The sequence below is a fragment of the Amblyraja radiata genome, chromosome 1 (genome assembly GCF_010909765.2).
Source record: "Amblyraja radiata isolate CabotCenter1 chromosome 1, sAmbRad1.1.pri, whole genome shotgun sequence".
Classification (NCBI taxonomy): Eukaryota; Metazoa; Chordata; class Chondrichthyes; order Rajiformes; family Rajidae; genus Amblyraja; species Amblyraja radiata.
This window is the reverse complement of record NC_045956.1, coordinates 24,234,094-24,378,272: the sequence shown is the minus strand read 5'-3', so window position 1 is coordinate 24,378,272 and position 144,179 is coordinate 24,234,094. Positions and strand designations below refer to the sequence as shown.

Here is a 144,179-nt window from a genome sequence, read left to right as displayed (position 1 = left end):
TTTGCAGTAAGTAATGCCTTTCAACTTCAAGCCAAAGCAATCAAGCCACCATTTGCAGTAATAGTGCCTTTCAACTTCAAGCCAAAGTTCACAAGCCACCATTTGCAGTAAGTAGTGCCTTTCAACTTCATGCCACCATTTGCAGTAAGTAGTGCCTTTCAACTTCGCCACAATTTGCAGTAAGTAGTGCCTTTCAACTTCAAGCCAATGCACCCACACCCTCATTTGCAGTAAGTAATGCATTTTAACTTCAAGCCATTGCACCCAAGCCACCATCTGCAGTAAGTAGTGCCTTTCAACTTCAAGCCACACCCAAGCTTCAGAACTAATAGTCATTTTTTTGCAAGCTTTAGAACCAATAGAGACACTTTTTGCAAGCTTTAGAAACAATAGACATATTTTTGCAAGCTTAGAACCAATAGTCATTTTTTTGCAAGCTTTAGAACCAATAGATATTTTTTGCAAGCTTTAGAACCAATAGACATTTTTCTGCAAGCTTTAGAACCAATAGACATTTTTTTGCAAACTTTAGAACCAATAGACATGTTTTTGCAAGCTTTAGAACCAATAGACACATTTTGCAAGCTTTAGAACCAATAGAGACACATTTTGCAAGCTTTAGAACCAATAGACATTTTTTTGCAAGCATTCTAGAACCAATAGGCATTTTTTTTGCAAGCTTTAGAACCAATAGACATATTTTTGCAAGCTTTAGAACCAATAGACATTTTTTGCAAGCTTTAGAACCAATAGTCATTTTTTTGCAAGCTTTAGAACCAATAGATATTTTTTGCAAGCTTAAGAACCAATAGAGACACTTTTTGCAAGCTTTAGAACCAATAGACATATTTTTGCCAGCTTTAGAACCAATAGAGACATATTTTTGCCAGCTTTAGAACCAATAGACATATTTTTGCAAGCTTTAGAACCAATAGACAAATTTTTGCAAGCTTAGAACCAAAAGAGACACTTTTTGCAAACATTTTAGAACCAATAGACACTTTTGGCAAATATTTTAGAACCAATAGACACTTTTTGCAAACATTTTAGAACCAATAGGCACTTTTTGCAAACATTTTAGGACCACTAAGGGCACTTACATTTGAGTAGACATGTGTTCAGTGTTATTCACAGCTCAGAGAAACGTGACCCTCTGCCTTCCTCCATCTTGAAGAGTGAGTGAGGCACACCACTTCCTGGTTTTATAGTCCCTCCCCCCTGCCGCCAGCGGGGGCAGCAGAGAGAATGGGGAATTTTGTAAAAACATTAATATATCTGTAATTTTTCATCGACGGGAAAAATCCTCGGCACACATGTGGCGGAGGGGGGCTCTGAGCAAGGTGGCCAAAAAATGATGGCCGTAGGTGGCGGCGTTCTCTCGGAAATCGCAGCACAGATGGCCAAAACAGGTCAAGAACAGACTTTTAGTAATATAGATAGATAAGCTGCATTTATACTGTTGATACTGTTGGTTTATGCTGGCCAACTGTACCGAGATGCAATGCAAACTCACTGTGCTATCCACACAGACCATATCATACATGACTCCAATCATACTATACACGGGTTCAACAGGCAGTGGAAAGAGAAAGGAAACAGAGTGCAGAAACAGTGCTGAAAAATAATGTACAAGTATCGCAACAATAGAGATCGGAAGATCAGGAATCCACACTAGCTCGTGAGAGAGTTTGATAAAAGCTCGGAAGAATGCATTCTTCAATCTGGTGGTACGTGTCTTCGGGATGGGAGATGAAAGAGAGAAAGAATAACCGGCATAGGAGTGGTCCTTGATTATGTTGGTTGCTTGCCAAAGGTAGTGTGAAGTGCAGATGGAGTCGATGGAGGGGATGTGTTGGAATCAACTGCAGATACTGATTTACACCAAAGACAGACACAAAATGCTGGAGTAACTCAGCGGGGCAGGCAGCATCTCTGATAGAAAGAATGGGTGACATTTCGGGTCGGGTCTGAAGAAGGATCTTGACGTGAAACATCACCCATTCCTCTATGCAGAGATGCTGCCTGTTCCGCTGATTTACTCCAGCATTTTGTGTCTATCTTCGATGGAGCGGAGGCTGGTTTGCATAATGTGCCCCTATTAGCATCAATAGAACCGAAATGGAATTAGTTGAGAGTTTCTGGTTCCGCGGTCTAAATGTTACCAACAATCTGTCGTGGACCAACTACACTGAATCAACAGCTAAGAAGGCTGTTCCATTTCAGGACCTATGACAATAAAACACTCTTGACTCATGAACACCTCTTCTTCCTCAGGAGACCGAGGAAATTTGTCATGACTTCTTGATGTCATTGGAGAAAGCCAAACCTGTAGCCACCTGGAGAACCAGTGAGAAAGCAAGACATTTTTTATCCCACGGAGCTGTCTAGAAAGAAGTAAGTATTAGAAATGATCCTTGCATGGAAGGTAAAGATGCAGAAGCAGTGTGTATGAAGATAAGAAATTGCAAGGGAAAGAAGTCACTGGTTGGAGAGGTCTATAAATTCTCTAAAGGGAGTTATACTGCAGGTTAGACTATAGATCATGAAGGAATAATCTTATAGAGTTATAGAACCACACAGCACGGAAATATGCTTTACAGCCTACTCAATAAGGGACATTTCCAGTGGCCAATTAACCTACCAACCCATATGTTTTAACGATATGGAAGGTGGCCAGAGCAGCTGGATGGATACCACACATTTATAAGGAGAACGTGCAAACCCTACACAAACAGCACTGTGGATAGATTATGGGTACTGCAAGGCAGTAGCTCTACAAAGCTTTGCCAATATGCTGCCCCAAATGCAGCTTGTAAGGAGGGTGCTGTAACAATTGTGGGTGACTTTAATCTTTATATAGAGTGGGCAATTCAAATTGCCAAAGATTGTGTTCAAAATGGAGTGCATTCAGGCCAGTTTTCTAGATCAATGCTATCAAACCGCCCAGGGATCAGGCTATTTTAGATGTATTCACATGGCATGAGATGGCATTAATTGTAGATCTAGTAAAGAATCCTCTGCAAAATTCAATTTGGGAATGAAAATGTTAGATCAGAAACCCGTGCCTAAAATGTAGATAAAGGTGCATAAGATTGCAATAAATTACAGGGTGTTGTGGATGCAGCCCAGCCATTATGCAAATCAGCCTCCGCTCCATCGAAGATGGACACAAAATGCTGGAGTAACTCAGCGGGACAGGCAGCATCTCTGTGACGTTTCAGGTCAAGACCCTTCTTCAGCCCGACCCGAAATGTCACCAATTCTTTCTATCCAGAGATGTTGCCTGTCCCGCTGAGTTACTCCAGCATTTTGTGTCTATCTTCGATGGAGCGGAGGCTGGTTTGCATAATGGCTGTGTGGAATCCATCCAGTTGCTCTGGCCACCTTCCATATCATTAAAACATATGGGTTGGTAGGTTAATTGGCCACTGGAAATGTCCCTTATTGAGTAGACTGTAAAGCATGTTTCTGTGCTGTGTGGCTCTATAGCTCTATAAGTTTATTCCTTCATTATCTATAGTTTAAACTGCAGTATAACTCCCGTTAGAGAATTTAAAGACTTCTCCAACCAGTGACTTCTTTCCCTTGCAATTTCTTAACTTCATACACACTACTTCTGCATCTGTACCTTCCATGCAAGGATCATTTCTTAGACTTACTTCTTTCTAGACAGCCCCATGGGATCAAAAATGGTTCTTCAGGTGGCTACAGATTTGGCAAGAAGTGCGGATTCCATACCGAACAAGTACCAATTTACACTCTTGCCAAACTTTATTATCCACATATTTCGATCAAGTCCCCTCCGTTCCCCTACCACCGCCCACAGATTCTACTGGTGAAAATTTACATTAACCCATCAAAATTGATGTTTCTGCGATGTGGGGGGAAAACCATTTAGTCATAAGGAGAACATGCAAGTTCCACAGATATAGTACTGGAGGTACGGATTAAACCCAAGTGGCTGGAGATCTAATGGGCAACTCTATATGCTGCACCACTCTGTTGTCTCAAATTCATGACTTCCTAAAGGGGCTGTCCCACTGTGGCGACCTAATCCACAAATTCAGGCGAGTTTGCCCTCGAATCATACTCGCAGCATGGTCGACACGAGGTCCTGGAGGTCTTTGTAACTCTCCTTCATGCTCGAGAGTAGTCCCCACATACTCGAGGCCTCAGCTAGGTAACTACTCGTGAATAAAAACTGTTTTTATGTCTGGCTGTGGCAGTTTTGACAGTCCGGAGTCGCCTTCCAGAGGGAAGTGATTCAAAGAGTTTGTGGCCAGGGTGAGAGATGTTCTTGCCCGCTCGCCTCCTGGCCCTTGCAGTGTATGGAGGGAAGGTTGCACCCAATAACTTTCTCGGCTGATCGGACGATTCGAGTAAAGATAGTCTGACTGTCTCCAATGAGGTGGGATGATAGCTCGGGATCATTCTCTAATTGTCGATAGGATGGTTCAGTTGCCTGATGACTTGGGAACAAACTTTCCCTGAATATGGAGGACTGCGCTTTCGCACTTCTGTACCGTTCCCCTAGAAATAGCTCCCACAATTTACTTCCAAAATCCCAACTAATTACCTTCCATTCATCACAACATTTTCTCAACGTCACATCTGCTCATCAAAACCATCCGACACTCGCTGCGCCCCTGCACAGTGTGTGCGTTAACACTCCTAACTCCAAAACCTAAGCTTTCAATAATTATCTATACATCCTATTTAGAAATTAATTGCCAGATCCAATAAACCATATAACACACATGGTTGGACAGCCATTCTTTGCTAAAGTAGCTTATCAGTAGTAGGGACGACAGATGGCACAATGGGCTAAGTGTTCGGCTGGCGACCGGAAGGTGGCCGGTTCGAATCCCGCTTGGAGTGCATACTGTCGTTGTGTCCTTGGGCAAGACACTTCACCCACCTTTGCCTGTGTGTGAATGTGTGTGAATGTGTGTGAGTGATTGGTGGTGGTCGGAGGGGCCGTAGGCGCAGAATGGCAGCCACGCTTCCGTCAGTCTGCCCCAGGGCAGCTGTGGCTACAGAAGTAGCTTACCACCACCGAGTGTGACTGAGGAGTGAATGAATAATGCGATGTAAAGCGCCTTGAGTATTAGAAAGGCGCTATATAAATCCCATCCATTATTATTATTATTATCATTCCAGAATCAACCTCGAATGCAAAAAACAGCACTTTTCTCTTCATCATGGCTAGTGTGCAATATAACGAGAGAATGAATCGACCAAGACTGTATTCTCCAGAGATTCAAAGAATGAGGACATCGCATTGGAACTTACAGAATTCCTAATGGGTTTAGCCAGTATGATTATTGGAAGAACAGCACCTCATGTTTCGCTTGGGCAGCTTACACCCCAGTGGTATAGAAACATAGAAACTAGGTGCAGGTGTAGGCCATTCGGCCCATCGAGCCTGCACCGCCATTCAATATGATCATGGCTGATCATCCAACTCAGTATCCCATACCTGCCTTCTCTCCATACCCCCTGATCCCTTTAGCCACAAGGGCCCCATCTAACTCCCCCTTAAATATAGTCAATGAACTGGCCTCAACTACCTTCTGTGGCAGAGAATTCCAGAGATTCACCACTCTCTGTGGAAAAAAATGATTTTCTCATCTTGGTCCTAAAAGACTTCCCTCTTATCCTTAAGAAGTCAATGTGAATATTGACTTCTCTAACTTCAAGTAACCCTTGCTTTCCCTCTCTCTCCATCCCCTCATTCCTAGTTCTCAGACCAGTCTGACTGCCCCCCCCCCCCAATATTTTTATCTCGGTTTCTGCATCTGGTTCCAGATACATCATAGAAAGCATAGACTGGCGGAAATTCGGCAAGTCTCCAATGACTTTTGAAGAAGTCATGACAAATTTCCTCAGTCTTCTGAGGACCTAGAGGTGTTCAAGAGTGTTTTATTGTCATATGTCCTGAAATGGAACAGCCTTCTTAGCTGTTGATTCAGTGCAGTTGGTCCACGACAGATTGTTGGTTACATTTATGCCGAGGAACCTGAAACTCTCAACCATTTCCATTTTGGTTCTATTGATGCTAATTGGGGCATATTCTCCACAATGCTTCCTGAATTATCTACCTCCTTTGGCTTACTGACAATTAGAGAGAGGTTGTTGGCCTTACACCATGCTACTAAGTTCTCAATCTACTTCTTGTACTCTGTCTCATCATTGTTCGTGATCTGGTCCACTGGTGCCATCTGCAAAATTGTAGATTGAGTTAGAGCTGAATTTGGCTGCATAATCAAGAGTATATAGGGAGTATAGTAGGGGACTGAGAGCATATCCTTGTGGAGCACAGGTTTTGAGGATTATTGTGGAGGATGTGTTGTCACCTATCCTCCCTGATTGTTCATATAAGTGATAGGAGGAGAATTAGGCCATTTGGCCCATCAAGTCTACTCCGCCATTCAATCATATCTTTCCCTCTCAGCCCATTCCCCTGCCTTTTCCCAATAACCCCTGACACCTGTGCTAATAAAGATTCTATCTATCTCTGTCTTAATTGTGGTTGAAGATTTAGTTGCAGAGTGGGATGTTGACTGCAGAAGTTTAGAGATGACTTTGAATGGGATTATGATGTTGAAGGCAGTGCTACAGCCGATTAATAGAAGCCTGGTGTAGGGCCAGAGAGACGGTGTCTGCTGTGGACATGTTGCAACAGGAGGCAAATTGTTGTGTATCAAGCTGCCTTGGAATCTGAAGTTAATGTACACCCGTCACCAGACTGTCAACACACTTTATGATGGTGAATGTCAGAGCCACTGGACGGTGGTCATTAAGGCATGGTACCAAGCTTTTCTATGGTTCGGGAAGATAGTGATCTTTTTAAAACAGGTGGGGACTTCACAACAGACTGGTGCAAGGCTAAAGATATCTGCAAATACCTGTGCCCGCTGGGCTGCACAAATCCTAAGGACAGGGTTGGAGGACTTCATTCTTTCCCCAACCGACCATCTGTTCAAAGTGGGAGTAGAATGCACTCTCATTGGGGGGGAACATGCGGTTTCCAGCGATAGTCTGACTTTGCCTGTTATAGCCTGTTATAACATGCATGCCATGCCACAATCACCTGGTGGCCCTGTCATTGTCCCGGCTCTCCAGCCTTGTTCGGAATTCCCTCTTGGCATGCTAAACAAATGGAGATGTTAAGCAAACGTTTTGTATTTATGTTATATGGAAGATTGAGGAGGAATTTCTTTACTCAGAGGGTGGTGAATCTATAGAATTCATTGCCATAGAAGGCTGTGGAGGCCAAGTCAATGGATATTTTTAGGGCGGAGATTGACAGATTCTTGATTACTAAGGATGACAGAGGTTATGGGGAGAAGGCAGGAGAATGGTGTCGGGAGGGAAAGATAAATCAGCCAAGATTGAATGGCGGGTGGATTTAATGGGCCAACTGGCTTAATTCTGCTCCTGGAACTTCTAAACTTCTGAACTTTTGACACAAAAAGGGTACCATATGTATTAAGGAACCAAATAGCAAAGGGAGTGAGAAACAGAATAACTTTCTGAGACTTTTTTTCCATCAATATGAACTGTGGGCTGCCAAAACCCTGGACCAGATGGCCTGCATATACATTTAAAAAAGAGGTGACTGCAGGGATGAACATCTACCATAAATTCCCAACTTCCAGCATATGGATGACTATTCAAGAAAGAAGGGGAAAAATGATAACCACAGGTCAATTAGTCTAACATAACCTGTCAGGAAATGACCCGAAGACACTCAGCGAGTCAGTCAGCGTCTTTAGAGAAAATAGGCAACATTTTGGATTGTACCCCTCCTACAGATTTACTGTAGTTGGGAGGGGTGGGGGGGGGGGGTGGTTAAAGCTGGAAGAGAGGTGAACAAAGATAGTGACTGATGAATGCAGGTGAGGTGGTGTTTTGGGGGGGGGTGGGGGGGGTGATTGGAGGGTGAGTGGACAAATGCCAGAGATGGGAAGAAGACAAAAGACTTGAGATAAGGAGAGATGCACCAAATGTGAAGCCATGGGAAGGGTTATAAGTGGAAGGTGATGGGGGAAGAGAAATAGGGGGAAGAACAATGGGTGTGTATCCAGGTGGAACAGGGAAAGAGAGGTGGATAACAGTGAAAGTGGTGTTGGTTAACTTGTCAGAAAAATAGTGGAACTAAGAGATAACAGATCGCTTTGCAATGCATAAAGTAATTAGGCAGAGTCATTACTGTCTTGTGAAAGAAAACGTTATTACATTTCTTTGAGGATGAAATTGATAGGTTAACCATATATAGCAAAATCAGCCCATAATCCAATTAATTTACACAAGGATGTAAGGAATACCAAATGGAGAGCTAGCACTTTCCAATTGCAGCATTTTTCTTCCTTATTACAATTTGAAAACTAATTTGGTGATTAAGAGAATAACTTATGCCATACCAAGACCTCCAATTGTTTTGTGCAAAATTACAGCTAATCTGTGAAGGTCTATTTGAAAGAGAATGTTATTTCCCCCTATGCATAGCATTGTGACAAAGTAGAGTTGCTGCCTTTACAGCGCCAGAGACCTAGGTTCAATCCTAGGGAAGATTGGCTGATGCCAGTGTAAAGGGAGTTGCAGTAATCTAGGCAGGAGGAGATAAATGTGTGGATGATCTTTTCGAGGTCATCAAACTGGAGGAATTGTTTTATTTTAGCTATCGTCCGAAGCTGAAAGAAGCTAGCTTTTACCACGGCATTGATTTGTTTGTCAAATTTCAGTGCTGAGTCAAATATCACGCCAAGGTTTTTGACGTGAGGTTTGAGTAGTGGGGTAAGGCTTCCAAGGCTGCCTGCTATCATTTTGATTGAGTCCGAGGGGCCGAGAAGGATGACCTCAGACTTACTCTCGTTTAGTTGGAGGAAGTTCTGGGCCATCAAACACTTTATATCCTTGAGGCAGTGGGTAAGGTTAAGCAGATTTGATTGGTTTTTGGGCTTCAGGGGGAGATAGAGTTGTGTATTGGCTGCGTAGCAATGGAAGGAAATGCCGTGCCTTTCAATGACTTGGCCTAAGGGGAGCATATACAGGGAGAAGAGAATGGAGCCAAGGATGGAACCTTGTGGAGCCCCACAGCAGAGACTAGCTGAGGAGGAGAAAGAATGTCCTATGTTAGTAGAGAAACTCCTACCTTTGAGGTAGGAGATGAACCAGCTCAGCGCAGTGCCAACAATACCAACTCCGTACCGGAGAAGGTCAATTAGGATGGTGTGGTCGACAGTATCAAATGCTGCGCTGAGGTCGAGAAGGAGCAGGATTGCACAATCGCCGGAGTCAAGGCTGAGCAGTAGGCCATTATGTACCTGCAACAAGGCAGACTCTGTCCTGTGGTGAACCCTGAAACCTGATTGGAAAATGTCTAATTGGTGTAATAAGTATATTGGTGAAGGTAAGGCATAAATTGACTTAAAATTACCTTTTCAAGGGCTTTTGACAGGAAAGGCAGTTTAGAAATGGGTCTGTAGATGCTTGGCAAGGTGGGGTCGAGGTTAGGTTTTTTCAGGAGTGGCTGGACCACCGCATACTTGAAGCAGGTAGGTACAGTGCCAGTGGCCAGAGAGCTGTTGAAGATGGCGAGGATGCTGGGACCGGCTATTGTAATGATGTCCTTAAGGAGGGCAGAGGGGACAGTGGTGAGGGGGCAGGTAGTCGGTTTCATGGTGGTGATCTGTTTTACAAGGGAGGGTGGAGTAATCCTGACGATGGGTGCTGTCTGTTTAGAGTTTGTACGTTCTCCCCGTGCCCTGTGTGGTTATTCTCCGGGAGCTCTGGTTTCCTCCCACTCTCCAAAGACATGCAGGTTTGTAGGTGAATTGGCTTGGTAAAATTGTAAATTGTTCCTAGTGTATGTAGGATTGAGTTAATGTGCGGGGATCGCTGGTCTGCGCGGACTCGGTGGGCCGATGGACCTGTATCTCCAAACTAAACTGAAACTAAACTATGCCCTTAGCCTAGCTAAGAATCAGACAAAAATCATCTATCCCATTCACTCTGACTGGTATAATTTATTTGTGACCATAGAGTCATAGACTCATAGTGATACAGTGTAGAAACAGGCCCTTTGGCCCAACATGCCTATACTGGCCAACAGGTCCCAGCTACACTAGTCCCACCTGCCTGCGCTTGAACCATATCCCTCCAAATCTGTCCATGCATCCATGCATCTGTCCAACTATGTCTTAAACATTGAGATAGTGCCAGTCTCAACTACCTCCTCTGGCAGCTTCTTCCATACACCCACCACCCTTTTGTGTGAAAAAGTTACCCCTCAGATTCCTATTAATTCTACGATCATCCTAATAATGATCATTAACGCAGCTTAGTGGAACTTAAAGTTGCCTAACAATTCACCAGCACTTTGTCGTCATGGTGTTGGAGAAGGCGGCTGCTGGAGGCCCTGCATTATTCGGTTGAATGAGTAGATCGAGTGCAGCCTGCATCAGCTGCATGGAGAGGCAGTGGAAGGAACTGTCAGCAACGTGTTGGGCCAGGCTGAACCCTTACATCATCGATCCAGCACTGCCAGGACACCGGGTCTTAAAGTGAGAGAATACAAAGTTGCTTATCTCCGTAGGACAAGAACAGGCTTTTCAGGGACTTGAGACTTGGAAAATGTAAGTTGGTCCCAGAAAGTGGGGACTCTTTGTGTGCTGTCCCAGAAGAGGATCTATTTACAGTCGTTTCACTGTTTTACATGTGTATGACTATATGTGTAGTATGATTGCACTGAACAGCATGCAAAACAAATATTTCACTGTGTTACATGTGACAATAATAAAACAAACTAAACTAAACTAAACTAAACCCATATGTATGTCCTTATTCACTTTCATCTCTGAATATTGAAGAACAAAGCCTTGAGAGAAGCTGTGAACTATTGATCATCTTTGCAGCATTAGCATCCTCTTCTGGCACTTTATGCACACTGCAAATCCTCAAATTTCAGAACTCTGCCTTTTTTTCTTTTCTAAGATTGCACTCATTGATGGACTTTCAAGGGACCGTCGCTGGCAGTAACCCAAGGATAGCAACCCAAATATGCGATCGGTCTTCAGCTGACTCTTTCCATCAAAATGGCTGTCACTTTTCTTTGCTGGTGACTTTGAAACTCATAATCCTGTGCCAGATTGCAACTGATTAAATTATCTTAATTCCCGATGTAATTTTATGAATTAGCGGGGTGGGTTAGTGAAGGTGCAAGTTCCTTTCTGGTGCTAACGGGTGATCAACCCCAAGAAGAATCAACATGTATATTATGTTTAAGAAAGAGCTGCAGATGCTGCAAAAATCGAAGGTAGACAAAAATGCTGGAGAAACTCAGGGGGTGAGGCAGCATCTATGGAGCGAAGGAATAGGTGACGTTTTGGGTCTCGACCCTTCTTCAGACTGAAGAAGGGTCTCGACCCGAAACGTCACCTATTCCTTCGCTCCTTTGATGCTGCCTCACCCGCTGAGTTTCTCCAGCATTTCTGTCTAACATGTATAGTATTACGTTTTTGGGACGATTGATTGAAAGATACAGGATGGAAACAGGACCCCCATATTGAATGGTCGACTCCACGCCAACCATTCATACTCATTCTATGTTATCCCACTTTTGCATCCTACACACTAGAGAAAATTTACAATAGATCTATCAACAAGCACATCTTTGGGATGTCGGGGGGAAACGGGTGGTTAAGGAGGAAACCCACGCTGTCACAGGGAGAAGGTGCAAACTCACTCATACAGCGATTGAGGTCAGCATCTAAACCGGACCTCTGGCGTTGTGAGCCAGCAGCTCTACCATCTGTGCCACTGTATCACCCTGCTGGATAATAGTTATTAGAATCATAGAAAATAGGTGCAGGAAAAGGCCATTCGGCCCTTCGAGGCCAGTACTGCCATTCAATATGATCATGGCTGATCATCCAAAATCAGTACCCCGTTCCTGCTTTCTCCCCCTATCCCTTGATTCCGTTAGCCCTAAGAGCTGTATATAAAGCCCCTGTCCCACTTTCACGACCTAATTGGCGACTTCCGCCGAGTTTGCCCTTGACTCAAACTCGCAGCATGGTCGCCACGAGGTCGTAGGACGTCTTCGTAACTCTTCCTCATGCTCGTGAATGGTCTCCGTGTACTCGTGGCCTCAAGTAGGTCACGGCGTTTTTTCCAGTCTGATAAAAAATGTCCACAATTTTTAAAAAAAGGTCGGCATGGAAAAAATTGATACTCTTTACTGTTAGTTAGGTCGTAGGTAGGTTGTAGTAGGTCGTGATTATATCATAGATAGCTGTAGATAGTCATAGATAGTCGTAGATAGTCATAGGTAGTCATAGGTAGTCGTAGGTCGGTAACTGGCCCGAATTTCTTTTTTCCAAAAAAGACATCATTTTATCATTTGATAATTTTCCACTCATAACAAGTCACAGTTGGTCTTAGGTGTGGAAGACTGGGGTCGAGGGAGGTCGTAGGAGATCATAGACATAGTCGTAGGAGGTCGTAGACATAGTCGTAGACATAGTCGTAGGCTTAGTCGTAGGAGGTCATAGACATAGTCGTAGGAGGTCATAGACATAGTCGTAGGAGGTTTCGTCGGAGGTCTTTTATTTTGGCGAGGCAACACGACCATGACATTTTTTTCAACTCGTCTAGGGCCTTCTAAACTCGTGGATTAGGTCTTCCAAGTGGGACAGGCCCTTAACTCTCTCTTGAATACATCCAGTGAATTGGCCTCCACTGCCTTCTGTGGCAGAGAATTCCACAGTTTCACAACTTTCTGGGTGAAATTCCTCATCTCAGTCCTAAATGGCCTAACCCTTATTCCTAATATGTGACCCCTGGTTCTGGGCTCCCCCGACACCAGGAACATTTTTCCTGCATATAGCTTATCCAATCCCTTAAAAAATGTATATGTTACTATAAGATACGCTCTCATCCTTCTAAATTCCAGTGAATTTAATTTAATTTAATTTCAATTCCGAGTCGATCCATTCTTATTGTATGGAGATGTACAGAGAGTGGTGAATCTCTGGAACTCTCTGTCGCAGAAGGTAGTTGAGGCCAGTTCATTGGCTATATTTAAAAGGGAGTTAGATGTGGCCCTTGTGGCTAAAGGGATCAGGGGGTATGGAGAGAAGGCAGGGATGGGATACTGAGTTGGATGATCAGCCATGATCATATCGAATGGCGGTGCAGGCTCGAAGTGCCGAATGGCCTACTCCTGCACCTATTTTCTATGTTTCTATGTTTCTATGTACCAGCTCAGGATTCTGGACCAACAAACATTGAATATGATCCATTTTGTGTTTTGTACACAGAGCAAAGTCTCCTGGCAATTCAGTGAAGACATGTTTATACCCTCATTCTTGCACAGATGTGTAAACAACTTTGTTTAGGCAGGGACTGCGCATTACATATCTGGATTGGAAGTTCCACAATTTGATTAATTCCAGCGAGATTAACTTTAATTGTAATTTAGCACTATCAAAAGGCAAGTGGTATGGAATACAACATAATCCAGCTCGGAACTGGTGTTATTAGTCAAAGATAGTTGATTACATTTCGTCATACATTCTTTTCTGGATTAATTTATATTGTTGAAGTTCTCTTAAAATTTTATTCCACAATTTGTTTTATTCTGAATGACACCTCCCTTAAACCCTGAACTGCGAGAATATTTTTGATCTAAGGAAAACTAATATTTTTTTGATCTGAGGAAAACTAATAAAAGTTCAAATCTTTAACATGAGAAAGAAAATTGTAGGTTGTTGGAGACACAAGAGACTGCAAATGCTGGAATCTTGGTTATAAGCAAAGTGCTGGAAGAAAGAACTGCTGTAGTAAATCAGCAGGACAGGCAGCATCTCAGGAGAGAAGGAATGGGTGATGTTTTGGGTCGAGTCCCTTCTTCAGACTGATGTCAGGGGAGTGGGCGGTACACAGTTAAAATGTAGTCGGAGATGGTGAGACTGGTTGGAGAACTAGGAAGTGGGAGGGGATGGAGAGAGAGGGAAAGCAAGGGCTACTTATAGTTAAATAAGTCAATTTTCATACCGCTGGGGTGTAAGCTGCCCAAGTGAAATATGAGGTGCTGTTTCTCCAATTTGCACTGGGCCTCACTCTGATGATGGAGGAGGCCCAGGACAGAAAGGTCAGTGTGGGGATGGGAAGGGGTGTTAAAGTGTTGAGCAACCAGGAGATCACGTAGGTAGAGGGGGACTGAGTCAAGGAGTTCAGCAAAACGATCGGTGAGCCTGCGCTTGGTCTCGCTGTTGGAAGAACTCAATGAGTCAAACAGCATCTGTAGAGGCAAAGGAATTGTTAATGTTTTGGGCAACACCCTGGTTCAGAAAACTGTGGGCTGGTCTACTCTAGGTTTCTCTAATGTAGGTCACGTCAAGAGCACTGAAGGGTGGGGATGGTGATGAGGGAGCACGTTTTCATCTCCTCCATTACAAGCGAATGTGCAAGGGAATGGGAGAAGATGAGATATGCGGGACTAGGGAATCACATGTTTTCAAAATGGTGGGGGACACGCGAGATGTCCCAGAAATAAATGGAAAGGATCTGGACAAAGCGAGAGAAGATAAAGTCAAAGTTTGAATAGATAAGTTTGGTGGGCTTAGAGCGGCAGAAACAATGAGTCTATCAGAACAGTCCTGTGTGTGGATCATGTTAAGAGATAGAAGTGGACACTACAGCATTGGGGAACTATCTCATGAACTTGCTATGTTTTGCTAAAATGTGATAAAGAGGACTGGTGAGTGCAGGCTATTTGACAACATCTACATGGACTTTATTAATGCCGGTTACCTCGTCTCCTATCACATTGGTTCCAGGGTGGGCTAGTCAATCGACTGGAACATTGTAAGACGGATTGATTAGGGAAAGTCGACGGTTTTATGCATGGGAGATCATGTCTCATGAATTTGATTGAGCTTTTAAAGAGATAATGAAGAAGGCTGATGAGGTATGGTGGCACGATGGCACAGTGGTGGAGTTCCTGTCTCAAGGGCCTGTCCCATTTAGGAGACCTAAACAGCAACCTCTGGTGACCTTGCTCGCCATCCAAAGTTTCCATGAGATCACAGGAGGTTTTGGTCACTCTCCCTAATGGTCGAAAGTGGTTTCCGTGTGGTCGAGGCTTCATCTAGGTTGCTGCTATTTTTTCATCATGATTAAAACCGGCCTCGACTAAAAATAGGTTGCTGTTTCAAAAATCGATAACTTTTTTGTGGCAGGTCTAGTCGAAGCCGGTTGTGACGCTAGTCGAAGGTAGTCAAGAAAGGTCGAAGGAGGTTTTCTTCATAGTCGAGGAAGGTTTTCAACATATGTGTGGGAGGTGGTAGGAGGTTGCAGGTCACCTCAACCTTGATTTTTTTTTTGGGTGGCGGGCAAGGTCACCAGAGGTTGCTGTTTAGGTCTCCTAAGTGGGACAGGCCCTTTACAGCGAATGCAGCGCCGGAGATCTGGGTTCGATACCGACTATGGGTGCTGTCTGTACAGAGTTTGTACGTTCTCCCCGTGACCTGCATGGGTTTTCTCAGAGATCTTCTGTTTCCTCCAACATCTCCAAAGATGTACAGGTTTGTAGGTTAATTTGCTTGGTGAATGTAAAAATTGACCCTTGTGTGTGTGGGTGCTGTTAATGTGCGGGGATCGCTGGTTGGCGTGGACCTGGTAGGCCGAAGGGCCTGTTTCCACACCGTATCTCTAAACTAAACTAAAAAAAAGGGTATGCACAGAGATGTAGTCTATATCGTCTTAAACAGGGACTTTGATAAGGTTTCACATCGTAGGCTGCCCTGGAAAGTTAGGTTGCAAAGGATCCAGGAACAGTTAGCTAACTGGAAAAAGGATTAGCTTAATGACAAGCAATAGAGTTGTAGATTGTGATGGAGGGTTGCCTTTTTGCACTATTGCCCCATGACTCGTGATGTGCCTCAGAGTTCTTAGCTGGGGCCATCTATATCAAAGATTTGGATATGATTGTACAAGGCATGAATAGCCAGAACAACAGACAGCCAACCATGTCATCTCTGGGTGCCCGCTCTACCACCCACCAAATGGAGCTCAGCGCTTGGCAGACATTGACACAGAGACAACAATCTGGCTGCTCAACACCAGGCTTGAGATCTAACTATTCCTTTGGATTAGGTTTCATTCGCAAGAAGAAGTTGTAGATGACACTCAAATAGGCATTATCGTACACAGTCTTCTTCTTTCGTGTCATCTTCTATGTTTCAAATGTTGACATCGCTGTCATCGTCCGTCCTGAAAAGGACGCAAGCTTCCGACGACAATCAATGGGAGCCATCACTTGTTGCAATAGGTGGTAGCAGAATTAGCTCGGGATACTTCCAGTTTCCAGTCCCGCGATGTGGACGCTTCTGCTATGGGCCAGCGTGCACAGTGAAGATGGTTATTAAGAATTCCAGCAAGATCTTCATCAGCAGGGCAAATGGGCTGAAGAATGGCATATGGAGTTTAATTCAGATAAGTATGGGATGTCACATTTTGGAAGTCAAACCTGGACATTGCCTTCAATGGTGAACAGTGGGGCCCTGGCTGATATTGTAGAGTAGAAGAACCTAGGAGTATAATTACATAGTTACCTGAAAATGGTATTATGGGTAGATAGGGCGGTGAAGAACACTTGCCTGCAACAGTCAGGGAAAATGAGTATATAGGTTGGAACGTTATGTTACAGTTGTACAAGACGTTGGTAAAACCACAGGAAACTAATACCCTGCCTTGCCTCTTTCTTTCCCAAGCTCCCCACACCCACTCCAGTGTGCTCCTATTGCCCCCACCTTGATCGTTTCCCCTTACTCATACACTCATCTCGCATATCTTCATGTTACAGTTGGTAACATAATGTTGGTGAGGCTTCACTTGGAGTATTGTGTTCAGTTTTAGTCACTGTGCTACATGAAAGGCGCTATTGAGCAAGAAAGAGTGCAGAGAAAATTTATGCCACCAGGACTCGAGGGCCTGATGAATTCTTTGGGGCACAGGAGGATGAGGGGTGATCTTATAGAGGTGCATAAAATCATGAGGGAAATAGATAAGGTGAATGCACAGTCTTTTTCCTGTGTATGGGAATAACAAGGATTAAGGTAAGAATGAAAAGGTTTATTTAGGAAACTGAGTGGCAACCTTTTCACACAGAAGGTGGTGGGTAATTGGAATGAGCAAATTAAGTAATTGAAGCAATAACAACATTTAAAAGATATTTGGACAGATACATGAATAGGAAATGTTTAGAGGGATATGCTTAGAGGGTTGGACAATCTAGATGCAGGAAGATTATTCCCGATGCTGGGGAAGTCCAGAACTAGGGGTCACAGTTTAAGGATAAGAGGGAAGTCTTTTAGGACCGAGATGAGAAAATCATTTTTTACACAGAGAGTTGTGAATCTGTGGAATTCTCTGCCACAGAAGGTAGTTGAGGCCAGTTCATTCGCTATATTTAAGAGGGAGTTAGATGTGGCCCTTGTGGCTAAAGGGATCAGTGGGTATGGAGAGAAGGCAGGTATGGGATACTCAGTTGGATGATCAGCCATGATCATATTGAATGGCGGTGCAGGCTCGAAGTGCCGAATGGCCTACTCCTGCACCTATTTTCTATGTTTCTATGTTTCTATGCACCAAATGCAGGTAGGTGGGACTAGTATACATGGGACGAGTTGGTTGGAGTGGATGAGTTGGGCCGATCGGCCTTTTTCCACTCTGTATGAGTCTCTGACTAACAGGAAAGGCTTAGAGGGATATGGACCAAATGCATGTAAGTGGAACTATCTAATGCAGGGACCTTGGTGGACATCTATAAGTTAGACTGACGGTCCTGTTTCCTAGACTATCATGTTGGAGGCTGTGGAGGGGAGATCTTCTGAAGTGATGTGATCTGTGGTTGTCTGGGAAGACAATGCTCTGATGCTCGAGGTCATCGTCCAGGGAGAGGTATGAGGAAACATAGAAAATAGGTGCAGGAGTAGGCCATCGGCCCTTCGAGCCAGCACCGTCATGGCTGACCATCCAAAATCAGTACCCCATTCCTGCTTTTTCCCCATATCCCTTGATTCTATTAGCCCCAAGAGCTAAATCCAACTCTCTTGAAAACATCCAGTGAATTTGCCTCCACTGCCTCCCGTGGCAGAGAATTCAGAACTCTCTGGGTGAAAAGGAGATGTCTGCCATCTCCTGTCTGGCCCATGTAAGCTTTGGTTCCATGATACTGAGTTTGTAAATAGTCAATGATTGCTCCTGATGGTTTCAAAATATAAAGTTTTAACAATATTAACAAGTTTTATAGTTCTAACTTGGTTTGACCAACGCCAATCAGGGATATCTACAATTGGTTGGGTCATTAAAGTATTGCATCACCTTTACAACATTTCTGGAGGAAATTGGAGTGGACTGGGTAAATGTTGAGCATCCCGCAAAACAACATTTCTGGCAAGAACTGGGGGCATTATCTTTGGAGGGCAGAACTGGCAAGTTTCTGGCATTATCTTTGAAGGGCAGTACTTGCGCAAAGCAGATGTAGTGGTCCGCACATCAACGGTGATGTTTTTGCTTGACTACTTCAGAGGCTCAAGGACACATCAAGAAGAATTAACCATTGAGAGATTAAACAGGTGCATTGCATGATATCCATTGATGGAGCAAGCTTGATTGGGACTGCGAGCGCACGCCGGGGGCTCTAACACCAAGACCCGGTGTGCGACCTTGCATCACCCGGCGTGGCTTTAATGGCCGTGGGACAATCGCCATCGCCCGCTGGGGGCTTTGACTTTGACTCTGACATCGGGGGGGAGAGTGCAGTGGAGAGATAAGTTTTTTTGGCCTTCCATCACAGCAATGTGATGGATGTTTATGTAAATTATGTTGTGTCTTGGGTCTATTTGTTTGTAATGTATGGCTGCAGAAACGTCATTTCGTTTGGACCTCAAGGGGTCCAAATGACAAATAAATTGAATTGTATTGTATTGTATTGTATTATACTTTCGGTTTGCTTAAGGAAAATAGTTCTTAGGAATAAGATGGACCAGCATACAGTGAAGAAAGAAAGATGGACTTCCCTCATGATGTACATTAAATGTTGCAAGCAGCTGCAGGCTCTCTCGGTGGAGTGATCCTTTTTGTTTTTCATGCAATAGCAGTGTGTTTACAGGATGGGGCTGTTATTATCCATTCCTGATAGCCTTGACCCGAGGAGGCAATTAAATGGGCCTGGTGTTAGTCATATGGCAGACCAGGTATAGATAATATGGCAGGTCAGCCATAGAGACATGAAGTCATACAGCACAGAAACAGACCGTTCAGCCCAACTCACCAATGCCGACCAAGGATGCTTCATCGAATGGAATCGTTGGTCCCTTTTGGCTGATATCCCTCTAAACCTTTCCAGTCCATCTATCTGTCCATGTGCCTTTTAAATGTTGTTATAGCACTCGTTTCAGCTACCTCCTCAGGCACCTTGTCCCATATATCCACCAACCTGTGAGTGAAATAGTTGCCCCTCAGGTTCCTATTGAATCTTTCCTGATCTCCTTAAAACTATGAATTCAATTCTGTACCCAGTCAGCTAGCTCTCCCTGGATCTCAGGAAATCTAATCTTCCAGAGTTGCCTACCATACGGAATATTATCAAAGGCCCTGCAGATGTCCATGTAGAGACAAAGCCTATGACCTTCCCTCATCAAACGTTGCAGTCATATCTTCTTCTCTAAAAGTACGTGAACTAGGTGAATTTTAATAGGAACCCAGAAATGTCATGGGTAACAATATTTATAATGGTGCGTAGGTCTCGAAACGAAAGAGAGGAGTCAGGTATTTCGAGAGGCACCTTTATTTGTGTTCCTCCAGGTTGTAGGGAAGTCCACACGAGAGAAAGATGGCACCCAAACCCCTGCCTTTAAACCCTCTGGTTAAGGACCGCCTCCGGACTGAACCACTGAGCCGAGGGGTTCGACAGTTAGGGTGGCCCGACCCTTGGGAGCCGCCACAGGACTTACTTTTAAAATTCCAGATTAATTTAATTACTTGAATTCAACAGCTGCTATGTTGGAATTTACCACCCTGGGTCAATAGTTCAGAGTTTGGGCGTTAGTCCAGTAAATTTACCATTACACTGCCATAACCATCATTTGAAATTGGTTTCCATTTTCAGTCTGAAGAGGGTCCCGATCCAAAATGTCATTTACCCATGTCATCCAGAGCTGCTGCCTTATGCGTTGAGGTCCTCCAGCACCTTGTATCTTTTTTCTCCATTTTTATCTCTTCATGGAAGTGCTGTCAAATAGTTCAGTACATTCCCTAGTGGAAAACAAAGGTTACTTAGTACCTTGTGGTAGACGTGGAAGGCATATGGGATACTTGCCTTTCATCAGTCGGGACATCGAGTCATGAAATATTGTTGCAGCTCTATAGGACTTTGGTTAGGCCGCATTTGGGAGTATTATGTATAATTCTGGTCCCCCATTTTAGGAAGGTGTGGAGACTTTGGAGAGGGTGCAGAAAAGGTTCGCCAGATGCAGCATGGATTAGAATGTTTTACCTGGAAGAAGATGTTGGGCAAACTTGGATAGTTTCCTCTGGAACTTCAGAGGTTGAGGAGAGACCTCATAGAAGTGTATAAAATTGTGAGTAGCATTGATAGGGTAGACAGTCAGAACCTTTTTCACAGGCTGGAAATGTCAAAGACTAGAAAGCATACCTTGCGGTGAGAGGGGCAAGGCTTAAAGAAGATGTGTGGGGGTGTTGGTGGGTGCCTGGGACATGCTGTGCCTGGAGTAATGATGGAGGCAAATATGATATTGGAAATGAAGAAGTATTTAGATAGGCAAAGAATGGAGAGATATGGATCATATGCAAGCAGAGGAGATTATTTTAATTTGGCATTATGCTCAGCGTGGACATTGGGGGCCAAAGAGCCTGTTTCTGAGCTGGTCTGTTCTATGTTCTATGTCTATGGCATATGTTATGGCACAATTGTTAAATGTTCGAACAACTTCTGAAATTTTCAAAATAATTAATACTTAACATTCAATGGAGCAATAGATGAATATTTTCATAATTGCTAGAGGGATATTTCTAAGACCAGAGAAAAGCTTTTTTTCCCAGGGTTTTCTTGAGATAGCTTTTCTTTAAAAAAAAACCCAAATGGCATTCAACTGTAACATTTTTGCTTGAGGCACTGGAACAGATGACCAATGTTGTTTGTAATATGATGGAACCTTGAATACCACGCTGATGCTGCCAGTTCTACTTTACTACTCCAATAAAAGCATTAAGAACCCAACAAGAGCACAAAAAATTCAAGAGCATAGAGGTCACTTGGCTTATTAAAGATATACTCACCGCCTCCTTAAAACACTAGTCTGGCATCCAACTAGCTGCCATAACACTAAACTTTCCCTCACCCAATCTACTTTAAGTGAATGTATTTACATAGAAACATAGAAACATAGAAAATAGGTGCAGGAGGAGGCCATTCGCCCCTTCGAGCCAGCACCGCCATTTATTGTGATCATGGCTGATAGTCCCCAATCAATAACCCGTGCCTGCCTTCTCCACATATCCCTTGATTCCACCAGGACCTAGAGCTCTATCTAACTCTCTTAAATCCATCCAGTGACTTGGCCTCCACTGCCCTCTGTGGTATGGATTTCCACAAATTCACAACTCTCTGGGTGAAAAAGTTTTTTCTCACCTCAGTCTTAAATGGCCTCCCCTTTATTCTAAGACTGTGGCCCCTTGTTCTGGACTCGCCCAACACTGGGAACATTTTTCCTGCATCTAGCTTGTTCAGTCCTTTTATAATTTGATATGTTTCTATAAGAAACCCCCTCATCCTTCTAAACTCCAGTGAATACAAGCCTAGTCTTTTCAATCTTTCCTCATATGACAGTCCCGCCATCCCAGGGATCAATCTCATAAACCTATGCTGCACTGCCTCAATCACAAGGATGTCCTTCCTCAAATTAGGAGATCAAAACTGTACACAATACTCCAGATGTGGTCTTACCAGAGTCCTAAACAACTGCCAAAGAACCTCTCTACTCCTATACTGAAATCCTCTTGTTATGAAGGCCAACATTCCATTAGCTTTCTTCACTGCCTGCTGTACCTGCACGCCAACTTTTAGTGACCGGTGTACAAGGATACCCAGCTCTCGCTGTACCTCCCCCTTACCTATTCTAACCCCATTGAGATAATAATCTGCCCCCTTGTTTTTGCCACCAAAGTGGATAACCTCACATTTATATATATTATACTGCATCTGCCACGCATCTGCCCACTCACTTAACCTGTCCAGGTCACCCTGCAAACTCCTAACATCCTCTTCAAAGTTCACACTGCCACCCAGCTTTGTGTCATCTGCAAACTTGTCAGTGTTGCTCCTAATTCCCTCTTCCAAATCATTAATATATACTAGACCAGCAACACACGGGAGGGCTGGTCACCCAACGCAATATTCCACCTCTCCACCAATTTCAATATTGCTCACCAGTGGGAGGGGCTTTCTGTTGCGCTAGTATGGGTGTTGTGGGCCGAAGGTACTGGTTTCCAGAGGGCTAGTATAGACATTGTGGGCCGAATGGATTCTTGGGCTGGCAGCTCAGTCACTGAGGCCTGGCAGTACAGTCACTTGGATCAGGCAGGCTGGATGCTGAAAAACTGCCAGAAATTCTGCCCAAAACAGGTGACGGACTGTGAGAGAGAAGGGGGAGAGGGTGGACTGAATGGATTATTGGGCTGACAGTTCAGTCACTTACGGCTGGTGGGCTGTCAGTTCACTTACTCATGGCTCATGGGCTCGCAGTGCAGTCACTCACACCTAGTACGCTGGCAGTTCACTCAGTCACCCCTCCTCCCTTCACCCCTCCCCCCCCCCCCCACTCTGCTCCAGAAGTAACTTCAGAACATGTTGAATATACAGTGTGTAAAACGATTGTTTAAAGCCTCCTGTAGAGGCTGCTGGTGCTGAAGCAAAAACGTGCTTTAAATAACATCCAACAAACACACACACTATCGACAGAGCAGCTCTCCTGAATTATTCAACGGCGCCTGCACTCGGCGCCATCTTGACGTCACCCTCTGAGTGAGCCACCACACTTACGGGTTTTATAGTCCCACCTCCCTGCCGCCAGCGGGGGCAGCAGGGAGAATGACAATTAAAAAAAACATTAATATCTCTCTGATTTTTCATCAATGGGAAATATCCTCCAGTCAAGTCCGGCGGTGGGGGGCTCTGAGCGAGGTGGCCAAAAATGACAGTCGTAAGTGTCTCCGTTCTCTCGGAAATCACATTGCAGTGAGTCAAAAGTGGTCAAGATCTTACTTTTAGTAATATATATGGTAAACAGTTGTGGCCCCAACACCAAACCGTGCGGCACTCCACTCGCCACTGCCTGCCATTCTGAAAGGACCCGTTCACTCCTACTCTTTGCTTCCTGTCTGCCAACCAATTTTCAATCATAAATCCATGCTGATTTGGACCAATTCTTTTACTGCTATCCAAATGCCCATTTATTACCTCTTTAATGATTGACTCCAGCATCTTTCCCACCACCGAAGCCAGGCTAACTGGTCTGTAATTCCCCGTTTTACCTCCCGCTCCTTTCTTGAAAAGTGGGATAACATTAGCTATCCTCAAATCCAGAAGAACTGATCCTGAATCTATTGAACATTGGAAAATGATCACCAGTGCGTCCGATAGTTTGCCTAATTTACCTAATAGTTTTAACATTATTCTTCAACGTTGGGGATGATCAGCCATGATCACATTGATTGGCGGTGCTGGCTCGAAGGGCCGACTCCTGCACCTATTGTCTATTCTCAATTCTTATCCACAAATTAACTGCTGGACTCAGTTATGTATCTTCCAATTTAACCGTCATGGAAACCGAGTTCCTGGAGGCTTTAGCACAGATGGTCACATTTGCCCCTCTGGAGAATATGGGGGTCAAACTGCACAAAGCCTGCAAAAGACTGGTGCTTGGTCTTCCCCTGCTCTGTTGTATACAAGGGCTTCGGCAGGCCTACCGATACAACAAGCAATTCATTGTACCTAGCCATCAATATTATACTCTGCCCTCATTTGTCCTCTTCAAATTCTCAACAGCAGAACCCAAATGGCATTTTGCCTTCCTCCAAGTATGGATATGGGCTACACTTTTCCTGGCCTGACTACTGGGCATTTGTGCCCAGTGATCTGGTAATGCTTTTTCCACCTTTAACAAGACTTCTACTGCATCTTTTTCTCTATTTGAGCTGTTGGCCAATGGCCTCAGGTCAGGTGCCTTCTACTTTCTCTCTTGCTGATCAGCCATCACTTGGCCTGGCCACAATAGCTATGGTGTCTGCTTGATACATGCAGCTAATGAAAAGAAGTTAGGGCTGACTGCTCACTAAAATTAAATCACCAGGCTCCACCAAGTTAACTCGCTAACTGGAGGCATTCAGGAATGGAAGTCTGAGTTAGGTGGGTTGCATTGACAAGCCTCTTGGTATTGTGAATAGTTATCTGTGCAATTATATAGTCATAGAATCTTACAGCATGGAACAGGCCCTTTGGCCCAACTTGCCCACATGGGCCAACATGTCCAAACAACACTATATCCCTCCAAATATGTCCGTTCCATGAACCTGCCTAAATGTTTGTTAAACATTTCGATAGTACCTGCCTCAACTACCTCCTCCGGCAGCTTGCTCCATAGGTTCCTATTAAATCTATGCCCCCTCCCCAATTGTTCTCGATTCCCCTACTCTGGGCACAAGACTCTGTGTGTCTACCAGAAGATAGGCACAAAATGCTGGAGTAACTCAGCGGGTCAGGCAGCATCTCTGGAGAAAAGATATAGGTGACGTTTTGAGTCGAGACCGTTCTTCAGATATCTCCAGACTTTCAGTCAGAAGAAGAGACTCGACCCGAAATGTTACCTATTCCTTTTCTCCAGAGATGCTGCCTGACCCGCTGAGTTACTCGGGCTTTTTGTGTCTATCTTCAGCTTATAGTGTACCAGCATCTGCAGTTCCATTCTACACACAATGTTTTATGAAGATGCGTCGTGACCTCACTACACGTATATTTCATGACCCAGCTAATATCCTGTATGCCTTATTTTATCATCTTATCTATGTATGCTACCACCTTCAGTTATATTTGGATTTTGTACAACAAGGTTATTCCTCTATGCACCCTTGCCTCCTACCATTCATTGTGGATGTCCTATCTTTATTAGTCAATCCTACAATTGTATCACCAACTATCTGAGAATTAATTTCCATGTGTCATATTCTGTCCATATTACCATTGATCACCGTCACCCTCTAATCTGCGTCTATCCTCACTATCAACAGCACAAACCATTTGGCTTCTGAAAATTGTGTTTTATTTAAGTTGAAATTGGGAAGCAAAGTGTTGGAGTAACTCAATGGGTCAGACAGCATCTGCGGAAGGAATGGATAGGCGATGTTTTGAATTGGGGCCCTTCCTCAGTCTGATCCTTTTTCAGACAAATGAGGGTCCTGACCTGAAACGTCATCTATCCATTCCTTCCACAGATGCTGCCTGACCCATTGAGTTACTCCAGCATTTTGTGATTTGCTCAAGCATCCAGAAACTGCAGTTGCTTGTACTTTCAACATGAATAAAGCTAACTTTATTGACCTAATCAATATTTCTGCTTCACAATCTCTCCTTCTATCATGACTCAAATGTTACTTGCGTGAATAAAAAAAAACTATTTTGTATTTTAGTGGTAATTTTTCCAGATTATTTGAATTAAAACAACAAAGTCTGTTGAAGATCTGCTTAAACTCTCTAAAATTATCCATTTATAATTTGAACATGCGTAAGATAAACCCAATACAAAGAAATATGTTTTCTTTGGTTGGAGAATTTCTGATGGTTTCTAGATTCAGTACCACTTTGATTATATTTGCATTATTTCTTTAATTCTTATCTATTTAATTCAGTTATTAGCTTTGGCTAAACATCCATTCTCTATAGTTCAGATAAATTGCTTTGTTACACTTGAAGTAACTAAAGCGATTATCAGCACAATCTATGAAAGAGTGGAAATAATGTTACCATGATGTGCCTTTTGCTCTCGGCTCTTTACAGGGGAATGTTCATGAATTATTCTACCAAGCCCTATTACAACTCATTTTGCATTTCATTCGGGTTTCCTCAATTAGATATCCTGCTTTTGACTGTCGTGATTGAGAAGAGTACATTATGGCTTATGTTTCTGCAAACATCAACAGTTCAAATATACCCCATGGCAAAGAGATATCTGACTAATGTGGCTTCAGCAGTGAGTTATGGGTGGCATAACAGCTAAAATAAGCAGTTTCCCAAGCTGTGAATCATGATTAATCCGCATGAGTAATTATTATTCTAATTCCAACTGGTTTCATCGGGATTCAAAATTAGGTGCTTGAATTTCGCTTCTTGTCAGCTGATCATAAAATGATGGCGGAATAGGAGTTTTCTGATTCAGTCCATGTGAAATTTTATTTAATTGACGTCAGAAACACGAAGAAGGCTGATACATTAGAATAGAGATACAATCCATAAGACCAATATATCAAGGAGAGCTTTGACTTTGACTTCTTAATGCTGTCTCATTACTAAATTGCAATTGACAGCTCATTTACAAAATTACATCTTCTTTCTTCTCACTGGTCCCAGCCAGTGTATTTTATCCCAGATTTAAAATAAGATTCAAAAGGGCAATGTTCTAGCGAAACCTATAATTATTGTTGTCTTCCCACACCACAAAGAGAATGCATTCCCCAGAAATTCATGGTCTTCTTCTTGAGGGAGAAAGACCTCAGGAAGGGCACAATGATCACCTCCCTTGATCCAAACTTCGAAGATATTAGTAGCAATTTCCAGGAGAGGTTCCAGAGTTAAATGTGCATTTGGAGCATTGTAAGCAGGTTTGGGCCCCATTTCTGAGGAGGGATGTGGTAACATTTGAAAGGGTTCAGAAGAGGTTTACGAGAATGATCCCAGGAATGATTTGGTTAACATATGATAAGCATTTGATGGCACTGGGGCTGTACTCGCTCGAGTTTAAAAGGATGAGGAGACACCTCATTAAAACTTACTGAATAGTGAAAGGCCTCGATAGAGTAGTGGCGAGGATGTTTGCACTAGTGAGAGAGTCTAGGACCAGAACACAAAGCCTCAGAATAAAAGGACGTACCTTTAGAAATGAGATGAGGAGGAATATATTTAGTCAGAGGGTGGTGAACCTGTGGAATTCATTGCCACAGACGGCGGTGGAGGTCAAGTCAATGGGTATTTTTAAAGTGCAGATTGACAGTTTCTTGATTAGTATGTGTATCAGGGATTATGAGGAGAATGCAGGTGAATGGGGTTGAAAGGGAAAGATAGATCAGCCAGTACTGAATGGTGAAGTAGACATGATGGGTCAATTGTGCTCCTAAGTTACGAACCTAAGAACTTGTTATCCATTCGTTTTCCTGTGGGCTTGAAATGGCATCTGTATAAATCTGAGACCTAAATGGAAATCAGATTGCACGAGAAATCTCTATTCACTCCGATTCCCAACTGAACCTGACCTGACCCAAGCCAACCTACTCTATTGGAATTCTTGCATCATGAGCAGCTCCCTTGCTCACCATTCTGTTGGATCTCCTTAATAGACTCTTCCATCTGACACAGTGGGTGGACTGTTGTCCGATCATTCAATTAGCTGGCAGGAGGCCTCAGGTGAAAAGTCATGTCAAGGAAGCCTAAACTGTTAAAATATTTCACTTGGCTACTGCTGCAATTCGGCATTAAGGGCAATGACTGTTTAATCTGTCACTTGGATATATTCTAGTTCACACATTGAAAGGCCTTTGATAGACATTGATATCATGTTTCCAACTATTTACAGCAATTCTTTAAATATATATTTTTGACATAAGAACAAATTAATAATGCACTGAAATATTTAGAAACATAAAACAAATATACAAGTAGGTACTTTATAGCTTTATATGGAATCATTTCATTTTGCATATTGATCTCTCAGTAATAGCAACTCAATTATTTGATATAATATGAACAATTAATATAATTACCATCACTTCATTCACTGACATAATTCCACTTAGGTCGCAATTAGGTTTTGAAATCTACCCCAATTGTACTATCTCCTGGAAAAAAAGTACTGGTGAAGTTTATTGTGTGCATTCAAATGAGTGAGAGAATTAGTCAGTAAATTCTTCAATTTGCCATGCTGTTGCTTGGATTTTCAGAAGAGACAGATGGAAAACAAGTCATGGGTCCCAGGTCATTTTCTCCCCATAAGCAGGAAACCCTATGCCAACCTAGACTGACCCAATTAAATCTGGTTACAGACCACCCTGACTGAATCTTTGCACTTTAATCAGGAGCAAGCATTTTGTCCAGTATCATGTTCACACCTACCCTGTGTGTGTCCTTGATGCCGTTTCCAGATGCTGCAAAAGACATGTTTAATTCTGAAGTAGTTCGCTTCAACGTGATGCCACGGCATGCTTAGCAGGTACAAGAAATTGAGGTAGTTAAACATGTTTTTAAAACTCCAGTAAGTAGAAGAGAATTACAAATACCAAAAGCATTCTTAGAGCTAATGTGTGAACCTTGATTCTCATTTTCCACTAGAAAATCCTAACCAGACATAGTCAGTGAACAATTTTTTTGCTTCCTAATATTATAATACACTACAGCTGTTGATCTACTAGTTCTTTGTCTAGGAGGCATTTTAGGCCCTGATTGCTTTATTAAGTAGTCAATTGTAAGTAATTAACTGTGGCACAGCATCAGTACATTTTACTGCTGCAATGAGCTTGTGAAGTCAACATCTTGACTCTTTATTGCATCCGATGTTTTCCAATTAACATAATTTCATCCTGAAGTAATCATGTCAAAGGATGATTACATTCAAAGCATAAAGTTGTTAAAAAAAAATGGTAATAAATGTTGAATATTCCACACTAATGTGATAAAAATAAATAAAAACAATTTGTTACTGCTGATTATATATTATATAGATCTTTCCAATTGTTCAAAAATGATTTAATGATGGCCCCAGGCACACAAGGAAACTGCATGATGACCATACCTTATCTCCCAACCCAGAAGAATGTGCTACAATTATTAATCCTCTCTTGTCACTGAACGATAATATCACATTGGCCAGAGGGTGAATATCATGCTTCACTGATCTTAAGGCACAGCCCAGGCACTGCACCATCAGCAAACCCAGCTCCAGTCATTTCCATCCACAGAGTGAGTTTTCATCATGACAAAGTGGAACGGTGGTCTCGACTGAACGGTGAGCATGATGGTAAAAAATGGGAGCGGGCAGGATTAGACCAATCTTCACCTCATACAGGAGCTGCCATTTGATAAGATCAAAACAAATCCAATCATGGCCTCAACCCCACATCTCTGCTCGCTCCTCATACCTCTTGACCCCCTGCTCCCTGCCTTTTACATTTCTGACAGTCTTCATCTTGAATATATTTAGTGACACCACCCCTCCACATTTCTCTGGCGTAGAGGATTTCAACTCTTGAAACTCATTTCTCTGTCGTAGAGAATTACAACTCTTGTGAAAAAATAAATTACTTCTCATGACCATCAGAAAGAGTCAATACCTTGTGGTGCTTCAAGGTCCTTGGAGTAAATATCACTAGCTACCTGTACTGGACTGGCCATATCGAAGCAACGGACAAGAAAGCACACCAATGTCTCTACTTCCTTGGAAGGCCTAAGAGGTCCAACAACTCTCACCAGCTTCTTCAGATGCACCCTAGAAATAATTTTATTGGGATGCATCCCAACATGTTTGGGAACAGCTCTATCCAAGACCGCAAGAAATTGCAGAGAATTGCGGATGTAGCCCATACCATCACACAAACCAACCGGCCTTCCATTGACTCCAACTACACTTACGCTGTCTCAGCAAGACCACCAGTTTAATCAAGGATGATATTCACCTAATTCACTCACTCTTCTCCCCTCTCCCATCATGCAAAAGGTACAGAAATGTGAAAATGCACACCTCCAGATTCAGCCACAGTTTCTTCCCAGCAGTCACAAGGCAACTGAACCATCCTATTAACAACTAGAGAGTGGTCCTAAGCTACCATCTACCTCATTGGAGACCCTCGGACTATCTTTAATTGGACTTTACTGGACTTTATCTTGCACTATACATTATTCCCTATACCATGTAAAAGTACACAGTGGATGGCTCGATTGTAATCAAGAATAATATTTTCGCAGACTGGTAAGCACGCAACAATAAGCTTTTCAATGTACCTCGGTACATGTGACAATGAACTAAAGTAAAGTAAACTAAACTAAATAGGTGAACGTTTATTCTGAAACTATACCCCCAGAGGAAACATCCAGTCAGCATTCAGAGAAGGACCGGGTTAATGACTCCGGTACCTTCAAGGTCAGCTGCAGGAGGAGCCTCCTGGACATGGAGGCCGTCGGCAGAGGAGAGGGCTGTCGGCTCAGGCTCGCATAGGCTTATCTGGATTGGGGGACCTCCAGAGCTTCCAACACATGGGTTGGACTTCGGACTGTTGTGTTTTCTGTTTATTTTTAATAGTTGTGCTTATACATCTGTGGTTGTGCAAAATAATTTTCACCGTGTTGTGCGTACATGACAATAAAGAACCATTGAATTTATTTTCAGCCATTTGTAAAACATTGGCAGTGGAGCTTACTCCTGTGTCAGCGCAATCAAGGGACCAATTGATGTTATTCGCACTGACACAGGAGTAAACTCCACCGCCCGCTGTCCTGTTATCCATCGGCAGCTGACCCGCTCTTGAGCTGGTCCCCTCACTGTCCGGTCTACATTGAAAGACACGGACCGGGCAGTGAATACCCTGCAGTGTCACCCAGGGCAGCAAATGAGGCCATGTCCTGCTCCCGTCGGCAGTCGGAATTTAAGGATTTGCAGGAAGGGGCTGACATGAGCGAGGCCGGCGAGCGGCAGGTGAGAGATGTTCAGACGGAGATCACTGCCAGAGGTGAGCGTGCCGGCAGATGGCGCTGAGGTGGCAGCCAGTTCCGCTGACCGGTCCCGGCGGTTGCTCGCAGCCACGCGAGCTACTTCTATCCCCGGCTACAATGCGGTGGCTCTGCACCCAGAGCTCCGCGGCAGCGGTGAGTGAGTGAGTTACTGACATGATCCCTGATCCCCTCCTTCTCAACGCTCCTGCCCTCCCCGCAACTTTACCCCTGGCCAGACTCCCCACACACTGTGAAAGGAACTCTCCCCACAATTGGTCCCTTGAACTAGTATTGTCATTGATTAAGATCACAACTGATTCAACTTGTCCCGGTGTGCTCCCGTTTTTCCCACCATCTCTCCACCTGCTGTCACCCTCCACCCATTTAGTAATTCAGAATGAAGGAGATTTGGAAGCCTTTGGCAAATTGAATTGTTACTTTCTTTATTTTTATTTTTTATTTTTTTGAGCGTGAGAAATTCAATGTCCCGCCAGCCATCTTTCAAAATTTAGCAACTCAAAACGTGGGTGTGTCTTCGACGCAGGTGTGTCTTCATTGCCGTAAAATATGGTACTTTATTAAGAGATATGGCTTTTGAAGACTTTATAAAAGTTGACTGACAGTTTATGGAGAGGAGAACAATCTGCGCATGCGCGGTTTAAGAATTGTAAAAAGCCGACTGACTGCCTACCCTGAGTAATTACTGACGGCACGTGCTGGCAGGTGTGTGCCTTTCCAAATCATGTCCAAAATCATAATCAATGGAAACAGGATGAACCTAAGCTCAATTTTGAGTTAAATAGCAAAGGGTCTGAATACTAATGTAAATGTGATATTTCAGTTATTTATTTTCAATTACTTTGCAAAAATTTCGAAACACCTGTTTTCGCTTTTTTATTCTGGGGTATTGTGTGTAGATTGATAATAAAAAAAAATAATTTAATCCATTTTAAAATAAGGCTGTAACGTAACAAAATATGGAGAGACAGAGACGGAGGGGGAGGGAAGGAGAGGGAGAGGGAGAGGGAAGGAGAGGGAGAGGGAGGGAGAGGGAGAGGGAGGGAGAGGCAGAGAGAGGGAGGGGGAGCGGGAGAGAGAGGGGGGGAGGGGGAGAGGGGCGGATAGAGAGAGAGAGAGAGAGAGAGGGTGAGAGGGAGAGAGAGGGAGAGAGGGGGAGGAAAAGAGGGAGTGAGGGAGAGAGAAAGGGAGACAGGGAGGGAGAGGGAGGGAGAGGGGGGGAGAGCGGGAGGGAGAGGGGGAGGGAGGGAGAGAGGGAGTGAGAGGGAGAGGGATAGAGAGGGAAGAGAGGGGGAGGGGGGAGAGGGAGAGGAAATATTGGTGGACCACAGAAACAGAGAAGCATAGACAATAGGTGCAGGAGTAGGCCATTCTGCCCTTTGAGCCAGCACCGATATTCAATGTGATCATGGCTGATCATCCACAATCAGTAACCCGTTCCTGCCTCCCCCCCATATCCATTGACTCCGTTATCTTTAAAGATCATGGCATTCGGCGAGAGCAGTATGACTGTGTGATGTGAACTTGAGAAGCAGTGCAAACAAGATATAGCTGTAACTATGGACATGCACCATTATAATTAAGAACTCTCTAGTCTGATAAGTAAAATTAGATGTCCACGCGTAGTATTTGAATCCAAGCCATGGGCCTTGTGAAATAGTATATAAAACAATAAGCTGGAACTATGTGAAGTTACTAGAAGTATGCATGCTCAAGTATCTCAAGTGCTAATAAAAATTAAGTTGCATTAAACCTTGGGGTATAGTTTTTGTTCGACCTGTCATTCGACACCTTACCAGAGGTAATGGGGCTAACATCAGCAAATTTGAGAAGTGAAAACCACTTTCTGTTCCCCTTGTGTAAGAAGGAACTGCAGATACTGGTTTAAACCAAAGATAGACACAAAATGTTGGCGTAACTCAACGGTACAGGCAGCATCTCTGGAGAAAATGTCTTCTCTCCAGAGATGCTGCCTGACCCGCTGCGTTACTCCAGCACTTTGTGTCTTTCTTTGTGGTCCCCTTGTCAGCTTTGCCTGAAATTCATCACATAACTGATGAGAACACAGATTTTTGTTCATTTCCCATGAAATTTAGTGTATAATTCATTCACATGTCTGAAAAACGTCAAATCAAACCTTCACAGCCCTCTACTTTTTGTCATTAAGTAAGTTGCTGACTTGTTAGAAAAGTCGACCAAACCCTTCCACTATTTGTCCTATCAGCCAGCACATGTTCAGGAAGAACACAATATCGGGGGATTATTTAAAAAAAAAATCTACAGCTCATCAAACTGCAGGTAATGGACAGAACTTTGACCTTTCTAGCATTTTGCTTTGCATCTTTCAACAAATTATCCATTGCCATCTGAACATAAAAGCTCTCTTGGTCAATTAAATTGCTATGTTAATCTAACAAAGAATAGATGCGAGAGTGGTGTTTAAGAGCCTTTTAGATAGCCATTTGATTTGCAGTGAATTGAGGTAAATGGATCACTTCCATGCAGATTAAATCTGTTCATCTTGACCTCATGTTTGGGACAGGCATTGTGGCCTGAAGAACCTGTTCCTGTGCTGTTCTATGTTATGTGTTCTATGCCTAGATATTTTTCTCAGCAGTGTAACTAAATTAGTGTCTAATCAATGTTGCATCATTGGCAGTATCCAAGATGTGTGATTCTCCAGATTCATTTATCAATGGCACCCGTTGCACCATCTACAGCATCAGGGCCATACATCTGGCCTTCCCGTGATGTGAACACCTCTCACCTTTCCAGAACACTAATGGTGCAGTGCTATGAGTGTCACAGGATTGACTTGGTGTGAGTGAATGAGCAAGAGATGCTTCCAAATTAGCCTGTAGCTGAGAACTGATGATGCCAAACGTGCCCAACGAATGACATATCTCTGGTGGCCCAATTATTGCAATTTTTTTATTCAGCTTTAGTTTCGTTTTTTAGTTTTAGAGATACAGCGCGAAACAGGCCTTTGGCCCACCGAGTCTGTGCCGTCCAGCGATCCCCGAACATTAACACTATCCGACACACACTAGGGACGATTAGCCCCGGCATTCCCTCGTTCTCTATCCCTCGCCCACCCAAGTCGCACAAGCTACTCATTTTCACCCAACAAACAGCTAACAATGGCCTTTCCTTTATAATGTTACTTTTTTGCATATCTTTCATTCATTGTTCTTTATCTCTCCACATCTCTGTCTATATCTCCTGTTTCCCTTATCCCTTACCAGTCTGAAGAAGCATCATCCATTCCTTTTCTACAGAGATGCTGCCTGACCCGTCGAGTTACTTCAGCTTTTTGTGTCTACCCTAGGGCCAATTTACACTTACTCCAAGCCAATTGTTCTACAAACCTGTACGTCTTTAGAGTGTGGTAGGAAACCAAAGATCTCGGAGAAATCTCACGCTGGTCACGGGGAGAAAGTACAAACTCTGTACAGATAGCACCCATAGTTAGGATCGTACCTGGGTCACTGGCGCTGTAGGTCAGTAGCTCTACCGCTGCGCAACCACGCCACCCTTCGTAGCTCACCAGTAAGATGCCGAGAACTCTCACCACAGCGTGGAAACAGGCCGTTCAGCGCAGACTTGGTGGGCCTAATGGCCTGTTTCCATGCTGTATCTTTAAACTAAATCTCTTTCATCGTCTACTTTTCAGAAAATTACCACAATTTTCATGCCAGTTTGATACTGGCTGAAGTTTCATGTTTTGAGGATGAAAGGAAAGGCATCAGAACCCTAACTCTGACTCTGCATTCAATCAAGAAAATATAAAACACTCCTTTTATAGAAGCAGAGTACAAATTTTCTGTCAGCATTGGTAGCTGCGTTGGTGATATGTTTTCCTCAAATAGTTAATCTATGTTTTCAAAGTGGAGCAACAGAGACATTTCCAACTCTTAGAACTTTAATCGAACATTCTTGCAACTTTGAGCAAATCACAAACTGCTGGAGTAACTCAGCAGGTCAGGCTGCATCGCAGGAGGACATTGGCGGGCAATGTTTCTGGTTGGGACACCTATCCATGTCAACCAGAGATGCTGCTTGACCAGCTGAGTTACTCTAGCACTTTGCAATTTGCTCAAGATTCAAGCATCTGCCGGTCCTTGTTTCCCACTTTGTTTTTCCCGCAGCCTTGATTGCTTTGGTGAATGAGATCCATTTAAAAATTACTTGAAGACATTGTTCATAAGTTCATAACTGATAGCAGCAGAATTAGGGTATTTGGCTGATCAGGTCTACTGGCACTGTTAAATCATGGTTGATCTATCTCTCCCACCTAACCCCATTCACCTGCCTTCTCCCCATAACCCATGACAGCCATACTAATCAAGTATTTATCTGTCTCTGCATTACAAATATCCATTGACTTGTCCTCCACAGCCTTGTGAATTAGACAGATTCACCACCCTCTGACTAAAGAAATTCCTCCTCAGAATTAAAGAAAGTCCTTTAATTCAGAGGCATGACCTCTGGTCCTAGACTCTCCCACTAGTGGAAATATCCTCTCCGCGCCCACTCTATCCAGGCCATTTACTATTTGTGTATATTTTGTAAATCCTTTTGAGATTTCTATCTATTTTGTGACCGAACACAATTATTTATTTATTTGTCTTTCAAGCGATGTATTAGTTATTCCAGGTTACCTTCCACATTGCTGTGGCATGCTGAAGATTAACTCTGAGGGAAGCAAAGGTTCTAACTGAACTAAATTGGACCTGCACTGCAAGATTTCATTTAAACCCGTATTAGAGCAAAGATTATGTGGCCTTCCGCAGAAATGCAGGCATCCTTAATACGTGCTTTGAACTTACACGCAACAGTTCTGCGATACAGTGTTCATTCCACATAGCAGTTAATACCATCTCAATATACTTTGCAACTGAAGAGAGACGCAAAAAGCTGGAGTAACAGCGGAACAGGCAGCATCTCAGGAGAGAAGGAATGGGTGATATATACCAGATCATCGGACCACATCACACCCATCCTCACTCAGCTCCACTGGCTCCCTGTGCACCACCGGATTAACTACAAGATTTTACTGCTGACCTTCAAAGCCCTACACCACCTTGCTCCCCAATACCTCTCTGACCTGCTGCTAACATACACTCCTTCCCGGTCACTTCGTTCCTCCTCAGCTGCAATTTTAACTGTCCCCACATTTAGACTCAGCATCATGGGTGCCAGAGCCTTCAGCTGCTCTGCCCCACGTCTCTGGAACACTCTCCCACCTCCCATCCGTCACCTGGACACTATCGATCAATTCAAATCACAACTCAAAACACACCTGTTTAGATTAGAATACCCGACATAACTTCCACCATGTTCACCCTGATTTTAACGACTTAAAATGTTTTGTGTATTTTTTTTTTTTTTTTTTTTTTTTTTAATCAACTTGATTTTAATATTGATAAATGTATTGTGATTTTATGTCCTGTAAGGTGTCCTTGGGTGTCCAGAAAGGCGCCAGCAAATAAAATGCATTATTATTATTATTATATTTTGGGTCGAGACCCTTCTTCAGACTAGTTAGGGATAAGGGAAATGAGAGATATGGACGATGATGTAGAGATATAAAGAACAATGAATGAAAGATATGCACAAAAGTAACGATGACAAAGGAAACAGACCATTGTTTGCTGTTTGTTGGGTGAAAACGAGAAGCTGGTGCAATTTGGGTGGGGGATGGATGGGGAGAGAGGGAATGCCGGGGTTACTTGAAGTTAGAAAAATCAATGTTCATACCACTGGGCTGTAAGCTGCCCAAACAAAATATGAAATGGTGTTCCTCCAATTTGCATTTAGCCTCACTCTGACAATGGAGGAGACCTGGGACAGAAAGATCTGTATGGGAATGGGAAGGAGAGTTTTTGGCAACCGGGAGATCAGGCAGGTTCAGGCGGACTGAGCGAAGTTGTTCAGCGAAATGATCGCCCCGCCTATGTTTGGTCCCGCCGATGTGTAAGAGTCCACATCTTGAACAACGGATACAGTAGATGAGGTTGCATGAGGTGCAAGTGAATCTCTGCCTAACCGGAAAGAACTGTCGGGGTCCCTGGACAGAGTCGAGGGAGGAGGTATAGGGAGAGGTGTTGGGTCTTTTGCGGTTGCAGGGAAAGGTATCTGGGGAGGGGATGGTTTAGGTGGGAAGGGATGAGTTAACCAGGGATTTGCGGAGGGAACGGTCTCTGCGGAATGTGGAAAGGGATTGGAGATGGGAAGACGTGACTAGTGTTGGGATCCCGTTGGAGGTGGCAAAAATGTTGGAGGATTATATGATGGGTGATGGGATGAAAGGTAAGGACTAGGGGGACTCTGTCTCTGTTGCGACTAGGGGGATATGGAGCAAGGGCGGAACTGCGGGGTACTGAGGACATCTCAGATGAATGAGGACATGTCAGATGTCATGGTACGGAACACCTCATCTTGGGCGCAGATGCGTTATAGACGGAGGAATTTGGAGTAGGGGATAGTCTTTGCAGGAAGCAGGGTGAGAACAAGTGTAGTCGAGATAGTTGTGGGAGTCAGTGGGTTTGTAATAGACCCTCAGCTTGCATGCTTGAAATGCACTGGACCATAATGTCTCTGTGGCGATTTAATGGCATGTGGCAAACCCTTAAGATTTGGAATATTTTCACTTCAATGAGAAATGGCTTAAGTATCGTAATCATCTCGGCACTAAAATTCCTGGAACCTGCTTTGGAGAATTTGGCAAAGGCTATGAATAGGAGGAGAGAGGGATAGCCTGGTTCTCCCACAGAAGACTCAGCAAGTCAGGCATCATCTCTGGAGGACATGGATAGGCAACTTTTCGGGTCAGTACCCAATGGAACACTTATCCATGTCCACCAGGTTCGTACTCGATCCGTACCGAGAAGGGGGGAATGGTTGCAGAGCGCATCAGTGCTCGCAGTTTAGAGCCTGTTTGTTTGTAATGATGGAAAACTTCATTCATTGTAATTATTATGCCCTTTAGTACTTACACTCTCACATTTCACAAGACGTGGGCGGTTATAAGACTACTTCATTTTGCACCACATCGGTTTGACTCCTCCATTTTCCTCCACATCCTAAAAACGTGTGGGTTTGTAGGCTAATTGGCCCCTGTAAATTGCCACCAATGTGCACTTGAGTGCATTAAGTTCTTGAGAAAGTAGGATAAACATATCACAAACAGCAGAGGTCCCCACACTGATCCCTGCAGAACTCCACGGGTCACGGACCTTCAATCTGAACATTATCCTTCCACCACTAACCTCTGTTTTCTATTAGTAAGTCAGTTCTGAATCCATTCGACCGAGTCACTGTTAATTCAGATAACTTTAATCTTCTGGATCAACCTACCATGGGAAACTTTATCAAACGTCATACTAAAATCCAGGTAAACAACATTTACCACCTTTCCCTCATCGATCACCTTTGTCACCTCCTCAAAAAACCGAATCAAGTCGGTAAGACACGACCTGCTGCATCCAAAACCATGTTGGCACATTCCCTCCAATTGCCTCCCGACCACTAACATGAGACTCACTGGCCTATAGTTCCCTGAATTGTCCCTACTTCCCTTCTTAACAAAGGAATATGTGAGACGCCTCTGGGTAGAGAAGACACAAGCTCATCAAGGCTCCTGCAATCTCCTCTCTTGCCTCTTGCAATAACCTGGGATAGGTCCCATCAATCCTTGGGGATATTTCCACCTTAATGCTCGTCAAGAGCCCCAACACGCCCTCCTCCTTGATTTCAAACATCCCTTGCATATTAGATTCTCCACACTGAACTCACTGTCCTTTATCTCCTTCACTTCGGTGAAAACAGAAGCAAAGTACTCATTTAGTACCTCGCCTACGTCCCCAGATTCCAAGCACAAATTCTCTCCATTATTCTTTAGCAGTCCTATCTTCTCCCTGGTCACCGTCTTGCTTTCAATGTAAGTATAAAAAGCCTTGGGATTTTCTTTAATCACACCAATGACATTTTGTGGCCCCTTATATGGGCCTTCTAATTCCCTGCTTGTGTTCTTTTCCCTTTCTTTATATTTTTCAAAGGCCTTGTCTGATTTTATCGTCAAACCCTGCACGTGCTTCCTTTATCTTTTTGATCAAATTTATAACTTTTATTGGTCATCCGAGTTCACTTTACCATCCTTATCCCACCTGGAATGTGCTGGTCCTGAACTTGGATCAACTGACCTTTAAACGACTCCCACATGTCAGATGCAGACTTCCCCAGTAACAACTTGACTTACTCCAATTTAGTAATTTCCCACAATGTCCAGCCTTCTCCCTATTCAAAACACTGTCCCCAAAATGCTCTTCGACATAGTTGTAAGCATATCTTTGAGATGTGGGGGAATCCCACATAGAAAGTACATGCATATTTCACACAGACAGCGCCCAAGGTCAGGATTGAACCTATGTCCCCGTCAGTTGTGAAGCGGAATTACTGACTGCTGTTCTTCCATGCTACTGGGACACTGTTGAGTAATATGTCAAGTTATTCTTATAATAAGGCTCATACAACGACGCAACTTGACTTAAAACGATGCAGAACATAGTCATTTTCTGTTCCACATGAATCAGTTCTCTTCATGCAACGGTTTCATCCATCATGATGCATTCTTCAATAACAACTTCAATAACTTCAGCAGATATTTACCATGAAAATTCAGATGACTACATTTTTTTTTCTTACAGGGCACTCCAATAAATACTGTCATCTTGACCTTGTACAGATGTGTACAAGTGCTAGGACACCATTCCGCAACCAAGTTTAGTTTAGTTTAGAGATACAGCAGGGAAACAGGCCCTTCGGCCCACCGAGCCCGCGTCGATAAGCGATCCCCGCACATTAACACTATCCTACACGCACTAGGGACAATTTACATTTATACGAAGTACACAAACCCAAGCCAATTAACCTACAAACCTGTACGTCTTTGGAGTGCAGGAGGAAACTGAACATCTCTGAGAAAACCCAGGCGGTCACGGGGAGAAGGTACAAACTCCGTACAGACACCCACCCGTAGTCAGGATCGAACCCGCATCACTGGTGCTACATGCTCTGTAAGGCAGCAACTCTACCGCTGTGCCACCATGCCATCCAAGTTCTTGGCTTTAAGTAAGAAATGCTTGAGAACTCACTAAGGATGAGATTTTGTTCACTCTCCTCATGGAGTAATAGAGTGATACAGTGTGGAAACAGTCTCTTTGGCCCTACTTGCCCACACCGGCCAACATGTCCCAGCTACACTAGTCCCATCCATCCACATTTGGCCCATATCCCTCCAAACCTGTCCTATCCATGTACCTTCTAACTATTTCGTAAACATTGGGATAGTCCCAGCCTCAACTACCTCCTCTGGCAGCTTGTTCCATACACCCACCACCCTTTGTGTGTTAAAAGTTACCTCTCCTGTGTGCCTTCCCTTGGATGCCTAGAGATATTTAACTAACTTCCCAGACAATTGCTGCAAGAAGCAGTAGAGGAAGAAGAAGAAGGAAGAAGGTAGAAGAAAAGAGGGAGGAAAGGGGAGAAAATATTGTGTTGCCTTCTAGTTGTTGCAAGTTCGAGGAAGACTGAGCCAATGGGGCAAACCTGACTCCATCAGCACCACCATATTATCCAGACTAGACTGCCAGGAAGAAGCCTTAGACGCCTATAGCATGCAGACGAGAAGCCTTTGAAGAATGCTTCAACCCGAGGCCAGGGCAAGCCTGAGATGCTAGTGCCCCTTTCTGCCCATGAACAACAAGGGACTGCATCCACACACACAGAGGCAAAGACTGAGGCATAAGGATAATCCAGAAACTGCCATTGCCACGTCTTCAAGCCACAAAGCTGAGTCACCAGGATATGCCTGGGACCACCAGTGCCTTCGCTCGAGGCAAAGGTGCAGTGAGAAGCCTGAGTTCACTACGCCTCCTCCTTAAGACAAGCATTAAGCTGCCAGGACAAGCCAGAGATTGCCAGCGTCACCAGATATGCACCCTGACGATGAGGAGAGAGTCCCCATGCGGTCTTGGGCTCTCTTGTCACTGTAAGTAAAGCATATCATGTGAGTTCATCCTACTGCATATGTTGGAGTGGTCACCACCGTCATCCCCGATGCCATACCTGTCTACAACTGACTCCTTGTTGGTGCCACGTGCCACCAGCCTAAGTCAAGCATAACTGCCTCAGTTCAGCTCCAAAGCAGTCCACCTCCCACAATTTTACAGTAAATTAACACTATTTCTGAACTTTAGGTGAGGGGAAGTTACATAGGCTTCGAAGAAGGATAAATTTGAGATATTCCTGTTGGAAATTAGTATAATTTATTTAAATAAAGCACATTCCACGAGACTCAGGGAGTTCTGCCCTTCTGTTATCAGACTTCTGAATGGCTCACCCACAAGGTAAGGTCTCGTCTCAATCTAACCTCCCATATCAATGCGGAAATTGGTCTTTATATCTGAAACTGTCATGTTACAATGTGGAAAACTATATTCTGCATTCTTGTTTTCTCTTTGCTCTACCTGTTGTATTTGTCCAAGGCTTGATTGTATTCATCCATAGCATTATCGGATTTATTTGGATAGCATGCAGACAACAACTTTCCACTGTGTCTTGGTACACATGGCAATAATAAAGCAATACCAATTTTCTTTCCTCAATTTAATGCAGCAAAGCCCCACCAATTGTAAATATTATATTGAAACAAGAATGAGCTACAATTCCTGACTGAACCAAGGGCAAATGTGGAGGTAAGGGCTGTGGCGGGGACTCTGAGATGCTGATGGGTTTGGTTTTGGTTTTAGTTTTGGCCTTACCTCCTGCCCTCATTCTTCTTTCTGCTCCATGTTCTGCCCTTGTTGGATGCTAGTGGCACGAAGGACTTAAGCCTTGTGATATTAAATTGGTAATAATAAAAAACATGTGGAAAATCTACTGCTGCATTATAGTATTTGTCCTGTGGTAAAGAGATGGTGCAGGAAGACGTGATCCCCTGCTTCAGCAATGCATTGCCAACTGAGATAAAGTGGTGATGCTGCATTCAAAATCAAGAATGGATCAATGCAAAGTGCCAAATCCTTTGTAAATTGCCACTAGTGGATAGATGAGTTGTCAAATTGACTCATGCATCATGATATTAAATTGGTGATTTGGAGAAGGCAGGGCAATGATGAAATGGTCATTGTATAGAATTAGTGTAAATGGGTGTTTGATGGTCAGGACAGACTCGGTGGGCCAAAAAAGCCTGATTTCATCTCAATAGAATAGAATAGAATAGAATAGTTTCTTTATTGTCATTGTAACATGAACCATGTACAACAAAATTTAAAAATGTCAGCCAGTCAGTGCACCATTCAAACATTTCTAAAAGCTAACGATACATACAAGGTAAAATATTAAAAAAGATAAGCAACTAAAATAAATATCATGAAAATAGCATGCATAAACACTCAACCCTACATCCTTCTGTGGATTTCACAGTGTACCACAGTCCCTTAGTATGTATCGCCCCTGCGTTCCTTGGCGGCTACATTTAGTGCCTTTATAGCAGTGGGGTAAAAACTGTTTTTAAGTCTGTTTGTCCTTGTCCTTGTAGATCCGTACCATCTGCCTGACGGCAACAGTTCAAACAGGGAGTGTCCGGGGTGGGAAATGTCCTTTATAATACTCTGGGATTTTTTGATGCAGCGGGAACTGTGTAAGTCCTCCAAGGTAAGGAGAGGGCAGCCGACAATCCTCTGGGCGTTGTCAATGGCCCTCTGGAGCGCTTTCCTCTGAGCCGCTGTGCAGCTGGTGTACCATACGCATACACAGTATGTTAGGATGCTCTCAATGGAGCACCGATAAAAGGACAGCAGCAGTCTCTGATTGATGTTATTCTTCCTGAGCACCCTCAGGAAGTGCAGTCTCTGCTGGACCTTTTTCAGCAGCGCAGAGGTGTTCACGCTCCACGTCAGGTCCTCCTCAATATGGATTCCCAGGAAGCGGAAATCCGCCACCCTCTCCACACAGTCCCCTCTGATAATTAATGGTACCATGTCCGTTTTATTCTTCCTGAAGTCTATTATTATTTCCTTTGTCTTTAAGGTGTTGAGGAGCAGGTTATTTTCTCCACACCACACTGTCAGCTGCTCCGCCTCATCCCGGTAGGCGTACTCGTCCCCCCCGGAGATGAGTCCCACCACCGTAGTGTCATCCGCAAATTTGACAATGGTGTTGCTGTGGTGGGCGGGGGTGCAGTCATGTGTGTAGATGGTGTAGAGCAGGGGGCTCAGCACGCAGCCCTGTGGAGAGCCGGTACTGAGGCTGAGGGCCGTGGATGTGTGATGGCCCACTCTGACTCTCTGGCTGCGACCCGACAGGAAGCTATTTATCCACATGCAGGTGGAGTGTGGAAGTCCCAAGTCCCCCAGTTTGTCCACCAGTTTGTGGGGAAGGATGGTATTAAAAGCAGAGCTGTAGTCCACAAAGAGCATCCGCACGTAGCTCCCCCGCTGCTCTAGGTGGGACATTGCAATAACTCTGACTGTGAGAAATGCTCAGTGAATCACCACTAAGAATACCCTCTAGGCAGCGTGTTTTACTCCCTCTTCTCGCCTCTAGCCCAAAAGGCTGCCTAACAAAAAGCATGTATGAGAGAAAATGATCGTCAAGGCAACATAACAGCAATGTAACAGCAGCAAAAATGAATGTAAAATCATGAAGTATGGCTAGTTTCTTGGTGGATGGGTCCCTAAAATTGTAGTATTGAATCTAATCAATCATTTTTATCAGTGACATGAGGTGTATGGTTTAATTATTTTTAATATGTTTAATTATTCTGTATTTTTTATTATTCTGTAATCTCTTTTTTTTTTAAATTTCTATATTGCACTACTACGGACTGACGCAAAACTGCATTTCGTTGTACCCATACTCAGTATTTGTGCAATGACATTAAAGTTGAATTGAATTGAATTGAATTGAATTGGTCATTGGAATATTAAAGTTTTCACCATTTGCTTTATAGTCAGGCATTGGCTTGTCATAGCACGAGACAGGTCAGATAACGTGGGTCAATAACACATGAATGGGGACTACTTTATGCTGCAGATGTTCTACCAATCGGTCGTCACCAGTGCCATCTTCTCCACTGTCATGTGCTGCGACAACAGGTCAAAGGTCGCGGATGCCAATAGGATTAACAAACATCAGGAAGGCTGGCTCTGTCCTGGAAGGGGTGGGGGGTGGGGGGGGGGGGGGGGGGGGGTTGGGGTTGGATTCATGGGAGGTGGTCTTAGAGGGGAGGGAAGCTCCTCAAACTGCAGAGCATCCTGGACAATACAGCTCACCCCCTTCCATGACACACTGGTCAACCTGAGGAGTACCTTCAGCAACAGGTGAGGTAGCATCTGTGGAGAGACCCGAAATGTCGCCAATTCCTTCTCTCCATAGATGCTGCCTCACCTGCTGAGTTTCTCCAGTATTTTGTGTCTACCTTCGATTCTACCAGCATCTGCAGTTCTTTCTTAAACCTTTAGTAACTTGGTTCCACCAAGATGCAGCACAGAATGCCATAGGAGATCTTTCTTCCCTGTGGCTATCAAACTGTACCACTCCTCCACCTTCTGTCATGGGGTAGACTGACTTCCTTCCCCCCACCTGCCTGACCCCCCTCCCCCCAATCTTAGCACATCCCCAATCCTTTCCACTCGTCACTTTAATTTCATGTTTCATGTATTTTATGACTATTGGCAGATCAATTTCCCTCCTGGGATAAATAAAGTACTATCGTAGCGTATCGTATCGCCTTGTAATTTTTTTTTACAGAAAACAATTTGTTGGTATCCTCCAATGCTGGCGTACATATTTATTTTTAAACTTCTAAGATTTGTAAATAAACACTGAGTAGCAACAGAGTTGTGACAAAAATTGTTCGAAATAAGGAAATCAACATTATTAAGAAGTTTGTGGTCTTTGCAGAGCCTTTTCTGCAGGAAAACAAATGACCAAACACTCATGAAGCTTGATTCCTGCAGCCAGCTTTCTGTCACTTTATGAACCAGCATAGTGCCTAAGCTTTACATCTTTCTTTTAAAAATCATATGATAACAAAATAATTATTGCTTATATTGTGGTCTCATTATTTCTAATTCTGTCTATAGTTGGTTGAAGTTGTGTCTCTGCAATTCCCTTTTTTAATCAGTTACTACAAACTAAATGGAGACACAGGAACTGAAGATGTGTAGGAATGAACTGCAGATGCTGGTTTAAATCAAAGATGGACACAAAATGCTGGAGTAACTCAGCGGGCCAAGCAACATTTTTGGAGAGAAGGAATGGGTGACATTTCGGGTTGAGATCCTTCGTCAGACTGAAGATGCAGGTCTACAGATTAAAAAAAACAGTGATGAATTATTCCAGCATCCTGTGTTTATTTTTCTTTTTAGAATGAAGTTCCACTATTGTGAAATTATGCTATAGGAACAAGATGATCTATTTTTCTAGATTAATAAAATGCACTGTAGGCTAAAAGTTTTGAGAGAAAATATATTTTAATTAAAAAAATCATACATGAAGTATCTCCCCTATCCCCTTCATTTGATTCAGGCAACATGTGCTATAATATGCAAGCATACATTGGACATTATGAGTTAGTGTCTATTACATAATACTGTGATCTATGATGCCCTCTTGTGTTAAGGGCACATAATTGCATTTGGCTCCTCCAGACTAAAAGATTAAAGAATATATTGTATCCCAGATCATTAGACGATATACTAAAGTAGAAATCACTGATGTACTGGTTAATGCAAACTTGCTGATGTATCCTCCATTTAATTTGATACACACAGCAACAATTACATGGTTCTTAAAAGCCAGTCTGGCGTACTCTGTCCCATATTTGCAAAGAAGGACCACCACCAGGGCTTTTCTTCGTGTGAATATTCATCTTCATCTTCGTATCTCCCCTCAATCCTCTCGTGATGCTCGATCAGATCTATTTCATCCATTCCATCGTCCAAGGGCTCAGTTTCAATATCGGGTTGCAGGCGGCGCAGAATGAAGTCCACACGACCAGCCCCTTCCATCTTGACAGGTAAATAGATTTTCTTCAAAACCCGTGTGTGACCATGTGCAAATGCGCTGACATAGTATGTGCCTGGTGGCAGCAGTCTCCAATACTCCCCATTAGCAACTGAAGCCAAAAAGAAGAAAACAAACATATGAATGAAGTAAAATGCATTAACATGTCACAGAGTCATAGGGTTCCACAGCACGGAAACAGCTCTTCAGTCCAACTCATCCGTTTTAACTTCTTGTCCCATTTACCCGTGCTTGGCCCATATCCTTATTAACCTTTTTCTATCCATGTACCTGTCCAAGTGTCTTTTGAATGCTGTTATAGTACCTGCTTCAACTACCTACTCTGGGAGCTCATTACATATGCCCACCACCCTCTGAGTGAAAATGTTACCCCTCAAGGTTCCTATTAAATCTTTCTTCTCTAACCTAAAACCTATGTCCTATAATTCTTGATTCCCCTACACTGGGGAAAAGACTCTGTGCCTTCACTTTATCTATTCCCCTCACAATTTTATACCTGTCTAAAATATCACCCCTCAGCTCCTGTGCATCATAGCCTGCCCAACCTTTCCCTATAACTCAGGCACTCGAGTCCTGGTAACATCTTTGTAAAACCTCGGTACTCTTTCCAGCTTAATGATGTTCTATGGCAAGGTGACTAAAATGTGAATACAATCCTCCAAATGCAGCCTTGCCAATGTCTGGCACAACTGTAACATAATTCAAATTTCAAATTTCAAATTTCAAATTCAAATTTCAAATTTATTTTGTCACATACACCTTTCGGTGTAGTGAAATTCTTTTTGCCATGCAGCACATAAAAGAAGAATACAACATAACAGTAGTAGATAGTTTCAGATAGATACATCAAAACATCCCCCCACAATTGAACATAATGTTCAACCTCTATGCTCAGTCCCCTGACTAATGAAAGCCAATGAACCAAAAGCCTTCTTTGCCACCCTATTTACCTGTGGCACCACTTTCAGGGAACAATGCCTGTACTCTGCTCCACAACACCACTCTCATTGCCACTGTACGGGGTCTCAACATTTTGGATCAAATTGGGTTTTAATTGTGAAGATGTTAGTATTGCAACCCTGTAAAAAATATGCCTATATTCTTTGTTAACATTAAGTGTGGGCATCACACCATTGGTAGCAGGCAGTGCCCAACATTACTGTCTATGAAAAACAAAGGAACGCCTTTCTTCAAAACTTGGCCCACTTTTTGATTTTTACCTGAAAATATGTCATGTCGGATCCCTCTAACTTTGATTTGTGCTCCTTTAATTGTTCTTCCTCTGTCATCCAATACAATGCCTTTTATTCCTCGGTGCACCTGCAAGATCAACATAGTTGTGTAAGTTAGTTCCAGCCCAATAAGAATAATTCTCAAGTTTCTGGAGGTTCTGTAGAGGAGTTTTAATTGGGAACTCACCACCAAATGTTTCATTAATACACTGGTTCAATAGTTTCTTTATTGTCCATATGTACCAGGTAGAGTGAAATACATTTTATTTCCATACAGCTCAGCAAGACTATTCCTGTACATTAGCATCAATCCTTGGTCAGCACAGTATACACAGAACAGCCCACTGAATCCACATGCAAGAGGCACCATTTTGGCGTTTTTTAGTGCCAGTTGCAGCTGGCCACAAAGGCCCGTTGCAGCCATCGCCGCCATTTTGGTCATCCCGTGAACAGATGTCCCTCTCCGCTCCTGGCCCTCTTCAGCCCTTGTTCCCCAGGGGCCGCTGCCCCTGGATGCGGCAGGTAAGCCCCATGGTTCTCAATGGGCTCCTTGTCCAGCATTTGTCGCCATCGCCGTCTCTTTCCACCTCCTCTCCAATTCCTGGTCCAAGGGGCGAACAGCGGCCGGGCTTGGTGCCCTACACTCTCTGGGTGAGCCGTGTCTGCAGTTGGGATACAGCCATGGCTCGCCGGACCCCTGTGTCCTGTCCCAGGTTGCTGCTGGACCTCCACCGTCTCCTGCTACCATTCTGCTTACCGGCACTCTGTCTCTCCTCTCTCCGGTTCACGGGGTGAGCAGAGGCCGGGCTCGGCGGCAACCTCTCCGCAAGCCAGGCCTGTTGTCAGGCTTGGCTGTGTCCATACCCGTCGGGAGCGACCTTCAAGTGACCACGGGGGTCTAGGCCATTGGAAATCCAGGACATGGTCTTACATGCTCACTTCACATACCAGAGCCTAACTGAGAAATCCTGGAGCCTACTGCAATTAATGATCCATTTCTCAGTTTATGGGAGTTTTCAGATTTCCACCTGTGCCTTGGTCATTTTGATAGGTCGGGTGATGTTTTCAGCGGGCTGCTGAAGCTCATTGTACTTTCTCATCAATATATCTGTCAGAGATTGCATGAGAATTTATGGGTGTTGGTGGCAAGGTCATCACTAAATGTCCTTGAAAGGCTGGAGGTCTTGAATCACGGAATAACTTTTGGTCGGGGTTCTGCCACAGTGCTGTTGGGTATGGAGTTACTGGATTTGGACCCAATGATAATGAAGGATCAGTGATCAGTTTGGTATTTGGTAGCAATCTGAAGAAGAATTCCAACCCGTAACATCACCCATCCTTTTTCCCAGAGATGCTGAATTATTCCAGCACTTTGTGTCTATCCTTGGCATGACTGCCAACTTAGGATGGTATGTGTCATGGGGGGAGAAGTACAAGTGGTGCGTTCCCATGCTGCTGCACTTGTTGGTTGCAGATGACAGAGGTTTGGGCAGTGTTATCTGTGTAACAACTCCCAAGTTGGCGATATGCAGAGTACTGCCCTGCCGACTACAAATGCAGAAGGTTCAGGTTCAGAAGGTAAGTTTGATGAGCATTGTAGTGTGCGGGTATTAAGAAAATAAATGGTTATGGTGGCGGATGGAATACTAATTGAGTGGGCTGCATTGTTCTGACAATGTTGAGTCATATGAACATTGTTGGAATTGCACTTTTTCTAGAAAGTGATTGATATTACATACAACTTAATGGTATGTACAATGAATCCTCCAGTTTTTTATAAATAACATAGAAACAACCCCCTTACGCTCCACCCCCCCCCCCCCCTCCCCCCACCCCCGCTCCTCTTCCCTGTGCCCCACCTGGATTTGCTATCATTTCTCCTCTTTCCTCTCTACCCAACCCTTTCCTTATATATACCTTCCTCTCTGGCTTCACAATTTGCTCCTCATCCACCCTTATCTCGACTCGCTGATTTTTATTTTCAGACCTATGTCCAAACATCTGCCAATCAACTCCCTCCTCACTTATATCACTTGCCAGACTTTGTCCAGCCCCCACTTCTCTTCCAGCTTTCTCAATCCTCCTCCCACCGCTGCCTGTCCCGCTGAGTTACTCCAGCATTTTGTGTCTATCTTAGAATCCTTTTAGTTTAGTTTAGAGATACAGAGCGGAAACAGGCCCTTCAGCCCACCGAGTCCGCACTGACCAGTGATCCCGCATGTTAACACTATCCTACACACACTAGGGACAATTGACATTTATACCAAGCCAATTTACCTACAAATCTGTACGTCTTTGGAATGTGGGAGGAAACCGAAGATCTCTGAGAAATCCCACGCAGATCATGGGGAGAACGTACAAACTCCATACAGACAGCACCTGTAGTCGGGATCGAACTGGGGTCTCCAGCATTGCAAGCACTGTAAGGCAGCAGCTCTACCGCTGTGCCACCATGGCCGCCCTTTGATGCCATTGGGAATCAAATTTCATATTAGAAGGGCATACACCGACTAACTCAAGTGGGCCACTATCCACCAAAGGTTATCCAGGGTAAGGCTCCATGAACATAATTGGCAGGATCAGGATAACACCATTCTGGACAATGGCAGAGTGCCTCTAAACAAGAGGCCTTGAAACAAATCTGCAGTTTCCAGGCCCTATTTCATTCCCCGTTTATTTCAGCATCTCTGGATATATTCAATAAAACATTTGTATTCCTCTCGCCTTACTTTCTTATCTTTCAACTCACCTTAAACTATTTATCCCTTTTGATTTTGTAAATGGAGAAGCTCCATGGAATTTCTAAATCAATCTGTTTATTAAACGAATAATTTGGAGAGAAAATAAAGTTAACAATCTTCATATTTTCCACGGTTACCGTGTGACATGTGATAAAAACTCAAAATGATCAGTTTTCCAACAACATTCCCACAAAAACAAGAATAAAAGACAATAATAATAGATATACTTATCATACTCATACCACAGATAAAGTGATTTCACAGCAGATTATGAGAAGGTTATAACAAAAACATATATTTAAAAAAATAACTTGTTTGTAGCAGCAGGTCGAGATTCAAAGTAAATAAAAGGATTGCATTAACATTGATATTAATAAACTATTTTTTTGCCCATCAATTCCTCTGCCTTCTTACAGGGTTCATTAATGAAACCTTTAAAAATTACCATTTCCATGTAGGTCAAGAGGGCTTCTTTATTTTCTTGCCAGGCTGGTTGGAGATCTTCATCACCAGGATATTTGTCACAGCTGAGCTCCAATGTTATCTCAAAACAGTTTGTGTGTAGATAGTTAAAGTCCTGCATTCCTAAAATTGCAAAATGAACAATGGTGTCTCTTATTGACGATAATCTGCTGTAACTGAGTAAGGAATTAACATTGTATGTGGTTGAAACAAAGAACTTCAGATGATGGCTAATATTCAAAAGGACAAAAAAGTGCTGAAGTAACTCAGGGGTCAGGCAGCATCTCTGGAGAACATGGGTAGCATCCAGACCCCTTTTCAGATTGATTCAGCCTGCATACTCCAGCACTTTGAGTAGTTTGTGCTTAAAACTAGGCGCCGATGCTGCTGGTCTGAACCAGTGAGCTGTTATTCACTGGTTGACACGGCTTCACCGTTATGGTGGCTCGCGTTGTCGCCCCCGACAGGACGCTTTCCTCAGGCCATCACTACTGATAGGACACCCATAGTAACTGTGGGAGTGTACAGAGTGACGTGAGAAGAAGGAGGGGGAGGCGGTGGAGGGGGAGAGAGACCAAGTGGACCAAGCGATGGCCAACAGAAAGAAACCTTAGCTGGAGAGTCGGGGAGAGAGCCGGACGGTGACCGAGCGCATCCTGTCGTTGGCAGTGGCCTGAAGAAAGCGCCGTCCCCAGGGGCTACAACGTGAGCCGCAACAGCAGCCCCATCAACTGGACCGTGCAGTGGGTGAAGAAGGGCTCGCTGGAGCACCTCGTAAGCCAGGGATGGCCTCGGAAGCTGATGTAAAATTATCCATTATAAAAACCTGTTAAAAGCAGGGTCTACAGTATATAAAATTATGAGATGCATAGATAGGCCAGACAGTCACAACTTTTTCCCAAGGATGGAAATATAAAAAATTAAAGAGCATAGCTTTAAGGTGAGAGGGGAAAAGTCGAAAGGAGATGTGTGAGGCAAGTTTTATTTAGACAGAGGGTTAAGTGCCCGGAACACACTGCCAGGGGTAGTTGAGGAGGCAGATATAATAGTGGCTTTTAAAAATATTTTAGTTAGGCACATGGATATGTAAGAAATGGCGGGATATGTTTTGTGTGCTGGCAGATAAGAATTGGTCTTGGTATTAGGTGCAGCACAGACATGGTGGGCCGAAGGGTCTGTTCTTGTGCTGCACTGTCCTAGATTGGATGTAGTGCTCCATGTATTTCTCTTGAAGCTGTCGTGCAATGAAGATCATGCACACTGGGTCTACAGATGGATTCAAGGCAAGGCTCGACGGCTACTGGGGAAGATGGTTGATGTGCGAACATAAAAAACTCTGCAGATGCTGAATATCCAAAATAAATACCATGACAGTGTCCATGTAACCTAGCAACTTATTGTATAAATTCATAATGAAATATGCATAAAACTTGCACATCCATTTGTTTTACATGGACCTATGGAACTGTTCTACCATAGTTTAGTTTAGTTTAAACTTACAGCGCAGAAACAGGCCCTTCGGCCCATGAGTCCTTGCCAACTAGTGATCACTTCGTACTATCACAATAGCACTATCCCACACACCGGTGACATACTAGGACAATTTTACAATTTTACCAAAGTCAATTAACCTACAAACCCGCACATCTTGGAGATGTGGGAGGAAACCTACGCAGTCATGGGGAGAACGTACAAACACCGAACAGACAGCACCTGCAGTCAGGATTGAACCCGAGTCTCTGGCGCTATTAGGCAGCATCTCTACCGCTGCGCCACCGTACCTCCAGCAAAACTATACCACTGTGCTCCATTTATGATGCCCCCATCTTCAGCAAACGACCCTCCGCATCTTTCCGTTAACGTGTCCGACATGACAGGATGTGCATCAGCATAGGTCCTAGCCAACAACTTGAACATCTGGAATCATAAATGCAACAATTAATATGTCAACCAATTTACTTCGGAGCAAAGAACTATGCAGACGTGGTGAGTAAAGTACCTGCTCATCTGGAGTGGGTGAAAAATACTTGTCTTCTGTTGGAAGTCTTGATAAATCAAAAGGATAACTTGCCACTAAATCTCCACCATGTATGCTTGCAGAAAGAACAAAAGGTATTTTCTTCAACCATTTTATCACTGCCCGTGTCTCCGGTGCTACCTATAAATATTGCAAAGGAAATAGAATATAATGAAAGTTAATGTCACGTTTAAATACTCCATTGCTTCATAAACAATCACAACAATGTATATTTTCAGCAGATTAACTTTCAGCCAGGGGGAAGCAGCAAAAGCCTGGATCTTAAGAGTCATGGACTCATGAAACAGGGCATCTTTGGTCCACTCTCCATTAAGTATCCATCTATACAAATCCCATTGAATAAAACTTGGTCTTTTACTCTCAATGTCTTGGTGTTTTAAGTGCAGATTCACATACGTCTCAAAAGTTGTTAGACTATCTGCCTCTATTACTCTCTCAGGCAGTGCATTCCAAACTCTAAGCCCCCTCTGGGAGAACAAGATCTTCTTTACACCGCCTCTAAACTACCAGCCTGTTTATATTCTGTTCAGAATACATAGAACAGTACAACACAGTACTAATCATGATACCAATTTAAACATGATCAATATCCCTTCATTCCCTGTATATCCATGTGCCTATTCAAAAACCTCTTAAACACTATGCCACAAATCACCACATCTGGAGGCGTGTTCCAGGGATCCACCACTATCTGTATAAAAAAACCCTGCACATCTCTTTAAACTTTGTCCCTCTCACCTGAAAGCTATGCCATCTAATCCACGCAGGTCTCTGGTTAGGCTGCATTTGGAGCATTGCATGCAGTTCTTGTTGCCCCATGGCAGGAAATATGTGGAGGCAAATACCGTAGTGGCATTTAAGAGATTTCTGGATAGGCACATGGATATGCAAGGAATGGGGGATAGGGATGATGGGATAGGGATAAGGATGCAGGCAGATCAGTTGGTCTACACATCATTTTGTCACAGACATTGTGGGCCATAGGGCCTGCTCCTGTGTTGTACTGTTGTCTGTTCTATGTTCATTTATATTTCCACCCTAGGAAAAAGGTTATGAATGGCTACCATCTCTACGTCTCCGATGACTTTATAAACTTCTATCAGGTCTTCCCTCAACTTCCAATGTTGCAGAGAAAGCAATCCAAGTCTGCCCACCATTTCCTGATGTGTAATGCCTTCTAATCCAAGCAGCATTCTGTTAACCTCTTCTGTACCCTCACCAAAGCCTCCACATCCTTCCTATAATGGAGCGACCAGAACTGCACACTATATTCCAAGCGCGGCCTAAACAAAGTCCTATAAGGCTGCAACATGACTTCCTGGCTCTTGTATTAATGCCCTCACCAATGAAGGCCAGCGTACGATACAACTTCTTTATTACTCTATCTACTTGTGTTGCCACCAATACCACCAAATTTTGTGCCTTCGGTAAATTTACAAACTGTGGCTTGCATCCCCAAAGTATAGGTCAAAAATTAACTGCAGCCCCAGAGGATGAACTATTCATCGTTCTCTAGTCAACCATTCACCACAAACTCCTGCCATCTGTTTATTACCCAACCTTGTAAGAATAATATGTACCTTTTGTATTACAGGCTGCAACTTCATCCTTTCCAACCAAATCTGGTGAAACTTTTCTGCATTATGTCCTTGACAACTATTCCCTAAATGGAAAATACAGCCTGCCCTACTTAGCTTTCTGGCATTTTCCATTTTCTAGTTTGTTTTTTAATGCTCCTGGACAGGACAGGTTTGCGGGGGATATGGACCAAACCTGGGCAGGTGGAACTAGTGTAGCTGGGACATGTTGGCCGGTGTTGTCAAGTTGGGCCGAAAGGCATGTTTCCACACTGTATCATGCTATGACTCTATGACCCTGTCTTAGACTGCTGGGTAATTCCTAACACCTTACCAGGGTGCAAGGTTGTGCAGCGGTAGAGTTGTCGCCTTACAGTACGTGCAGCGTTGGAGACCCGGGTTCGATCCCAACTACGGGTGCTGTCTGTATGGAGTTTATACGTTCTCCACAAGACCGTGTGGGTTTTCTCCGAGAACTTCGGTTTCCTCCCACACTCCAAAGACATTCAGGTATCTAGGTTGATTGGCTTGGTGTATGTGTAAATTGTCCCTAGTGTGTGTAGGATAGTGTTGGTGTGAGGGGATCGCTGGTCGATGCAGACTCAGTTGGCCAAAGGGCCTGTATGCGTGCTGTATCTCTAAACTAAACTAAACCACAGCATTAACAACAAATTATAATTTTCAAGTAGCTTGATGTGTTGATAACTGTTCCCACTAAGTTATATCAAATCAACCTATCATCCTTTTGTTCTCCAACCACCGCCACCTTCCAATTTCCTTCCAACTGCAAACCCAGTTCTCATGGAGTGTTGCAGGCCCATAATATTGATGGATTTTCTTTCCATTAATGCTGCCTGACCTGTTGAGTTTTTCCCAGAACTTTTTGCATTCATTTCCATTCTCTTCTTCTTCTTGCATATGGCGTGCACAGCCTAAAGTTGTCGGAAAACTTGTTCTTTTTTATCTTATTTGATTGTGCACGCCGGGTTGATTGCATTTGTCGAAACAGGGTGGACCAAATGAAGGTTTCAATCTCCCACTCCATTCCCATTCTCCATTCCCTGTCACTTTATCTCCAGCCATTGTAATATATTACTAACGTATTCAACACCCTTTTATTTGAAACTTTATGGAACATCTTTTGGAAAGCCAAATACGCAAATCCCTTTTATATATCTTCAAAGTTCTCTAGCAAATGTGTTAAGCTCTTTTCCCATAAAAAATAGTTATTTTGAAACTTCCTAATACTATGTGGGTTTTCTAAATGCCCTTCTATTTCTTTCAAAATTATGAACTCCAGCGTCTACTCAATGACAAATGTTAAGATAACTAGCCAGTATGCTCCCGGTTTTCCAACTCCCATCTGTAAAATGCTAATGTGCGGTCTATAAATAATCCACAGTGCATTGGTTACAGAAATTTGAAGCCATCATTGCACAAATGTTATGGATAAGTAACGGTTCTTACTTTCCTAATTTATTGTATACTTATTTGTGCTGTTGCGTTTAATGTGCCTGTAAAGCTGCAGCAAGTAAGAATTTCACTTGTTCCATTGCATGGGGCAATTAAAAACTCTTGATTTTTGACGAAAGTAAAAGATGAAAAATAAAAGCCCCTGCAGTCTTAACAAGCAACTTAGCAGCAGTAAATGAAACCAGTATCTAGCAGTATCTGGTTAGGGACCATCTTTGGGAGCTTCGACTGCCCCCAAGGCGGGGGCTTCGATCGCCAGCTGCGGGAGATTCGATCGCCCCGACTGCACATGGTTCGACTGCCCCGTCCGGGGGAGAATAAAGAGTGAAGAACATTAGACTTTATTGCCTTCCATCACAGTGAAGAATGTGGGGAACCCGTTGTGGTTTATGTTAACTTTTATGTAGTTGTGTGTCTTGGTGCTTTTTTTAGTATGGCTGTATGGTAAATTGAGTATCACTGTACCTTAATTGGTACACGTGACACGCTTTGAACCTTTGATTTTGTCCAATGAATGAAAATACAATTCATCATTAGATGTAACAGAATAGGTCTATTTTTTGTTAACAGCTCATACCTTACCATTCCAGTATGACCTTGGAATTGGGATATGATCAATACGACTTCCCCTTCTTCTTCTTTCTCGATAAAACTGTGTTGTTAGATCAGGAAAATTTCTGTTCAGGTCAAGGCCTTGAATATTCGATCTTCCAGTAGTCCATCCATTGTACCCAGGTCCCTGCATTATTGAAAAAAAAACATAAATATTTGCTTGGGCATATTTGCTTGGGCTAGAGATAAATAAGTTTCATTCATTGTAATGTGTAGGAAGGAACTGCAGATGATGGTTTAAACCGAAGATAGACACAAAATGCTAGAGTAACTCAGTGGGACAGGCAGAAAGAATGGGTGACGTATCGGGTCGAGACCCTTCTTCAGATTGAGAGTCATAAACGTTGATGTAGAGTGATATAGAACAAATGAATGAAAGATGCAAAAAAGTATCAATGATAAACAAAACAGGCCGTTGTTAGCTGTTTGTTGGGTGAGAACAGGAACCTGGTGCAACTTGGGTGGGGGAGGGATGGAGAGAGAGTGAGTGCAGAGTTTACATAAAGTTAGAGTAATCAATATTCATACCCCTGGGTTGTAAGGTGCCCATGCAAAATATGAGATGCTATTCCTCCAATTTGCATTTGGCCTGACTCTGACAATGGAGGAGGCCTAGGACAGAAAGGTCTGTTTGCAATGGGTGGGGGAGTTAAAAGTGTTTAACAACCAGGAGATCACGTAGGCCCTGGTGGACTGAGCGAAGGTGTTCAGCGAAACAATCAATGTGGGAATGCGAAGGGGAATTGGAATTAATATTCATTGAACCATGTTATTCACTGAAGTGTTCTGCTGAATGTTATTTTCCTTCCTTGTCCTCCATAAATTTCAGGTCATACAAAATACCGTGCCTTAAATCCAAGCTAAATCCTGCCTAGACTTTTTCCAGTTCTCCCTGGCCTCCACTTTTCCATCCTTTGTCTCCTCATTCAAGTATAAAATTCTTATTCATGTCATCATTAAAAAAAAATCCTCCTTGAACATTATCCATCCCTCTTGATGGAATTATGGACTTTGCCAGAATTGGAAAGCTCACAGCAGCAGTAGTTCATTATAGTTTTAATATAAAAATAAAAGCATCTAATTATTAATATAAAATATTGATATAAAATATAATATTAAAAACCAAACAGAATGCATAATAAAGTGCAAATCCTTTTCAACCAATTTATTGTTGTTATCAATATGATTATTCCATCCTAAATTGGTAAATTCCATTTGCTATAAAGGCTCATGTTAAAGTCATTAGAGTCCATTAAAGTCAACATTACCATGTCTCTCACTTTGGGTTAACACTGCACAATTGCACTACACCATCCATCACTAAAAACACTTCTAGTAAATGTTTAATGCCTCATAATGTGGTGTTCTGTTTTTATGTATTCTGTGTTATCTATATAAAAACAATGGTGAGATTGAGAAATGGAGATAACGAGGTTGTCCCTAAATATGGCAATAATTCCATCGTGCCACCAAACCTTTATTCAGTCAAACTAATTGCTTACTTCAAAACACAAAGTGCTGGAGGAATTCAATGGGGTCAGGCAGCATCTTTGGAGGGAATGGGCTGGCAACATTTTGAATCGGGACCCTTGTTCAGACTGAATCATCACCTGTCCATTCCCACAGACCTTACCCGAATCTCTGAGTTCCTCCAGCACTTTGTGTTTTGCTGAAGATTCCAGCAACTGCAGTTTCTCATGTCACAAGATGCTCATATCTCTATGATGGTGTTATTCACATCATTTTTAAAAATTCCACTGGCAGCATTTCAGTTATAAAATGTTAAACTTTATAGATTGTTTCTATTCATGTCTGCTTACTGCCCTTGCCCTTCAAGGTGTTAGAGGTTATAGGCTTGGCAGATGCTGTTGAAGAGGGGCTGGTGAATAGTTGCTGGGCATTTTCTAGATGGTATCCAATGTAACAACATTGCATCCGTGGTGGTATGTATGAATATTCAAGGAAGTGATTAGGAATTGTGAGCTTATTGATTGTTGTTAGCATTGCACTCGTTAAGTTAAGTGGAAAGTGTTTTAAGTGGCAGATAGACTTTAGGAATCTTGATATGCAACCTCCACCCTGCTTTCTTGGTTATGTGACCATCCAGATAATATTATGGTCAATGGTGACCTCATGGTGAGCAATTAGGTGATGATAGATCCACCAAATGGAATATGGAATAATTAAATATGGAGAATGGAAAACTAATTCATTAAACTCTCTCTTGCTCAATGGTTATAGTCACTTTTGCAGCATGAATCTTAATTGTGACTTAAATGCCCATTCCTGAATTATACACAGGTGTTGCAATATACAAGCATGGACTGCTTTATTATTAGTAGAGTTGCAAATGGAATTGCATATTAAGCAGTTAGTGACCATCTCTACTTCTGTCCATGGGATGCCACGAGTAAAACCGATGAGGTTGGTAAATGCCCTTGTCAATGCCATGAGAAATTAATCCCCCCTGAGGTAAAGAGAATTGGTCTGCAACAAGATAAGCATCCATATTTATGCTGTATATGACTGCTTCCAGTGGATTCCTTTCTCATCGATTCCAACTGAATACAATTTTAACAGGATGCCTGATGTTACACTTAGTCCCATAGACACAATATTGAGGAAAGGAATATGAGGTGCTGTTCCTCCAATTTCCGCTGTTGCTCACTCTGGCAATGGAGGAGACCCAGGACAGAGAGATCGGATTGGGAATGGGAGGGGGAGTTGAAGTGCTGAGCCACCGGGAGGTCAGGTAGGTTATTGCGGACTGAGCGGAGGTGTTCGGCGAAATGATCGCCCAACCTACGCTTGGTCTCACCGATGTAAATCAGCTGACATCTAGAGCAGCGGATGCAGTAGATGAGGTTGGAGGAGATACAGGTGAACCTTTGTCGCACCTGGAACGACTGCTTGGGACCTTGAATGGAGTCGAGGGGGGAGGTGAAGGGACAGGTGTTGCATTTCTTGCGGTTGCAACGGAAAGTGCCCGGGGAGGGGGTGGTGCGGGAGGGAAGGGAAGAATTGACGAGGGAGTTGCGGAGGGAGCGGTCTTTGCGGAAGGCAGACATGGGGGGAGATGGGAAGATGTGGCGAGTGGTGGGGTCACGTTGGAGGTGGCGGAAATGGCGGAGGATTATGTGTTGTATTTGCCGGCTGGTCCCCTCTAGAATTCAGACCTTTGGTTGACATTTGAACCAATCTCCCATACCTCCATTGAGCCAAAAGCATATTTCTTTAATCTTATTTATCCTATTCCAGTTTGCAAGTGACTCAGATAATAATCCAGACTCAGATAATAATCCAGTGATCATCATCTGGATGGTATTGGTTTTCACTTTTGTCCCAGGTTGTCCATGATTCTTCTGCAGAACTTCCTATCTAGTCTTATCTTTGTCATTAGTGTTTACATGGACCACAACAACTGGATACTCCATTTCCATTTTGTTCTCCATAAACCCAGAAGAAATGTCCTTATCCCCAGGTTACACAGCCATGACTCTCAGTCTTTCCTGCAGAGAACAAGCATCTGTTCCCCAACCACGCTATGTTCTATGACCACCACATGGATGATAGTGGGCTGGATGTGGATGGTGGCGTGAGACCGAGACTGATGAGTGACTATGAAAACCTGTTGCATGCAGCAATCTGAAAGTAGCTGGCTGGCTGCAGCTATTCCCCCTACACCCTTGTGCCCACTCTGGTGAGGCCAGCTGCTATAAATGCAAGTCCAGTTTCAGCTCACCACACTGTGGCATTCACTGTTACACAAGTGAAGTCAAGATGAGCAATGCACAATTACTGATACCATTGCACAAGCCCATGGGGCACATACAAAGTAATCAAATAATATTCAAATGCAAAATCGAAAACATGCCGTGAAATTACATTTTATATCGCCCTTCATATTTGCATTCGCAGGGTAGACATTCAACTTCTTAATGCAACTCTAAGGGCAGAACACAATGATTGCATATGCATGTAAAATCTAATACAGATATAAATTGTTACACATTATTGAAAGAATGTACAAAAATTACAAAACATTCAAAACAGTCTATGGTTCATATTATTTGGTCTGGTCTGTCAGTATATTTTGTGACTCACAAAACTGATTGAGAGTTTTGAAGATGTGATGAAAATGTTTGATGAGGGCAGAGTTTTGTTCAGACATTTGTTTTGCCAAAAACTCAGAATTATGTTCTACACAGCTAACATGTTACATAAGCAGCCAACTTACAATAATTATAATAGTAAACATATTAACCACAGTAATATATTAATCATAAATAATACTAGCAAATATATCATATTCATTACATTATGTGTGGGTGTTTTGCTATCACTGGGGGTTATTACAGTAGGATAACATTTAAAGGAAGAAGTAATAAAACAAATGTATGCAGAGGGAACAAAACAGAATTACCAATTAGCTCGTCAGCAAATAGAGAAGAGACGGTTAAATGGCATCGCAATTGGCAAAGCTTGCAAGGAAATGCACACTTCCTCAAACTCAACAGCGATAAGACAGAATTCCTCCTCATAGGCTCCAAAGCCACACTCAGCAAAATCAATAACCCCACTCTCACCATCGACGGCACCACTGTCTCCCCATCTCCCAAGGCCCGCAACCTTGGCGTGATCTTTGATTCCAACCTCTCCCTTGAGCCTCACATCCGCCATGTCATTAAAACCTCCTTCTTTCATCTCTGCAACATCGCCAAACTCAGACCCTCTCTCACACCTCCCGCTGCTGAAAGACTCACCCATGCATTCATCTCTTCCCGACTGGACTATTGCAACTCACTTCTCCTTGGCATCAGCTCCACCTACATCAACTGACTCCAACTGGTCCAGAACGCAGCCGCCCGACTCATCACCCACACCAAATCCTGACATCACATCACTCCAGTCCTCAAACAACTCCACTGGCTTCCCATCTCCCACCGGATCACCTACAAAATCCTGATCCTCACCTACAAAGCCCTCCACCATCTGGCCCCCCCATATCTCACTGACCTCCTCTCCCCCTACCAACCCTCACGGTCCCTCAGATCCACATCAGCCGGTCTCCTCTCCATCCATAAGTCCAACCTCCGCAGTTTTGGGGACAGAGCCTTCTCCAGGGCAGCTCCCAGGCTCTGGAACTCCCTCCCCCAATTGATCCGCAATTCCGTGTCCCTCACCATCTTCCAGTCCCGCCTCAAGACCCATCTCTTCACCTCTGCCTATCCTTAGCCCCATGTCCCCCTCCCTTTTCATCCGTGCATTAATTGCCTCATATTGTGTTTTGAATTTGTATTCTGTCTTTACTTTGTGTACTAGTCATGTCTCTACTATTTATTTCATTCCTCTTACATGTATTTCCTCTACCTGCTAAATTTTTGTAAGGTGTCCTTGAGACTCTTGAAAGGCGCCCATAAATAAAATGTATTATTATTATTATTGCTGTAATTGTAGGTAATGAGATACATGGCAACAAAGCATGAAAACCTGGTGGATAGTTCACTGGTTCAGAGATGAAAGAAAGAGCAGGTCAACACCAAAAGTGCAGTGTACCAGTGCAGGAAGGAACTGCAGATGTCTGAAGAAGGGTCTCGTCCCAAAACGTCACCCATTCCTTCTCTCCAGAGATGCTGCCTGTCCCGCTGAGTTACTCCAGCATTTTGTGTCCAGCTTCTGTGTGGTGTATCAAGTCAGTACACTGCTCCCACAGAGGACTGTTGCACAAAACATCAACACTTGCAAAACTTAAGAAGCATTCAGATAGGTGCATGGATAGGATAGGTTTAGTGGGATATGGGAGAAATGCAGGCAGGTGGGACAAGTGCAGATGCGGCACGTTGGTCGGTGTGGGCAAGTTGGGCTGAAGGACCTGGTTCCAAGCTGTATGACTCAATGACTCTACGATTCTATGACCCCAACTCCATCTACCACTCCCTCTCCGCTCCCGAGCAGCAAACCCATCCCATTCCACCACATCACCATCACTCACTGCCAAGAGAGAATAGTATCTATAGTTAGACTGGATATTATTAATACAAAAAGTAGAGACAGCAATTTGATTGCTAGGCTCCCTGGGTTTGTCTTAAAGTTTACAGAAATTAAAACGTTGATCTTCCCGTGACTCCCATGAAGTCCACTCTGACCCACCTACACTAATTCTACTTGTTGAATACGTGTATCAGGAAAAGAAAGCAGGAGTCATTGGTTTGCAGTAAAAATGAATTAATCTATGCGACAGACACAACGAGCTTTTTGTATTGTTTACTTTAGGAGTTAAACCAGAGAGGTGGGAGGGTAGAGATATAAGGACGCATTGAACTATTGCTTGAAAACTCATTGAGAGGCAACAGGTCATTTGGAGAGAGTGCGGAGTGGGGGTGTACATCAGAGGGAAGAGGAGATGGTTAGGGGTATACATTTAGAATGTGTTGTGAGGTGAAATCAGAAGACATCCTGACATAAGTGCGACACAAGGAAGTGTTGGTTTACAAAACAAAACAAAGTGCTGGAATAACACAATAGATCAGGCAGCATCATTGGAGGACATAGATAGGTAACGTTACAGTTTGGGTCTGAAGAAAGATCATTATTGATCTATCGCCTCTCTGTGTCTTCCAGAGAAGCTGCCTGACCTGCTAAGTTACTCCAGCACTTTATGTTTTCCAGATGTAAGTATGGGAAGCTGCTGTGAGGTGGTGTTGGGAGACAGGGAGGAATTAATTCAAGGTAAAGATAGTTACATTTAATAGAACAGTGCGAGGATTGGTGCAACAAGAGACACCATCAGACATGCTTTTAACAGTATAATCTGCTCCACATGATATAATCAATTTCTGAGCAATTCCACAATATATCGTTTGGTATTCGTGTTACTAGGAGCCTACAAATTAACCATACCTCTTCAGATGCTATTTCATATCCATCAGGATTCATAGAAGGTAGAAGATGGATTCTGGTGTTATTGATTAAAGTCTGAACCCTTTGGTTTCCACTTAAATACTCAGAACACAAATACTGTGCGAGATAGATCAGCATCTCTCTTCCCAATGCTTCATTGCCATGCATATTTGCAATGTATTTAAATTCTGGCTCAACTGAAAAATAAAATGAGTTTTATAGTTAATACACCACTTACAAGGTTAATAAGATTTATTTTGTGAATGAAAGAGGCGATAGTACGGGCCAGGATCTTTCTTCAGATCCAAACTGTACCGTTACCTATCTATGTCCTCCAATGATAGAAATTGAAAGGATCAGTCTGGACTCATATTTGCACCCAAAGTCAAAGGAAAGGAAAATCAGGCCATTTCTAAAAGCACAGGGCGTGATCTAATGTGCCTGTCCCACTTAGGCGACTTTTTAGGCAACTGCAGGAGACTATGCAGTCGCCACATGGTCGCCACATGTTCGCGGGTGGTTGCCTGGGAGTCGCCTTCATGGTCATGAGGAGTTCCAGCATTCTGGGAACTAGTCGCGGCCTCATTATGGTCGCCACGAATTTTTCAACATGTTGATAAATTAACGGCGACTAGAATGAAACCGCCATGGAGAGTAGCGAGAATTCTTGTGCGGTAGGTGGGTCGGCAGGAGGTCCTAGTGGGTTGCCAGGAGGTCGAAGGTTCTCGTAGGTGCTCGTAGGTTGTAGCCGGTGTTGATCGGTGAATTTCATTGGCTCATTGGGAAAAAAACGTTAGCAGTAGTTTTCAGAACCAAGGATAACCGACCGGTAATGTTAATGTCCGCCAAGCTTTACAGCCGTGTATCTCTGGCTTCTTAAAAGTTGTTTCCACACCTTCTCCCCCCTATCACCCCCTGCTCCCCCCTCTCCATCCTCTTTTAAAGGACTTACCGTACACTGTGCTTTTTAGCTTCTTTTAATTACAGTGCCAACCTTCCTGTTCATCACGGTGTGTGTCTGTATCACATTGGCTTTGCACCGTGTGAATTTTACTCAGACAGTGCTCCCTCTGCTTGCCCAGTCCCCTGCCTGTATAATGGGCTGGTGAAGGAAGCGATGTGTGTGTGTTCCACTCTGACAGTCGCCACTCCAGTTGCCGGTTTTTCAGGCGACTGCCAGCAACTTGACAGTCACCAGCAGTCGCCTGAAAAATCGCCTAAGTGGGACAGGCCCATTACTCCATTGGTTTTCTGCCAAGCAGGTAGATTAACTTTGAACAAAGAGATTTCAGTTTAGTTTAGTTCAGAGCTATAGCATGGGAACAGATCCTGTGGCCTGCCAAGTCCATGCCAACCAGCAAACACTCCTACACTAGTTCTTTTCTACACACTAAAGACAATTTGCAGAAACCAATAAATCTACAAACCTGCGCATCTTTGGGATGTGGGCGGAAACCGGAGCACATGGCGAATACCCACACGGTCACAGGGAGAATGTACAAACTTAGTTAAAATGGCACCTGTAGTCAGGATTGAAGCCGCGTCTTCGGCGCTGTAATGCAGTAATTCTACCGCTGCACAACTGTACTGCCACTGTACCATCAGATCTGAATAATTTTGTTTTCTATTTAGCTTAAATAATTTAATGTAAAATTACACTCTGATTTTAAGCTCCCCTTCCTACGCCCCTGGAATAAGGGTTTTAAAAATTCCACTTCCAGGCTCCAGGAGATCAAAGGGGGACACGGTGTGGGGGAGGGGTAAGGGGAGGGGCACTCTAGTTTAGAATCCTCTGCCCAGGGGATAAGCCTGTGTTTGTTTGTTCGTTCGTTCCGGTGAAGGCGCTGTGCCCACGGCAGTCAGACAACACTCGCTTGTCTTTTTCTTTTATTTCACTTTTAATTTAATTTTAATTTCAAGTCTTCGTGTACCTTGCTGTATGTTATGACTGTGGGCAGACCAATTTCCCTCCGGGGATGAATAAAGTTCTATCGTAGCGTATCTTAAATCGCTATTTCCCAGGCCATTTAATTATTACTTTCCCCAGGTGCACCCCTTGAAAGCCTCATTCAAAAAACAGGTAGATGCATAACTCAACTCCACAACAGGGGAAGTCCCTCTGTCAGCTGCCATAGCTGATACAAGTCAGGTTAATTGAGTATCAAAGATCAGCACCTGGAGAACTTGTTGCAGGCTGGAGGCTTTAGGGATGTCCATGCCAGAGACCTTGAGGGCCCAACCATCCCTGGCCACCCATCCCTGCCCACCCATCCATGGGCACCCCTCTGATCCTGCTGGAACCCCTAAACTCTCGAGACTCTTTTCATTAGTTCTTAGCCATGGTCTGCTGTTTTTATTTTGTACTCCGTCTTCCTTGTTGTGAATATAAGTTAATTAAGAAGTTATTTAAATGGTGCCATGCTTCTGCAATGCTGTTGAATATGGCATTGGGTTTCGTAAGGCAAATGCTAAATCCTCAGATCAATTTGAATAAAATCCACTATGGTCAAATAACAGTGGCAACAATATGTAATTTACTTTTCCCCAGGTTTGATTAAAATTACTCCACAGAATCAAGAAAGACGCTGAAAGGAAGGCTGAGAGAAGAAGCAGCAAAAATAATAAATGAGCTACTCACACATTCCATGCTGCCCAGGATTGTTTGAGAATTCAATCACATAAAGCTCTTTGCCTTCAAAACTGCGGCCAATACTGTACAATACTGAGATATCTGCACACAACGAGGCTGTCTGCTTCAACAGCGTTGACATCTCCATGTAATCGTGGTGTCTGAATTCTAAGGTGATAGTTGGCTCATCAAGATCATCTGGCAAGCCTGTATCAGTCAAAAGAAAATTTATATTTTTGTATGTATAATTTTGACAGATTAACCAAATTGTTTGTAAATGTACAACAAGCCTGATGTGTTCTATTCTACCCTCCTCGATTAATTTTCCTTTTAGGCATCGGTCAGTTTTGCACATGGATTTAGCGAGAGAGAAAATATCCCCCTTATTTCTTACAAATCAAAAATCTGGAGATCTGTACAGCAGCGTCTGATCTGACATTGTCCTACTTACAGCTTGACACTAGTTCAGATAAACCACAAGTGCTTTCAGACCTCGTGGCTGATAGGAACACGAGCTACTGTAGATAAATTGGCAGCTTGACTAGCTACAGTAATTCTGCTCAAATGCAAACCAGCCAGCTTCCTCTACTGACTAAAAGAATTTGGGGGAGGGGGGGCAAAGTGCCAACTCAGTTACCTGTAGGCCAGAAAGAAACAGTTTTCAAGACCCACAGATAAATACTCATATGTGACAAATTCACATTACGAGCGTACATTCATAGGAAATTTACATTTGGCTTGATCTTTCTTGATAGCAGTGTTTTATGAACAGTGATCAGGCCTGCAACAGTACAATACATTTAACAATGATTTCATGGGCACTACTCAGGATCAGGCTGCCATATCAATAGTATTGGGCAGTCACAATGAGCTCATAACCAGGTAACTGTTCGGTTAACTGCTGATACTGAATTTGAGAGACTATTCAATGCAGAGTAAAAATGTACAAATTGTTTATCAAACTGTATAGTGTGTGCAGCATTTAAAAGTTTACAATCATTGTTTTAAGGAGTTGTGCAGGCATGTTTATTTTTACACAGACTCCAAGTGCTTGGAATGCTTTGCCAGGGGTGGTGTTGGATGCAGATTTAATACTGGCAGATTTGATTGGAGGCTTTAAGATAGGCACATGGAAATGCAGAGAATAAAGGGATATGGACCACACGGTGGCAGAGATAACTTCAACCTGGTATCATGTTTGGCATGAACATTGTGAGCATCTCTTACATGTCACCTTTGCCTGACGCATGTTCGTTCTGATGCCTCCTGACTTGATTAGCAAGTCTAGAGTTTTCTGCTTGAAGTTTAAATTTGCAATATGTTTCTTTGTTTAAGAGAAAGAGCATGGAAACGGGTCCTTCAGCGTACCGATTCCATGCTAACCATTGATTAGCCATTCACACTGATTCTATGTTAACCCACTTTCACATCCACTCCCTACACGTTAGGGGTAGTTTGCAGAAGCAAATTAACTTACAAACTCCCATGTTATTTGGATGTGGGAGGAAACTGGGGCACCTGGAGGAAACACACGCGGTCACGAGGAGAATGTGCAAACTCCACATAGACAGCACCTGAGGCCAGGGTCAAATCTGATTGTCTGGCAAGGTGAGGTAGTGGCACTACCAGTTGCGCCTTTGTGCTGCTGCTATGTGGAAGCTGGTAAACAAATGCTATTTCACAATAATCTCTCCCTTGTTAATGGAATATATACCTACCCGAGTATTTCCCCACAGGGTCGTAACATCCCTCTTCTTCACTTACAAAGAACCGGTCGCAGTCCAGGAAATATGGCCAAGCCATTTTGATCATTTCAAATGCATGCTGGCAGTCTCTTTTAAGTGCCTCGCAGGAATATCTGCAGGGTTTCAGAAGCACATTGTTTTCACATCGTGGCGCTAAGATGGAACAGCCCAACAACTTGAGGTCGAAAGTGCATTCCCCATTCAGCAAGTTGTCCAGGACACTAATGAGGGCGTACTCTGCACTCGTCTCAATTTCTGCTCTTGACAGTTGACCAATTAGGTTGGGAAACAAAACGTTTGGGTAAGACGCACAGTAGTTTAGATGGTTGGTCACGCATTGTGCTGAGGAAACATAAGATGCATTAAGCGGCTTAGGTAAATAATGCAAAGAGTTTCACTTAAATCAGGTTTGATGATATTATTAAAATGAATATACACCAGACGTGCAGGAATTTTAAAAAGAAAATCATAATAAGCAGAAGTGCCTTTGGTTTTGTGATGTGTGTGATTAGTTCACATTTAGACACCATCCATTTCAAAGGCAGGCACAGGATTTTCAATTTAGTTTGCAAACTTTGGAAGTAGCATGCACCTTCCTCTGTAATGACATGGGGCAAGGAGTGCACACGCATTCACTGCTTTAGGCGGTATATCTCTCCCCTTCCCCTCTCCCTCTCCATATATCTAATTATAATCATAATCGCAATTTATCTATATCGATATCTGTATATCTATATCAATTGTTCTCAATGTTGAGAGGTGGGACTCCACTTGCTAGCCCCCTCTCCCCATCTTTATCTACCTTTTACTGTTGATTTGATAGAACGATGGAACAGGTAATGAAAAGCACCATTCAGGAATTAAATACTTGTCACCGTTTTACAACACCAGATTTACATCACCAATATTGTGGTACCATGGTATTTTGTTCTGGACTTTAGTATTTTTGTTTAGAGACACTGTATGGAAACACACCTTTGCCCCTCCCGCCTTGAGTCTACACTGAGCATCACAGTGGTTCAATGTTACCCCACATCCGCAACCACTGCCTACATACGAGGGGCAATTTTGCAGAGGTCAAATAACCTGCAAACCTGCATGACTTTGGGATGTGGGAGGAAACTGGAGCACCCAGAAGACGCCCATGTGCTTGCAGGGAGAATGTGCAAACTCCACACTGACAGTATCCAAAGTTAGGTTTGAACCCGGGTCTCTGAAAGCTACTCTACCAGGTACGCCACTGTGGCACTTAAAGTGAAGCAGGCTTAAGTGAGGGCAGGATTTTTTTAAATGAAATAGTGAGATTAAACGAGAACTTACCAGTTTGAAGTTTGATCTGTATTTTATGAGGAGTTACGATGAGGGATTACGTGAAGAACCCGCTCAGTGCGCAGGCGCGGCATACTTCCAAGCAGCGGTGTGGAATCACAGATAGACACAGTTATTTTGAAGTAAACATAGTAAAGATAAGGAGACATCAATTTATTAGTTTGATCCATATAATGAGGGTGGGAGCGGAGGGCACGTAATCCCTCATCGTAACTCCTCATAAAATACAGATCAAACTTCAAACTGGTAAGTTCTCGTTTAATCTCACTATTTTACTTCGGAGTCACGTGAGTGACTACGTGAAGATTTCAAAGCTCTGTGATTTCAAACCGTGTAACAGTTTCATTTCACTCACTGCCGAAGTTCTTGAGGGAGGTAGTGTTATCGTAATCAACCAATGAGTCTATTTGTAGAAAAACACAATGGTATTTTTTAAATAATAACAACAAAGAATTAAGTTGCTCCCCTGGGCTTAAATTAAATATTTGCAGTTCGTAAATCTTTACTGCAAATAAACCAGGTTTTGCCAACGGCTTATTATAAAATTTCTGAACGGTCTTTTCCCCCCCACCATCCTGCTGTAGCCAGGATGTGGTCTATAGGCATGTCCATTCTTTAGCCGTCGACATGGATGCTGTCCTGGTGGAATAAAATCTGTACATGTTAGTGTTTATCCCAGCAGTTTCTAGCACCTGCTTGAGCCATCTCGCAATGGTTTGGCTCGTCACCCGACCATAAGGTTTTTGTGACTGACCCACAAGGCTTTTCATCTCCCTCGTATATTTTGGTTGTGTCTATGTAGGATAGTAGGTGAGTCATGGCACATAACCGTGGTTCTGGTGGGTAAGCCACGACTGGATTAGGTGTTCCTGGTCTGCTCTGTTTGATCAGTCGCTGGATAACGACAGATCTGGTCTGGAGCTGTGATCATGTTGTCCAGTCGCAATAGGTGTATTGACTGGACCCTCTGAGCGGATACAAGTGCCATCAACATGAGCGTCTTTAGTGTAGCTTGCTCGAGGCCGGGGGATCTGGCTGGTGGCCATTCCCTGAGATATGTCAGGACCACACTGATATCCCAAATATGGGTATACCTGGGCTTAGGGCTTGATATTGTAAATGCCCTTCATCAGTTTTACCACCAGTGGATGGGAACCCATCGCCTGTTGTCCTGGCGCTGGTTGTTGATGGCACTGTAGCTGATCCCTACATCGTGGTGTAGATAGGCCAGGAACTCCAGTATGTTGGTGGCTGTAGCTGTTGCGTATGTCGTCCCTGTTTCCTGGCAGTACTTCTCCCTTTTTTGATGCTGGTTAAGTACTGCCTCTGGTGGATGTTCGAAGGGATGCCGACATGGTGATGGTTTGTTTGGACAATCCCAGTTCCAGGTAAGGTCTGTTCAAACTTGCAACCCAGGCGTTTAATTTTCTCATGGCATGGGTGTTTAGCTTACCTGGTAGGTAAGTAGCTGATAGCCAAATATGTCTTTCGACACACCATTGCCAAATCATGTTGACCAATTTGTCGCATGACAATGATTTTATGCCACCCATATGGTTAATATAAGCCATCACCGTAGTATTTATCAATTTGTAACCGAACATGCAAGTGCTGCATATTGGATACATATGCTTTTAAACCATAAAAGGCGCCCAACATCTCTAGATAGTTAATGCCCAGTGTAATTAGTAATGATGACTCTAGGTTAGTCCATCTACCACCTGTGCTGGATATGGAGTTAGTCGCTCCCCAGCCTTGAGCACTGGCATCTGTTTTAGTAACTAAAGTAGGGTTAGTGATAAAGATAGGGCTGAAACTATGCCAAACGTTTTCTGCCCACCACTGTAGCTTGCTACCATTTCCCAATTACTCTTGCTACTTGTCGAATATCCTTTGGAATTCAGTTGTTTGGCAGTAACATATGTCTCCATTTTGAAATGTATATACTTAACAAATTTGTTTAGTGACGTTAAGTCAATGATGATGCGACAGCCACCATCTTTTTTGGTTTTAGTGAATATATTCGATACAAATTCCAAAGGTTCATGTTTGGTCTTTTCGATGACCCCCTTTGTGATAAGTCTCACCAGTTCAGCTTGTCCCTCACGTTTCTCTTTGACGGAGGGAGAAATACCCTTTGGGGCCATTGTTGAACTGGCGGCTTTTTTTTTTTTTTTTTTTTTTTTCTTTTCTGACGTGAATTGTATTTTATATCCACTATGCTTCAAACCGGTGCAATCTACCTCCTGTTAGTATTAAGCCTCCACCTCCCAAAAGGTGATAGGAACCAGACCCACCTACCTCCATGGTTACGGGTATTTCCTCTGATTCCCTTTGGTCGGCTTGCGAGGTGTCTGATGTGGCGTGTTTGTTGGGGGTTGGCGCATTTTCCATGGGGTCCGCTCTGGGCCCTGGTCTAAAAAAGACTTACGGTGAAAGTAAGCGGACCCCGAGCTTTCACCAGTGTTGAATGGTGGATGTTTACTGGTGGATGCGGCGGGGTGCTGCCACTTGGTGGTGTGTGTTTTCAGTTTGCTCGTTTTATACCCTGCCTTCCCGAAGAGCAGCCTGTCTGGCTTATCGGCTGGTGTTTTACACAGCCCGGCAATCGAGGACTGATGGCAGGTTTGATGATTTCTTTCCGCAGATTATTAATTTCAACCTGCGTGTTACACAACAACGCGAGTGTATCCTGTTGATTGGTGGTCATCTCGGTGTTGTTTATAGAACGAGCAAACGACGTGATGCCTGCTGTCAATAGTCGGAGTATCCGCTGCAGCTTTAGCTCGTGGTGCCGGATGGTTGCCCCAATGTGTCCCCAGATTTGGCTGTTCACCGCTGGTACTTTTTAGAGGTTCTCCAGTGCCTTCATTAATTACCTGCCCCTGCAGAGCTCTGTTGGAAAGGTGATTGATACTTGCCGCTAGTTTGGCCTCTAGCGGTTCCCCTGCATGGGGTTTTGACACGTAGCGGCCCACTACACCAAGCAGCTGTTCCTGCTCCTGCACCCCCTGCATACTCCCGAAATCTTCAGCCATAACCCCTTGTTCTGGACCAGCCCAGTCCTGGTCCCCAAAGCTATCCTCTGGAAAGGAGGATGCAATGGACAGTGCAGGAGGCACTGTAGAGGGAGTGCCTGACTTCCCTCTGCAAGAGCTCCCCTCCCAGGGTGCACCTTGCTGGAGCACCTGCTCCAAGAGCCGCTCCATGCGGCTCAGGCGGCTGTCCCTCCCCCTCCTGGGTGGAGAGACGTCCCCGTCCGACAAGTCGGATGCCACCGGCCGGATGCTCTTCCGTTTGGCTTTGCCTCCAGCCCGCTGTTCAGACATTAGCGGAGCTGGACTCGGCTCGGTGTCGGGGATAGCGGAACGCCTGGATAGCGCTCCTACCGCCTGTTGCTGCCCCCCCTTCTCCTCTTGCGGAGTTGGACGGGGGCAGATTTCGAAAGTCTTGTTTTTTCTTTTCGCGAGAGCGCTCTTTCTGTGCATCTCGCTGGAGCTGCTCCAATTGCTGTTGGATGCAGCTCAGGCGGCTGTCTCTCCTTCATTTGAGGTAGAGACATGTCCCCGTCCGACGAATCGGACGCCACCGGCCGGATGCCTGTTCGGATGGCTAGATATCCAGCCCGCAGTTCAGGCACTAGCGGGACTGGGCTCGGCGCGGTGATGGGAATAGCGGAGCGCCCGGTTCCTACCGCCTTCTTCTGGAGCTTTTGCCTTGTAGATGCGAGAGCGCCCCTCAAGCAGCGCGTCTCGCAGGCACCTGCTCCGTGAACCGCTCCAGCGGCTCAGGCGGCTCTCTCTCCCCCCATGCGGGTGGAGAGACGTCCCGTCCCAATCGGGAACACCTGCCGGATGCCTCTCGAGTGGCTATGCATCCAGCCCGCTGCTCAGGTGCTAGCGGGCTGGCCTCGGCACGGTGTCGGGGAATTACGGGACACCGGGTCGCTCCTATCGCACCGGGAAACCGTTCCTCCTTGAACGGGGGACAGTTTTGTTCCAGAGCCTTTTTCTCTGCCTGTAAAAAACACAAGCAGAAAAAAGGCTCACCTGTAAAAGAAACCCCGACCTCAGGATACTCACCTGACCGTCCGGTTCATCCTGTAACGGGACAGCCTTAGTCCCGTTGCGGCCGCTGTTGCACTGCTGGCGTAAAATGCCGCGCCTGCGCACTGAGCGGGTTCTTCACGTAGTCACTCACGTGACTCCGAAGTAAAATACATTTATTGTCATTGCACAACAACTGTACAACAAAATTCCATTGCATCTCCTTCGGTGTGTACATAGAAGACACAGGATAAAAGATTTAAAAAGAACAAAACACAACAGCCATTGACTCACATATACACCAGATCAGTAAAGAAAATAATAAATAGTTATTAAAAATATTTTAAAAGAATATTGCGCATTATCTTGCACCCCGAATTATATTGTGCTTCCCCCAGTGTTCTCTGTTAGAGTTAAGTTCTTTTATCGCACCTGGGTATAAACTATTTTTTAGTCTACAGAGACCTGTTTCAGAGACCTGTTTCACCTCCCAGAGGGTAGCAGAGTGAAAAGGTGGTTGGCAGGGTGGGATGTGTCCTGCTTGATGTTTATGGCCCGGCGCAAGCATCGGGCCCTGTATATGTCATCCAGGGAGGGCAGTTGAGCGTTTGTGATGCTCTGTGCAGTTTTAATAACTCTCTGCAGCGCCCTCCTCTCAGCCACAGTGTAGCTAGCAAACCACACCAGGATGCCATAGGAGAGGATACTTTCCACGGCGCACCGGTAGCAGCGGCTGTGAAACGTTTGCTCTCCGCAGAGATCTCAGGAAATACAGCCGCTGCTGTGACTTCTTCACGAGAGTGACGGTGTTCATTGTCCATTTGAGGTCCTGGGAGATGTATATTCCCAGGAACTTAAAGTCAGTGACTCTCTCCACCATGTCTCCTTTGATGTAGAGAGGAGCAGGTTCCTCTCTCCTCCTCCTGAAGTCAATAACAACAGCCTAGACACGTGACATATATTTCACCAAAAAATGTCAAAGCTAAAAACATGTGCCCTTACCTGTCTCAGCAGACTGAGTTTGACATCGACCTGAAAGAAATAAGAGTAGTGTTTAATATAAATGGATAAAACCCACAGGAGGGGTGACTTATGGTTTGCAATCCATGGGAAAGAAATGTAGGAAAGACACATAACATAGATACATAGATACATAAACAATAGGTGCAGAAGTAGGCCATTCGGCCCTTCAAGCCAACACCGCCATTCAATGGGATCAAGGCTGATCATCCCCAATCAGTACCCCGTTCCTATTTTCTCCCCATATCTCTTGATTCCGCTAGCCCTAAGAGCTCTATCTAACTCTCTTTTGAATGCATCCAGTGAATCAGCCGCCACTGCCTTCTGAGGCAGAGAATTCCACAGATTCACAACTCTCTGGGTGAAAAGGTTTTTCCTCATCTCAGTTCTAAATAGCCTACCCCTTATTCTTAAACTGTGGCCCCTGGTTCTGGACTCCCCCTACATCGGGAACTTTTCCTGCATCTCGTCTGTCCAATCCCTTAATATTTTTATATGTTTCTATAAGATCCCCACCCATCCTTCTAAATTCCAGTGAATACAATCCCAGTCGACCCATTCTTTCATCATATGGCAGTTCCGCCATCCCGGGAATTAACCTGGTGAACCTGTGCTGCACTCCCTCAATGGGAAGAATGTCCTTCCTCAAGTAACAAATAAATACAATTCACCCAAAGTTAAAGTATATCCAAGCAATTTAATTAATTTCCTGTATTTCATTGTTGAACATCATGTGCTATTTATGAACGAATATCTGCTTTCGGAAGCCATAAACTGGCAATATGTAATTCAGCTCCCACCTCTGCTCTTTCCTCAGTTCAGGCAAAGTAGGTACTGCATCTGTAAATGTAATCCAAACTTATGGGTCAGACTGAACTACCTCACAGACTGCCACCCATCTGGCCTTTGATGGGCACATTGTCTTCAGATTCTACTTTGTTGCATTGATGCAGCCCCCAGCAAGCAGTGATCATGATGGAAACACAAAATGCTGCAATCTGGAGCTAAATAAGTCAAATGCTGGAGGAACTCATCGAGTCGAACAGCAACGTTTGAGGCAAAGAGGTAGTCAACCTTTTTCGGACAGGACTCTCCATCAAGACTGAGTGCAGAGGGAAGATAGCCAATCTATATTACTAAAACTCTGTTCTTGACCGCTTTTGGCGATCTGTGCTGCGATTTCCTAGAGAACGCCGCCACCTACGGCCATCATTTTTGGCCACCTCGCTCAGAGCCCCCCTCTGCCGCATGTGTGCCGAGGATTTTTCCCGTCGATGAAATATGACCGAGATATTAATGTTTTTACAACATTCCCCATTCTCTCTGCTGCCCCCGCTGGCAGCAGGGGAGGGAGGGACTATAAAACCCGGAGGTGTCCTGCTTCAATCACTTTCTGCCGGACCATGAAGTGAAAGGGTCACGGCTCTCTGAGCTGCAGCTCTACTCCAAGGTGAGTCCCCTGCATGTGCTTTTTCAGCCAATTGACATGTATGGTGTTCACCATTCACCATAGTCTGAAGTTTCTTGGCATTTTGTTGGAAAGTGTTTGTAAATTTGTCTCTCTATATTGTGTTTGAAATGTGTATTGAACATGAAAACCATTTGCAAATTTGTCTATCTATATTGTGTTTGTCTATCTATATTGTGTTTGAAATGTGTATTGAAAATAAAAACCATTTGTATATTTGTCTATCTATATTGTGTTTGAAATGTATATTGAACATGAATGCATTTGTATATTTGTCTATCTATAATGTCTTTGAAATGTGTATTGAACATGAAAAGCATTTGTAAATTTGTCTATCTATATTGTGTTTGAAATGTGTATTGAACATGAAAACCATTTGTATATTTGTCTATATTGTGTTTGAAATGTGTATTGAAAATAAAAACCATTTGTTATTGTTATAAAGCGTTTGCAAATTTGTTTATCTTGGGTTTTAAAATGGTTGCACCCGTTTTCAGGTGACTAAAGCATGATGTCTTTGAAATGTTGATGTAAATTGAAATGCATTTGTTGCAACGTTTTCAGGCGAGTAATGCACGAATAAAGCTTTATATTTGGACCAGAACTGTGTTTAAATTTAAAATTGGCGCTCATTTTGTGATTTTGGCGGTTGCAAGATGGCGGCGATGACGTCATTTCCGTTGACCGGTAACCCAGCAGCGATGCCGTCATTTCCGGTCGGAGGCGAGATGGCGGAGATGCCGTCATTTCCGGTCGGAGGTAAGATGGCGGCGATGACGTCATTTCCGGTCGGAGGTAAGATGGCGGTGATGACGTCATTTCTGGTCGGAGGTAAGATGGCGCTGCCTGCTGAGTGCACGAGGTGTTGAAAAATTCTACAGAACTCGTAAGTGTTTGTTTGTTGCAGCCACAGCGGCAATTGTGTTTCAGCAAAAGCTGCAATTGTGTGTGTGTGTGTGTGTGTGTGTGTGTGTGTGTGTGTGTGTGTGTGTGTGTGTGTGTGTGTGTGTGTGTGTGCGTGCGTGCGTGCGTGTGTGTGTGTGTGTGTGTGTGTGTGAATATATGTGTGTGTGTGTTTGTTGGACGTTATTTAAAAGCAGCATTGTGTTTCAGCCACAGACTACAGCAGGCTATACTGCAGGATTTGAAGATTCGTTTTATACACTGTATATTAGTAGTGTGTGTGTGTGTGAATATATGTGTGTGTGTGTGTGTGTGTGTGTGTGTGTGTGTGTGTGTGTGTGTGTGTGTGTGTGTGTGTGTGTGTGTTTGTTGGACGTTATTTAAAAGCAGCATTGTGTTTCAGCCACAGACTACAGCAGGCTCTACTGCAGGATTTGAAGATTCGTTTTATACACTGTATATTAGTAGTGTGTGTGTGTGTGTGAATATATATGTGTGTGTGTGTGTGTGTGTGAATATATGTGTGTGTGTGTGTGTGTGAATATGTGTGTGTGTGTGTGAATATATGTGTGTGTGTGTGAATATATATGTGTGTGTGCGTGGATATATGTGTGTGAATATATATGTGTGTGTGTGTGTGTGTGTGTGTAAATATATATGAATGTGTGTGTGAATATATATGTATGTGTGCGTGAATGTATGTGTGTGTGAATAGGGGGTTGCACGTAAGGTCACAAGGTCATAGGACTTGATGCACGGAGCCGCTCAATCCATCTGGAAGACATCCGTCACTTCCAGTATATGTTATTAATGCAAGAAACGCGTACTTTCCTATCTGTTAAAAACCGCCAAAATGTTGAATTTGTGCTCTGAAAAAAATTGTGGAAGTTGGGGTAAGTGTGAGAGACATGTACCCAACATTAGAATTCCAAACGTGAAATGAAATGTAGGTAAAGAGAAGCGAGAATTGAAGGGACAACAGCAGCTAAAGTGCTTGGTAAACATTGGCTGTGCAGATATCGTAACTGAAAATATTGGAATTATCGTGTTTGCTCACTGCATTTCATCACCAGTAAGGCATTATTCATGTTTTTTCTTGATTCCTTTGGTATCTAAAAATTCTCAGATCTGGCTGTAAATTTTTCTTCAGATGCGTTTTCATTTTGTATGTAAAAACCTACTTGAGAACCATATCCGATTAAAAAAAAAAAAAAAAATACAGCCAGATTTATTACTTCTGAAACTTTTTAGTTGCCAAAGGAATCAAGAAAAAACACAAATAATGCTTTAGTGTTGATGAAATGCAGTGAGCAAACGGCCAATGTTCGCTAAGCATCTCCCTGGAAGATGGAGTTGGAAACAATGGTAAGTGCCTACCAGCAGTACATCGCGTGTAATCCATTTGGTGTAGCGTGACCCGACTGCCGTGAAATCTCCCTATATATATGTGTGTGTGTGTGAATATATGTGTGTGTGTGAATATGTATGTGTGTGTGAATATATGTGTGTGTGTACATGTGTGTGTGTGTACATGTGTGTGTCTGAATATGTGTGTGAGTGAATATGTGTGTGTGAATATGTGCGTGTCTGTATATGTATGTGTGTGAGTAAATATGTGTGTGTGAATATGTGTGTGTGTGTATATGTGTGTGAGTGCATGTGAATATATATACGTGTGTGTGTGTGAATATGTATGTGTGTGTGCATGATTATATGTGTGAATATGAGTGTGGGTGTGTGTGCATATGTGTGTTAGTGCATGTGAATATATATATGTGTGTGTGTGTGTGTGTGTGTGAAATAATATAGTATTTCGCAGTTCAGAGCTTATTTGTTATGTTTAATAGCGTGATGGCTGTCAGGAAGAAGCTGTTCCTCAATGTAGATGTTACAGTTTTCAGTTACAAAAGTCGGACGTGACTCCAGAAGTCGGGCATCCGTCAGTCCACAAGCTGTTAGTCAGTCCAAAGGCCATGAGTTAATCCCAAGGCAGTGAGTGAGTCCACAGGTCATGAGTAAATCGCTCACTGCCCCCCTCCTCCACTGACATCCCCCACCTCAAGACGCTGCCCTCCGCCTGGCTATAGGATGCACCCCCTACTGAAGCCGTCCACATCCCCTGCATGAGGACACCCCACCCCCTTCTCATCAGTTCACGACAACCCCCGCCTGAAGCTGTGCCCCTCCCTTGGCTGCACAATGTTTACCACCCCCCACCCCACCCCGACAGCCCCTACCTCAAACAAATGTTTTGCACAAAATCTTCAGTGTTCATTAACTGAAATTGTCTTTAAGCTGCTTTTTCAACATCATGTCAGGAAATGTTAGAGGTCAAGGTGATGTGGCTATTGCTGTAGTATCCTCTAGGATAGCAGCTACATTTCTGCCTGGTGGAAGAACTACACATTCTCGATTCAAGAAACCCATCCAAGTGGCCGAGGATACATTGTGCAACATCGAGAAGAACTCTAAGACGGCACATTTCATGATGCAAATGAAAGTCATTCTTTGGGATGAATGTCCAATGATTAGGAGAGAATGCTTTGAAGTTGTGGACAGAACTCTTCCAGATGTCTTCAGCAACACCAAGCATTTTGGGGCCCCCCCCCCCCCCCCCTGCCAGTACAGGCCTCAGTGACTGAGCTGCCAGCCGTCAGTGACTGAGCTGCCAGCCCTCAGTGACTGAGCTGCCAGTCCAAAAATCCATTCCGCCCACAAACTCCATACTAGCTCTCTGGAAACCAGTACCTTTGGCCCAACACACTAGCTCAACAGAAATATGAAGGGAAATGTCAAAGGTTTCCTGAAGGATGGAACATCGCCCAAGAATGTTGTCATTAATAGCGTGCTTCGTTGAATGATGACTTCTGACATATTCTCAGATTTTCCTTCTTAAAATTTGACCGCTGACTTTCTCTATATTAAAATTGTCTCTTTTTATCAACAGGAAATAGTCATCAAGAGGCAGTGAGCAGCAGAACACAACAAGACACAACAAGTAAAAACTTAATAAATCTCATCTTTAAAATTTAAATTGTTCTTATATTTTAAGAGTCATTCACATTTTAAACTTTAATAACACCTTTTTGCACTTTTAATGCCTGTGTGTTCTTCATCACAATAGAACCTAATAGGCAGGAATGGCTGGTACACAAAATTGCTGGAGAAACTCAGCGGGTGCAGCAGCATCTATGGAGCGAAGGAATGGCTGCTCTGTGGGAGAGCCACTAAGAGTGCATGGGGGGAAGGTTGTTTGGAGATGCACCGAATGTGTGTGTGTGTGAGGGGAATGGCAAGGAGCAGAGTGGGGAGGGGGGGGGGGTTGAAGGTAGGCGGGGTGACTGAGTGAACTGCCAGCATACCAGGCGTGAGCGACTGCACTGCCAGCTCACGAGCCGCGAGTTAGTGAACTGCCATCCCACCAGCTGTAAGTGACTGAACTGCCAGCCCAATAATCTATTCAGTCCACCCTCTTTCCCCTTCTCTCTTACATTCTGTCACCTGTTTTGGGCAAAATTTCTGGCAGTTTCTCAGCCGCCAGCCTGCCAGGTCCGAGTGATTGTACTGCCAGGCCTCAGTGACTGAGCTGCCAGCCCTCAGTGACTGTGCTGCCAGCCCAAAAATCCATTTGGCCCACAAATTCCATACTAGCCCTCTGGAAACCAGTACCTTCAGCCCCCAACACTCATACTAGTGCAACAGAAAGCCCCCCCCCCCCACCCCCACCCCCACTGGCCAGCAATATTGGAATTGGTGGAGAGGTGGAATATTGTGTTGGGTGTCCAGCCCTCCCGTGTGATGCTGGGACCCAACGGGTCCCATTTAGTCTAGTATATATATAGAAATGAGAGGAAGTGGTGAAACGCCAGCAGGAATCAGGCCAGGTGGGAGAAAGATAGCTGTGAGAAAGAGGTTGATGGGTGGGAACTTACAAAAATAAAAATAAAAAAGATATTCGGGAAGGGGAAGGTGAAGGGGAAGGGGAAGGGAAAGGGGAGAGAGGGAGGCTGGCAGGTGAAAGGTGGAACAGATAAGGGAGAAATGTTGTGCAGATGGAACCACATGAGGGAGGTTCACGTGGTTCCATCAACCTAACCACATCAACCTAACCACATCATTAGGTTGATGAGTTTAGATAACACGGGAGAGCTAATAGAAAACGTGAACACAGGGACAGAAGGAGAGTTTAGGTGGACTGTTGGGAGTGGGAAAATAACACACAGGGTGTGGGTTATCTGAAATTGGATAATTTGATGTTCATACTATTAGGTTGTTGGCTGCCCAAGTGGAATATGAGGTACTATGCTAACTTGCATTTGGCTTCCCCATGGCAGTGGAAAAGGCTGAGGTCAAACAGGCTAGTATGGGAATGGGAAGGGGACTTGAGAAGACTTACAACTAGAACCTCAAGGTGACCTCAGGTGCTCTGCAATCTGTCGCCCAGTCCTCCACTCTGAGGAGACCACATTGCGAGCTCAGAATGCAATACACCAGATTGGAAGAGGAGCAGGTGAATCTCTGCCTCACCTGGAGGGACCATTTGTCCCTGGATGGGTGAAGGGATAAATGTTAGACCTCCCTTAGTTGCAGCAGGAAGTGTCACGGAATGTGAAGGCTATGTGGAAAGGCAGCCGCAGTGGAGTTTCTTTGCTGGCTTTCATTAAAAGTATAAGTTTCGCTCTTGGTTTTGGTTTTGATGTACCCATCTTTATTTTGTCAAATATATGTTATTCATAAACCATAATTTAAGAGTTTTGGAGGGATATAGATCTGCAGGTAGAGAGAAATTGGTCTTGCATCATGTTTGACACATACATTGTTTAGTATATTAGGTTAGTTTTAGAGATAGAGCATGGAAACAAGCCCTTTGTCTCCCCAAGTCCTTGCCGACCAGTGAACCCCGCACATTAACACTACCCTACACACACGCGGGATAATTTTTACATTTATACCAAGCCAGTTAACCTACAAACCTGTACGTCTTTGGAGTGTGGGAGGAATCCGAAGATCTTGGAGAAAACCCACGCAGGTCATGTGGAGAACATACAAACTCCGTACAGACATGCACCCGTTGTCGGGATCGAACCAGGGTCCTCTGGCGCTGTAAAGCAGCAGCTCGACCACTATGCCACGGTGCCGCCGTGCACTTGCTCCTGTGCCATTTTCTAGGTGCTAATTAAATGTGGTACCCTTTTATTGTCAAAAATTGTTGTTATTATTTTAATCAATTGTTTTTTAACTGCCTCTGAGAAAACTATGAATGATTCCTTTGACTACAGTGAGCTGAGGTTTCCGCTGCCCGAGGCCTTGTTAGTGCTTGCGGCCCATTCTGCTTCACACAGTGGCCATGGAAGAGGCTTCCAGCATGCCCTTCTTGTTGGCGCTGCAACAGAGGGGTGTACAATGGACCTGTCTAGAGTGCAGGTTGGGATTGGTGGGAGAATGACTTGCTGCAATGGCACACTCAAGAACGGCCAACAACTCCATCATCTTTAATAAAAGTGAAAATATACCTATTCACCAGTCAAATAGTGTCCTAATTAGTGGTGTATTAATTTAAATTTGCTTATTTAGGCAGGACACATTGAACTCAGATTTTGTAGATATATGCGCATGCACACCCATTATTATCCCATTTATTGATACTAGGGTGGTTTTTGGTAACCTGCGCGGAAAGCAATCTTTATATGTTTTTAGTTTAGAGATACAGCATGGAAACAGGCCCATCAGCCCACCAATCGCCACACATTAACAGTATCCTACACACACCAGGAACAATTTACATTTCTACCAAGCAAATGAACCTACAAACCTGTACGTCTTTGCAGCGTTGGAGGAAACTGAAGATCTTGGAGAAATCCCATGCAGTCACGGGTAGAACGTACAAACTCTGTACATACAGCACCCGTAGTCATGATCGAACTCTGGTCTCTGGCGCTGTCGGTGCTGCAAGGCAGCAACTCTACCGCTGTGCCACCGTGCCACCCTTGCTTTCCTTTTTGTTCATGCTGGGTTATTTTAATGTTGGGAGATTCAATAATTAGTCTTGGTTCTCCAGAGCTACAGAGGAGATTATTGGCAGATGCATCAATCCTTGGTAAATATTCACGAGGCTGGATGCAGGCTGGGATCACAGAGCCAGGTATCACTTGAGCACCCATTGATAATAGGGAGTCAGGCAAACTCATGGATCTGGAATTCTTCCTGATTTTAATGCCTCATTTAAGTGAAGTTGTGTGGTATGTTCAGCAGTCTGACAGGCAGGCCTTTGCATTGGGACAAGAATTTAGCTTTGGGAAGCGCCCACGAACGTTGCTCAAATATGTCAGAGCAGCAGGAGGAAGGCTAAAGGCATGATGGTGATAGGAAGAACTGAATGGGATTAGCTGAAATGTGAGGGTAGAAAGCTTAGAGATTTTCATTGGCGAGATGATGGAGGTGGGTAAGATTGCTGCACACCTTGCCCGTTGTTGGCCGATGAGGAGATTAGAGATATGCATAATTGTAAAATTCAAGTGATCTAATTTAAGCTAATGACTGAGTCATACAACATTGAAACAGATCTTAGGTCCAACTGAATCTTCTTCTTCTGAAACTTCTGAACTTATGGTCGGCAGGGCAGTACTCTGCATCTCGCCAACTTTTATGGGCCTGTCACGCTTAGGTGATTTTTCAGGCGATTGCAGGTTGCTGAAAAACCGGCAACCGGAACGGTGACTGGAACAGCGACTGTCAGAGTGGAACACACACACACACACACACACACACATTGCTTCCTTCACCAGCGACTGTCAGAGTGGAACACACACACACACACACACACACACACATTGCTTCCTTCACCAGCGACTGTCAGAGTGGAACACACACACACACACACACACATTGCTTCCTTCACCAGCGACTGTCAGAGTGGAACACACACACACACACACACACATTGCTTCCTTCACCAGCCAGTTATGCAGGCGGGGGACAGGGCAGGCGGGGGGAACGCTGTCTGAGTGAAATTCACACGGTGCAAAGCCAATGTGATACAGACACACACCGCAATGAACAGGAAGGTTGGCGCTGTACCTACGATGGTGGAAGCACAGTGTACGGGAAGGGTCACGTAAGTCCTTTAAAAGAGGGGGGGAGAGGGGGGAGAAGGGGGGAGAAGGAGTTGAGACAAATTTTACGAAGCCAGAGATACACGGCTGTGAAGCTCAGCGGACATTAACATTATCGGTCGTTTAACCTTGATTCTGAAAATACTGTTTATGTATTTTTTCCCAATGAGCCAATGAAATTCACCGGTCAGCACCGGCAAAAACCTATGACAACCAGTGACAACCTTCGACCTCCTGGCAACCCACTCCCACTACGGCACGAGAATTCTCGTTACTCTCCATGTAGGTCTCAATCTGGTCTGGTCTGGTCTCGAAGGAGGAGGCGTGGTGAACTCAGGCTCTTCCTGCAGTACACCCTTTTCTCAAGAGGAGGCGCTGGTGGTCTCAGGCTTATCCTGGTGACCCACCGAGTCCACGTCGACCTGCAATCCCTTTACACTGACGCTATCCGACTTACACTGGTGTCAATTTACAATTATGCCAAGCCAATTAGCCAACAAACCTGTATGTCTTTGGAGTGTAGGAGGAAACCAGAGATGCCGGAGTAAACCCACACTGGTCATGGGCAGAACGTACAATCTCCACACAGACAGCACCCGTAGTCAGGATTGAACCCGGGTCTTTGACGCTGTAAGGCAGCAGCTCTACTGCTGCCCCACCACACCGCCCAAAGTAGGAGAGTCTAAGAACAGAGGGCAACCTCAGAATAAAAGGATGTTCCTTTAGAATGGAGATGAGGATTAATGCATTTAGTCAGAAGGTGGTGAATCTGTGGAATTCATTGTCACAGACGGATGTAGAGACCAGGTCAGTGTATATTTTTAAAGCGGAGATTAATAGATTCTTGGTCAAAGGTTACAGGGAGAAGGCAGGAGAATGGGGTTGAGAGTGAAAGGTAGATCAGCCATGATTGAATGGTGGAATAGACTCGATGGGCTAAGTGGCCTAATTCTGTTTCTATGATTTATGAACAGCAATACTTCAAAGCCAATGTGTTTTCAACACTGCAGAAATGTCTATATTTCAGAAATATCCTATTGGTTGTTACACATTCTAGGATGTCCTGGGATTGTGAAAGGTGGAACCATTACACAGTGACAGAGGATAGCACTACTGCTGCAAGCATGGAATAGTAACATTCTCCCTGCAACACTGAAGTTTTCCCTTGGATACTGATGCTTCCAAACACTGGCAGGTAGGCTCTTTTTCTCCAGTTTGATTGAAAGATACAGCCTTGAAACATGCCCTTCTGCCCAATGTGTCCACGCCAATCATCGATCATCAGTTTTCGCTAGTTCTATTCTAGAAAGTAATTTCTCATCCAATCTTTACAAGTTAAGGGCCTGTCCCACTTGGCCATCATTTGCGCGCATGGTGGGTGATGACATAGGCAGTGACGTGCAGCTGCGCACAGCGTCGCAGGATTTTGTGATGTACAAAATCTTCGTGCGCCATCTGCGTGACGCGCAAATGACGGTCAAGTGGGACAGGCCCTTTAGGGGCAATTTACAGGGAGCCAATTAACCTACAAAACTGCATATCTTCGGGGTATGGGAGGAAACCAAAGCACCCAGAGGAAACCCACGCAGTCACAGGGAAAATGTGCAAACTCCACGCAGGAAGCATCTGAGGACAAGATCGATTCCCGGTCTTTGGCGCTGTGAGGCAGAAGTTCAACCGCTGTGAAACAGTGTAGAAAAATCAGATGTGAGTTGGGAATGGGCTGGTAAATTATAGTCATAAATTGATACAGTGTGGAAACAGGCCCTTCAGTCCAACTTGCCCACACTGGCCAACATGTCCCAACTACAGTAGTCCCACCTGCCTGCGCTTGGTCCATATCCCTCCAAACTTGTCCTATCGATGTACCTGTCTAACTGTTTCTTAAACGTTGGGATAGTCAAAGCCTCAACTACCTCCTCTGGCAGCTTGTTTCATACACCCACCACTCTTTGTGTAAAAATGTTACCCCTCAGATTCCTATTAAATCTTTTCCCCTTCACCTTGAACCTATGCCCTCTGGTCCTCGATTCACCTACTCTGGGCAAGAGATTCTATGCATCTACCCGATCTATTCCTCTCATGATTTTATACTCCTCTATCCTCCTGCACTCCAAGGAATAGAGACCCAGCCTACTCAACCTCTCCCTATAGCTCAGACACTCTAGTCCAGGCAACATCCTTGTAAATCTTCTCTGAACCATTTCAAGCTTGACAATATCTTTCCTATAACATGGTGCCCAGAACTGAACACAAGACTCTAAATGAGGTGTCACCAACGTCTTATACAACTGCAACAAGACCTCACAACATCTATACTCAAATTGATAAAGATGTGACAGGAAAATATATTGTATGGATTATTGTGGATGGGTGCTTGGTGATTGGTGTGGACATGATGTGTCGAAGGCCAGTTTCCTTGCAGTATGACTCTTTAAATAGAAATATTTCCTTTTTCTTCCAAATCAGAAAACTAACGTATAATAGGCTCCTTCAAGAACATCCCAAGGGTGACAGTAAAATTGGGCATGATTGTTAGATTAAATATTCAAAGAATTAAATACCTCAAATCTACTGGAAGGTGATAAAATATAGGCAATTGAAGACAAATATCCTTTTCATAACCCATTACATTTGGTACAGATGTACTAATAATAGCTATGATAAATTATTGTCACTAATTTGATTGTGATTAGCCTTTACATTGCATAGACTTACCAGTGGTAATGAAAACCTATGCTGTGTACTTTACTGTGAATTCCCTGAACTTGTACTCTAATTACAAATTTCAATATTTCAATATGACATTGTACAAGGCCCATTGAGTCTGTAACAGAGTAATTCCATTTTCAAGCAATTTTCTCATAACTTATTCTCTCTAATTTCCCACCAACTCTCTCCAGATTCTCCCACTCAACTATGCACCAGGGGAATTGTACAGTGGACAATAAGCAGACCAAACTGCATGTCTTTGCGATGTGGGAGGAAAACCAAATGGTCACTGACAGAGCACGCAATCACCAAACGCAAAGACGCCAATAGATCGGCGACATCAAACGCAGACCACGCGATCGTTTAGCTGAATACCTTGGCTCAGTCTGCCTGGGTCGATGCAATCTCCCAGTTGCTAAACATTTTAACACCCCCTCACATTCCCACACTGTCCTTTTTTTGTCCTGGGCCTCCTGCGCTGTCAGAGTGAGGCCATTGGAGGAACAGCACCTTATATTTCGCTTGAACAGCTTACAACCCAGCAGTACGAATATTGATTTATCTAACTTCAAGTAACCCCTGCATTCCCTCTCTCTCTATCCCTCTCCCACTCAAGTCGCACCAGGTTCTCATTCTCACCTAGCAAACGTTACTTGTTTGCATATATTTCATTAATTTGCTGTATATCTTTTGACATCATCGTCTATATCTCTCTTTTCACTTTTTCCTGACTAGTCAACCAAAAATGTCACCTATTCCTTCTCTCCAGAGTTGCTGCCTGTTCTGCTGAGTTACTCCAGCATTTTGTGTCTATCTTTGGTTTAAACCAGCATCTGTAGTTCATTCCGACACATGTTGTCTGCAGTTCCTTCCTACACATCATGGATGGCGCTGGAAGTCAGGCTAATACTGTGTTGCTCGAGCAATAGCTCTAATAGCTAGATTATTGTGCTGCCAATTAGAACCCAAACATGAATGTTTGACAGCTCATCCAGGGAACCTGGACAGTAACTTGCTGTCACATTTTAAAATGTGAAAGTAACACCAACACGATTAGTTTACAAAAGAAATGTACGTGAAGCAGCACAAAACATGCAGGTGTATGGTTAAGACACTGGACTAACTTTTGAACGACTGGATCATTGATTCAGAAACATAATGTAATTAATAGCAGATGAGACTTGAAATTCAATAAAAAATATATCAAAACAGATTTCCCAGCTCAGGGATATATGTCCTATCGGAAAGACAGACAGGTGGGCAGAGGGGGTGGGATGGCTCGGTTGTTAAGGAATGAAATTCAGTCCCTTGTGAGGGGTGACATAGAATCGGAAGATGTAGAGTCATTGTGGATAGCACTGAGAAATTGTAAGGGTAAAAAGACCCTAATGGGAGTTATCTAGAGTCCACCAAACAGTAGCCTGGATATAGGGTGCAAGTTGCATCAGGAGTTAAAATTAGCATGCAACAAAGGTAATGTTATGGTGGTTATGGGAGATTTCAACATGCAGGTAGACTGGGAAAATCAGGTTGGTACTGGACCCCAAGAAAGGGAGTCTGTAGAGTGCCTCCGAGATGGATTCTTAGAGTAGCTTGTACTGGAGCCTACCAGGGAGAAGGCAATTCTGGATTTAGTGTTGTATAATGAACCAGATTTGAAAAAGGAACTCAAGGTAAAGGAACCATTAGGAGGTAGTGAGCATAATATGATGTTTTAATCTGCAATTTGAGAGGGAGAAGGTAAAATCGTAAGTGTCAGTATTACAGTTGAACAAAGGAGACTATGGAGCCATGTGGGAGGAGCTGGCCAATGTTGACAGGAAAGGGACCCTAGCAGGGATGACAGTGGAACAGCAATGGCAGGTATTTCTGGGAATAATCCAGAAGATGCAGGATCATTTCATTCCAAAGAGGAAGAACGATTCTAAGGGGAGTAATGCCCCTGTCCCACTTAGGAAACCTGAACGGAAACCTCTGGAAACTTTGCGCCCCACCCAAGGTTTCCATGCGGTTCCCGGAGGTTACCGGAGGTTTTTGTCAGTCTCCCTACCTGCTTCCATTACCTGCCACCTCCGGCAACCACCTGCAACCTCCGGGCATAAGAGGCGACCGTGGCTGACAAGGGAAGTCAAGGACAGTATAAAAATAAAAGAGAAGACATATAACATAGCAAAGTTGAGCGGGAAGCCAGAGGATTGGGAAACTTTTAAAGATCAACAGAATGTAACTCAAAATGCAATACGGGGAGAAAAGATGAAGTACGAAGGTAAGTTAGCCAAGAATATAGAGGATAATAAAAGCTTCTTTAGGTATGTGAAGAGGAAAAAAATAGTTAAGACAAATACGGGTCCCTTGAAGACAGAAACAGGTGAATTTATTATGGGGAACAAGGAAATGGCAGACGAGTTGAACAGGTACTTTGGTTCTGCTTCACTAAGGAAGACACAACAATTTCCCAGATGTACTAGGGGACTGAGGACCCAGGGTGATGAAGGAACTGAAGGAAATTCACATTAGTCAGGAAATGGTTTTGTGTAGACTGATGGGACTGAAGGTTGATAAATCCCCAGGGCCTGATGATCTACATCCCAGGGTACTCAAGAAGGTGGCTCTAGAAATCGTGGATGCATTGGAAATCATTTTCCAATGTTCTATAGACTAAGGATCAGTTCCTGTGGATTGGAGGGTAGCTAATGTTATCCCACTTTTCAAGAAAGGAGGGAGAGAGAAAGCAGGGAATTATAGACCAGTTAGCCTGACATCAGTGGTGGGGAAGATGCTGGAGTAGATTATCAAAGATGTAAAAGTGGTGCATTTGGATAGCAGTAACACGATCGATCCAAGTCAGCATTGATTTACGAATGACAAATCTTCTGGAATTTTTTGAGGATGTAAAAAATAAAATGGACAAGGGAGAGCCAGTGGATGTAGTCTACCTGGAATTTCAGAAAGCCTTTGATAAGATCCCACACAGGAGATTAGTGGGCAAAATAAGAGCACATGGTATTGAGGGTAGAGTATTGACATGAATAGAAAATTGGTTGGCAGACATGAAACAAAGTGTAGGGATTAACGGGTCCCATTCAGAATGGCAGGGGTGGGGTGCTGCAAGGCTCGGTACTGGGGCCGCAGCTATTTACAATATACATTAATGATCTAGATGAAGGAAGTAAAATTAGCAAATTTGCAGATGACACAAAGCTGGGTGGCAGTGTGAACTGTGAAGAGGATGATATGGGGATGCAGGGTGACTTGGACAGGTTGGGTGAGTGGGCAGATGCATGGCAGATGCAGTTTAATGTGGATAAATGTGAGATTATCTTCTTTGGTGGCAAGAACGAGAAGGCAAATTATGATCTGAATGGTGTCAGGTTAGGAAAAGGGGAAGTACAACGAAATCTGGGTGTCCTTGTACATCAGTCACTGAAAGTAAGCATGCAGGTACAACAGGCAGTGAATGAAGCTAATGGCATGTTGGCCTTCATAACGAGAGGATTTGAGTATAGGAGCAAAGAGGTCCTTCTGCAGTTGTACAGGGCCCTGGTGAGACCACACCTGGAGTATTGTATGCAGTTTTGGTCTCCTAATTTGTGGAAGGACATTCTTGCTATTGAGGGAGTGCAGTGTAGTTTCACGAGGTTAATTCCTGGAATGGCGGGACTGTCATATGATGAAAGAATGGAGTGAATGGGCTTGTTTGCTCTGGAATTTAGGAGGAGAGGGGATCTTATAAAAACATATAAAATTATTAAGGGATTGGACACGCTAGATGCAGGAAACCTGTTCGCGATGTTGGGGGAGTCCAAAACCTGGCCACAGTTTAAGAATAAAAGGTAGGCCATTTAGAACTGAGATGAGGAACAACCTTTTCACACAGAGAGTTGTGAATTTGTGATATTCTCTGTCTCAGAAGGCAGTGGAGGCCGATTCACGGGAAGCATTCAAAGGAGAGTTAGAGCGAGCTCTTCGGGCTAGCGGAATCAAGGAATATGGGGAGAAGGCAGGAACGGGCTGCTGATTGTTGATGATCAGCGATGATCACATTGAATGGCGGTGCTAACTCGAAGGGCCAAATGACCTACTCCTGCAACTATTGTCCATGTATCTATGTATTTATGACTGGAGGTCATAGCGTCAGAATTATAGGACGTTCTTTTAGGAAGGAGATGAGGAGAAATTTCTTTAGTCAGAGGGTGGTGAATCTGTGGAATTCTTTGCGTCAGAAGGCTGTGGAGGCCGTCAGTGAATATTTTTAAGGCAGAGATAGATAGATTTTTGATTAGTACAGGTGTCAGAGGTTGCGGGGAGAAGGCAGGAGAATGGGGTTAAGAGGGAGAGATAGATCAGCCACGATTGAATGGCGGAGTAGACTTGATGGGCCTAATGGCCAATACTACTCCTATCACTTATGACCTTATGACTTTATGACCACCGAATAAGCTGGCTACTTAATGCATCTTGTTTATAACTGCTGTCTTTGTGTGACAAAGACATGAATCAGTCCTGAGTCTGCTTTTCCAGTCTGAAATCCACTTGTTTGTTCATTCATGTCTTCAGCAGATAACTCACAAATTGCCACTTTCAAACGCCCTCTATTTTGCTTCAGGGTTCCAGTGACACACAGAAGGCAAGCAAAACAATTTGTTTATACCAATAGCCATGCCATCTTTTGTTTCTCAATCAGAACACACTTGAATGCAACAATCCTTCAAAATGTAAAGAAAAAAAGAGCCACATGTTCTTTTGTAAGAACAGTACTGTATCCATGGCACTTGAGTGTAAAGCTGCAGTTCACGGTTTCATACGTCATAAATTTGTGGATTCAGGTGCCACATAAAGTCGATCCTGTCAACACAATGCAGTAAAGTGAATGCAGGAATCAATGCTGCTATTACGGAAAGCATGTCTATAAGTGAGGAGGTGACAAATGAATTAACAGCAACATTCCAGAAGTAACTGGAAATCACGAATTGGAAAGTAATGCCCCTGTCCCACTTAGGAAACCTGAACGGAAACCTCTGGAGACTTTGTGCCCCACCAAAGGTTTCCATGTGGTTCCCGGAGGTTCCCAGAGGTTTTTGTCAGTCTCCCTACCTGCTTCCACTACCTGCAACCTCCGGCAACCACCTGCAACCTCCAGGAACCGCACGGAAAGCTTGGGTGGGGCGCAAAGTCTCCAGAGGTTTCCGTTCAGGTTTCCTAAGCGGGACAGGGGCATTAGAGAGGAACTCAAGAATTACAATTACCAGGGCAGACTGATACCGAGGAGCTCTGATTTGACTAGTCTCTGGGCCCTGATGGACTTTAACACAGGACCTTAACAGAAGCGGCCTGTGAGAAAGCCGATTTAATGCTTGTAGACTTTAGATTTTAGACATACAGCGCGGAAACAGGCCATTCGGCCCACCGGGTCTGCGTCAACCAGTGATTACCCCAAACATTAACACTATTCTGTGGGTTTCTCCAGATGCATTGGTTTCCTCCCACAATCCAAAGACATACATACAGGTTTGTAAAAATTGGAAATTGTTCCTAGTGTGTAGGGCAGTGTTAGTGTACAGGGTGATCGCTGGTCAGCATGGACTCAGTGGGCTGAAGGGCCTGTTTCCACGCTGTATCACTAAAGTTTAAAGCCGCTGCCTCACAGCGTCAGAGACCAGGGGTCGATCCTGATCTTGGGTGCTGTCTGTGTGGATTCTGCATGTTCTCACTGTGACCGTGTGGGATTTCCTTTTGGTGCTCTGGATTCCTCCCACATCCCAAAGGTGAGTGGGGTCGTAGATTAATTGGCCTCTGTAAATTGTCCCTAGTGTGAACTGGTGATCGGTGGTCGGTATGGGCTTGGTGGGCTGAAGGGCCTGTTCCTATGGTGTATCTTTCAATCAATCAATTGGAGGTTGACTGGCCAATATGAAACAAAGATCTCACAGGATATAGTGCACCATAGGAATCAGTGGTGGGGACTCATTTTATATTACAATTTACATAATTTACGTGGCAGAGGGCACTTAAGGGATGTATGCTCAATTTGCGAATGTCTCAAAGACTTAGATAGGTAAATTGTGAAGAGGACGTTAGGACGTTAGGGGTAGATTCATTGAGTTAAACAGCAGGGAAACTGGTCCTTTGGCCCGTTTTGCCTTTGCTGACCAAGATGCAAATCTAAGCTAATTCCATTGGCCTATGTTTTGCCAATATCCCACCAAGCTTTCTTTTCTGTCTATTACATTATTCCCTTTATCAAGTGTCTGTACACCATGAGTGGCTCGATTGTAATCATGTATTGTCTTTCCGCTGACTGGTTAGCGCACAACAAAAGCTTTTCACTGTACCTCAGTAAAAGTGACAATAAACTATTTATGTTAAAGTATGGTAATTGTACCTGTCTCGACTTGCCATTGCCACCTCGTTTGGCAGATTGTTTAATATACCCATCACCCTATGTGTGAAACATTTTCTCCCTCAGATCCTCTTTAAATCTCTCTCCTGTGAACGCAAACCTCTGCCCAGTAGGTTTATGCTAGGGAAAAGACTGTGGCTATGTTGGGGAATATTCAGGAGTTAGAGAAATATGTGGATATGAGATACATATTAAAATAACAACCAAAATGCCAAAATAACCTGTTTGCAAGTTAACGTGTAATAATACTTTAAGCCTCTCCACACCACTTGTTGGGTGAGGGACATTTTGATCAGTGTCATTGAAGACAATGGATGAATGCACGTGGCAATTAGCCCTCATTGAAATCTCCATGATGATGAGATCAAGGAAAGCATTAAGTTGCCCTGTTGAACATTAACGCACTGTTAAAAGCATTTCCCTGACACTCAATGCACAGTTTATTTGTGGTCATTTAATAATTTGATGTTTGTGTATCTAAGGAGCCATCCCTCAACACTGTTACAAAAGAGGTCTGAATAAGGGTCTCGACCCGAAATGTCATTTATTCATTTTCTCCAGAGATGCTGCTTGACCCACTGAGTTACTCCAGCATGTGTGTCTATCTTTGGTGTAAACTAGCATCTATAGTTCCATCCTACACGTATTTTGGGTGTCCGGGATCTGTCCGCAGATGCTTCCAGACCATCCATATGAATGACTTTGTCCCAGCAATTGAGTGTGAATATTCAGAGGTGTTTTTGCAGTTATAGTAGGCAACCAGAGTAAACATTTAATTCTGCAAAGTTACCTGCCAACATTCAAATTGTTAAAGCTATGTAGATATTGATAGCCATTAAAACTGTAATTAATCATTTATTGAGTAGGAAATAGACAATAGACAATAGACAATGGACAATAGGTGCAGGAGTAGGTCATTTGGCCCTTCGAGCCAGCACCACCATTCAATGTGATCATGGATGATCATCCCCAATCAGTACCCCGTTCCTGCCTTCTCCCCATATCCCCTGATTCCGCTATTTTTAAGAGCCCTATCTAATTCTCTCTTGAAAGCATCCAGAGAACCTGCCTCCACCGCCCTCTGAGGCAGAGAATTCCACAGACTCACCACTCTCCGTGAGAAAAAGGATTTCCACGTCTCTGTTCTAAATGGCTTACTCCTTATTCTTAAAATGTGGCCCCTGGTTCTGGACTCTTAAACTGTGGCCCCTGGAACGAACTGCAGATGCCGGTTTAATTCAAAGATAGACACCAAATGCTGGAGTAACTCAGCGGAACAGGCAGCATCTCTGGTTAAAAGGAATGGGTGATGTTTTGGGTCAAGACCCTTCTCCAGACTGATCTGATCTAAATGATGTTAATCATTTATTGTTGTCTTTGTGTTTAACAAAAATATAAAAATGTGATGTACTTTGAGTTTAGAGATTACATCGAGAGGATCTCCATGAGAATTGTGGTTTGGCTTGATGAACAAAAGGTTTTCATAACAACCAGCTTCAGCCTCTGGGTGGTTTCGTTCATGTCTACTCTCACGCCTTTATAAACATCTATAAGGTGACTCTTCAATCTCCTTTGCTCTCAGAAAAAGAATCCCAGTTTATCTGATCTATCCTTACATCTCAAGCCTTCTGGTCCATATAGACAGTTAATGTGAGTGGAAATGATTCTGGCAAATGGAGAAATGTAAGAAATGTGAAATTAGCCATTTTGGCAAAAAGACATTCGATTTTAAAAATATTGTGAAAGATTTAATACTTTGGAGATGCAAAGGATCTGGGGGTCCAATTGCACAATTCACAAAAGGTTGTATTTTCAATGTTCTGGCCATAGCTTTTATTCATATCAAATAGTAAATGATGTTCAATACTTGGCACTTAAAATCAAAGCTGGTTCATTTTTAATATGGTCTAAATGAACTTAGATCTTGTTTCCTTTTCAGTGGTATTGTCCACTGCAGACACATTGCAGATACCATTGGCAACAGTATCAAAAGTAACCTCAATTTAAGGCACACCCAGAGAAACAGATGGAAGTGTGCAGGTTGAAACATAAACAAAGGACTTAATCCTAGCTGAGAGTTGACAATAACTGTTTTTTATGTAATCGCAGTGTTTGACCAAGTGAGTCATTAAGGCACAATAGTAAAACTGGTCAATGGACAATAATGGGGAAACCCTTCCAATATTTGGTGTCATAACTTGCACAAAGGAAGCTGACGACACAGTTTTTTTGTTGTATTTCCAACTCCTCAGCAAATGAACCAGCACATAGCTAGACACAGCAAGTCTTTGACTCCAGTCAGGCAAGAGCTGTTAGCTGGAAAATTAGATTCACCCCACCAAAATTCCAGGAAATGACCATCTCTACCAAAGACAAATCTAATCTCACACACTTGGCCATTGACTATACAGTACCTGTTGCTTCACCAATGACTAAAAAATGTACTGGACTAAAAAGAGAACTAGGCCGACAGCACCTCTCAAACTGTGAGCTCTACTATGAAGAAAGGCAAGAGTAATAAGTGTATGGAAACAGTGTTACCTGCAGATTCCCCTTCCCGTTGTGCACGATCCTATTTGGTAATTAACCTTTTACACATACCCACTTCCATGAATCTCAGGACATGGGGAGAAGTGTCAACCAATACACATACTGAATATTTATTTGGTTGAATAATGATTCAACCAGTATGATTTATTAACAAATAATTTGACTTCCTTGAAAGCCAGTTCAATTAGTTCAACAATTCAGATAATATTTTGATGAATGCTTTTGTTCAGAACATTTTCTATGTTTATTGTGGGCTATAATATTATTTGGCTTTGCATTTGTCAGTCATGTGATAATGGTCAATATTGCACCATTATTTTCAGGGTCATTATGTTAATGCCTTTTTTTTAAATTCAACTATTATTTCAAATAACTTCAGTGAAATTTCCCTTTATGACTTAAAATAATCCTGACATCCTGTTCTGAGAGCAAAATATGAATGGTGCAAAAATGACAGTTTAATCCATAAAGAACTTGTAACAATTCGAAAGATTGATTTTCTCTGGCACTTAGAAATTGCTGAATAGTTGACCTGTGTCATGCTTATAAATAGCACACCTGACAAGTAGAAGTTGAGTTCCATTAATGTTTTATACAGTGTGTAAATGCTGACTTTTTTTGGGAAGTCTTTATTGAGGATGCTTCAACCATCATGGTTTGAAACAAACTTGATGGAATAGCTGACCTTTTCACTTTTGTCTGCTCTCGAACTCTAGGGTAAAAAAATAAATAAAATCAAACAAAAACAAAAAATCAGCAAAACTCTGCAAAGTATTGCCAAGAAATGAGCCAACAGCATGATCCTTTTGAGAGAACTAAGATAAATAAAAAGTTATTACATTGTGAAATATTGAATATAAACATGATCATTAATATGTACACAGCATAAAATACAGCAGGAAAGCTAAGAGATAAACATATTGTTTCCAGAATAAATATCACTCTGTTTGCAATCGTGATAATGCAAAAATGCATGGAAAAGCCGAGAAGCGAATTGGCCCTTGCGTTAAAATAATAATCAAAAGTCAAAAGTACATTCTAATCGTATTTATTTTGTGTACGGGTGGTATCCTCACAAAATTGCTCAATGTGAGTCTTGGGGCCGTATTGTGATCGTATATATAATAAGGCCCCAGAGATTGGAACATTAATTAAGTTGGCAAACGTATTAAAGGGAAAGTCATAGAGTACAATGGGAAGGTCTAGAAGATCACAAAAACAGTTGCAGAACCACCCTCAAAATATTTACACACTACAATAGTTGCAAAGTGGCATTCCTGTAAAATAGTTTAAAAGATTCATGAAAATTCATTTCAGTTTGAGTGAGACATTTTGTTCTTGGAGGATTTTAAATGTAGAAAAATATTTTTTTTTTGTCCTGGCAGGAAACTTATTTTTTTTTTGTCCTGGCAGGAAACTTATTTTTTTTATCGATAGAAATCACATCAGGCTGAAATGAATTACTAATTGAGCAGACCTACATTATTATTCAAATAACAAATTGGCGGACTATAATTCCCAGTATTTACCTCTAACTGTTTGATATACAACAAAGATCAGTTACCAACAGGTAGCATTATAGATTCATAAGCAAGGAAACAGTGTCTTCGGCTCAACCAATATCCCCCATCTATGCCAATGCCATCTGCCCTCATGTGACCCATATTCATCTAAACTTTTCCTGTCCGTGTACTTTTCCAAATGTCTTTGAAATGTTCTTATTCTACCTGCCTTAACTACTTCCTCTGGCAGCTCATTCCATATACCCACCACCCTCTGTGTAAGAGAGTGTCCCCTCAGGTTCCTATTAAAATGTTTCCTTCTTGAACGTATGCCCTTGAGCTCTAGATTCCCCTAACCTAGTAAAAGTTTCTGTGTATTCTCCTCCTGATACACATCTGTAAGATCACACCTAAGCCTCCTGTGTTCCAAGGGAGATGTCCTAGCTTGCTCAATCGCTTCCAAAAGCACACATATTCGAGTGCCAGTAATATCCTCATGTCTTTTCTGCACTTTTTCCAGTTTAATGGCATCTTTTCTGCATTAATGGCATATTTTCTTGACCAAAACTGAACACAATACTCCAATGTGGCATCACCAGCATCTTGTACAACTGCAACATAACATACCAACATCTGTACTCAATTGCCTGACTGAAGGCCAGGAAACTATGTACTTGCACTCTTTGATCCTTCTGCTCTATAACACTTAACAGAGACCTACCATTCACCATGAAGTCCTGCCCTGGTTTGACTTCCCAATATACAACACCTCGCACTCACCTGAATTAAACTCCATGAGCCATTCCTTGGGCAAGTTGGCCAGCTGATCAAAGTCCAACCTTAGTTCTCGAAGGTGATTTGGTTTGTTGTATTGTTTAGGTAACAGAATGTTACATTAGGCCTTGTTACATTAGAGCCCCTTTGTACAAGTACAGGAGGTGGAATTTAATTCCTAAAAGCAAGTTTCATTTAAACATTAAAAAAAAAAAAACTGAAAAGTTTCATAATTTTGTTGGAACTGCCAATAATTTTTCCTTGATGAGGAAATAAACTAAGGGAAAGGGAAAATGGAGTCCAAAGTATTTATATGTTGTAAGAAATTATAAGAGAAATATATATATATTTGGATCTTTATATCTCATAAATGTATTCAACGAAGATATTTCAGACTTTTTGAAGAACCAACTTCAAGGTCGACTCCATCAACAGTGGCTTCCCATTTTGCTTCACTACAAAGGCAACCTTGTACTTTCTCCAATGCTAGTTGCCTTCAAGAAGCTCAATTTTCACTTATTTTTCAGCATGACAATGTGTATCTTCATTTCAATCTGAACTCAGTCTAAGACTTCAATAACATCTCATATCTAAGAAAGCCATTTTACCAATTATTTTGTACTCTTGTATCAATTATAAGCAGAAAGAATCAAATAGGGCCCTGCTGTACTTTTCTACTATGCTGTTGTTCCATTCATTCCCTTTCAACTATAAAGCCTTGCATCCAATTTATGTTAATTTTATCTCAGATGTGTTGCTTGCTTCGCAAATGTCTTCCTTCCCAACACCTCAAATATTAAAGTTATTCATGTTCAATCATTCTGCCTTTATAATTGGACTGAATTTTATAGCAAGTAACAACTTGTTTTTATTTAACATTTTAACATTGTGCAACAGTGTGCATACTGTTTCTGTGCATGAATATTAATCACCGGAATTTTACATTTCCCACATCAAACATTAAAGTGTCAGACTGCTTCATAGCAATACAGTTTAGAGGTAAGGAGGAAAGACTGGTATTTCTTACTGCATTTTGTAACTTGAAGGGTTCTCCAATTGGCCCCAGAATATCCAAATACAAGAATAAACATGTTGCCTTAAAAGGATACAACGCTGAGAACTATTCTGCACTCTGTATCTTCATCTTTGCTCTCCCTATTGCACTTATTCTTCAATAATCAGGAACAACGGGTGGCGCCTTGCCAGCAGCTGTTCGTCCTTTCCACTTTTTTGTTGTTTTTAGTAAAAGTGTGTTTAAGTGTGGTTTGGTGTGGGGGGTGGGGGCGGGAATTGGGGGAAACTGTTTTCTAGTCACTTACCTCGGTGGAATGCGACTTTTCTCCTAGTTGCATTTCGCCCTCCCTCGTGGCCTAACAGCTTGGATTGGTGCGGCCTCTCCTGGAGTCAGGCCCAGAGCTGCAGCAGCGGGCGCAGCGCGGACTTTCCATCGCGGAGCCGGGCGATCCCTTGCCAGGGGTCGCCAGGAAAAGTGCTCCGATCGCTGGCCCGCGGACTATAACATCCTGAAGCTGCGGTCTGCGGAGCATCTAGCCGCGGGCGCGGTGTGGACTTTCCATCACAGAGCCTGGGAACCCTTGCCGGGGATTGCCAGAGAAGAGCTGCGACCGCCAGCCTGCAGCCTGTAACATCGTGAAGCCCCGGTCTCCGGTAGGAAGCGGCCAATTCGGGAGCTCCAAGCCGCAGAGTGTCCATCCGTCCCAACGTGGGAGTTTCAAGCATCCCGACGAGAGGGCCTGTACATCGGGCCTCCGTAGCGGTGACTGCAGTGGGTTCATTGTCCCGACCACGGATACAATACAATACAATACAATACAATACAAAACCGTTTATTTGTCATTTGAACCTCACATGAAGTTCAAACGAAATTTGGTTCCTGCAGTCATACAAGAAAAGAACCAAGACACACACCAACACAATTCACACAAACATCCATCACAGTGAATCTCCTCCTCACTGTGATGGAAGGCAAAGTCTTGTCTCTCCCCTGCTCTCCATTCCTCTCCCGAAGTCAAAGTCAAAGCCCCCGGCGGGCGCTAGCAAGTCCCACGGCCACTTAAAGCCGCGCCGGGCGATGTAAGACCCTGCTCCGGGTCCCGATGTCGGAGCCCCCGGCGGGCGCTAGCAAGTCCGCGGCCATTTAAAGCCGCGCCGGGCGATGTAAGGCCCCGCTCCAGGTCACTCTCAACCCCGCATTTCGGGCGGTAGAAGTCGCCGTTGCCGGTGCCCCACAAAGCAGTCTCCCACCGGGGACCCGTGAGCTCTCGGTGTCACCATCCACCGGAGTCGGGTCGCAGCAGCGCGCCACCACAGCTCTCCACGCTCCGAAGCTGGCCAGCTCCACGATGGTAGGTCCGCAGCTCCGCAGGCTCCGTGACTTGAGCTGTCGTTCCGGTTGGAGGCCGCTCCACGGTGCTAGGCCCCAACGGCAACGGAGACCCGACAGGGAAAAGGTCGGGTCCCCGTACAGGGAAGAGATCTAAAAGTTTCCCTCACCCACCCCCCGCCCCCCACACATACACAGTCAAAAACCCACCACAAACTGTACACTCAACAGGACAATAAAATAAAAAGAGACAGACAGACTGCAGATGCCGCTGCGACGTCGGTCGCGCCGCCAACCCAATCAACCCATGAACAAAGGAGGAGGACTGACTGAAAGTTATTGCCTTCCACCATAGTGAAGAATGTTGATTCCACTGTGTTGGATGTTCATGTTATATTCTATTGTGTATTGTACTCTCTTGTTTGTATGGCTGCATGGGAAGTCAAATTCCACTGTACCCCAATTGGTGCATGTGGCAATGAATGTGAACTTGAACTTGAACTTGAACTTGAACTATACTTGGGTTGGCTTGATTGTATTTATGTATAGTATTATGTGATTTGAAGATAGACACAAAATGCTGGAATAACTCAGCGGGCCAGGCAGCATCTCTGGAGAGAAGGAATGGGTGAAGTTTCGGGTTGAGGCCTATCTGAAGAAGGGCCTCAACCCGAAACATCACCATTCCTTCTCTTCAGAGATGCTGCTTGTCCCACTGAGTTACTCCAGCGTTTTGTGTCTATCTTCAGTTTAAACCAGCATCTGCAGTTCCTTCCTACGTATTATCTGATTTGATTGGATAGCATGTAAAACAAAGCTTTTCAATGTACCTCAGTACACTAAACCTAATCCTTTCTAACTTGGGAGCAGAAGAATACTCCATTGACTGTAAAATTTAGTACACCCCTGACGTGATGGGACTGCAACATTTCAGTTACTATCACACCTCATCAAAATTAGTCGGTGATCTAAAGTCCAGATTCGTAAATGTGACCTAAAGCTGGCTGAAATGAAGGAGGTACAGGATCGGTTGAAACACTGCATGGTAGAACAGTGTCATCTGTCTGTCCGGCATCTGTTCTTGTATAAAGTAACTCACATCCGAACAATTTACAAGTTATACAACAGGCGCCAGATGGCAGCAGAGACAAGGCCCGTTTTGAAAAAATAAAACTGGCAAATTAATAAAGGAGACAACTAAAAATAACCTCGTGAACAGTGGATGGAACTTTATGGGACTGCAGTATTTAGTGATCAAAGCAGAGGCAACGCGTTTAATATATTGATTGATGAGGAGAGTGGATTCAAGTGCCTCGGTTTGCCATCTGGTCGCTTCGTTTTCTTCCATTTAAAAATCATCCCTCCGCCTTTGAAAAGACGAGGAAACTAACATCTGCTGGACAATAAAACTGAGTCCGCACGGGACCTTTTGGAAGTATTTATGGTCACCCAGATGAAAACGTGCGCTTGGACTGTGTGCAATTAATTCGAAAATAAGTTCAAATCAAATGCAATCGAGAAATGATATTCCTCAGAAGATAGACACAACATGCTGGAGTCACTCAGCGGGAGAGGCAGCGTCTTTGGAGAGAATTAATGGGTAACGTTTCGGTTCGAGACCCTTCTTCTTTTTCAGAAACGTCTCCCATTCCTTCTCTCCAGAGATGATGCCTGTCCCGCTGAGTTACTCCAGCATTTTGTGACTATCTTCAGTGTAAACCAACATATACAGTTCCTTCCTACACAATGATATTCATCGGTCTTTAGTAAAGATATAACACAATCAGTTCTGCCGTTCTCAGCAGATTGCCAAAGCACTGCTAATTGAATCATGAAGGCACTTTCAAGCCGTTGATGTTCAGCGCGGACTGAAGGAACCTCCATTAGCTCACGAACATCTGCTAGCAGCAACTATGGGGCGGAGTCTTTCTAAAATTCCCTCGGTTGGATTTGGAAAGGCTCCCGCAAGATATGGTTACTAAGTGACCCCGGCTTAGACATTTATCCCGTTTTCAGAATGATTAAAAGGTTAAAAACTGCGATCAGACCACTCACTCGCTCACTGCCACCTCGCCCTAGTAATATGGGAGGCAAATGCTTTACTCTTTTTGCAACTTGTTTCATTTTGATTTTTGTGCAAACCGCACGAATGTTTTTTGTTTAAGTTTTCAAACCAATATATCAGATGTGCGCAAAGCTGTGTGATTTGATGGTCGCCCTGTAATTTCCCAATAGTTTCCCTGGGAGGGAAGAAGCTGTTCGCCTTCCTTCGTTGTTTTTGAATGATGAGAACAATGATTGCCTAAGATTACACACCGTGGTTCGGCGGGGCAGCATCTAGTTAAACCATCAGAAATTGAACCAAAGTTATATAAATCCGCCTCGAATATTTTCTATTCAAAAATACACACTCGTTCGGCATTATGACAGCGGTATCTAGGCGCAGGGTAGCACGTTTGGTGGCCAGTTCTTTACTCCCGGAATGCGGCGCTATATCAGACATGTATATATACACAGTCGTTTCTCTTGCTTACCTAGTGCTTGATCGGCGGGCTCGCACCTTGGAGCACAATGTACTATCGTGACAAACAGGACGTGCAGAACAAACGGGACCAGGTTCATTTTTGCTCCGTTTGTCTGCACTGCTCTTTGATAACGCCGCTAGACCACAGGCTTCTATAATGTGTACGTACAGCTTTGCGAAATAGGGACCTGAAAGGCAATGTGCATGTTTTATAAGAAATACGGCGGAATATCATGTTACCGTATTGCCACGTGGAAGTCCAATTACAATAGTGAATATTATAAGGGTGGGCGGGGATGCAGAAAATCGGAAGGCTAGTAATTGCAGACATTCGTCTCCTGACCAATGTATAAACACTCCGACCAATGTATAAACAGTCGTATCTGTAGTCGTATTCACGTGACATTATTGAATTGCGGTCAATTACTTTCGTCAAACGACACACTCGCGTTTAAATAAAATTCTGTTCGACACAGTGTACTCATGAAAATTTATTGTTGCTTGGATAATCTGTCGTGAAGCTTACATAGAATGTAAACACCGTAAACACATTCAGTATTAACTCTACACCTCCACCAAACTCTCACGCACCCATTCATCATTAAATATTGTCTCAAACAACTTTGACTTTGACTCTACATTTGCGGACGCGTTTCAACCCAAGTGTTTGGTGGAGTTGCCCTGACCTATGACAAATATATATATATTTTTTTGTAGTTTTAGTTATAAACAGGAGGAACACTGTTTTACCCTTTGGCACAGGACCTGGACAGTTAATGAACATTTTCTCCTGCAGTAAATTTATTAATCCCGTAACAGCTCGATTGAAAGCTTTTTAATGGTTTAAGTGATACAGTGCAAACAGATAATTTCAATTCACAACTCCCCTTCTCAATGTACAAATACTCAAAGCTTGATAATAATTTGCACAAAACTGCGAAAATACAAATATTTACGGAAAAAGACAGAGATTTAACCATATTACATTCTTTCATAAAATATTTATCATAAAAAGACGCTTGCCTTTGGCTCTTTTAATTTTCCCCGTAACACTGGAATGATCAAAAAGTGCATGTAGTCTCCGTGTGGCCAAATTTCACTTACACTGGGTGAAAGGGTCACTACACAGCTGAGATGGCTCTCAGCTTCTCTGCAGGCAGTAGTCGTTCTCGGTATCCAGGGAGCTGTTGTGTCCGGAGGACGGGTACAAATCTCTTTTGAATGTCCGGTTGACAATGTTGACCAGAGCCTTCTTGTACTGTTGGCGAAGCAGCGAGTAGACGAAGGGGTCGGCAGCTGCTTTGCAGTAGGCGAGGCACTTACTCACAACTCCCCAGTGATAGTTCATAGACACGAAGGACAATAGCTCTATCAACCTGTAGGGTGTGGGGGCAAAATGGTACACGTTTTATTAGTATTTTGGGCGCTCTGCCATTTACTTGCAGTTCAAAACAGAAACAGGTCATTGTGATGGAAACAAAGAACTGCAGATGCTGGTTAATACACAAGGACACAAGGAGCCACAGTTGCTCAGCGGGTCAGGCAGCATGTCTGGAGAACATGTTCTGACCCGCTCGAGTTACTCCGGCAATTTGGGTCATTATGATGCCGTATTCTCATCGCACTCTGCAACAAAGTATCAGCCCGTTCGGCCCACATTAAACGCTCCACACAAATTGCCACCCATCCTACTCTTATCAGCCTCTCACTATGTATTTTTCGGCTGAAGGACCGAGTAGCGTTTTCAATTCTGTCTGGTGTGCACAAGCACGCTAGAGATAAATGCATTCAATTTGTTGAATAGTTTCCACATGATTTGACCCGATGCATCATAAAGGGCTAATGAACAAAAACAGGAACATAATGCGGAGGCTCTAAAAGGTGCTGGTCAGACCGCATTTGGAATACAGTGAGCAGTTTTGGGTCCCATAATCTGGAGAAGGTCCAGAGGAAGTTTACCAGAATTAACCTAGGAATGGGTATGTTAACATATGATGGCATTGGGTCTCTAGTTTAGTTTAGTTTAGTTTAGTGATACAGCGCGGAGTCCGCGCCGACCAGCGATTCCCGCACAAAGGGATCAGGGGGTATGGATTGACGGGAGGTACGGGATACTGAGTTGGATGATCAGCCATGATCATATTGAATGGCGGTGCAGGCTCGAAGGGCCAAATGGCCTACTCCTGCACCTATGTTCTATGTATCTATTAACGCTACCCTACACACACTAGGGACTATACACATAAGGATATCGACCCGATACGTCACCCATCCCTTCTCTATGCTGCCTTTTTGTGTCTACCTTCGATTTAAACAAGCATCAGCAGTTCTTTCCTAGACAGGGACAACTTACACTTACCAAGAACCTGTACGTTCTTTGGAGTGTGGAACCGAACTGAAGATCTTGGAGAAAACCGACGCTGTCACGGGGAGGAGGTACAAACTCCGTGCAGGCAGCACCCGCAGTCGGGAGCTACCGCTGCGCCACCGTGGCCGCCCATGAATGGTCGGGTAGTGAATCTCTACTCGCTGTAGTTTAGAAGGACCTCATTAAAACTTGCCGAGTAGTAAAAGGCCCAAAGAGAGTGGATTTGGAGAGAATGTATCCACTTGTGGGAGGTCATCTGAGAATTAAAGGACGTTCCTTTAGGAAGGATACAAGGAGGCATTTCTTCAGTCAGAGGGTGGTGAATCTGTGGAATTCATTGCCACAGAAGGCTGTGGAGGCCGTCAATCGATATTTTTAAGGCATAGATAGATTCTTGGTTCGTACAAGGTACACAAAAATGCTGGAGAAACTCAGCGGGTGCAGCAGCATCTATGAAGCGAAGGAAATAGGCAACGTTTCGGGCAGAAACCCTTCTTCAGACTCCCTCCAACTCTTGGTTAGTACAGTTGTCAGAGGTTATGGGGAGAAGACAGGAGAACGGGGTTATGACGGAGAGGTTGATCAACCATAATTGAATGGCGGAGTAGACTAGACGGGCCGAATACCCTAATTCTGTTCCTATCACATTTGCTTGCTAATTCGTAGCTGAATTGTTCTTGCTTTGAGATGAGATGCACCACTTCCGCCTCTCTCCTTGTGCATCAGTTAAGTCTACCTTGTTCTGCTCTGAAACAAACTATCTGGTTTTCTACTACGCGGCCTCCAGCAACTTTTTCCAGCTGTTTCATACTATTCACTTTACCAAGGCAAGGCTTGGTTCGTGTCCACAGACCTTGGAGTTGCAACCTTGAGCACATGGCCTACATAAATATCAACACGAACCATTGTTATAATATTTGCATATGTTTCTCTCATCCCAAATACCAACCCACGCCCTCGATAGCAACAAGTTTTGTTTTAAATGGAATAAATCTGTTTTTAATACTGGGGATGGGGAGGGTCATTTTCCTATTTCAGTACCTCTTGTTAAGGCTAGGAAGAGTTTGAGAGTGACGTGAATTCACTGGTGAAGAGAATAATGAGCTACCCTCCCTAATAATCTGCAAAAAGCGTGTCAAGATATATATAGAATCATAGAAAATAGTTGCAGGAGTAGGCCATTCGATCCTTCGAGCCAGCACCATTATTCAATATGATCATGGATGTTCCTGCTTTCTCCCCCATATCCCTTGATTCCGTTTTCCCTAAGCGCTAAATATAACTCTCCCTTGAAAACAAAGAGGCCTCCACTGCCTTCTGTGGCAGATAATTCCACTGATTCACAACTCTCTGGGTGAAACCGTTTTTCATCATCTCAGTTCTAAATGATCTATCAGTTATTCTTAAATTGTGACCCGTGGTTCTGGACTCCCCCAACATTGGGAACATTTTTGTCTATGTCTAGCCTGTCCAATCCCTTAAGATTTTAATATGGTTCTACAAAATCCCCTCTCATCCTAAATTCCATTGCATATAAATCCAGTCGATCCATTCTTTCATCATGTGTCAGTCCAGCCATTACGGGAATTAACCTGGTGAACCTACGCTGCAGTCCATCAATAGCAATAATGTCCTTCCTCAAATTAGGAGACCAAAACTGCACACAATATTCCAGATGTGGCCTCACCTTGTACGACTGCAGTAGGACCACCTTGCTCGTATACTCAAATCCTCTTGTTATGAAGGCCAACATGCCATTTACTTTCTTCACTGCCTGCTGTACCTGCATGCTTACTTTCAGTGACTGATGTACTATGACACCTAGGTATTGTTGCACCTCCCTGTTTCCTAATCTGACACAATTCAGATCATAATCTGCCTTCTTGTTCTTGCCACCAAAGTGAATAACCTCACATTTATCCACATTATACTGCATTTGCCATGCATTTGCCCACTCGCCCGACCATTCCAAGTCACCTTGCAGCCTCATCGCATCATCCTCACAGCTCACACTACCACCCAGCTTCGTGTCATCCGTAAACTTGGAGATGTTACATGTAATTCATTCGTCTAAATCGTTAATTTATATTGTCAATAACTGGGGTCCCAGCACTGAGCCTCGCCGCACATTACTAGTCACTGTTTGTCATTCTGAAAAGGACCCGTTAATTCCTACTCTTTGCTTCCTGTCTGCCAGTTCTCTATCAAGCAAAAATGTCATTGTCCTATCTGGGACACATGACAATAAACTCTCTTGATTTGACGTGACTTGTATCCTGCCAACCAGTTCTCTATCCATGTGTATAATATCCATTTCACACCAATAGCAGTCAAATTTAAATTCTAGTTCACGCCCATCTGATCGCGGCGAAGTTATGAAGTTTCACCAGATGAACGCCGGTATAACCGTAGGTTATAACTATAGGTATATTATAAGTAGCCTTTATGACTAAAGAGAATATTTTCTCTGCGTTCTGGATTTAAGAAAAACATATGGACCGGTACGTTCCGTGAGACAACTGGAGAGTTAACTGAATTTCTCCTGCCGTGGAACATTAGCCAGAACAAAGCATGTGAACCACAAAGTACATGGATAGTTCAGATAAAATGTCAAGGATATTTTGCTTTGGTTTAAAAAAAAAACATCGGGCGGAAACCCCTCCCACCTCATCCCTTTTCCAATAAACCCTCCACTGCTTTCAATTGAATTAGCCGCTATTGAGAGTTCCCAGTTAAATCACACATCTATGACCCTGCGAGGTGTTTCCGGAGTTTCATTTTACGTGGATGTCCCCCACTGCCAAAATATCTAACACTATTAAGAATCTAACAAGTGTTTCTCCAGCTTTTTTGTGTACCTTCGATTTTCCAGCATCTGCAGTTCCTTCTTAAACACTTTGCCCATGAGTGTTGCCTGGCCTGCTGTGCATTCCCATTATTTTCTGATTTTATGTTACGCTATTCTGCCTGTACAGTCAGAAATCCCCCCCACTATGTGTCTCATCTAAAGCAATATGTGAAAAACAATGCATTTAAAGAGGTAGAGAGGCAGAAATGATTTAGGATAGGTTTTCCAGAAGTGGCGGCGCTGTTAACAGCTGCGGCTCGCCTGCAGTCCGTCTGTCTTTACTTTTTTCTGTTGTTTTTTTTGTCTTGTTTTGGTTAAGTTTTAGTTTGTTGGGTTGTGTTAGGGGGGGGGGGGGGACATGTTCTCTGTCTCCTCCTTCGGGGGAATGCGACTTTTTCGTGTCGTATCCTCCTTCTCTGCCTCCGTCTGCGCTGAGGCCTAATGGCGGAGCTGGCGGCCTCCAGCCTGCGACTGACCCCGAGGCTCCGGAGGCAGAGCCAGCCAGGACTCACCAACGAGAGGCTGGCCGTCTTCGGGGCTGAGGCAGCGGTGGCCCGACTTGCTGGTGCGGCGTTCTGGCTTTCGGCGGCGGCCTGGAGCTGATGCAGCGGGGCTCGGAGCTGAGACTGCGGGACCCGGAGCTGGGGCGGTGGCTCGGAGCTGAGACTGCGGGACCCGGGGCTGGGGTGGTGGCCCGGAGCGAGACTGCGGGACTCGGAGCTGGGGCGGCTGCCCGGAGCGCAGACTGCGGGACCCGGAGCTGGGGCGGTGGCCCGGAGCGGAGACTGCGGGACCCGGAGCTGGGGCGGCGACCTGGAGCGGAGACTGCGGGACCCGGAGCTGGGGCGGCGGCCCGGAGCGGAGACTGCGGGACCCGGGGCTGGTGCGGCGGCCTGGAGCTGGGGCGGCGGCCCGGAGCGGAGACTGCGGGACCCGGAGCTGGGGCGGCAGCCTGGAGCGCAGACTGCGGGACCCGGAGCTGGGGCAGCGGCCTGGAGCTGGGGCAGCTGCCCGGAGCTGATGCTGTGGCGGGCCGTCTCGGAGTGGAGACGGCGTTCCGGCTTTCGGCGGCGGCAACATCACCACGGAGGTCCGCTGAACTAGAGGGCGGCATCTCCGGCCTGGATCGATCGCCTCAGCGCAGAGGGAGAACAAGGAGGGAAGAGACGGAGACTAAGACTTTGCCTCCATCACAGTGAGGATGTGCTTGGTGAACTCACTGTGGTGGATGTTTAATTTGTGTTTATTGTATGTTTTGTTTTTATTGGTTCTGTGTATGACTGCAGGCAACATAATTTCGTTCAGACCGAAAGGTCTGAATGACAATAAAGGAATCTAATCTAATTTAGAGGTAAAGCCCTGCCAACTGAAAGATTGGTGTCACAGTGCTGCCGGTTCACACAGAGGTGGTAGGGAAACTTAATAGAGCTGCCAGAGGAATCATATTGGAAGGAACTGCAGATGCTGCAGATTTAAACCGAAGATAGACACAAAAAGTTGGAGTAACTCAGCGGGACAGGCAGCATCTCTCGAGAGAGGGAATGTGCGTTGTTTCCGGATCCAAAACGTCACCCATTCCTTCTCTCCAGAGATGCTGCCTTTCCCGCTGAGTTACTGCAGCTTTTTGTGCCAGAGGAAGTTGAGGCAGGTACAATAACAACTTTGCAAATATATTTGGACAAGTGCAATGATAGGAAAGGTTTAGAGGAATATAGGCCGAACGAGGGCAAATTGGACTCTGTCTCAATGACTTGCCTTCACGCTATGAAAGTTGATATGGCGTTATTTTGAGGCTTCCTTCTAGTTCTAGTCTGTGAGATTGTACCGGAGGTACCACATTGCCAGCTTCCTCATGTGATCATGACAATCAGCTAAGCATTCACACCGCTTCACTCTGTTAGACGCACGATCTTTCAAAAACGGTGGTTCCCCGAATTCCTACCTATCCTACTCATCCCAAACTCTTCCCTCTGCTCAAATTCAATCTGCCATCTCACTTTTCAAATCTATCTGCTTTAATCATTGAATAGCTCGGGTTACAGAGGTTATGGGGGAAAGGCAGGAGAGATCTATCTCTCCCTCCTATCTGATCTAGGAGGGAGAGACAGATCCGCCATGATTGAATGGCGGAGTAGACTTGGTGGGCCGAGTGGCCTAATTCTGCTCCTATCACTTAAGATCAATCATGAGCAAAACGCAAAGTGTAGGAGGAAAACAATGACTCGGGAAGCATTTTCTTCCAGGAAGACGATGCCTCTGGTTGGGACCATTCTTCAGACCCTAAAAGTCGCCTATTCATTCCCTCCTCGGATGCTGCCTGGTTGACTCAGCTCCGCCCAGTACTTTACATTTTGATACTGTGATTATTTCTGCTCCTGCCAAACCTCGCTCCTCCTCGCTATTTCTGGGTAAGTACATAAAGAAAACTGGTGAGGCCAAAGAACTGTTGTTTCCCTTTACTCCCTAAGCGTGGTCAACCTGGTGAGGTGGAGCTCTAGGTACCACGGGATAATAATACTGTCCCCCTGAGTACTTCCATTACACATTTTTGATTGAAATTTAACGATGATCAGGAAATTCGTTCCCGAATCACAGTGAGATTCTCATTTCTTTATCAAATCGGTGGAGCTGTGCAGAGTGGAGAACCTGAACACTTGAGCAAGGCACAAAAATGATGGAATAACTTGGCGGGTCAGGTAGCATCCGCGTAGGGAGTGGACAGACGACGTAATATTCCGTGTCCATTCCCTCCCCAGATGATACCTGTCCCGCTAAGTTCCTTTGCTTTGCTCAAGATTCCAGCATTGTAGTTCCTTTTGTCTACAAATCTGAACTCTTAGCAGGCCATCAGGGAGTAGGACGAGCGAGGACCAGAGTCTGGTTCTCTACTAATCAGCATTCTGACAGGGTGGGAAATGATTTGTTGGTAATATCAATTTCTAAGTCTTAGCATTGAATTCATGGGTTTGCCATCCAAGCCTTGCCATTTCCTTGTCCCAATTATTTCAAATTATTTCAATCAAAGGGGAATGGTATTTGCCATTTAAAACTGGAGGGCTCATGTGCCGACACATTTTCTTCTGTACCAAAAAACTTTAAGCGTCTAGATTAAGTCCGTTTTAAGCAAACTGATCTCCCGGTGTCCCAGCACTTCAATCTCCCCTCTCATTCCCAATCTGACCTTTCTGTCCTGGGCCTGCACCATTGTCAGAGTGAGGCCCAGCGCACATTGGAGGAACAGCACCTCATATTTCGCTTGGGTAGTTTACACCCCAGTGGTATGAACGTCGACTTCTCCAATGTCAGGCAGCCTTTGCTCTCTCTCTCTCTCTCTCTCTCTCTCTCTCTCTCTCTCTATCCCCTCCCCTTCCCAGTCCTCCCACTAGTCCCACTGTCTTCTTTTGCCGTACCCCCTCCCCTGACATCAGTCTGAAGAAGGGTCTCGACCCAAAACGTCACTTATTCCTTCTCTCCAGAGATGCTGCCTCACCCGCTGAGTTTCTCCAGCATTTTGTATCTACCTTAGATTAAAACTGATTCTTTTAATGAGCTTTGCATTGAGAATACTTCCAAATATTCTATTTAGTTGAAAATAGACTAGCATTTGCAGGCCGGAAATAACTGCCCAAGAATATAACTTCCAGTAGCTTCATTGTTAAAATGGGTTTTGCGACACTGGAACCCCGTGTGGATGTGTTACAGTTCCACATTCGTTTTTCACTGCTACATGCTTCCACAAATCCACAAACGAATTTTGCTCAACAGTAACGCCGAGGAGCATGATCTCCTTAGTGATCCCCGCACATTAGTTTTAGTTTTAGAGATACCTGTACACCGACCAGCGATCCCCGCACGTTATCCCCGCACGTTAACACAAGCAGGGACAATTTACACACATACCAAGTATACAAACCCAGGCCAAATTAACCTTCAAGGAGTGTTGGAGGAATGCGAAGATCTCGGAGAAAACCCACGCAGGTCACGGGGAGAACGCACAAACTCCATACAGACAGCACCAGTGGTCAGGATCGAACCCAGTTCCCTGGCGCTGCAAGCGTTGTAAGGCAGCAACTCTACCGCTGCGCCACCGTGCCGCCCACATTATAGATTCGACTCTCGCACGTTGGCAGAAGTCAAATAACCAACCCGAGATGTGTCTTAATTATTGTAGCGAAATGGTAAGATATTCACCTGTGAAATTGCTAGAAATAACGTTGAATATTTTTTTTAGGATTTGGAACACTTTCAAAACAGGGGATGTGATTAGGAAGGAGCGGGTTCTATAAATGGATACAGAACAGGTGATCCAAGAGCTTGAGAAGTTTTCTCCAAGCGTCCAGTCTACCACCTTCCCCGACGTTTACTTGACCAAAACACAAAGTGCTGGAGGAACTCATCTGAGGTAGACAAAAAATGCTGGAGAAACTCAGCGGGTTAGGCAGCATCTATGGAGAGAAGGAATAGGCGACGTTCGGGGTCGGGACCCTTCTTCAGACTCCAGCATTTTACTTGAGCAAAACACAAAATGCTGGAGAAACTCATCTGGTCGGGCAGCATCTGTGGATGTAATGGACAGGCGACATTTCGGGTTCTGACCTTTCTCAATTCCCGACCTGTCCATTCACCCCACTGATGCTGCCTAACCCAATGAGTTCTTCCAGCACTTTATGTTATGCTCAAGATTCCAGCATTTGCAAGTCCCTGTGCCCCCAACGCTGACTAGTTATTTTAAGCGCGGGTCTGCTTATTTTTTACTGGACTGGCATATCAGTTTTGTTTATCAGTTGAGTGTTTACTGTGTGTGTGTGTGTGAGACGGGTGCGGGCGTGACGTTAGCAGGACTGTGGTGGATCAAAATACATGACGAAGCACATCAATAAATAGCTCGGCCTTTTCCGTTAGAATGTCATCACTTAGTTGATAGGATATGATGGTCCACGATGCGATGTGGAGTAGACCTGCGTAAAATGCCGCCGCGTTCAATGTTTCTCGGTTCTGGGAGCACCCCAATTGCACATTCATTTTCATTGCACTACCATTTTGCGGAGAATTTTCCAACGCATTTCCCCCCGTTTAGGAGATGGCAGGAGATGCCTATGATGTGAATCTGCTGTCCCTTTCCCGACAACCGTTTCATTTTAATGTGGGACAAAATTCGAATTTGTCTATTTGCACCCGTATGGAAAATATATGGAGAATCCATCGTGTTTTACACGGGACTTCAAAGGGTAGACTGTAAAAGAGGGAAACCAGGTTTGGCGAGTTATACTTTTTAGTTTTTGGAGATATAGCACGGTAACAGGCCCTTCGGCCCACCGGATCCGCACAGACCATCGATCCCCGCACATTAACACTATCCCACACACAGGCCAATTAACCTCCAAACCTGCCATTAACCTGTAACAGGTTATATGTTAATGTACGTCTTTAGACAGTGAGTGGAAACCGAAGATCTCGGAGAATGTACAAACTCCGGACAGACAGCACCCGCAGTCGGGGTCGAACCCGGGTCTCTGGGACTGCAAGCGCTGTAATTAGGTAGCAACTCTAGCGCTGCGCCACCGTGCCGCCCTTAGTTGCTAACATAGACCATGGTGCACGAGAACAGGCCCTTCGGCCAACTATGTCTGTATCAAACATGATGCCAAATTAAACTAATATAATTTAACCCATGTAGAAAGGAGATGCAACAAGCATGATGAGGCAGTCTGCCAGAATTTATAGTCCAAACATCCCCTTGAACAGCACCGAAGGCAGAATAATCATCCACATAATTTTTAAAAAAAAGACACAAAGTGCCGGAGTAACTCAGCGAGTCAGGCAGCATCTCTGGGGAACATGGATAGGCGACGTTAAGGGTTCGGACCCTTCTTCAGATTCCTTGTCTTCAAATTCAAATGCTAATGCAGTGTTTCACCATTGCATTGCAGTGGCGTGGTAAATATGAAGGATGCCGCCTTCAGAGTAATGTGTGGGAGGATGGGGCACAATTGACGCGTGGTTAACATTCAGAGATAATGACTGACTAACTCACACCCGAGACTCAATGACCCGAATTTTGCGACCAAATGTGAAAACATATTGCACTTAAACCGCATGCACGTTAATATGGGGGGCCATGTGTAAATGTCAGGCAATCCTAAATTTGAGCGACAGCTGTGGTTACTGCTTTGTGACCGCGTTCTTTCAGTGGAAGGTATTCTAGTATCACACTTAGCAATGCAAACTCCAATGCAAACTAAGAGTATTTATATAAAACACCACTATCCTCTGATTTTATTTTAACATTGTTAATCGGCGGTGTTATTGCACCTTCGTCCACTTAATGAGATACAAATGAAGCGCAACTTGATTATTTTGAATACTATTGAAACCGACAGAAGCTGAATGTTTGGGGTACTTTACCTGGTAATAACATAAGGAGCAAAGCAGACAATAAACGATCCTATAAAAATGCTGATCTTCTTGGTTGCACGCTGTCTTCTGGTCTTTTGCTCTGCGATGCAACGCTGTTTCACACTGAAATGAGAAATCCGACACTTAATTCCATGGCATAGCCATGGTAGTAGGTCTGACCAACTTATCAGCCAGGAACACAATTACTGAGTGAAAATCACTGAAAAATGTTATCTAGGGGGATAGATGGAAGTATTCTGAATAAAACGGAAGCGTCTGAGGTGAAACTTAATTAAGCTGCATAAAATTATGGAGGGATTGAAAGAAACGTGAAGGGCCAAGAAACAGGGAGCATATATTTAACATATCTGATAAAAATTATTGAATGTCTGGTGAGTTTTTTTGTGTACAGCGCACCGACTAAACACACTGTTTGAAATATAATTTTCACCATCATAAAAATATGTCTGGATGTCTACTTGAAGATAAGTGACGTGGAAGACTATTGTAGGTTGCTGGGGAAATGGATGGTGTAGGTGTTCTTCATCACCTGTACGGACATGATGGACCGAATGGCCAGCCTTCGGCATAAAACATGGAACAGTACAGTACATTAACATATCTTTCAGCCCACGTTATCTGTGCCGTACATGAAACCAAGTTAAACGAATCTCCTCTACCTGCATGTTATCCACATCCATCCCCTGCCTGCAATATCCATGTGCCTATTTAATAGCATTTTAAATGGCCCTATCGTATCTGCTTCCACTACCCCCCCCCCCCCACCCCGTCAAACGTTTAACTACTTAATGTATTCAATAATAATGTAACACAAAAAAATTTAAAAAACGTAAAAAGTTTAATTCAACTTTTCACCCCCAATGCATTAATGTAATATGTCAGTGATTTTGTTTAAAAGGGTCAATTTGGAAGGTAAAACTGCCCATGAAACAACTCGATAACTGTCCGTAACCTTTCACTTTGTTCCACCTTTCTAAGCAGAACTTATGATCTTCGAAGCTAAACTTTATGAAAACACCATGCGAATGAAATAAACCAATGCACTGGCTGTAACCCGCAGATATTACAAGTCTATGGCATTAATTCCATACAACGTAGTGCTGTACAGCACAACAGCATGCCCTTCGGCCCACAATGTCTGTGCCGAGCATGATGCTAGCATGAACTAATCTCACCTGCCTGCACATGATCCACATGCTTCCATTCCTTGCATATCCATGTACCTATCTCAAACTGTTCTCAGTAGCATTTACAACGTGTATTGGCAATGTGTGCCATTTCATAGGACAGTGACATGACTTACAGTTAAACCAGTTGCAGCGAACTTAAAACATGACTTTACCTGGGGTGGATATCTACCAGTAAAACCAAAGTCTGCATGGTGATAATGTCTATTCGTTTGCAATGAGAACGGGCAACCTTCAAAACCTTCAGGTATGTAAAGCACAGTATAACAAGCGAGAGCATGAAGCTGGTGGAGTGAAAGACGACGGTGAATATTGTGAACTGTCTTCTCGCCGTCTCTTCCTGTAGGTGCAAAGTGCATGATGCGTAAATGTTATTGAAACCGACCCAGGTGAAAAACATTGCGACGGCGGGGAAGGAGAGAGAATGAAGCCAAGTGTAGCTCATCATCAACACGGCGTCCTTGTGTCTCATCTTACTGACATAACTTAAGGGGAACACCACGGCGATCCACTTGTCTATACTTAACGCTGCCATGCTCAGCATAGTGTTCGTGGCGAGAAAGGTTTCCAAAAATCCAACGGTTTGGCAGATGCAATCGCCAAATGGCTGTTGCTTTTTGACGACTCCCAGCACAGTCGCTGGCATGTTCACAACGGTGATGAGCAGGTTGCAGAAAGACAAGTTAACTATAAATATGCCCGGCACCTGCTTGCGGATGTCGGAACTGTAGACGAAGCATATTAACACCAACAAGTTGGAGAGCAAGGACACCATCAGCACCACCACGATGAACAGCACCAGAAGTACTTCTACCAAGTCCATCTCTCAAAGGGTAGATTTATAACAATAGGTCAGAGCCCATCCTTTTGCCTGGCGAAAGATTCCGTGGAAACATCAGCTCTGGCGGTGATAATCTACCTTGCTGCCTTTTTCTCTTCTTCCCAGCGATCCGGAGTCCGAGAAGGCTTAACCCAAAGCGGAGCTGTCCAAAGCCCCGGAGCCGACTCGGAGAGGGGAATTGGAAGTTCAAGAGTTGCTGGAATAAAGCGGCGTCCACCTCACTCACCCACTGTGCACCGGAGCTGTCGGCTTCCTTGAATAATGGCTCCGGCACTGCGGGACCGAGCAGCCTCCCCCTTCTCCACTAGCACCCCCACCTCCTCCCAACCCCCTGCCGTCAGTGGCGCTCAACCAAGCCCGGCGGGCAACGCCGGATCTCTCTCTGAAATAGACACCGTTTGTCACCTCCTCAGCACCAGCTCCATCCAACAACAGCGGCCGAGTCATGCGCACAGCCAACCTCGGCAGAAATACATGAACATACTCTACGGCATGATAGAGGGATAAAGGAGGCAGTGGGCGAGTGCTTGTGGAGACCTCTCCGACTTGTGGAGGCAGTGATCTGGAAACCCAGGCGTCGGTTGTGCTTTACCTACTCGTTGTTTAACATCCTTGCCATCTATAACGATCCGCACCTGTCGAATTTGCAAATGGTTTACATCCTCAGAGCAGTTCGGGTTTCAGCCCGGGACTGCGAGGCGAGTTCATCAGACAGAGCGCTGTTCAACTCAAGCCGAGTTGAGGCTGGCAGCCTGCTCTAAAAGTTATAAACACCCACAATGGATAGCAGAGTAAAAGAGAAAGAAACGCAAGCTTATAGTGCCCACCTGCTTCAGTTGCCTCTGAACCGGCGGAGGAAGATGAAGTCTGAGCTACTCTATAACTGAAAGCAGTCTACATTCTCACAACACACCCTGACATATGTGCTTCCACCTAATTGACTGTAACGCGGTTGCTGCCTTAAAACATTCCAAATTAAAGCTGCTTCGCAGAGAGGCATTCCATTTATCCGATCCCCGGTTATTTATACACCCAGGAAAAAATACTACTTTGTATTACAGTACAATATCGATTTCATTTGAGTACAGAAGGAAACAAAGCGGGCAATACGGGCTGAAAAGATGAAGTACGTGGGGAAGCTGGCCAGGAATATAAAGAAGGACAGTAAAAGCTTCTTTAGATATGTTAAGGGAAAAGAGTAGCAAAGTCAAATGTGGGTCCCTTGAAGGCAGACACCGGTGAAATTATTATGGGCAACAAGGAAATGGCAGAAGAGTTGAATAGGTACTTCGGATCTGTCTTCACTAAGGAAGACACAAACAATCTCCCAGATGTACTGGAGGACAGAGGATCTAAGGGGGTAGAGGAACTGAAAGAAATTTTCATTTGGTGAGAAATAGTATTTGGTAGGCTAAGGATGATAAATCCCCTGGGCCTGATGGTCTGCATCCCAGGGTCCTCAGGGAGGTGGCTCTAGAAATAGTGGACGCATTGATGATCATTTTCCAATGTTCAATAGATTCAGGATCACTTCCTGTGGATTTGTCACCACCTCAGCACCAGCTCCATCCAACAACAGCGGCCGATAGCTAATGTTATCCCACTTTTTAAGAAAGGAGCGAGAGAGAAAACGAAGAATTACAGACCAGTTAGCCTGACTTCGGTGGTGGGAAAGATGCTGGAGTCAATTATTAAAGAGGTAATAATGGGGCATTTGGTTAGCAGTAAAAGGATTAGTCCAAGTCCACATGGATTTAAGAAAGGGAAATCATGCTTGACTAATCTTCTGGAATTTTTTGAGGATGTGGCAAGTAAAATGGATGAAGGGATGCCAGTGGATGTATTGTATCTACACTTTCAGAAAGCCTTTGATGAGGTCCCGCACAGAAGACTGGTGACTAAAATTAGAGCACATGGTATTGGGGTGTTGACATGGATAGAAAATTGGTTGGCAGACTGGAAGCAAAGAGTAGGAGTGAACGGGTCCTTTTCAGAATGGCAGGCAGTGGCGAGTGGAGTGCCGCAAGGCTTGGTGTTGGGGCCGCAACTGTTTACCATATATATTAATGATTTGGAAGAGGGAATTAGGTGCAACACTAGCAAGTTTGCGGATGACACAAAGCTGGGTGGCAGTTTGAACTGTGAAGAGGATGTTAGGAGGTTGCAGGGTGACCTGGACAGGTTGAGTGAGTGGGCAGATGCAGTATAATATAGATAAATGTGAGGTTATCCACTTTGGTGGCAAAACAAGGGGGCAGATTATTATCTCAATGGGGTTATGTTAGGTAAGTGGGAGGTGCAGCGAGACTTGGGTGTCCTTATACACCGGTCACTGAAAGTTGGCATGCAGGTACAGCAGGCAGTGAAGAAAGCTAATGGAATGTTGGCCTTCATAACAAGAGGATTTCAGTATAGGAGTAAAGAGGTTCTTCTGCAGTTGTATAGGGCTCTGGTGAGACCGCATCTGGAGTATTGTGTACAGTTTTGGTCTCCTAATTTGAGGAAGGACATCCTTGTGATTGAGGCTGTGCAGCGTAGGTTCACGAGATTGATCCCTGCGATGGTGGGACTGTCATATGAGGAAAGATTGAAAAGACTAGGCTTGTATTCACTGGAGTTTAGAAGGATGAGGGGGTATCTTATAGAAACATATAAAATTATAAAAGGACTGGCCAAGCTAGATGCAGGAAAAATGTTCCCAATGTTGGGTGAGTCCAGAACCAGGGGTCACAGTCTTAGAATAAAGGGGAGGTCATTAAAACTGAGGTGAGCAAAAACCTTTTCACCCAGAGAGTTGTGAATTTATGGAATTCCCTGCCATAGAGGGTAGTGGAGGCGAAATCACTGGATGGATTTAAGAGAGAGTTAGATAGAGCTCTAGGGGCTAGTGGAGTCAAGGGATATGGGGAGAAGGCAGGCACGGGTTATTGATAGGGGATGATCAGCCATGATCACAATGAATGGCGGTGCAGGCTCGAAGGGCCGAATGGCCTCCTCCTGCACCTATTTTCTATGTTTCTATATTTCTATATTTCTACATTGTTATACTACGGGATTAATGGTCCTGTTTAGGCCCCAACAAGTGGTTGGTTAAGTAGTAGGAGAGCCGGAACTAGGGGTAATTGCCTCAGAATTAAAGGCCTTCTTTTAGGAAGATGAGGAGGAATTTCTTTAGTCAGAGGGTGATGAATCTGTGGTATTATTTGCCACCGAAGGCTGTGGAGGCCAAGCCAGTTGTGGGGAGAAGGCAGGAGAATGGGGTTAGGAGGGAGAGATAGATCAGCCATGATTGAATGGTGGAGTAGACTTGATGGGCCGAATGGCCTAATTCTACTCCTATTCCTAATGACTTTATGGCCTTAATCTGAAATGCAGAGCAAGGTCATGCCAGAATGATTGGCTGCACCACTTAATGCCAAATTACAAGGGAACCATTGTATTGGGACCAAAATATATTTTCCTTTTGCCCAAACTTCTAAAATGTAGTGCATATTTCCAAGTAAGTTAGTTGTTCCAACTTGGTATCTTTGCCAGTAAATGGGGTAAAATTGTATGTGTGAAGGGCACAATTACCAATTGAATTATATGCGGTAGGAAGTACAATTCAATTGATATTTTATGGGGAAAAAACTAATTGGGATGAGCAAGTTTACTGAACAAATTAACATCTGCAGAAAATGTAAATAAGAAAGTGGGGAATTCGGCCATTTGGCCCATTAAGTCTGCTCCACCATTCAATTAATGGTAAGTTTCAGCGAGATTATTTTCATTAACGTTTCCGCTGTCGTGGATACAGTTTCTGAATTAACGAAGGGGAGGCAAAATTAAGATTGGTCACAATTAATACATTCATAAGGTCATAAGTGACAGGAGCAGAATTAGGCCATTTGGCCCATCAAGTCTGCTCCACCATTCAATCATGGCCGATCTATCGCTCCCTCCTCACTCCATTCTCCTGCCTTCTCCCCATAACTCCTGACACCTATACTAATCAAGAATCCATCTATCTCTGCCTTAAAAATATCAATTGACCTGGCCACCACAGCCTTCTGTGACAATGAATTCCACAGATTCACCACCCTCTGACTAAAGAAATTCCTCCTCATATTTCCTAAAGGAACGTCCTTTAATTCTGAGGCTATGACCTCTGGTCCTAGACTCTCCCACTAATGGAAACATCTCTCCACATCCACTCTATCCAAGCCTTTCACTAATTGCTAAGTTTCAATTAGGTCCCCCTCAATATGAGAGTAATAACAATATTCAAGCCAGTGAAATCATTTTTAAAGAATTAATTTTTCTCATTTTGTTTGGATGGATGACTCCAAATTGATCCCTTGAACGGTTTAAATACCGAGATAAAAAAAAATTTTGTGTAAAATGTTTGTAATAGGTAGGTTTACAATACATTTTAAATATTGTTGCCAGTATGTCTAGTTAGCCATCTGCAATCTAGCTAAGATAGATACAAAAAGCTGGAGTAACTCAGTGGGTCAGACAGCATCACTTGAGAAAAGGAATACATGATGTTTTGGGTTGAGACCCTTCGTCTGTCTGTCTGTCTGTCTGTCTGTCTGTCTGTCTGTCTGTCTGTCTGTCTGTCTGTCTGTCTGTCTGTCTGTCTGTCTGTCTGTCTCTCTGCCTGCCTGTCTGCCTGTCTGCCTGTCTGTCTGTATGTCCGTCTGTCTGTCTGTCTGTCTGTCTGTCTGTCTGTCTGTCTGTCCGTGCATCATTCTGTCTACGGTAAGAACAACTTTAATTAGCATTAAGGTTAACATAATAAAATGTCCCTCCAGGAGTATTAGGCAACTGCTTGGCTAAAGGACTTTGCATTCGCTAAATAAAATAAATCAGACAGAATACTTCACTGAGTCACATAACAAGATATCAGAAACGATAAACAGAAGTGTATTCAAAAGCATGAGTTTTCACGATCACCTACTTCCATCTGGCAGTGCGTTCCGTGCATCTATCACCTTCTGTGTTAAAAAAAATGGCTTATACATCTCCTTTAAACTTTACAAATCTGCCCTTAAAGCTATACCTACTAGCATTTCACATTTCCATCTTAGGAAACAAGATTCAAACTGTCTTTAAAATCTATGCTTCTATATACTTCTATCAGGTCTCTCAACAACCTGCAATGCTCCAGCAAAATACAATCCAATTTGGCTCAATATTTCGGAAGGAACTGCAGATGCTGGTTCTTATATTGGGAAATGAGGCTGACCAGGCAACCAATGTTTCAGTGGAGGAACATTTTGGGAATGGAGATCACAACTTCATAGGTTTTATCTGAAGATGGACACAAAATGTTGGAACAACTCTGCCCGCTCCCAAGTTGAACCAGCTTCCCGTTCTCACCTAGCAAACAGCTAACATATATCTGATTAGTGTAGCGGGTGCGTGAGAGAGCCCAGAATGAAGGCGAGAAGCCAGGCAAATTCTGTAGAGGCTTTAATGAGCACAGCACACTGCTCTCCGCTTCAGTGAGAGACTGAAAACTGGTCTCGTGCCAAATATCCCTGCTCTTATCTTCGTAGCTGGAAGCCGCCCCTGGACCTGTCCATCAAGTGCCGAGAGGGATGAACCAGGGAGTGGCCTACTCCCCAGGAGCCGCCACAGGACCCCCCCCCCCCCCAAGAACCGGAGGCACAAAACGGACAGGGGGACGTACGAGACAACCAGCCCGTGTGCGCACCACACTACCAGGGAAGGTGGCTGCATGGGTGCTTGGGGAAAGGGCGGGAACGGAGTAGGGAACTCCTTAGGAACCGCCACATTATTTTCCTTTATCATCGTTATTATTTTGCACATCTTTCATTCATTTGTCCCATATCTCTCTACTTCACCGTCTATATTTCTCGTTTCCCTTTCTCTTGACTCTAGTCTGAAGAAGGGTCTTGACCCTTCTCTCCGGAGACATTTTCTATCCAACAGTGTTATTCCAGCATTTTGTGTCTATCTCCAATTTGGCTCAAACTCTCTCTACAACTAATACCTTCTAACCCAGGCAGCATCCTGGTAAACATCTCCTGTGTCTTCTCCAAAGCCTCTGCACCTATCTTGTAACTGTACTCCAAATGTGGCCTAACCAAAATGCTATAAAACTGCAACATGACTTCCTGACTCCTATACTCAATACCCTAGCTATTGAAGGCAAGCATACCATATGCCTTCTTTGCCACTACAGCAATTTAAGTTGCCACTTCCAGGGAACTTTGACTTGAACCACTAGATCCCTCTGTAAAGCAATGTTGTCAAGGATCATGCCATTTAATGTATACGTTCTCATTACTTTTGAACTCCCCAAGTGTGGTCCCTCACATTTGCCTGGATTAAACTCCAACTTCCATTTCTCCACCCATATTTGTAACTGATCCAAATACTGCTGCATCCTTTGACACTATAACCTCCAAACAAGCTCTGTCTACATATACTTGGGGGCATTGGTTTTGTGTTTTTGCACTATTATTGTTTATTTGTTTGTTGTTATGCTGAAAGCATGTTCAGTATAGATATATAAACAATGAACATTTTTTAAATTTATTACATATTAACCTATTCTGTTGTTCTGACTGGGACATATGAAAATAAAACTCTCTTCACTCGTGAACTCCACAATTTTTGTGTTGTCTGCAAACTTAATGTCCAAGCACCTGCATTTTCATCTAGGTAGTTTATCTATATCACAAGTAACAGAGGTCCCAGCACTGAATACTACTAGTCACAAACCTCCAATCAGAATAGCATTGTTAGATCACAGCTCTCTGTATTCTATCGGCAAGCCAGTTCTGAGTTGAAACTACCATGCTACCATGAATCACATGCATCTTAACCTTCTGGACCAGTCTATCATGAGGGGCTTTGTCAAATCCTTTACTGACAATAACGTAGACCACATCCACTGTCCTACCCTCAACAATTAGCTTTGTTGCTTCTCAAAAATCGCAATCAGGCATGTAAGACATGACCTGCTTCAGACAAACCTATGCTCACTTTGCTTAATTAGCCGATTCTCTTCAAAAAGCAAGTAAATTCTGTCCCTATAATATCTATCCACTAGCTTCGCTATCACTGATGTGAGGTTCGACAGTCTATAATTTCCTGGATGATCCATATTTCCCCTTTTAAACAAAGGAATAATATTGGCTAATATCCAGTCCTCCAGGACCTTGCCTGTGGTTAGAGAGGATATAAACATATTTGACAAACGCCCAGCAATCTCCTCTCTTGCCCTCTCAATAAACTGTGATAGATCCCATTAGGCCCAAGGGAACCTATCCAGGTTAATGCTCTTCATGAGACCACTCCCTTCTTGATTTCAAAATACTCTTGCATTTTAGTATACTCTTCATGGATCTCACTGTCCTTCAAGGGGTGGCACAGTGACACAGAGGTAGAGTTGCTGCCTCACAGAACTTGCAGCGCCGGAGACCCGGGTTCGATCCCGACTATGGGTGCTGACTTTAGAGAGTTTGTACGTTCTCCCCATGACCGCACGGGTTTTCTCCAAGATCTTCGGTTTCGTCCCACATTCCAAAGATGTACAGGTATTTAGCTTCATTGGCTTGAGGTAGGTGTAAATTATCCCTCATGTGTGTAGGGTAGTGTCTATGTGCGGGGATCGCTGGTCAGCATGGGCTCGGTGAGCCAAAGGCCCAATTTTCTGCGCTGTATCTCTGTATCGGTATCTGTATGTACTTTGTTGAATATTGAAGTAAAGTACTTGTTCAGCCCACATCCACTGATTCCAGCATGAATTCCCTCCTTTATCCTTGAATTGTCCAACCCTCACCCTAGTTATCCCGTTGATTTTTTAAAAATGTTTTTATGTATGCCATAGAATTTTTAAAAATCCTATTTGCTAGGGATATCTCATGACCATTTCTGATCCTCCTAATTCCATGCTTGAGATCTTTCCCGCATCTTTTAAATTCCTCAAAGTGTCTGTCTGATTCCTGTTCCTTAACCTCCTCTGGTCTTTGACCACATTTACATTCTCTCTCATTTAACATTCCCATGCCTTGCCATCCTTAACCTTCCTTCTTACTGAAAACAAGCCAGTCCTGATAAACTGATCTTTATATGGCTCCCAAATGCCAGATGTGGATTTACAGTAGCTCCCGATTTACTCTTCTTAATTCCTGCCTAGAAAAAATGCTATTTTCTCTTCCCCACTTTGGCACTTTCCCCCAAGATCCAGATGTATTTACACCTATCTGAAGAAACGTCACCCATTCCTTCTCTCCAGAGATTTTGCCTGTCCCGCTGAGTTACTCCAGTATTTTGTGTCTATCTTCCGTTAAAACCTATTAAGTTGTGATCTCCATTCCCAAACTGTTCCTCCACTGAAGCACTGGTTGCCTGGTCAGGCTCATTTCCCAATATATGGACCCACATGGTCCCTCTCCTAGTTGGACTGGCTAGTTATTGTTTCCAGAATCCTTATTGGATATATATAACATTTTCTGCCCCATCTAAGCCTATTGTACTAATTATGTTCCAGTCAATATTGGGGACATTAAAGTCACCAACTTTAAACAATTCACCGCTTATACATCTTTCCATAATCTGTCAACATACAGTACGTGTTCCTTTATATCCTGCTGGACTTTGAGCGGCACAAAGTCTAATCCCATCAGAGGAATAGTGTCATTCTTATTTTTGAACTCTCCACATATTGCCTCAGTGGATGACCTCTGGGAGTGCATCTGTGATATCCTCCACCTCTTTTATCTCCTTCTCCATCACATCGGAAATATTGAAACCTTGGAACGTTAAGCTTCCCGTACTGTCACTAGTACAAATCAACTCTTCGTAAATGGCCACAACATCATAGTTCCATGCACATCCATTCTCTTAGTTCATTATCCATAATATCCCTTGTTTTGACATAAACACAGTTCAGTCCAATGGTCGCACCATGTTCATTAATCTGTCCTCGAATGTCCTTCATTTCAGCCATACTTATCATAACTTTTATCTTTGCATAAATCCTTGCTGACTTGCTGTTCTGGTTTCGTGCCCCCCAAGCCACTTAAATTTAAATCCCGCTGTATAGGGCCCGTCCCACTTACGCGACCTTGGCTCACAAATTACGCGACCCCGTGGTTGCTTGAGGCGTATGGGCACCATATGGCCGCGCGGGGCCGGTCCCACTTAGAAGCGCGGAGTTGTGCGGTGCTGGTCACAGTTTAAGGATAAGAGGGAAGTCTTTTAGGACCGAGATGAGAAAACCATTTTTTACACAGAGGGTGGTGAATCTGTGGAATTCTCTGCCACAGAAGGTAGTTGAGGCCAGTTCATTGGCTATATTTAAGAGGGAGTTAGATGTGGCCCTTGTAGCTAAAGGGATCAGGGGGTATGGAGAGAAGGCAGGGATGGGATACTGAGTTGGATGATCAGCCATGATCATATCGAATGGCGGTGCAGGCTCGAAGGGCCGAATGGCCTACTCCTGCACCTATTTTCTATGTTTCTATGGTCCCGACATCGCGCGGGGCTCCGAAATTCTTGCAGTGGCCAAAATCTTTGTGTGCCAACGGCCTGTTGGCACGCAGGCACATTGCGGTCGTACGCAGCGTCTTGATGTCGTACGCAGCATCTTGATGGCATACGCCTAGCTCGTGGCGTTGCGTGATGACGTCACCGCCCGGCGTGGCATTGCGTGATGATGTCACCACCCGACGCCGTGCGACGCCCAAATTCAGTCGGCCTGCCTCCTGCCCAGCAAATTGGTAAGCATGACGGAAATGACCTCACGCGCGAACTTAGCACGTACTTAGCGTGAACTTAGCGAGAACTTCGTGTGAACTCCGCTTCTGGTTGGTCATGCCAAACGCACGCAATCACATGCAAGTAGGACAGGCCCTTATCATTGGCAAACATCCCCACAAGGATAGACACAAAAAGCTGGAGTAACTCAGCGGGACAGGCAGCATCTCTGGAGAGAAGGAATGGGTGACGTTTTGGGTCAAGACCTTTCTTCAGGCCACTCTAACCCATCCCCCACCAGGAAGGCCTTAAAGTCCTGTGTTTCTTTTCAACCGCGGAACCATCCAATTTCCCTCTACCAACACTTTACTCCATCTAGCGGAGCTGGTCCTCACCCGTAACAACTTCTCCTTCGACTCCTCCCACTTTACCGATTTTTTTGGCGTGAAATCTCCCCACAAGGATATTGGTTCTCCTCCAGTCCATACTGGTTGATATCTGGAACACTGCCAGAGAAGGTGATGGGGTCAGATACAATTACTATGCTTAAGAGGCATTTAGATACACGTTTAAAAAAGTAAGGTCTAGAAAGGTATAGTCCTAGCGTGGGCAAAGGAGCTTACAGTAAATGGGCAAAAAAGTTGTCATGAATGTGGTGGACCAAAGCACCTGTTTCTGTGCTGAATGTCTCTGCGACTCTCTGTCAAGGCCAGTCAGTCTCACTTTACCCTTGGAATTCAGCATTTTTTGTGTATGTTTGGAGTAAGGTTGCAAGAAGGTCTGCAGTTAAGAATACTCTGCATTGAACATGAATGAACATGTTATTGACATTTAATAGCACTGACAACAAAACTTCCAATGATTTTGTGATGATTCAGTTATGCTTCATGGGGAGTAATTTTTTACTGCATTTATCCTGCTTTTTCTGGACAGGATACAGCTGGACAATTTTCCACATTGCTACGTAGATTCTAACATTGATACTGCACTTGAACTGTTTAGCTACCAGTTTGTTTAATTCTGAATCAAAAATTCTTGTGTGCTCTAGCACTACATTAAATACAATTACACATTACAGTTCATATTTATAATCACCCAAAATAAAATATCCATTGAGATAAATTAATATATTTTTTATATAACTTTTCACTACCTTTAATTTTTTTCTCACGATATTAAATCCTTTAACTCCTGTATTGGAGTGCAGCAAAACAATTTCAAAATGCATATTCCATATTCCATAATTAACTTTACATATAATTCATGTTAGAAATATTTAAATGTTAGAAACATGTGTTATGTTAGATTATGTCATGTTATGGTATTATGTTAGAAACATATAATTTATGTTATAAATATATATATTTCTAAAAATAAAGAAAAAAAATATTAATGATGTTAGAAATATTAAGGCATATAAGATAGCATATAGTGCCAACATTCTCAAATTGAAGTAACCAACGGGTTATTTAGTTTAGAGATAGGCGTTAGCCGAGAGAAAGATAGAGATGATTAGGATTGTGTGAAAAATGCTTCTCCCAAACACATTTGAAAATGTCTTTGCATTGTTCTGTAAAAAATTGAATAACCCAGATTGTCCCAAGCATTTCAGACAAGATAAAACATGTTTTCCAGAGGTATTTTTGGCCGTTTGATGCTGTGTTGATATGGAGGTGTATAATGGAGACTGGCCTAAAAGGCAATGAGTGAGAGAGGTAGATGTTAAAATGTTTAATGTTTATTTATTTTGAAACCAATTATTATTTATACAAATATTTGGATGTAGGTGTCTAGCTACTATGAAATACAACTTGATTGAATTGGCTCTGGGCCAAAGCCTGAGTTAATTATTTCTAAAATCATCCACCAATAATATGCTTCCGTGCCCATAATTATTAACAAGGCAACAGCTTTCTCTTTGTGGAGTTTCATGGGGGCAATCACACTAATGCATCCTGTAGAATTTCTGATTATTAGAACAAAACATGTCTCCTGTATTTTGGTGCCTGCAAAAAGAGGATTAATTTATTCCCAAAGACTGATCATTCCATTGGTACTACTGGTATGATTTCTTACTGTCTTTTTTCAGAGCTTTCAGTTGCACCAGATTGCTATTTTAGTGTCAGATTTTTCTCACCTCCTTCATAACCAAACACCCTCCCACACACAAAAACACATACACACATGCATACATATAAGTGCACACGATTTTGAGTGCACATATGAGCAAATTCAAATCCAGGCACACACATGCAACATAGTGCCACATGGTGACATTGACACAGGCACATATGTAAGAAAACATACACACATGCAAGAGGCATACATAAAGTATGTGTGTGCATAAGCACATATGTGTACACACAAGCACATGATGTGTACGAAGGAACTGGAGATGCTGGTTTAAATTGAAGTTAGACACAAAAAGCTGGAGTAACTCAGTGGGTCAGTCAGCATCTCTGGAGAAAAGTAATAGTAGGTATGTTACAATCCTTACCTTCAGCGGCGCTGCAGTTCTGCCACTGGCCGTGTGCGCGATTTTGGCGCCTGAGGGGGGGGGGGGGGGGGTGTGAGCGGGGTTAAAATGCCGTTTTCACCTACCTGTCCTGGATTATATTTTGTTGGAGTGCAAGCTTTCGCTGAAGAATTGTTCCGACGGCCGTTCTGTGTATTTTTTTTTTTTAATCGCCTGACAAGTTCAGCGCTGGAGTAATTTAAAAATCAGCTTCTAAAGCCGTCAACGCCGACAACGGGGACGAATTTCACGTACGGGACAGGTAAAGGAAAGCCGTTTATTTTATGTATAAAAGTGCTCCTTAAGATGCTTTTAATTCACATTTTACGTTGCGAAACGGTGATTTCTTTCCCCATACGAATCGACAGTATTTTTCCTGCCGATATAGGAGTTAAATTCACCGCAACTGCAACGTTCCAAATGATCGCGTTCCAGAAAAACCCACTCGCAAGATGATTTAAATGGTCATTAATTTACAGGTATTAAACATTAAATTCCTTCAATTTGGCCTATAAATCCATGACAATGAGATTTAAAAATTATGTTATATTGTGAATTCTTGTGTCAATGTTATTTGGACACTTAGGCTATTTAAAAATGTTAATCTATTCTTAAAAAATTGATAGATGTTTAGATCTAGTAATTGAATTTTGTAATTAGCTACAATTAAGTAACTAACTAATTATATGCTTTAATTTCAAGTCATCTAAGTAAGATTGCTTCCTATTTGTTTCAGAATGCTTCAATCTATAATAACTGAAAATTTCTTTCAGTTCTCTTAATTTTTAAGAAAGTTATGGGCTTTGACTGTCCTCGATCACAGCTTTTGAGTAGTCAATGGAAAAGCAATAGGGAACAAGATGTTAATTTCCGAGTATGAAAATGGCCATAATCTTTTTTAATACTGAAGATATGAAAGTGAATTTGGTGTCAAATTAAACTTATTTTTATGCTTTATCTGATGGGATAAATTACAGACTTGATTTTTAAAATCTCAAAATTTTGTAACATTGCTAGTAATAGGTGACATTTCGGGGCAAGACGAAGAAGGGTTTAGACCCGAAATGTCACCTATTCCTTTTCTCCAGAGATGCTGTCTGACCCACTGAGTTACTCCAGTTTTTCACGTCTATCTTCAACATAAGCACATATGTTTCTTGATTAGTACGCGTGCCAGAAGTTATGGGGTGAAGGCAGGAAAATGGGGTTAGGATGGAGAGGTAGATCAGCCATGATTGAATGGTAGTGTAGACTTGATCGGCCGAATTGCCTAATTCTGCTCTTACCACTTATGATCTTATATATACTTGCATACACACAAATTCACATAAATACATAACAAATATATTACCAATGCTTAAAATTTCCTTTGTATATTATTGTTAATGGAACCTTACAACCCAAACCAAAGCTAGAGATTTTTCATAATCCTAAACGTTAGGACTTGCACCAAAGCAAGTTAAATGTATTAAAAGACATCAAAGTTTGCATATTTGAAGTTATTAAAAAAACTCAGCTAACATTGACTAACAGTGTTATAAAGCAAAAGATTCTAAACTGTACCTCTAAACTGTAGGCGTATCCTACATTTAATGGATTAGTCTTGCTTTCCTGTAGACATCTTCTGCAGATAAATTAAAAGTACAGAATGCAGAAGCAAATGATTTTAGTGCAAATATAGACCACATTCAAGTCTTTTCTGATTAAATTGACAGGATTATTGAATATATTTCTAAAACATATATTCAGAATACTGACCGACATACATTACAAACCCACTGACTCACATGGCTATCTGGACTACACGTCTTCCCACCCTGCCCCCTGTAAAGACTCCATCCCCTACTCCCAATTCCTCCGCCTACGCCGCATCTGTTCCCAGGATGAGACATTTCATACCAGGGCATCGGAAATGTCCTCGTTCTTCAGGGAACGGGGATTCCCCTCCGCCACCATAGATGAGGCTCACACCAGGGTCTCATCCATACCCCGTAACACTGCTCTCTCTCCCCATCCCCGCACACGCAACAAGGGCAGAGTCCCTCTGGTCCTCACCTTTCACCCCACCAGCCGGCAAATACAACACATAATCCTCCGCCATTTCCGCCACCTCCAACGTGACCCCACCACTCGCCACATCTTCCCATCTCCCCCCATGTCTGCCTTCCGCAAAGACCGCTCGCTCCGCAACTCCCTCGTCAATTCTTCCCTTCCCTCCCGCACCACCCCCTCCCCGGGCACTTTCCGTTGCAACCGCAAGAAATGCAACACCTGTCCCTTCACCTCCCCCCTCGACTCCATTCAAGGTCCCAAGCAGTCGTTCCAGGTGCGACAAAGGTTCACCTGTATCTCCTCCAACCTCATCTACTGCATCCGCTGCTCTAGATGTCAGCTGATTTACATCGGTGAGACCAAGCGTAGGTTGGGCGACCGTTTCGCCGAACACCTCTGCTCAGTCCGCAATAACCTACCTGACCTCCCGGTGGCTCAGCACTTCAACTCCCCCTCCCATTCCCAATCCGACCTCTCTGTCCTGGGTCTCCTCCATTGCCAGAGTGAGCAACAGCGGAAATTGGAGGAACAGCACCTCATATTCTGTCTGGGGTCCTTGCGTCCTTATGGCATCAACATTGAATTCCCCCAATTTGGCTAGCCTGTGCTGTCTCCTCCGCTTCCTTCACCCTCTAGCTGTCTCCTCCCACCCTCCCATCCGCCCGCCCTCGGGCTCCTCCCCCTCCTCCCTTTTTCCTTCTTTCTTTCCCCACCCCCCATCAGTCTGAAGAAGGGTTTCGGCCCGAAACGTCGCCTATTTCCTTCGCTCCATAGATGCTGCTGCACCCGCTGAGTTTCCCCAGCAATTTTGTGTACCTTCAGAATACTGCAGATAGACACAAAATTCAGGAGTATCTCAACGGGACAGGCAGCATCTCGGGAGAGAAGGAATGGGTGATATTTTGAGTTGAGACCCTTCTTCAGACTAATGTCAGTGTAGAGGGAGATATATAGATAAGTAAGTGCAAGGTGTGAAAATAGGACAAAGGGAACAGAGATCAAAGAAACTGTAGAATTGATCATTGTTAGCTGGGGAAGCTAACAACAAAGCAAAAAGAGATAAAATGTAGTCAGAGACAGTAAAGGGCCTGTACCACTTCGCAATTTTTTTCGCCGACTACCGGCGTCATATCAGGGTCGCCAAAAGATTTTGAACATTTCAAAATCCAGCGGCGGCAAATAAATGTTGCGACACTTGGAAAAACATCGTGCGTCAATACGTCGTCACGGCATGTCACCGCTGTGTCACGCTGCATCACGCCGCATCACGCCACAACTTTTTTGGTGACCTGATACGTCAATCAATGATGCCGGCAGTCGCCGAAAAAATCCCCAAGTTGGCCAGGCCCTTAAAACTGATCGGAGAACTGGGAAGGGAGAGGGATGGAGAGAGAGGGAAAGCAAGGGTTACTTGAAGTTAGAGAAGACAATGTTCATACCGCTGGGGTGTAAGCTGCCCAAGCGAAATATGAATTCTATATTACTGTAGTGCAGATAGACACAAAATCCTGGAGTAACTCAGCGGGACAGGCAGCATCTCTGGAGAGAAGGAATAGGTGACTTTTTGGGTCAAGACCCTTCTTCCAACTGAATACTGCAAAATGCTATCTTAAGTTTAAATCATCATAGGTCAGTTATATTTGTGCTACATTTGTATAACATTATAAAAGACCCCTGTGAAAGTGAGTCCACCAACCTTAAATAAGCAATACCGAAGATGGGCAATCACAGCAAATGACAACTAAATGTTACAAGCAGCAAAAAGGATAATTAATAAAATGAAAAATAATAAGTGATTACAACTGTTGCCATTGCAAAAGAAAAAGTATAATCAATATAGATTCTTAAAATATGTTTTTACAAAATCCCTATGGCTGCATGCACTATTTTCTTGGTAACTAAAATCACTACAAATAAGATTTGCAACATAAATAAACATTAAAAATCTATATTCACCCAATGGATTAATTACACTTGTTGTTAATATCTTTTGTGTCTGTGTGTGTGTGGAGACTGAAGCAGCATTCATTTCAGGCCCTGGCAGCTGATGCCGTTTAACAAAATCTCAGCAAACATCTGTTTCCAACATTCCCAATATGTCACAGCCTGAATGTCTGCACTGTGGGGTAATTCTCAGCATGCATCGGTTTCATTTTCAGCAGCTAAATTGTGCCGTGGCACTGGGAGTCTGACACTTTAGCAGTGATACAAAATGTGTTTGTTTTTAGCATCCACAAGCATAAACTTTGAATCGATTGAAATACACAGTATGGAAACAGGCCCTTTAGCACACTGAGTCAAACATCAATCACCCATACACACTCGTTCCATGTTGCCCTACTTTCACGTTCACTCCGTGTACATTGGGGGCTAAGCAACCTACAAACCTGCACATCAGTAGGATATTGCAGAAAACCAGAGCATATGGAAGATACCCATGCGGTCATCGGGAGAACGTGCAAACTCCAAACAGACAGTGTGCAAGATCAGGTTCAAACCCAGGTCTCTGCCTCTGCAAGAGAGCGACGTTATTAACTTTATAAAGGCAAGTTTTAAGAGCAAAATATATTTTGAAGAATATATTTTTAACTTTTGACAGACCTATTCAGTCAGTAAATATGAAGAGAGATGGAAAAAGTAGGTGATTATCACACTTGGTGACAAGAGGCAGCAGTGAGCAGTGGGGCAAACCAATAGCAGAGCCAGGAAATGTGGTCAACCAGGAATGGTGCAATCACAAAAGTGGAAGCTCCATTATTTTCTGGTGCTTCACTGGAGATCTTGGAGGAGCGGGAGAGAATGACACGAACACGATTTCTCCTTTGGTGCCAGGATTGCAGTTGGCAAGACATTTTGTGGATCTGGATTCCTTTTAAGAGCTTCATTCATTCCAGCAATGTGCCATTCAAATAATTGCGAGGATTGCTAGGATGTGCTTCAGTGGAACATGAATCTAATGACCATCCTGAGATTAACAATTACTGTGGTGCCCTTGCTCAGGCCTGCCAGCTACCAACACTGAATGCTGTCCCTAAAGCCAATAAACTATGGTTTAATGTCAGGGCAGCACAGTGGCATGGTGGTAGAGTTGCTGCCTTACAGTGCCAGAGGCCCAGGTTCAATCCTGACTACGGGTGCTGTGTGTATACAGATTGTACATTCTCTTTGTTTCTTCTTCTTTCTTGTGTCTGGCGTGCACAGCCTAAAGTTATAAGTCAAGGGTAGACATCCAGGCCAGGAGAGCATCAGTTACTGGGTGCATGGCTTTGATGCCACCAGGGAAAAGCCTCAGTGGGCAGTGATAAATGATGTGTGGGATGGTCTGGTCTGGATGTCCGCAGTCACAAGCAGGGCTGTTTGTCATCCCCCACTTATGCAGATGATTCTTGCATGATTCTGTTCAGGGTTAGCCATTGCTTGCGATGGAGGTCAAAACCCGCCGGTTTCACTATGGGGTCTGTTGTTGGTGTTGGCATCTTTCCAGGCTCTGCGCCACTCAGTTTTGGAGTCAAAGTCTTCCAGGGATTTAATGGAAGACCAGAAGTGTTTGCGGGACTTCATGTTGGGCAGATTGTTCAAGAGAGAGGACAGGGAACCACCTCAAAGGTGTGGGAGATTGCAATCTTCACATGGTCCACCCTGTTTCGACCAATGCAATCAACCCAACGTGCACAAACAAATTCTCCCTGTTACCACATGGGTAATCGGCAGGTGCTCCGATTGCCTCCCACATCCAAACATGTGTAAATTACTTGGCTTCTGTAAAGTGTGAATTGTCCCTTGTGTGTAGCATCACGCTCGTGTACGAGGTGATCCCTGGTTGGCGTGGACACAGTACACTCAGCTAGTGTACATACTAGCTGTATGCCTAAAGTCTAAAGTAAAGTCTACAGTCTAAAGTTAGATCTTCTAGGTTCTAGGTGATTGGTATCCACTTTCATGGTTATCAGATTATAAGTATCCACCTGCCATGACCTTGGAGCAACAGAATGCAGATGACAACTGCTGTGGAAATGCTTGAGGGTTATTCATTAATGTTTGTATGCTATTTGCCACACCATGATCAACCACATTACTTTGATTTGTCTGAACATGCATAGACCATTGAACAGTACAACTTATACAACAGTTGGGCCCATTAACCTCCTCTGCCTGCATGTGATCCATATCCCTCCATTCCCTGCATAGCCATGTGGCTAACCTAAAGTGTCTTAAGGGCCTGTCCCACTGCGGCGACCTAATCTGCGAGTTTAGAAGAGTTTGCCCTCGACTCAAACTCGCAGCATGGTCGACACGTGGTCCTAGGAGGTCCTATGAGGTCACTGGAACTCTCCTTCATGCTCGAAATTTTTACCCAATATTTACCCAGAATTTCACCCATTCCTTCTCTCCAGAGATGCTGCCTGTCCCGCTGAGTTACTCCGGCATTTTGTGTCTACCCATAATATTTAAACCTATCGTTTGACCAAATCTCAACTTTTTTTTTTTTTTTAATTTTTAATTTTTTTTTATTTTATTTTATTAGAAGTAAGTACAATCATATGGCACCAAAGTGCCTAATATATATTTTCATAATACATTTTATCTACAGCTTCTTTTTTTTTATATTAAAGAAAGATTAGAATAAGAAAAAGAGATTAGATAGTAAAGGATAGAAAGACGTGAGATATATAGTGTGTGAAGAAAAAAACAAGGACGGATGAGTGAAGAAAGTTGAGAAAAAGAAAATAGAAAAAAGAATAAAACATTATATAAAAAAAAAAATAATAAATTAAAAAAAGTAAGGAGATCATTGTTTATAATCTTGACCAACCCTCGTCCAGTCCTGAAACAGTTATTTTTTACTATTGTGTTGCACCATATAATTCCAAAAAGACGACAAATGGAGACCAACTCGTTATGAATTGGTCTGATTTATCCATTAGGAGGAAACGCATTTCCTCAAGATGTGCGGTGTCCAACATACTTGCAATCCACATTTTAAGCGTTGGTATTGATGTATTTTTCCAAAATTTAAGTATTAATTTTTTTGCTATTATTAAACCATAGTTAAAAAATAAATTTTGAGATGTGTTCAATTTATTCCCATCTTCCATTATGCCAAATATAATCATTTCAGTATTAGGTTCCATTCTTATCTTAAATAATTTTGTAAATATTTCAAAAATATCATTCCAAAATCTATAAAGTTTTATGCAGGAAACTAAGGAGTGTGTTATAGTTGCATTTTGGGATAGACATTTATCACAAATGGCAGATATATTTGGATAAAATTTGTTCAATCTTATTTTTGAATAATATAATCTATGTAAAATTTTAAATTGAATTAGATTATGTCTTACATTAATCGAACATTTGTGAATATATATCAAGTACTTTTCCCATGTAACCTTCGTCATTTTTATCATTAGTTCCCGTTCCCACTCTTCTCTAAGTACCTCTGTCGATGGTAGGTCTATATTTAAAATACTATTATATAGATATGATATTAATTTTTGTGAGTCAGCTTCAATATTCATTGCTTCTTCCAATAATTCAGGAGTTATTTTTTGACATCCTTGTATATATTTTTTCATGAAATCGCAAATCTGAAGATATTTAAAATATTGGTTGTTTTTCAGTTTAAATTTTAATTGTAATTGTTGGAATGATAGTAGGTTTCCCATTTCATACATATCCCCGATCCTTCTAATTCCGAGACTTTCCCATTGGTTATATGTCTTATCAATAAGAGATGGTTTAAATAAAGGGTTATTCGCTATTGGCATTAACAATGATAAATTTCTTAATTTTAAAGATAATTTTATTTGTTTCCAAATTCTTATTGTACCATATATAATTGGGTTCTTCTTATATATTGTGTTATTCAGTTTTTTGGGGGAGAAGAGGATTGTTCCTATATTACAAGGATGACAATCCTCTTTCTCCATTTGTATCCATTCTGTCTGTTGGGTACAAGTCTCAACTTTAATAGGAGAATTGTCATTAGGTTGAAATTGTTTAGACTGAGAAATGCAACAAACAGATTCAAACATTATCCTGGTGCCTGCTCAGTCCAGCTGCTATAGAATCTTCACACAAGCCTTTGTTATATCCAAATGTGATGAACCAGCACCACTCATATTGCCTCATATTTCCAAACTTTCCCAAACTCTGGTCTGTGTCCTAACTATCCTCAAATCCCCTTCACATTTAATTATTGTGCTTGCGAAAATACACAGGCTCTTGGTTTAGAACAAGATTTTACCATTTTCCCTTTTCACCATGGAAGCCCATTGAGTGACAATAAACAGACCTTGAAACCTTGTACCATTGAACCATTGAACCAATCTTGGATCACGGGCACTAATATTCTCTGTAACCTATTTCTATCAGCACTATAATTTTCTACCACTCACCTATACACTGAGAACAATTTGCAACCTACCAAGTATCTCAGGTTAATGCTTTATTCTCCTTTTTTGAATATTTGCATACTTTGCTCCTTCAATCACACAGTCTTTCAGCTCTACCACCTCTTAGCTATCTACAATCCTCCAATGTTGTCCTTTTGAGTAGTTCTGATTTTAATTGCCGTCCTTCAAGTGCTGAGTTTACAAAAAATATTGTCTACCTATCTGTCCGTCTTTCAGGCGTTTCTTAAAACCCACCTTCTGGATGAGGGCCATCACCCCATCGTATGACTTTGGTGATAAATTAGGTTTGATAATGCATCAATGAAACACCTTGTGATGTTCTACTCCACTAAAAATGTTACTCATATACAAATTATTATGGAATCACAGAGATGTACAGCATAGAATCAGGCCTTCAGCCCAATGTTTTCATGCTCACCATCATGCCCAGCTGTACCCATCCCACTTGCTTGCGTTAATTTCATTCCGCTCGATGTCTTGCTCATTAAAGTACTTGTCCCATGTACCTCTTAAATGTTGTTATTATTCCTGTCTCCATCCAGCACTTCATTCCAGGTACCAACTACTTTTTAAACATCCACACTCATGCCTGAAACCACTCTGCTCTAGTTTTAGACACCCTACCAATGGAACTGGGCCCTATTTAAACATCCCATCATTTTATATAACACTATCCTGTCACCTTTCAGCACTCCTTCACTCCAAGGAAAACAGACCTAGTTAATCGAATCTCCTCGAATTACTCAAGTCCTCCAATCCAGGCAACACCATTCTGAATCCTTCCTGTACCCCGCTGTTGCTGCTACAATGCTTGCAGCAGTTCTTGCCTAAATGTTTAAAGCAAAGGGCAAGAGGGAAAGGAGGGAAAGGAGTGAATGATTAGGGCAGGCAGATGATCAGAATGGAACCATTGGTCAAAAGGTATAGAAGTATAAAAACGCACACCTCTAGGTTCAGGGACAGTTTCTTCCCAGCTGTTATCAGGCAACTGAACTGTCCTATCAACGACTCGAGAGCAATCCTGAGATACTATCTACCTTATTGGAGACCCTCGGACTAACTATGATCAGACTTCACTGCACTTTATCTTGCACTAAACATTATTCATGTTATTCCCTTTTTCACGTATCATGTGGACAGCTCGATTGCAATCAGGTATCGTCTTTCTGCTGACTGGTAAGCATGTAACAAAAGCTTTTCACTGTACTTCGGTACACGTGACAATAAACTAAACTCAAACTCAAGTGTAGATAATCATGTGAGAAGAATGGGAAATGATGACAAATGAGAGGACTGGGTGTGGATGTGGTGAGAGGTTGGCTGCTAGGATAGCCCATAAATAGAACATAGAAGCACAGCACAGGAAAAGGCCCTTCGGCTCTGAATGCCCATGCCGAATGATGCCTACTTAAGCACATCTACTCTTGCCTGCACATGATCCATATCCCTCCATTCTCTGTATATCTGTCTGCCTTTCAGAACCCTTTTAAATGCCACTACTATGTCTGCCTTCAGCACCTCCGCAGGCAGCAAATTCCAAGCCTTGCACATCTCCTTTAAACTTTGCCCCTCTCACCTTAATACTATGCCCTCTAATCCTTGACATGAGCATCTACAGCAACCTATAGTGGAGCATTGGATGCAGTGGCCCTTGTGGTGCTGTAAGTAATATGTTTGTTCCACTTATGCATTCTGGCTATATAAATCCCATCCATTATTATTATTATTATTATTATTATTATTATTCTGTTAATCAAATGTGAATGCCTTTAATCTGGACCTAGTTTCCTGAATGCAGTCATTATTTGGATACATCAGGGTAAATTAATAAAATAGGCATGAAGCAAACCTTATTTTTCACCAAAGCAAATCATGTCCATATTTGAGGAAGGATGTGCTGGCTCTGGAGAGGGTCCAGAGGAGGTTTACAAGAATGATCCCAGGAATGGGTAGGTTGTGGCGGCTCCCAAGGGTCGTGCCACCTTAGTGTCGAACCCCTCGGCACAGGAGTGGTTCAGTCCGGAGGCGGCCCTTAGCCGGAGGCTTTAAAGGCTGGGGTTTGGGTGCCATCTTTCTCTCGTTTGGTCTTCCCTACAACCGGGAGGATCAGAATAAAAAGTGTCTCTCTCTAAACACGACTCCGTGCTTTATTCCAAGACACACGCTACAAGGTTAACATATATATTGAGCGTTCGACGGTACTGGGCCTGTACTCGCTGGCGTTTAGAAGAATGAGGGGGCACCTCATTGAAATGTACAGAATAGTGAAAGGCTTGGATAGAGTAGATGTGGTGAGGATGTTTCCACTAGTGGGAGAGTCTTGGACTAGATGTCATAGCCTCAGAATTGAAGGACGTTCTTTTAGGAAGGAAATGGGGAGGAATTTCTTTAGTCAGAGGGTGGTGAATCTGTGGAATTCTTTGCTACAGAAGACTGTGGAGGCAACGTCAGAAGATATATTTACGGCATAGATAGATTCATGATTAATATGGGTGTCAGAGGTTACGGGGAGAAGGCAGGAGAATGGGGTTAGGAGGGAGAGATAGATCAGCCATAATTGAATGGCAGAGTAGACATGATGGGCCAATTGGCCTCATTTAACTCCTATCTCTTATGATCTTATGATCTTATGAACAAGTTTTGGGCTGGCATTTTCTCCCCTTTGGCAATATTAATTATTAAGACATGTAGACTTGGACAGGAGTGGCTGCTCTGAGCCTTACATTTTAACCTATTGACGTTATTTGTTGTCATCCCTTATTATTCTTTCCCGCTGAAACCAATCTTTACCTTCAACATTTAGGGGTTAATGCATCACTTTAAAAAGAGTGTTCTTCAGTGCATTTGAAGTTACCAGAGATCAGTAATCATCACAGCATTTCGAAAGGTCACTCTATCTGAGTGTCCTGATCGTTAAATGTTAGATTTGTGTGTGTGGGCAGTTCTACCGGAAATAGGAGGAGTTCTGAGAATTGTGAAATTCAGTTATGAGTAAAACTTAAATTTGAAGCTTTAAAAATATTGTTGGTAGTGTAATGTATCTGTTGATGTGAAAGCTACAGAATTTATTTATGGCATCACTTCAGGGTTGAAGATCAGAAATGTGCATCTCAGTGACTTGCATATTATTGTGCAATTTGTACAATATGCAGATTATCTGAAATGTCACAGGCCTGGAGGTTAATAATATTACTACTTAAAAATAACAGTTGTACCAGCGCTGGGAATTATTTTATGCAAATAAATCTAAAGTGCACAGTGTTTGCTAAATTATGCTTCTTGCATTAATTCAGATAAAAAAACTTTGTGATGGAAGTAATATCAGAATCTATGGTAACATTTATATCTAGGTTCACATTTTTACTTATACATAACAATATAGTCATCATTTATTATTTTTAAGTTGCAACATTTAATATTTAAACTATCTATATGTAGACTAGAATCTACACCTAAACCTAAAATAATCAGTCACCTATATCCCCCGCTATTGAATTTTCATCTTGAACTTTGTTTCCTCCTTTGCAATGTTGCTTAAAAGGCATCTCGATGACCAGTTGTTAGTTTAGTTTCGAGATACAGTGTGGAAACAGGCCCTTCGGCCCACTGAGTCTGCAGCGACCAGCGATCTCCACACATGAACACTATCCTACACACACTAGGGAAAATGTACACTTATACCAAGCCAACTACCCTACAAACCTGTAAGTCTTTGGAATGTGGGAGGAAACCGAAGATCTCAGAGTAAACCCACGTGGTCACGGTGAGAACATACAAAATCCATACCAAAAGCATCAGTAGTCGGGATCGAACCCCACTGTAAGGCAGCAACTCTACCGCTGCGCCACCGTGCCACACAATTACGTTCCCATATGGCCTATTGTCCCACTTTGTTGAATCATGTTTCTGATGACACAATGAAATATCGTGTGTTTACTGCATTAAAAGTGCTCTATAAATCCAAGTACTATTCTCAGTAAGGGCAATGTGATGGATAAGTAACTCAATGCTACGTATTCAATACCTTTTCAATGGTTCACTGGTTCAATGGATCAATGGTCCTTTAATGTCACGTGTACCATTTAAGGTACAGTGAAATTTGATTTACCATACAGTCATACCAGAAAAAAGCACCAAGCCACACAACTACAGTACGTAAAAGTTAACATAAACATCTACTACAGTGGCTACCCCATACTCCTCACTGTGATGGAAGGCAGTAAAGTCTTACCTTCTTTCCTCCTTATTCTCCCGCAGATGGGGCAGTTGAACCATCCGTAGTCGGGGCGATCGAATCTCCCATGTGGGGGCAATCGAATCTCCCATGATCAGGGCGATCGAAGCTCCTGTGGTTGGAGCTCCTGAAGTCGGTCCAAAACCAAGGGATCACGAGCTCCACGATGTTAAGTCCGCAGGCTCCCCTGGTTGGAGCTCCCAAAGTCGATCCCCAGCAAGAATCCGCCAAATCCTCGATGTTATGCCGCAGCGCGGGTAGAGATACGATACGGAACAAAATCGCATCTCTGTCGAGGAAATAGATTTTAAAAAGTTTCCTCCACCACCCCCCCCCACCCCCCACATAACACAAAGCGAAAGATACACTAAAACATTTAACAACATATTAAAAACAACAAAGAAGGAAAAGGACAAGACAGACTGTTGGCCAGGCTGCCATTGTACGGCAAATTAAATAGTGAATGAAAACAGTAATATTTGCAATATTAAGTCCTTCACTTAATTATCTATTTTTCTTTCACAAAACAATGATTGGCAGTGTGCAAATCAAGAATAAATAATAAACAGCAGCACGACACGGTCCTTAATGCCCTTGTCCCACTTAGGAAACCTGAATAGAAACCTCTGGAGACTTTGCGCCCCACCCAAGGTTTCCGTGTGGTTCCCGGAGGTTGCAGGTGGTTGCCAGAGGTTGCAGGTAGTGGAAGCAGGTAGGGAGACTGAAAAAACCTCCGCGAACCGAACGGAAACCTTGCGTGTGGGGCGCAAAGTCTCCAGAGGTTTCCGTTCAGATTTCCTAAGTGGGACAGGGGCATTAAGCAGCAGTGAGCTTGTGCATACTTGGTGTGTGCTAAGGTCAAGCCTTTAAGAAGTATTGGCCAGGGCTAAAATAGTTGTTAATATTTTTCAGAATTTACCATGAGCTGATATTAGACTTCAGTTCTCGTACTAGTGAGGAATTTGAGAGGAGCTCCGGCTGCAAAACAGCTGACAAGATTTCATTTCACACATCAAATTTAGCTGCAAAAGTAAAATTACTCCAGTCAAGACTGTTTTGGAGGATTGGAGGGATTATAGGTTTAGACAAAGAGTAACATGGAGCTTTTATGATGTCTCTGAAGCTGCAAATGTTATGGTGAAACTATACTCTTTGTCTGCACACTTCCTGTGCTTCCCTGCCCTGCCAGTAACATCGCCGGGTATTTTCGATCATCAGCCACTTTGTTTGAAGGATGAACAGTTGTTGAGCAATTGAAAGCTGGATGGGGAAGGGGCACTTCAATCATCCTACTCATGTCAAAGGCATAATAGCAACCTTCAGGTTGGCCTATCCTCTGCTGGCAAGAGGCTCATAAATGGGAAAATTTGATTTGACAATTACAATTTTCAGCCATGAATCATATTGTCAACACTTTGCTCACTTGAACAGGATTGTGACTGAGCCCAAATCCTTAAAACGACCAATGGAGATTGCTCAATAAGCAGACTGAAACAAGTTTAACATATTTATTTGTTCTGCGGTATTATACAATGCACTGGAACACTTTCAACCACAGTCCTGCAACCCTCTGCAACCACTTGAGGATCACACTTGTGTATAAAATCATTCGAAGAACAGATCGGGTAGATGCACTGCCGTCTCTTGCACAGAGTAGGTGAAACGAGGACCAGAGGGCATTGGTTTAAGGTGAAGGGGAAAAGATTTAGGAGGAATTTGATGGGTAACTTTTTCACACAAAGGGTGGTAGGTGTATGGAACAAGATGCCTGAGGAGGCAGTTGAGGCTGGGACTATCCCAACATTTAAGAAACAGTTGGACAGGTACGCGGATAGGACAGATTTGGAGTAATATGGACCACGTGTGGGCAGGTGGGACTAGTGCGGCTGGGGCATGTTGGCCGGTGTGAGCAAGTTGGGCCGATGTGCCTGTTTCCACGCTGTATCACTCTATGACTCTATGACTCTATGACATTGCCTCCACATCCCAAGGCTTGAGCTGCCATCTGGTTCAATATTGGATTTGGTTGGTTTTAGTTAAGTTTAGTTTAGCGAAACAGCACGGAAACAGGCCCTTCGGCCCACCAAGTCTCCACTGACCAGTGCAGTGGGACTTGGAGCTGAGGCTGCGGGACTTGGAGCTGAGGCTGTGGCGGGCCTACTCGGAGCGGAGATGGCGTTCCGGCTTTCGGCAGCAGCGTTTTTTTGTTTATTGTTACTGTGTATGACTGCAGGCAACGTAATTTCTAAAGGACAATAAAGGAATCAAATCAAATCAAATCAAATCAAATCCCCACTCATCCCACACACATTAGGGACAATTTACACAGATACCAACCAATTAACATACAAACCTGTATATCTTTGGAGTGTGGGAGGAAATCAAAGATCTTGGAGAAAACCCACGCGGTCACGGGGATAATGTACAAACTCCGTACAGACAGCACCCGAAGTCGGGATTGAACCCAGGTCTCTGGCGCTGTAAGGCAGCAATTCTACCGCTGCGCTGCCGTGCTACCCCATGTTTTCATGTCTCATCTTATCTTGCACATAACTACATAGAAGGAAACCCTTTGGCCCATTGGGTCCATGCCATCACTATGGAAGTGATACCAGTAGTCCCATTCCTCTTCTTATATCCCAGTACCCTTGTATCCTGTTCCCTCTCACATCTATCCATCAATTTTCTCTTAGATTCTTTAATTCGTTAATAAGTAACATACACCAGATAGTTAACTTACTGGCACGACTTCAGGACGTGGCAGGAAACAGGAGCACCTGGAGGAGACTCATGAAGACATGAAGAGAAAGTACAAATTCAACACAAGCTACAACCAAGATCAGGGTCCAACTAGAGTGGTGAGGCAGCAGTACTAAATGCCGCAGCAATGTACTGCACCCTCCCACACCAACATGGCACCTACAGTTTACCAGTAGCACCTCGGGCAGACAAATCATAAGTGGCTTGGGCCTCACATGTCCACTTTGCTAGCCACTCATAAGATCGTAAGTTGAAGGAGCAGAATTAGGCCAAGTCTACTCCGCCATTCAATCATTGCTGATCTATCTCTCCCTCCTAACCCAATTGTTCTGTCTTCTTCCCATAACCTCTGACACCCATACTAATCAAGAATCTATCTATCTCTGCCTTAAATATATCCACTGACTTTGCCTCCATAGCCTTCTGTGGCAAATAATTCCACAGATTCACCACCCACCCTCTGACTAAAGAAATTCCTCCGCATTGCTCAAGCACCATTGCTTTCCTCCAATTTTAAAGGGAACCAATGGTGATCTCCATATCACCTAACATAATATCTTTGC

The 144,179-nt window shown here is 43.6% G+C and overlaps 2 protein-coding genes across 3 annotated transcripts; both read right to left on the bottom strand.

Annotated features, from left to right (window-relative positions):
* Positions 1-45,596: 45,596 nt before the first annotated feature.
* cpz (carboxypeptidase Z) lies at positions 45,597-102,417 on the bottom strand. Of its 2 annotated transcripts, none has more exons than XM_033018912.1 (11): positions 102,272-102,417; positions 73,955-73,984; positions 67,551-67,919; positions 65,842-66,039; positions 63,204-63,400; positions 56,269-56,430; positions 52,603-52,761; positions 52,385-52,520; positions 50,587-50,726; positions 47,389-47,488; positions 45,597-46,259 (listed from the first exon to the last, which is right to left on the bottom strand). In XM_033018912.1, the coding sequence occupies exons 1-11, from the start codon at positions 102,357-102,359 to the stop codon at positions 45,922-45,924; spliced, it is 1,917 nt and encodes a 638-aa protein (XP_032874803.1). In that variant the 5' UTR covers positions 102,360-102,417; the 3' UTR covers positions 45,597-45,921. The 2 variants fall into 2 exon arrangements, with proteins under 2 accessions (XP_032874803.1, XP_032874797.1); XM_033018906.1 differs by having other exon boundaries at positions 65,842-66,045; positions 102,272-102,377.
* A 954-nt stretch (positions 102,418-103,371) lies between these two features.
* LOC116971800 (G-protein coupled receptor 26-like) lies at positions 103,372-116,741 on the bottom strand. Its single transcript, XM_033018924.1, has 3 exons — positions 115,237-116,741; positions 113,883-113,996; positions 103,372-103,637 (listed from the first exon to the last, which is right to left on the bottom strand). The coding sequence occupies exons 1-3, from the start codon at positions 115,902-115,904 to the stop codon at positions 103,403-103,405; spliced, it is 1,017 nt and encodes a 338-aa protein (XP_032874815.1). The 5' UTR covers positions 115,905-116,741; the 3' UTR covers positions 103,372-103,402.
* Between the last annotated feature and the right edge of the window lie 27,438 nt (positions 116,742-144,179).

What these genes read in the sequence shown, in the direction of transcription:
- cpz (XM_033018906.1), bottom strand. Translation starts at nt 102,359, where the DNA reads ATGAACCTGGTCCCGTTTGTTCTGCACGTCCTGTTTGTCACGATAGTA. An exon ending in CCCTGTGGGGAAATACTCGG is followed by an intron (nt 66,046 to 67,550) that starts GTAGGTATATAT and finishes TTCTTTTGACTG; the next exon opens with ATACAGGCTTGCCAGATGAT. An exon ending in CACCCACTCCAGATGAGCAG is followed by an intron (nt 52,521 to 52,602) that starts GTACTTTACTCA and finishes TTATGATTCCAG; the next exon opens with ATGTTCAAGTTGTTGGCTAG.
- LOC116971800 (XM_033018924.1), bottom strand. Translation starts at nt 115,904, where the DNA reads ATGGACTTGGTAGAAGTACTTCTGGTGCTGTTCATCGTGGTGGTGCTG. An exon ending in CTGGTAGATATCCACCCCAG is followed by an intron (nt 113,997 to 115,236) that starts GTAAAGTCATGT and finishes TTCTCATTTCAG; the next exon opens with TGTGAAACAGCGTTGCATCG. An exon ending in GCTCCTTATGTTATTACCAG is followed by an intron (nt 103,638 to 113,882) that starts GTAAAGTACCCC and finishes CACACCCTACAG; the next exon opens with GTTGATAGAGCTATTGTCCT.